The 142,064-nt window shown below is 39.7% G+C and overlaps 2 protein-coding genes across 6 annotated transcripts; both read right to left on the bottom strand.

The window, feature by feature from the left end:
- Positions 1-19,652: 19,652 nt before the first annotated feature.
- On the bottom strand, positions 19,653-42,717 carry LOC139766252 (uncharacterized). Of its 2 annotated transcripts, none has more exons than XM_071694774.1 (6): positions 42,599-42,717; positions 35,813-35,936; positions 35,283-35,511; positions 34,414-34,496; positions 27,581-27,751; positions 19,653-22,182 (listed from the first exon to the last, which is right to left on the bottom strand). In XM_071694774.1, the coding sequence occupies exons 2-6, from the start codon at positions 35,900-35,902 to the stop codon at positions 21,778-21,780; spliced, it is 978 nt and encodes a 325-aa protein (XP_071550875.1). In that variant the 5' UTR covers positions 35,903-35,936; positions 42,599-42,717; the 3' UTR covers positions 19,653-21,777. The 2 variants fall into 2 exon arrangements, with proteins under 2 accessions (XP_071550875.1, XP_071550787.1); XM_071694686.1 differs by lacking the exon at positions 42,599-42,717 and adding an exon at positions 42,105-42,260.
- Positions 42,718-48,714: 5,997 nt separating this feature from the next.
- Positions 48,715-135,225, bottom strand: LOC139766093 (uncharacterized). 4 transcript variants are annotated; one of them, XM_071694382.1, is made up of 17 exons: positions 135,112-135,225; positions 128,576-128,875; positions 127,631-127,751; positions 123,915-124,106; positions 121,982-122,148; positions 118,370-118,579; positions 114,557-114,897; positions 109,754-109,877; positions 101,903-102,311; positions 98,762-98,889; positions 93,523-93,629; positions 91,824-92,011; positions 83,548-83,732; positions 83,155-83,380; positions 73,147-73,750; positions 71,112-71,230; positions 48,715-51,744 (listed from the first exon to the last, which is right to left on the bottom strand). In XM_071694382.1, the coding sequence occupies exons 2-17, from the start codon at positions 128,840-128,842 to the stop codon at positions 51,608-51,610; spliced, it is 3,525 nt and encodes a 1,174-aa protein (XP_071550483.1). In that variant the 5' UTR covers positions 128,843-128,875; positions 135,112-135,225; the 3' UTR covers positions 48,715-51,607. The 4 variants fall into 4 exon arrangements, with proteins under 4 accessions (XP_071550483.1, XP_071550393.1, XP_071550557.1 ...); XM_071694292.1 differs by lacking the exon at positions 135,112-135,225 and adding an exon at positions 134,728-134,903; XM_071694456.1 differs by lacking the exon at positions 135,112-135,225 and adding an exon at positions 134,195-134,648.
- Positions 135,226-142,064: the final 6,839 nt, after the last annotated feature.

Here is a 142,064-nt window from a genome sequence, read left to right as displayed (position 1 = left end):
GTAGGAGTACAGTACATGTGACAGCTAGAAAATGGTTGTGAACAAATGACCTTTTTTTTTTGTCTGTTAATGGCGATACCTTGCTAACACAGTTAACAGGGAACATGAATGAAAGAAAAAAAAAATATTCCCTTGTTCCGTTACACACACACACACACACACACACACACACAAGGCTAAAACTAGCTTATGCACCACAAGGTTGTTCGCCGTACCTATAGATGCACAAAGAAATAATAGGGGTGTAGAGGAGGGTAACAAAGTATACTAGAATTAACAGTTAAGCTACAGGGAAAGGTTAAAGGCTCCATATCTAACCACCTTGGAAGAGAAAAGTGTGGAATGTTGGGTAGAGGAACCAGGGGATATAACTTTAAGTAAGAAACTTGTTAAGAAGGATGTAAAGAACTATCTTCACTGTATAAGAGTGTACGATGAATGGAACAGAATAACTAAGGACACAGTTAATGCATATGTTGATTGAAGTTGTACGATGGTAGAAAATTTCATGAGATGAAGCCCCATAAGTGTAGAACTTCCTCCCCCTAATTACATGTACTGTCAGCCAGTCCAACTCTAGTATCATCCACTGTCACAGATTCTCAGGAAAAAGTGCCAGTTTTCAAGAGATTCCTCACATAAATACAGGTGCAGATTCAAATCATAGACTGAAGGTTGTAGATCATCATTTTCCACCTCAACCCCACAATGTCAGCTGTATTCATGGAAATAAACTTAGACTGAAATCCCAAGAGAATTGGTTCAGTGACTTTCCATTGCTGCGTTTTGATTAGAACCTTAGAGGGGTACTTTGCCTCAAACGTATTGATTATTCTCAATATGAAGACGACATTCAGAAATCATGAACTATCTACTGCTTACAAGCCTGCCTCTGAAATCACAAGTTATACTGCAACCCAACCTGAAGTCAATCAGCAGGTAAATCCAAGAATAAAAACATTCCACATGATTAGCAGCTTTATTAAATTCAGTCAGTGAAATATTTGCGACAGTCAAGGACTTGCAATTATAGTAAAATGGTACCTTTAAAGTTCTGCTACGTAACTAACCAATCAACAACACAATCACCCCTTTCTTAACAAATTCAACTTCAATACCATCCACCCCAGCCGCCTTGCCACATTTCATCTTACGTAAGGCTTTTACCACCTCTTCTTTCTTCATCAAACCACTCTTCTTGACCCTTTCACTTCGTATATCACCCCTACCGAAACAGGATACAGCTGTCACCTTATCATCAAACACATTCAACAGTCCTTCAAAAACTCACTCCATCTCCTCACTTCATCACTACCAGTAAACACTTTCCGATTAGCTCCCTTCATTTGTTCTCTTGTTTTTCAGACACTATTCAAACCTTCCAAAACATCTCATTCTTCTTGAAGTTACCGATATGCTCTCACCCCAGCTCTCATTTGCTCTTTTTTTTAACCTATGCACCTTCCTCTTTACGTCATGCTCCTTTCTCTTAAACGTCTCCGGATCCTTTGCACTCCTTCCGTGTAAGAATCGGTCATATGCCCTTCTTCTATCTTTCATTTGCTACTTTACTTCTTCCTCCCCCACCCTGCGCATGCCACAAGCATCTCTTGCACATGCTAGCAATGATACCCTAAATACCTCCAATTTCTAAACCACTCTCTAGCTTCGTTTACTCTAACTTTTTTGCTATTATGAACTCAATCTCCCCTGACTTTTTCACGTAATCTCTTTTTCAAGCTCAATTACTCCTACAACTCTCTTCTCGCCCATTATGTTTCCTCTTTCCCAAAAGCCTTTAAAAATCTTTTCCCTAGCCTCTACAAGATAATGATCAGACATTCCACAAGCTGTCCCTACCAGCACATTCACATCCAAAAGTCTCTCTTTTGTACGCTTATCAATTAGCAAGCACTTCAATAATGCTCGCTGAACATCTTTTCTATTCAATACGTGTATACGTGTGTACGTCCCTCTTTTTAAACCAGGTATCCCCGTCACCACTCCTTTTTTCTGCACATAACTCCGCAAGCTGCATATCCATTTGTAATACTGAACATCTCATGTTCCCGCTATACCCTCAACTGGCACATTATTCACCACATTCAAATCAAGCGTCACTAATACCCGGCCTCTTGAATCAAAACTGCTGACCCACTCACTCAACTGTTGCTCCCAAAACACATGCATCTCAGGTTTTTCTTCTACAGCCAGGTGTATAAGCACTAATAATCACCCATCTCTTGCAATCCCCTTTCATTTCTACCCATACCAATGCTCTATATACGTCAGGGTTACGACCCCGAAAACCCGACTTAAAGCGAAGCAACGCATAATATGGCAGTTTTCCCCGTGAAGAATTTGCAATGAGCTTCAGATACCTTGTTGAAACATATACAGCTCCACCTGGTCTTCCGGATCGTCCACAGTGATCATGTACTGAAATACCTGGTGGAAACTACCAATATATCGATAGTTAAGACAAAGTATAAGATGTATGTATATACGAAACACACACACACACACACACACACACACACACACAAATACTTCTGGCTTCCCTCACTTTGCTCCCTCATATCTCGTTTCCTATCTGACTGATCTATCTCTGTGGTTTTTGATGAATCAGGCTTTCCCCTTATTTCCAGGAACAGCAATGTCCCCCAATGTTCTGTACTGTCTTTCATACCTGTTCTCATTTCTATCAACGATTTACTTTCTTCTAGAAAAAAAAATGCTCTCATATGGCGATGATTCAACACGGCATTAGTTTACATCCTTCAAATCTACTCCCTCCTTTCACTCGATCTGCATCTCGTCTCGCCATAACTTCGTCATTAATCCCAGACTTGGGCAAGATATATCAGTGGAGTAGAAGAAATTTGGTTAAGTTTAATGCCTCTAAGACCCAGTTTCTACCCATCTCTCTATTGAAAATTCCTCACAACTTTCTCCTCTCATTTGACAGATCTGCAATTCTACCTCGATTCAGTGAACATGCTTAGCATTACTGTAACATCCACTCTATTCTGGACACCCCACATCATGGAAATGGCTAAGTCTGCTTCTAAGAAACTGAGAGTCCTGTTTAGATGTCGAAATTTCTTTTCTTCCGAACAATTACTTTGTTTATAGAGGACTGATCCGTCCTTGTATGGAGTACTATTCTCACATTTGGGTTAGTTCTAGCTCTGCATTCTTGATAAGTCGGTCCGACTTAACAACTAACCCAGGCTAACTTCAGAAAAGAGAGAAAAAAAGGTGACATCCACCTTATGATTAAATCCAATAGCTGTGTTTTATCAACCTATGTCCATGTGTGTGTTTAGTTACCCAAGGGTATAGAACAAAGAGGGAGTTCTGCACCCGAACTTACTCAAATGTCATACAGCTTTTCAAATTTTTGTATGTTGTCTGCATACATGATTTCATCATGAAACATTCTATTTGTCAATTATTCTGATACTAGTAAAGTACTTCTTTACAACTTTTCTGCCAGGTTTCTTGCTTTTCTTTTTATGACTTCTCGGTTCTGTCTGCAGATCGTGAATAACTGTTCACTGTCGACATTGTCAAACTGGTTCAGAAGCTTGGAGGTAATGTTCAAGACCCAATGTTCTCTTATCCTGAGGACATATGCATGGTCTCTGTCTTACCTCTCCTTCTAGCAGCTCTTAAACCAAGCCCCTGTTTTGTTGCCCTACCCCGGACCTTCTCTGCTCACTAAATTTGAAAAAGCACGGTCAACTTTGGATCTAATATTCGTTGCCAATAAACTGTTGAACACCTTATGAACGTATATAAATGCAACTCGACTATTGGTCAACACAGTTTGTTTCCTTAAAAAAATTCTTTGGTGATGATCCGACGGCAGTTTGTGCATAAATTCATTCCAAGCTCGTTTTCTATAAGGTTATACTCATACTAAGTCCTTATTTCACTGGGACCTGTTCTCATTACATCTAATCTACTCGGGCTGAACTAAAGGCGTCAACAAAAATCCATTTGTGTCGATGAATATTTCTTATTCTTTTTCTTTTATCATGACCTTCGCCTCATCCTAAGCCATATTCTTGCAAGTCATTGACACATTAGAAACATCGGCGGTCCCCAACACAGGGTCCTACGGCACGCCACTGCTGACTCCAACCCATTTCGTGAAGGCTTCTCTGACATGCGTCCTTAATCACCCTCCTGTGTGATACTGACACAAAAACTCTTTGACAATCTAGACTTAAACAATCCAACCACTCATCTCTAGTATGAAACGGAGCTGAGTCGCTCATGGAAGCCTAAGTTATGCTACACAAGAGCTCCTTGACACTCGTTCAGTGCAATTTTCCGATATCTTTTCTAACGAGTGGAACGACATCTGCGTCTCTCATGTACTCACCTGACACTAATACCCTCTTCCAGAGATCTTGTAAACAATATTTCATGCAGTCTGCCAAGCGCCTCTGCACTCTGGCTTCATCACAATCATGCGCCTCTATCTCTTAAAAGTCTCCTACTGTCACTTCCATCAATACTGTTTCTAAGTCATCTTCATCCCATCTCGTCTGTGTTGGCAGTATAGTGCAGGCTGTATCACTGGGATTACTGTTTTATAAAAATTTCACACTTTTGAAAACATCAGCTTCTGGATATCGTCTACTTTCCCTTCAGTCTTCTACAGACACTCTACACAACCTTTGTATCTCTCACTCAAGCATATACACAAGAGGAGGTGGTCGTCGCCATTTCTGTTGTACCTGACTCTGTTTTCTGTACTTTGATAGTTTTCACACGATGATTAATCGTTAATATTCTGAGAGTATCATTTCCACTCTTCATTATTTGGCACATAACGCAAAACAAATTTTATGCCTCAGTTTGCGGCATGTGTAATGTCATGTATCAAATGATATGTCAATAAGTGCTTATTATAGTGTGACGTGTCATGCCATGTATTCCAGGTGTTATTCCGTACTGTGAGCAGTATTTTGTATCGTTTCATGTTATGGCTTAAGTTTTACTTATTTGGTCTGAAAATTGTGTTGAGCTAGTTAAATGACAGCCTTAAGTTACATTGTCAACAGGCTGTTAACAATACCCGTCCAAGTATCCATGGTCTACTGCTGCTTATTCAGACAAGGTAATATGAAGCCTGGTACAAAGTTTTCCCATGAGAACTCAGTGCTATACCCTGGTAGACATGGTTACTACTTATTTAGTTAATCATACAGGTTATTTGTGATGAAAGAAATTCAATTATAAATACAAAACAAAGGTTAAATAACAACCAGGTACCAGGTCATGCGAAACAAATTACTTTTTTATAATAACTTTTATTAAAACTTCATTAATAATTGTTTAAAATACTTATACAATGCAAATAATTTAACATTCAAAATGGTATCAAGGTCAGTGAATACTCCTGTAGTCACTGAAGAGTGAACCAAGGTAGTTGGGATCATGGGAATACTGGAAAGATAAGGATGGACAGTGCCCGTCAGATAACGTCAACCTACAGTCTACAGGTAGAATATATAATTTTTTGGCAGGCATATGGATCAGTGACAAGTAGGCCAAGCAGCAGAGGACTTTACAGCTGTAAAAAGGATGAGTGAATCTTAGATGATGTGATGTGTCTTACCTACATCAGAAATAAACTAAATACATGATATACTGCTGTCTTGTCACCCTCTGATTACAAAACAACACCTGTACAAGAGTAATGTCCACTGCTACGTGCCGTTACATAAATGCATACCAAATCCACTTAAGAGGAAACTCTCTCGGGAATTGCACCTCAGTAACTTGCTTTTGGCTCTACCTAGTAGAAAACATTCTTAAGACTGAAAAGTTATGCTTTCAAGAAGGTTGGAAAAAGTGTTATATAAAGAAGGATTGAAGTTGTACCAACATCTTTAGTAAATCTAAGAGCAGAATGAGCATGGCTTGCACAAAGGAGTTCTTTTCTGTATAGATTATGAAACCCCAGTTTATGTGGGTCAGAGTAGATCACGAACAAGAAAAGCAGGGATGCACAACTTCTTGTGTAACATTGATGTATTTAGGATAAAATGGAGACATGAAAAGGTTATTTAGCAGGAAGAAATCATTAGAAAGGTGCTTGACTGGAAGACTTGTAGAATATGAACATGCAGTACTTACTGCAGATGATAGATTGGTTAAGATATACCACAATACAAGGACAACAGACTGTGGAGGAGATAGGCAGATGTAGTGGAAAACTGATTAGGACTAAGGATGTTTCAAAAAAAGATGTTAAGAGGAAAGGTTAAAGATCAGAGACAATTGCACAATTTTTGTAGGGAAGTGGTATGAATGATAACAGTCTTAAATGAGAATGAATTTTAGTACGTAGAGTGAAAAATGAGATGTACTTTTATAAGTGTGAATGTCCATGCTCCTCTCTAACAATACTGGACACTGGTTGAGGATGTATGATTGATGTTGCAGAGGTTGTATCTGATCCTACCCATTTAATTAGGGACAGAATTAATAATAACTGTTAGAGAGTGGGGTGGCGATGGGAATGGCTGGATGTGTACATGTGTATATACGTATATGTCTACATTGTAATGTATATGTATGTATATGTGCGTGTGTGGGCGTTTATGTATATACATCATGGTTGGATTGGGCTATCCCTCGTGTTTCCTTGCGCTACCTCGCTAATGTGGGAGATGGTGGTTAAGTATAATAGATAATATATATATATATATATATATATATATATATATATATATATATATATATATATATATTTTAAAAGTATATGGTGTGGGAGTTAAGTTGCTAGCAGTGAAAAGCTTTTACCAAGAGTGTATGGCAGGTGTATGAGTAGGAAGAGAGGAAAGTGATTGGTTCCCAGTAAATATCAGTTTGCTGCAGAGGTGCATGATGTCTCCATGGTTGTTTAATTTGTTTGTGGATGGGATTGTTAGGGAGGTGAATGCAAGAGTTTTGGAGAGAGGGGCAAGTATGCAGTCTTTTGTGGATGAGAGGGCTTGGGAAGTAAGTCACTTGTTGTTCATTGATGATACAACGCTAGTGGTTGATTTGGGTGAGAAACTGCTGAAGTTGGGGACCGAGTTTGGTAAAGTGTGTGAAAGAAGAAAGCTGAGTAAATGAGAATAAGAGCAAGGTTATAAGGTTCAGTAGGGTGGAGGGACAAGTTAATTGGGAGGTAAGTTCGAATGGAGAAAAACTGGAGGAAGTGAAGTGTTTTAGATATCTGGAAGTGGACTTAGTAGAGGATGGAACCATGGAAGCAGAAGTGAGTCACAGGGTGTTGGAGGGGGCAAAGGTTCTGGGAGCATTGAAAAATGTGTGGAAGGCAAGAACGTTATCTTGGAGAATGGGTATGTCTGAAGGAATAGTGGTTCCAACAATGTTATATGGTTGTGAGGCATGGGCTATAGATAGGGTTGTGTGGAGGAGGGTGGTTGTGTTAGAAATGAAATGTCTTAGGACAATATGTGATGTGTGGTAGTTTGATTGAGTAAGTAATGAAAGGGTAAGAGAGATGTGTGGTAATAAAAAGAGTGGTTGAGAGAGCAAAAGTGGGTGTGTTGAGATGGTTTGGTCACATGGAGAGAATGAGTGAGGAAAAATTGACAAAGAGGGTATATGAGTCAGAGGTGAAGGGAACAAGAGAAGCAGGAGACCAAATTGGAGGTGGAAGGATGGAGTGAAAAAGATTTGGAGCTGTTGGGACCTGAACATACAGTAGGGTGAAAGGAGTGCAAGGAATAGAGTGAATAGGAACGATGTGGTATACCAGCATCAACATGCTGTCATTGGATTGAACCAGGGAATGTGAAGTGTCTGGGGCAAACCATGGAAAGGTCTGTGGAACCTGGATGTTGAAAGGGAGCTGTGGTTTCAGTGCATTACACATGACAGCTATTGACTGGGCATGAATGAATGTGGCCTCTTTTTTTTTTTTCTTTGTCTTTTCCGGGTGCTACCTTGCTGGAGAGGGGGATGCTATTTCATGTGGCAGGGTGGCAACAGAATGGATGAAGGCAGCAAGTATGAATATGTACATGTGTATATATGTATATGTCTGTGTATGTATATGTGTGTATACAATGAAATGTATAGGCATGTATATGTGTGTGTGTATGGGCGTTTAAGTATATACATGTGTATGTGAGTGGGTTGGGCCATACCTCGTCTGTTTCCTTGCACTACCTCTGACGCAGGAGACGGAGACTAAGTATAATAATGATAATATATATATCTATCTATCTATCTATATATATATATATATATATATATATATATATATATATATATATATATATATATATATTCCCTGGGGATAGGGGAGAAAGAATACTTCCCACGTATTCCCTGCGTGTCGTAGAAGGCGACTAAAAGGGAAGGGAGCGGGGGGCTGGAAATCCTCCCCTCTCGTTTTTTTTTTTTTTTTCCAAAAGAAGGAACAGAGACGAGGGCCAGGTGAGGATATTCCCTCAAAGGCCCAGTCCTCTGTTCTTAACACTACCTCGCTATCACGGGAAATGGCAAATAGTATGAAAAAAAAAAAAATATATATATATATATATATATATATATATATATATATATATATATATATATATATATATATATTTTTGCTTTGTCGCTGTCTCCCGCGTTTGCGAGGTAGCGCAAGGAAACAGACGAAAGAAATGGCCCAACCCACCCCCATACACATGTATATACATAGGTCCACACATGCAAATATACATACCTACACAGCTCTCCATGGTTTACCCCAGATGCTTCACATGCCCTGATTCAATCCACTGACAGCACGTCAACCCCAGTATACCACATCGATCCAATTCACTCTGTTCCTTGCCCTCCTTTCACCCTCCTGCATGTTCAGGCCCCGATCACACAAAATCTTTTTCACTCCATCTTTCCACCTCCATTTTGGTCTCCCACTTCTCCTCGTTCCCTCCACCTCCGACACATATATCCTCTTGGTCAATCTTTCCTCACTCATTCTCTCCATGTGCCCAAACCATTTCAAAACACCCTCTTCTGCTCTCTCAACCACGCTCTTTTTATTTCCACACGTCTCTCTTACCCTTACGTTACTTACTCAATCAAACCACCTCACACCACACATTGTCCTCAAACATCTCATTTCCAGCACATCCATCCTCCTGCACACAACTCTATCCATAGCCCATGCCTCGCAACCATACAAAATTGTTGGAACCACTATTCCTTCAAACATACCCATTTTTGCTTTCCGAGATAATGTTCTCGACTTCCACACATTCTTCAAGGCTCCCAGAATTTTCGCCCCCTCCCTCACCCTATGATCCACTTCCGCTTCCATGGTTCCATCCGCTGCCAGATCCACTCCCAGATATCTAAAACACTTTACTTCCTCCAGTTTTTCTCCATTCAAACTTACCTCCCAATTGACTTGACCCTCAACCCTACTGTACCTAATAACCTTGCTCTTATTCACATTTACTCTTAACTTTCTTCTTTCACACACTTTACCAAACTCAGTCACCAGCTTCTGCAGTTTCTCACATGAATCAGCCACCAGCGCTGTGTCATCAGCGAACAACAACTGACTCACTTCCCAAGCTCTCTCATCCCCAACAGACTTCATACTTGCCCCTCTTTCCAAAACTCTTGCATTCACCTCCCTAACAACCCCATCCATAAACAAATTAAACAACCATGGAGACATCACACACCCCTGCCGCAAACCTACATTCACTGAGAACCAATCACTTTCCTCTCTTCCTACACGTACACATGCCTTACATCCTCGATAAAAACTTTTCACTGCTTCTAACAACTTGCCTCCCACACCATAATTCTTAATACCTTCCACAGAGCATCTCTATCAACTCTATCATATGCCTTCTCCAGATTCATAAATGCTACATACAAATCCATTTGCTTTTCTAAGTATTTCTCACATACATTCTTCAAAGCAAACACCTGATCCACACATCCTCTACCACTTCTGAAACCACACTGCTCTTCCCCAATCTGATGCTCTGTACATGCCTTCACCCTCTCAATCAATACCCTCCCATATAATTTACCAGGAATACTCAACAAAGAGAGTAAAGTGATTGGTTCCCAGTGAATGTAGGTTTGCGGCAGGGGTGTGTGATGTCTCCATGGTTGTTTAATTTGTTTATGGATGGGGTTGTTAGGGAGGTAAATGCAAGAGTTTTGGAAAGAGGGGCAGGTATGAAGTCTGTTGGGGATGAGAGAGCTTGGGAAGTGAGTCAGTTGTTGTTCGCTGATGACACAGCGCTGGTGGCTGATTCATGTGAGAAACTGCAGAAGCTGGTGACTGAGTTTGGTAAAGTGTGTGGAAGAAGAGAGTTAAGAGTAAATGTGAATAAGAGCAAGGTTGTTAGGTACAGTAGGGGTGAGGGTCAAGTCAATTGGGAGGTGAGTTTGAATGGAGAAAAACTGGAGGAAGTAAAGTGTTTTAGATATCTGGGAGTGGATCTGGCAGCGGATGGAACCATGGAAGCGGAAGTGGATCATAGGGTGGGGGAGGGGGCGAAAATTTTGGGAGCCTTGAAAAACGTGTGGAAGTCGAGAACATTATCTCGGAAAGCAAAAATGGGTATGTTTGAAGGAATAGTGGTTCCAACAATGTTGTATGGTTGCGAGGCGTGGGCTATGGATAGAGATGTGCGCAGGAGGATGGATGTGCTGGAAATGAGATGTTTGAGGACAATGTGTGGTGTGAGGTGGTTTGATCGAGTAAGTAACGTAAGGGTAAGAGAGATGTGTGGAAATAAAAAGAGCGTGGTTGAGAGAGCAGAAGAGGGTGTTTTGAAATGGTTTGGGCACATGGAGAGAATGAGTGAGGAAAGATTGACCAAGAGGATATATGTGTCGGAGGTGGAGGGAACGAGGAGAAGTGGGAGACCAAATTGGAGGTGGAAAGATGGAGTGAAAAAGATTTTGTGTGATCGGGGCCTGAACATGCAGGAGGGTGAAAGGAGGGCAAGGAATAGAGTGAATTGGAGCCGTGTGGTATACAGGGGTTGACGTGCTGTCAGTGGATTGAATCAGGGCATGTGAAGCGTCTGGGGTAAACCATGGAAAGCTGTGTAGGTATGTATATTTGCGTGTGTGGACGGGTGTATGTACGTGTGTATGGGGGGGGGGGTTGGGCCATTTCTTTCGTCTGTTTCCTTGCGCTACCTCGCAAACGCGGGAGACAGCGACAAAGTATAAAAAAAAAAAAAAAAAAAAAAAAATATATATATATATATAGATAATAGATAGATAGATAGAGATATAGATATATTAGAGAAGTTATATCTGATCCTCCATATCAACTTACAAAGTAATTATAACAAAGATAAATAGATAGGCAGATAGATAAATTGACAGATATATACTGTTCTCATCTGTGAAGTTAGTAGCAATAACTCGCCTGAGACTTCACAAAATCAAGTATCTTCAAACACACATCCATGAGTGAGAGGGATGATAGGGAAGGAATTGAACATATGACTCAGGGAAACTTGTAAATATTGAGATGACTCACATGTGAACATCTTTAAGAAAGTTCTGCCAATCATCCCTGCTTCATCTAGTCCAGCTCTGAATATCATACGAAAAATATAAGTAAGAAGTGCCATCTTTTCAAGCAGTGTATTGAAATGGAGGTTCTAGGCTGAGGATGTAATATTCCTTCATAAAAGATCTATGGGCCATTATGTGTTGGGAGCGGCTAGTGGGATCAGAAAGTAATTGCCGAGTAATTGCAAATAGCTATTGTTTGCAGAATAGGTGGAATAAGGTGGCAGGAAGGATCTTTTACTCGTCAATGTAAATTAGATAATAATGTGAATAAAATGTAGTGTATATACAAGTGTATCATCATGGTTTACTTTTACATCCTCTATGAAAATGTCAGCAACATCAACAAGTATATCTGGTATAAATTCAAAAGTTGTTCACATTCTTTATAAAGGTTTTGCAGGAATCATTGGGAACTAACTATATGACCTCTTTTAAGTTTATCTGGGCCAAAAATGCCTTACCATACATATTGCACTCATATATAATGATAAAACATACATAATACAAGTCTAATGTCTAAAGAGCTATTACCACATAAAAAGCAGTGTAACATTGCAATTACTGTGATAATGTCATCACAGCAAATGCGAGTCAACAAGAGATACCTCTCATTACTCTGCATCTGTCAGTCAAGGCCTTTGCTGTGCAGCCCACTCACAGGATTGCTCTGCCTCTCAATCAAGGTTTACAGAATTGTGCAGTACAATATATAAGTTCATAATTTCAACCAGAGAGAAATACTGTGCCATAATTTTGTACATCTCTAAATATATTTCATACTGTAATAGTGCAGCAATAAATTGTATCATAATTCCATATCTCAAAAAGGAGAGGAATGGAGGATAACAGGAAAAGCAAATTTACTCTTGCTTCTCTCATTTTATTCTCCTCTTCCAATCCTGAAATATGTGGCCTATGGGCAAAAGCCTTTTCTTACAATTTCTATGCATGAATTTTAACCTCATTGACAGTTCACATTATTATAATTTGTCCTAAGTGTTACCCTGCAGGAACATTGATTCAACCATGTTTTTTTCATACTTGATCACTGTTTCCTACAAGGTAGCACCAGGAACAGATGGTGAATGGCTGCATTCATTCAAACCAATTCTCTATCTGTCATGTGTAATACATCAAAACCACATCTCCCTATCCACAACCAAGTCCCACAGACCTTTCCATGGTTTACCCTGGTTGCTTCACATATCCAGTGATAGCACACTGACCTCTGTATACTACATCATTGTAATTCACTCTGTCCCAAGGACACCTTTCATCTTCCTGCGCATTCTAATTAACTCTATCCTATGGGCACCTTTCACCATCCTACATGTTCAACCCTGATAATTCAAAATCTTTTTCACTCCATCCTTCCATCTCCAACTAGTTTTCCCCTTCTTATTCCTTCCACTGCTGACGCATATATCCTTTCTGTTAAACTCTCAACTCATTCTCTCCATTGTCCATACTATTTCAGCACACATTTGACACTGTATCTCATGGGAGGCTGATTAAGAAGCTGGATCGTTACAAAGGAATATGGGGTAAATTCCTACAATGTATAGAAGAGTATTTCTGTGGGAAGGGACAAAGCATAAATGTTGGTGGAGCCTTTTCCAAATGGGTTGAGGTGAACAGTGGAGTGTCATATGGTTTGGGTCTGGGTCCAAAGCTGTTTTTTTATCTGTAGCAATGACTTACCTAAATGTAAGGAATCCTACCTGAATGTGTTTGTAGATGATGCAAAGCATCATGAGAGAAGTGAAAAGAGAGAATGATTGCATCAGCTTACAATTGGACGTAAAAAGACTACAAATCCGCTCTAAAATGTGGTTGATGAAATTCAACTGAGCATATGTAAACTAATAAGGACGGGACAAAGCAAAATATGGCCTCAATATGATTATTACCTATCAGGAAATAAGCTTAAGGATTCTATGTGTAAGAAGGGCTTGGGAATCAACCTCATCACTAACCTGTTGCCATGGACCCATATACGGAGAATAGTTAAGGGGACGAACTGTCTTCTGGCAAATATCAGAATAACTTTCTAGTATATGAACAAGGAAATATTTCGCAAGCTATTCATATCCTACATAAAGCCAAAACCAAATACTTATCAGGTTTGGTCATAACACCTAAAGAAGCATGAGGACCTCATAAACATGGTCCAGAGGAAGGCAACAAAGCTGGTAGTAGAATGATGAGATCTAAGTTACAGGGAAAGACTGGATGCTTTAAATTCACCCAGTTTGGAAGACAGAGGACTGAGGGGTAACTTGATCACAACATTTGTGATTTTAAAAGAAACTAACAATGTGGACAGTGGAGAGTTGATTGAGAGTTGTAGGGCCAGAGCAATCAGAGTACATAACATGAAATTAAATAAGAAACTTGTAAACAAGGATGTGTAAATATACTTTAATGGTATGAGAGAGGTGGAACAGATTGATTAAGGCCATGGTTAATAGTGGCAGCATACATAAATTTAAGAGGCTTTATGACAGTAAAAAATATTCAAGAGATAGGACCCCACGAGTGTAAAACTCCATCCCTGTACAGTACAAATAGATAACTAAAAATGACTGAAATGACCCAACAAGCACTAAACAACCACCCTCCCAACTCAGTCTTAACTCCTTAAAGCTGAACCTAAGTTTATCTTTTCAACCCACGAAATTCACATTTTGTAGGCAGTATAAAGACATGTTCAACCTAGCAATTTCAAAGATATTGATTTTTTTCACATGTTCACTATTTCCTGCATTAGCAAGGTAACACCAGGAACAGACAAAGAAATGATCTCACTAGCCTACATCCACAAGGTATTCATATAATAATGATGAAAATCACTTCAGAAGTACAGTTTGTCCACTACTTTCACTCGAAAAATGTGTTGAGTTTTGTAGATATTTCAGTACAATTCACAATATACTAAAAAGTTTGGAAGTAAGGCCTGAGTGTTAAGTGAGTTGCCACTGCACATATTTATTTCACCTATAAAAAATAATCACCGATTCCTATTGTTTATCAGTATTTTGTGCAAGAAATCTTTTCTTATAAATCAATGTTTCACTGATAACTTATTCATAACAGCAAAACGATAAAAGCTTGTAAATATACTTGCCACATCAGTCAGATGCAGTGCTATAAAGTCAGGTGAGTACTCGCAACAGAGCCTCTTCTGCTAGAAAACTTCAACTGTCTCACCTTGGTCAAACTGCAATACTGAATTAGTGTCTCCATAAGACCACTCTTCACATGATAAAAAAACATATCAAATAATTTAGGAATATCTACTCAGTCCTCTAAAGTTAGGTAAAGGCTGCTCAATTTTCTTCCTAAAAATTTCAAGTAAATAAGTTTTCATAGGCATTACTGTAGGATGACTGACTGTAGGGAGAAATTATGAGCAGCCTTGAAACAGAGGTGCACTCAGCTCGTGTAGATACCCGTCTCATCTAGATGCAAGGGGTTAGACACCACCCTCCCTCTTACCCAATCATTTCACTCTCCATTAACACTCCTCACACCACATAATGACCTGAAACATCTTATTTCCAGCATATCCATCCTGTTCCTTATTTTTTTTTTCTTGGGGCCCTATTTCACATCGATACAACACCATAAGGATCATTATACCATCAAATATATCTATCCTTGCCCTAACTATCAGTGACCTCTCTTTCCACACACATTCCTCAGTGCCCCCCAGATATACCCTAGGCCCACTTCAGCTTCCATGGTTCCATTTGTTAGGCATGTCCACTCCATGGTATCTAAAACAGTCGTCTTCCTGTAAGTTCTCTTCACTCAAACTTACACTCCGACTAACTTGTCTCTCTCTCCATTGTGAAACCTTATAACCTTGCTTTTATTCAAATTTACTCTTAAACTTTCTCCTTTCACATGTCCTCCCAAACTCAAAATCCAGCTTCTGTAGTTTCTCAGTCAAATCCTTCACCATTGCCATGTCAACAGCAAATGAAAAACTAAACCTGCCCTCCCCTCCAAAACACTTGTCATGGTGACATCACACACACCACTGCCACAGACCCAATTTCACCTAAACCACTCACCTTCCTCTCTTCCAACTTGCATGTGCCTTTCTTTATAAAAACTCCTCAGTTTTTAGTAACTTTCCCCCCACAATATATATTTGTAGCACCTTCTACAAAGCACATCTCACCCTTATTGTACACTTTCTCCAGATCATTATATCCCACATACAAAATCCTCCTGTTTCTCCGGGTATTTCTCACATAGATTCTTCAAAGCAAGTGCCTAATTCATACATTATTTACCAATCCTAAATCCAAGTTGTTCCTACCCAGTCTGATACTCTATGCATGCCACTACCCTCTCAATCATCACTCTTCCATACACCTTACCAAATATACTGAACACACTTATACCTCAACAATTCAGTAATGTGAATATTAACATTTGTCCCTCTTGCCTTTTCACAATGGCACTATACAGGCATTCCACCAATCCCCAGGCACTTCAACTTGAGCCTACTTAATATCTTTTACCACCAAGCTACACAACAAAATTCCACACCTGCAATCTGTCAACATCATACCCAACCTAACAACTTCCATAAACCCCCAGCTCCTACTGCCCCATATCATCATTATTCACATTTCTCTAAAAACTTCAGTCCAAAAACTCTTGGCCCCCATATATTTTCAAACACAATACATGGATAAAGTTTATTGTTGGTACTAGCATTTGATGCTCTTAGGGTAAAATCATTGTACACTTGGTTTCTGAGACTAGTGTTTCTAATGATGTCAGCACCAGCAACTTGCCTCACTGTGCCTTAGGCTATCCTGAGGGAAGGATGTTCTTTCTTTACTCTTCCTGGCTGCCACTTCATTTTGGAAACCTTGATTCTTGGCACTGCATTTCTTCTACCTATGCTTCAAGATGGTTGGCTTTTACCTTTCCATGAAGGAGAAAGCCTGAATTCTTGTCTTGAGGCAAGAAAATATGGGTACATGTTAGATTTCCAGGCACAATGGGCACTCAGAATGAAAGATCAGATGGCTGCTTTTGGCAGCATCTCATCAATATCTCAACTCATTCATAACAAAATCATCCAAAACATCCCATTCTCAATCGCTCAGCATGGGTTCAGACAAAAGCACTCACTATCATGCTATGTAAGGGCCTCACGAAAAACATTCCAGATTGCTTTATCCCCCTAGCCTCCACCACCAAGCACAGTATTAGTAGCAACAAATCATCCCCAAAGCATTCAACATTCCCTGACATATCCTTGCACAAAGATACTCAGCACCACCCTGTATAAAAATGAAAATAATGGTTAACCAACTTTAGCTAACCAAGCCAGAGTTATCTGCTCTTAAACCATAGCCCCCATCTCCATCCAGGCCCCACACACCTTTCCACAGTTTCCCGCTTCCAGCTTTATATGATGGAACATCATCCTGTAAACTACATCTCCCCAATTCACTCTAACCTGTGCACACCTTTCACAATCCCGTATGTTAGGTCTTGATCACTCAAAACCTTTGTTACTCCATCCATCCAACTCCAATTTGGTTTCATCTTTCTCCTTGACACCCCCCCCCCCCCACCATTTCTGCAACATACATCCTCTTTGTGAATCTCTCCATACTCAATTCTCTCCATATGTCCAAACCATTTAACCACACCCTCTTCAGCTCTCTTAACCATACTCCTCTTTTTAAGACATCTCTCTCTCACCAAAATATTACTTACTCCATTAACCATCTTCCTTACTCCACATATTGTCTTCCATATCATCTTTAACATATCCACCCTTTTCCATAAATTCTCATTTATAGACCATGCCTCACATCCATACAAAAATCATTGGGACTTTCTTTACCTTCAAACATAATCAGAGACCTCTCTTTCCACAAATTCCTCAAAGCTCCCAGAACTTTCACCTCCCCACCATCCCCATGCCTCACCACCTCTTCCATATTCCATTCACTGCCATGTCCATCCCCAGGTAGCTAAAACACTTAACTTCCTCCAATTTTCCTCCATTCAAACTCATATCTCAACTAAACTCTCTCTTTGCATATACTCTCAACTTTCTCCTTTCATACATTCTCCCAAACACAAAAACCAATTTTAGCAGTTTCTCATTCATATCTACTGTTAGTGCTGTGTCAGCCAATCAACAACTGACTCACATTCCTGGCCTTACCCACTACACCCTTGCATTTACTTCCCTCACCACCCCATCAATAAACAAATTAAACAGCCATGGTGGCATCATACAACTCTGCCACAACCCCACTATCACCTGCAACCTCTCACCCTCCTTTCTATCTGCTCTCGATGATGCTTTACTTCCTTGTTAGAAACCCTCACTACTTCCAGTAACTTGCCTCCCACACCATACTCATAACACCATTTCCAAAGAACTGTTATCAAACTTTTCATACGCTTTCTCCAGATCTTTAAAAACTACATAAAAATCCTTCTATTCTCTAAGTATTTCTCGCACATCCTCTACCACTTCTGAAATCAAACCGTTCCTCCCCAGTCTGATGTTCTATGCATGCCGGCACCATCTCAACTGCCATTCTTCCCTGTAATTTTCTAAGTAAGCTCAATAGAATTACACCTCTTTATAAAATGACACTATACATGCCTCCCATCAAATTTCAGGCACCTTACCATGATTCATACAAATACTGGTAATCCTAAATAACCAGTGTACAACAGTTACCCTCTTTCTTTAGAAATTCAACTGTAATACCATCCACTCTAGTATTCTATCTTCTACAAGGCTTTCACCACCTGTCCTCTCTACACCAAAATACATGTCATGACTTTCTCACTAATATCTCCCAAACCCAAACATCCTACATCAGCCACCCTACCATTCAACAATTGTTCAAAGTAATCATTGTATTCTCATTTTCCCTAAAGTCTGCTAATACCCACTCATTCCAAGTCTCATTTGCCTTCCTCTTGACCTCCTGCTGTTTCTCTTGTAAATTTCTCACACTCCTTCCCTGAAAGTACCAATTGTTCACTTCCCTTCTCTCTTTCACAAGCAACTTTACTTTGTCATCCCACCAATCATTACCTACTGTCACCTACCCATCTCCCACCTTTTGCATTCCACACACTTCAGTTATACATACAAGCACTGTTTCCCTTCCTCACCCATTCCCTTGGTTTTGTTTACTCTAATCTTTTGCCATTTCACACTCAATCTCTCCTGGTACTTCTTCACAAGTCTCACTTACTTTCATCACCCTCCTCTCACCACTATCATTTCCTCTTTTCCAAAAACTTCTACAAATTTTCATCCTCACTTCCACCAGGCAATGATCTGCAGGAGCTCCTGAAGAAGGGGTCCTGAGGTTATGATAATAATATGTTCACATGTACAGTATCCATATAAAGACATGTACAAGTGAAAATACATGTACATACGAGCTGATATTCTTGGAGTGTGCATGAACAAAGAAAATACTCATTCTGATACACAACTTTGTACCATATTCATGGATTTTGTTAAAGGCATAGAACAATTCATATTAACACACTATATGTGCACATGAGCCATAACATAAATATGATTTATGTTTCCTGTATTGACCAAGTGCTATCTTAAAACAAATATTAGATGTATAAAAGGAATTATCTTTGGAACCAGCCACCTCCAATATATAATCAAGACTTAATTTGTTCAGTACTGCCTAGGCTGAAAAATTCTATTTGAATAATGCATGTGTTAAAGTTTATGTATATGTGTAGTAAACAAGAAAAAGTGTGTGTAAGGGTATTAATGGTGGGGCATAGTGCATATTAGATGGCCACAGTACAAAAAGATGTCCTACTTTTTCAGCATTTTATCCACTTTAACATTATTATTCTATTGTATTATACTTATTTGTGACTTTTTCCATAAATAATTCATCTGTGGATGAAAATAGCCAAGTGTACTTTTTTGTCTGATGCATACAACTAATTTTTTCCCATTTAATATTGAATAACCTGACTTGCTCTTTCCTTGATCATGTGAGGTGATAAAATGCATATTTGTGATTGAGCAGTGCTAATCTTTATTCCTAAACTTATGTTGTTAAGCATTCCAAAGCTTTGGGAGAAAGACATGTTCAGGGATACATTTAGAAAAGGTTTTTAAAGCTAAGAAGCTTTCCTGCTATAATCTTAATAAAATACATCATATGCTACAGATATACAGCTATGTCTGCTGTTTACTGAGGATTCATTCATTTCCTTACATCTAGGAAACACTGTAAAGTTATTAACCATTTTTGTGTGGGACAAAGCTTTCATGGGTTTACCTGTTAAATGTGGGACACAACTTTTATCATCTTAAATCTGGCAATCTTAACAGCATCTGTGGTATGGTAACAGTAAGTTGCCATGGGCCATGATACACTTACCCTGGTGAACAAAAACAACCTATAGTAATCTGATAGTCAACACTGATATATTTACCAACACAAACAAAAACAACCTGTAGTAATTTGACACTCAACACTGATACATTTACCTCGATAAACAAAAACAACCTGTAGTAATTTGCCAGTCAACATGAAAATATTTCATGGTTGGTTGCTTACATTTATAGATTTATGACTATCTATCTAACTATCTATATCTCTAATGCCCATTCCATTATGGAACTCCCTCAAGCAGGTGGCCATGGCAAGATTCTCCATAACTGGTGAACTCTAATGTCGCTTCTTACCCTTTAGTGCCTCACCCTTAACAGGCCATTGGCAGAGGGTAAATAGCGCAATGTTTTTGGAGGCTCATAATTAATGTTACTACCAACTACTTCTACTTGAAATGTCTACCTAATGTTCCAACCTACTGCTTCTACCTACTGCTCATGTCTAATGTTCCTACCTAATACGTCTATCTACTGCTCATACTATTTTGCCAAAAGGCACGGCAAGTGCATAACGCTCGCCACAGGAAAATCTAGAGTAATGAAGAATGAGCTGTGTGAGATGAGTGTTGTCAAGTGTTGTGGATGACATGGAGAGACTGTATGTTTGTGGACAGAATGCCAGCAGCCCACGTGTGTGTGAAGCTGAAAGAATACACAGTCCCCTGGGTCAGACGAGTGCAATTTCATAATCAATGAAGTGCTGGCTCACTACACACCCATCATTAACCCTTCCGATACCCAGGCAGGTAGTACCAGTAATGTAACTTCCTGGTTGGTGGCTGCCAACCAACTACTAATTATGACTCAAGACGTCATAACTGTATTAGACCTGTAACAGATGAAAAGGTTGAATATAAATGTTGAAATAGTAACATAACCTAGCTGAGAACACAAAATTGTGATAGCAACCTTGAAACAGTGTGTAGGATACCTCGAGATTTACAGCATAGGCTTCTTCACCAGTCCCATTCACCACCATCTGGGACCAGCCACATGTTGATTTTCATTTGCTTTAGCATTGGTTTGTAGCTGTTTAAGTATACTGTACACATTCGTTTAATCCTGGTTTGTGCACATGTAAAACAGGTCAACATGGACCTTAGACTTTGATAAGGTTTGTTGATCAGTGTGTGGAATGTAAACAACTGTGCAACAATGCCACTACCCCATTGTCACTTGGTCTGGTTTTGTGACTATTCATATAACAAGCAAGTGGCACTATATTTTGTTTTAGTTTGATTATTCTTAATTCTAAGGATGCCAAGGTGCATTTTATGTTCTTGAGAGGTTTTCCTGTCAAAATCTGGATTTTCATTCCTATTTCCTCCAGCTGCACTGGGGAAGGTAGTCGAGATGCTAGATGCCACATGGAATGGGTTAAAAAACAAAAGCTTATATTTTTTGCCATCTATCTAAGGCTTAAGATTAATTTTCTTCAATAAAACATCTGTGAAAAGTTTACAGTACTCTTAATCATGTCCCAGTACTGTGTAAGATCTATGTCACTAGCTTGCTAAGACAAGAAATGCAATTAGTTATTTGAAAAATATGTATAGGAATAAGGACAATGGATTCGTACTCTGGAATTGCCTTCGACCCAAAATATGTATATTCAAAACAGGTAACTGCATTACCATATCTTCAAGGTGGCTCATATCTTCTTGTCAGATGGCATCTAATTCCCTACCAAATAGTGCCATGAGACTTTCAAGATACTAAACTAAACTCTGAACAAGTGTTTACATCTGGTTTGGTTTAGTTCCATGGCAATGAGAATTTTCTACAAGTGGAGTGACTTCTCCACTAGCAACAGAAGGGCCATTTGACGCATTGCCACTCGAATATAGTTCTTGGTTCACTGGCATGGTCTGGGTGACCTGTGAAGACTGATATGGAAAGCTGGCTGCGTAAGGAGGAGGGGAATCTGGGTAATTTTGCCTGGATGTGTACGGTGGAGCAGGAGCATATGGAAAACCTGTAGAATCAGAGGGATTGTATGCTGAATTATAGCCTGAAGTAAAACTTGGATAAGGAGGTGGTGGATCATCTTTTCTTGGTGAAGGGATTGTTACTGTCATTTCTTCACGAGGACGGGTCACTGCAACCACTGTCATCCCAGATGCACAAGCAGCTTCCTCCCGTAGCTAAAAACAAAATCAATTATAAACAACTCCACAAATAAAAAAGTATATGTGAAAACAAATCTGCCAAACTTTAACAGGCTTACAGGAAATTATTTCATCAGTTGCTAATTCCACTGATACTATGAGGAAAAAAGTTTAACATTTAGAAATGCCTATACATAAGGCTTCCCCATCACTTCACATGTTCCCTCTTATTTCTACAATCACCCTCAATCTGCTCCTATCAATATCCACCCTTCTTTGGACAGAAGCATACTAACTTTGTCGGGTGATTTGTTAAAATGTCCCTAAGGAGCTCCAGACTCTCATTGGCTTTCCATAGCTAACCATGAAAAGTTCAAAGCACAGGGTGAGTGGTAAAACAGATGAATATGTTCTTGCCTGGCCATCTTTAATCAGGGCACGTTCTGGCCCATTGTTCTCCACACCAAGCAGAGGCAAATGATATGATAAATAAACAAAAGCACATATACATGAATGCATGTATGTACATTCAAGCACATGCATGTAAATTCTGGAGAGAGAGAGAGAGAGAGAGAGAGAGAGAGAGAGAGAGAGAGAGAGAGAGAGAGAGAGAGAGAGAGAGAGAGAGAGAATAATATGTGGTGAGAAATGATATCACAGTCAACATTGAAAATTCTAAATGACAAAAGTGTAAACAAAAAAAGGGGATGGAGATGAACACACTCTACTAAAAAATATCAATAACATCTTCATTATACCAAAGTTCACCTATGCCTCGCCAGTATGGTCTCATTCAATAACAGCTACAAAAAGAGACCAGATGGAAAGAGAGCAGTAAAGGACATGCAGAATCATTGTGGGCCCATCTTAAACAGCTACCAAGAGACCCTTGTATCGATAAACCTGTTCACCCCCTCCATCCAACACCAGATGCTCACATGACAGTTTGGTAGTAAACTGCTAACACACATCCATTACAGAGACCTTTTCCCCAATGACCCTCCACCAAGGTAAGCCATTTGTCACCAAAATCAACTTGTACCAATCAGAGCTCATACAGACAGAGATAAGAACAGTCCTATACCTACCATTGTGGATGTCATGTGTAATTTATGAACAAGTGCATTGCTAGGCAAGTGAACAGCTCAGTTTTCTGTCAGTTAGGCTCTGTGGTATGTCAAGTACAGTATTACTGTAAGCATTCATCAGTGTTCAAAAGAGTATAATGTATAAACCATGCCTCAACTAAAGGTATATCCCATCCCATACCCTTGGAGCAATTCATTAGGCAGCAAGCTGCTGACAGCAGCTGCCAAGGGTTATATTACCATCCTGACTGGGATGTGTTAAGTGGTGCCCAAAACCATCTTACACTCTTCATGTTAAGACTGCTTGTCTTATTTTCTCTCATCAAAAAACAGGACTACCAGACTAGTCCTGCCATCTTCTTAAAAGCACCATACACCATCTTAAACTTCACTTAATTTTCTTCATGTAAGTTCTCCTGCCATCTCCTGTCAGCACATTCATTTTCAAATATAATCATGATAGAGTCCACAAAACCTATGGCCCCTAGTCCCTTGCATCATGAGGTGCTAAGAATCTCTGGGTTTCTACCTGAATCAACAGCCAATGAGAGGGAAGGCTCAGGCAGTACTATTACCAGCCCCCTCCCACAACCTTACATTCTATCTCTCTTCACTATACCATCATTCATGGTCTCTCTAGCAGCCTCTCTTCCACTGAATACCAAATGTCTAATACCTCTCCTAATATCTTACCTCCTCTCTGAGACCCAATTGTCAATGTTTACATACCTCTCCTAATATCTTGCCTCCTCTCAGAGACCCACTTCTCTAACAATGTTCTCAACTGCCCTTTATTCAAATCCAACTATAATCTCTACTCACATTTCCCACTCAAAGGTGGTGTCTGTGCTTATCCTAACAACAACACACCAGCTGCATGTCTCGAGGACCATGAGTCCCCAAACTTTGATGTCATATGACTCAAGGTCCATCTCCAAATCTGTCTTCCAACTATAACACTTTTCCTGTTTTTTCTATTGCTCTCCTAATTCTACAAATTTTGCAAGTCAAGATTCTCTACTTAAGGGATTTCAATGTTCACCTCAGGGAAAGGTTGAATTCCTTCAATATAGATGAAGGAATTGAAGCCCTCTTGTTCTCCATTCACAAAAATCTAGTGATTTTCTCCTACCCTCCCATATTCCTGACTGTTATGACCATTCTCCTAATATTTTGTATATGTTTTTCACCTCTAATCCATCCTGCTGAAACTAAACAATCTTGCCCCAAATTTATTCAAATGAAGACACTCTCATAAATGTATCTATTTCAATAGCAACTCCCCCTCCAGTAGCCCATTCTAAGCATAAATATTGGCACCTCAACTAAGCTGACTGGAGTAACATGAAAATTCTTTTCCAACTTTCCTTGGGTAAATTACTCTCTTCAGTGGTGATGCTTATGTCTCTGCCAAATACATATTAAGAGGTTATTGTTGCAAGAATAGGAGCAACCTCTTCTGCTGATCCATGTTTCAACCTTATCTAATCTGAGGCCATTCAGGAGGGATTAGGCTTATCAGGATTGAAAAATCTGTCAGTCAGTCAAATGCATAACAGAGGTTACTGTAGTGGCAATGGCAGCATTTACCCCTCTTCTTTAGACAACCTCTTCTGCTAATCCATGTTACAACCATTCCTGTTCTGAGGGATCATGCTTATCAGTTTTGGATAAACTCTCCTTCCTCTGATTACTCTTCAGCATTTATCACTACCTGTAACCATTGCAAGTAAGTTATCAGAGAGGCAAAGGTTCCTCTATACAAAAAAAGTGCAATAACCTTTTGTCATCAACTGATAGGTTTTTCTGGCCTCTGGCTAAGGGCATCACTAACAACCGTTGTTCTAACTTTCCTTCACTTTTTCATCATAATGGCACTACAGGTGTTTCTCCTATTGACAAAGCAATTCTCTTTGGTTTCCATTTCTCCTCTACCTCCATCTTGGATGACGCTAACATTCCTTTACCCCTAATGCTCCTTTCACTAATCCTAAGCACCTCCCTTAATCTCTTCAAACTATCATAAAAGCACCCTTCCTTAATCTCTTCAAACAATCATAAAAGCACTTCTCTATTTGGACATAGCCAAGGCTTATGGTCCTGATGGCATACATCCCTGTGTACTGAAAGAGTATGCCCCTGAGCATGTACCTGTGCTTACTTGTCTGTTCTGTTTCTGCTCAAAAACCAGACCTTTTCCTTCTTCTTTGAAGCATGCATTGGTAAATCTCATCCCTAAGAAAGATGACCTGCTTTGACATCTACCATAATCTTTGAATCCCTCCTCAACTCTCATTCCCCTGGACAACTTGAATCTCAGTCTTCTCTCTGATCAACAGTATGGTTTCCGTAGGCAAGATCCACTGGTGATATTTTTTCCTATCTTACTAATGACTGGTCATCCACCTTAAAAGAGTTTGGTGAATCCTATGTAGTTGCCCTTGACATATATAAAGCTTTAGAAAGGGGTGGCATTGGAGTCTCATCTCTATGCTCCCCTCTCTTGGCTTCCCTCCCTCACTTTGCTACCTTATATGTAACTTTCTCTCAGGCCAGTCTATCTCCGTGGTTGTTGATGGATCGGCCTCCCCCTTTTTCTCCATCAATAGAGGTGTCCCTCAAGGTTCAGTCCTGTTCCCTACATTCTTTTTCCTTTTTTATCAACAACTTCCTCTCTCCCACAAATACCCAAATGCACTTATACACTGACATCTCATCACTGCATTCATCCTTATCCTTCAATTTTCCTCCTCCTTCTTTCTGGATCTCGCCTTGACACAGCTTACTCAATAAACTCCAACTTGGACAGGATATCTCAGTTATGTGTAATGCATCAAAACCACAGCTCCCCATCCACAACCAAGTCTCACAGACATTTTCCATGATTTACCCCAGACACTTTGCATACCCTGGTTCAGTCCACTGGCAGCACATCAACCCTAGTATACCATACTGTTCCAATTCATTCTACTCCATTCCTTTCAACCTCCTGCATGTTCAGGCTGTGATTGCTCAGAAGCTTTTCATTACATCTTTCCATCTCCAGTTCACTGATATACAGGCATTTTGCCATTCCTCAGGCACTTCACCATAATCCATACATACAATGAAAATCCTAACTTATCAGTCAACAAAAGTCACCTCCTTTCTTAAGAAATCTAACTACAATACCACCAACCCCAGTCACCTTGCTACATTGCATCTTACACGAGGCATTCATCACCACCCTCCACCACTCTCACTTCACATTCCATCCCCAGCCAAACAACCTACATCTGCCACTCTATTATTAACCACATTCACTGGCCTTCAGATACTCACTCCATCGCTACCTATTACCATTAACCTCCTTTGCCCCCTTCACTGGTACTCTCATTTGTTCTCTTGTTTTTTGCACATTATTAATCTCTTTCCAAAACATCTTATCCTTCCTAAAGTTTACTAATACTCACTAATCCCAACTCTCATTTTCCACCATTTTCAACCCCTAAACCTTCCTCATCAAGGACCTTGTGCCACTTTCTCTTATACATTTCCAGATCATTTGCAGGCCTTTCTGTAAGTACCTCCTAAAAGCCTCCCTTTTCTCTTTCACTAGCAACTTTACTTCATCATCCCCCTGCTTAATACCCTTTCTAATGTGCTCACCTCCCATGTTTCACATGCCACATGCATCTCTCGCACATAAAAGCAATGCTTCCCTATATAGCTCCCATTCCTCACCCATTCCCCTAGCTTCCTTTACTCTCTCCTTTTCCCACTCTACACCAGATCTCTCATGATATTTCTTCCAAAAGTCTCTTTCCCATGCTCACTAATTCTCATCACTTTCTTCTCACTGATAATGTTTCCTCTTTTCTGAAAACCTATACAAATCTTACATCCTTACCTCCACAATGTAGTCATCAGACATCACATCAGTTGCCCCTCTCAACATATTCACATCTGAAAGTCTCTCTTTTACATGCCTATTAATTAATATGCAATCCAATAATGCCCACTGACCATCTTTCCTGCCCACATATAAATATGCATACAAGGAAATATCTTTCCTACTCCACATCTATTCATGCATGTCCGTTTAATATACCAGGTATTCTCAAATATCCAAAACACGTACATCCATGCAGTTATATAATGGTATCAATTTTTGCCAAATCCATTAAAACCCTTTTAAACCTATGGCAATGTAATGGTGCAACAGAGTAACAGCATGTCACAAAAGGGAACCATGTCTACACTGCTTCTATTCAACTTTAAGACGATGAGATAAATTCATTAGTTTCACTACAATAATAATAATACCAAATGTTCCTTTTAACACTTAACAAGTTATTGCAACTTACCTGTTGGTAATATGAGTTCACAACAAGAAAGAAGTACATGGTCATGATGATGATGAAGATATTGGTGAAAAAATCATCATAACCTCTCCCCAGACCAAACAGTCCTAAGACGGCAAGTGCAATCTCTGCTAACTGCCACCACAGCCAAGGAACCATTAAATTGGGTTTTCCCTGTAAAATAAAATATTCTGTGAAGAAAATTAAACTTCAGGCCTTAACATGACATATCCATCCATGAGATTCTCATTTTCCAAGTACACATATACATTCCCTATTAATGTTAATTTTTTGAAAAGAAAATTCCTTAGGTTAATCAATTACATTTGTCCTTTGACTAAACCTTAAAAAACAAATTTCAAACTACTGAAGAACTATTCTTCCTCCAGGGAAGTCCAGTGAGCAAGGTAAATGAAAGAGAGCACCCTACACCCTTTGGGATAATAATCCACCAAAATCCTAGTAATACCCTAAAGTGTAGCATTATATGACCCTAAAGGCATGATCAACATGATTAGCATTGTTTTCCCTGCTTATGAACTCCTACATTATGCATCAGAATCAAAATGCTCCCTACAAATGTCTAAAGCTCACTCTCATGAAAACCTTATCTACATATACTGCATGAGGAAAAGAGAGTGAAAAATACAAAATCATTAAAAGCCTGTCTGTAAGAATCTCCAAAGCCCAGTGATGGAAATAGGATTAAAATCAAAAGAACTCCTTTGAAATTAGAATTATGTAAAGCATGGAACTCTGTCAAACTACAGCCCCAACTTTTGCTTAAATGACTTTCTAAAAAGCTTTGTCAAAATATCTGAAAATCACCTTACTTCATCCAAAACTTCACCAAAAATGAAAACTAAAAGCTTCAAAAGGAATGGAGGACGATGGTGCAGGAGATGTAAGTGAGCGTCTTGGATTTTTCTTCTTTTCTTATTTTTTTCCTTTTTTTTTAGGGGGGGGGGGGGATGCAGGCTACTGATTTTGGGAGAGTGAGATATGGAAGAAAGTTTTAACAGTAAATGTGAATAAATGCAATATCTTTTTCTTTTTCTTTCATACTATTTGCCATTTCCCGCATAAGCGAGGTAGCGTTAACAACAGAGGACTGGGCCTTTGAGGGAATATCCAATCCTGGCCCCTTTCTCTGTTCCTTCTTTTGGAAAATTAAAAAAAAATGAGGGGAGGATTTCCAGCCACTCCCCCCCCCCCCCCCAGTCGCCTTCCACGACACGCAGGGAATGCGTGGGAAGTATTCTTTCTCCCCTATCCCAGGAATATGCAATATGCACATCCTCCCCTCTTGTTTTTTTTTAATTTTCCAAAAGAAGGAACAGAGAAGGGGGCCAGTTGAGGATATTCCCTCAGAGGCCCAGTCCTCTGTTCTTAACGCTACCTTGCTAACGCGGGAAATGGCGAACAGTTTGGAAAAAAAAAATATATATATATTTGCGGTTTGCGGCAGGGGTGTGTGATGTCTCCATGGTTGTTTAATTTGTTTATGGATGGGGTTGTTAGGGAGGTAAATGCAAGAGTTTTGGAAAGAGGGGCAAGTATGAAGTCTGTTGGGGATGAGAGGGCTTGGGAAGTGAGTCAGTTGTTGTTCGCTGATGATACAGCGCTGGTGGCTGATTCATGTGAGAAACTGCAGAAGCTGGTGACTGAGTTTGGTAAGGTGTGTGGAAGAAGAAAGTCAAGAGTAAATGTGAATAAGAGCAAGGTTATTAGGTACAGTAGGGTTGAGGGTCAAGTCAATTGGGAGGTGAGTTTGAATGGAGAAAAACTGGAGGAAGTGAAGTGTTTTAGATATCTGGGAGTGGATCTGGCAGCGGATGGAACCATGGAAGCGGAAGTGGATCATAGGGTGGGGGAGGGGGCGAAAATTCTGGGGGCCTTGAAGAATGTGTGGAAGTCGAGAACATTATCTCGGAAAGCAAAAATGGGTATGTTTGAAGGAATAGTGGTTCCAACAATGTTGTATGGTTGTGAGGCGTGGGCTATGGATAGAGTTGTGCGCAGGAGGATGGATGTGCCGGAAATGAGATGTTTGAGGACAATGTGTGGTGTGAGGTGGTTTGATCGAGTGAGTAACGTAAGGGTAAGAGAGATGTGAGGAAATAAAAAGAGCGTGGTTGAGAGAGCAGAAGAGGGTGTTTTGAAGTGGTTTGGGCACATGGAGAGAATGAGTGAGGAAAGATTGACCAAGAGGATATATGTGTCGGAGGTGGAGGGAACGAGGAGAAGAGGGAGACCAAATTGGAGGTGGAAAGATGGAGTGAAAAAGATTTTGTGTGATCGGGGCCTGAACATGCAGGAGGGTGAAAGGAGGGCAAGGAATAGAGTGAATTGGAGCGATGTGGTATACCGGGGTTGACGTGCTGTCAGTGGATTGAATCAAGGCATGTGAAGCGTCTGGGGTAAACCATGGAAAGCTGTGGAGGTATGTATATTTGCGTGTGTGGACGTATGTATATACATGTGTATGGGGGTGGGTTGGGCCATTTCTTTCGTCTGTTTCCTTGCGCTACCTCGCAAACTCGGGAGACAGCGAAAAAAAAAAAATATATATATATATATATATATATATATATATATATATATATATATATATATATATATATATATATATATATTTTTTTTTTTTTTTTTTATACTTTGTCGCTGTCTATATATATATATATATATCCTCTTTGTGTAACCTCTAGCAGGCAGAATCTGGTGACATTTGCAGTGGGCAAATTGTCACAGATACACCTATTTCTGGTGGTGACAATGATGTTTTAAACCTTATCAAGTAAATGTCCCTAAATCCTCATAGGTTCTATCAGTAGGTAAGAAAAAATATCCAGTGTTGGGAGAGTGGTTATGATGTTCAGGAACACAAGTAGGGTGGCAGATAATATCTGTTCCAGATTATTAAGAACTGAACATATTGCTCGCTCCAACTCCTCCCTACCATAATGTGTGGGAAAGAATTTCAACCACTCTTTGAGCAAAGGCTCACATAATTGGTCTTTTGATGTTTGAAGATGTTTATATGATAAAGATGTTAATATGATAAAGAAAAAAACAGCAGTACAGAATTCTTGTTATCTAGTGGTTCAGTATATGGTATTTTCCTTACATAATGTCTATAAAAGTTACAATTAATGATGCTGACACTGAAAATAACACTTCAAAAACTCCATGCAACTCTGGGGAGTAGACACTGTGGAAACAAGGCAGGAAATCTGACTAAGAGACTTTGGTGGCGATCAATTCTGAATTCGTATCATAAAATACTGTGTTTATCAAAATATTGTACAAATTAATATCTTACCATAGTGCAAATACATTATGAAAAAAAATAAGACACCTAAGCAATTCTATCTAGAAACATCTATACTGCATTGTGAATTATGTAAAGTTACTTTCTCTCTGATATGGAATAACAAAAATATGGATAACAAAAATAATCTAGTCAACAAAATGTAAACAGGCAATCCCAAAAACGAAGTTGGTAGGTTAGGTTGAGGGGGTAGTGGCAGGGTATGGGAGATGGGCTTAAGCTTAAGGCCCACTATGAACCCTCACAGATGGAGTCTTTGATGGTTTTTGCTATATAAATCTGCTCCCTTCTTTACTTCCACATTCAGTATCTGCACCATACATTCAGTATTATTATGGATCACTAACAACATAATGGAATAGATATTAGTAAGGGATATGGAAGGATCACCAAAAGAAAAGCTACAACTACATTTAACTTATTACTGTTAAAGGAGTACAAAACTCACAAAAGATAGCAGATCTAAAGGCCACTTCAACAAAATTTTGGGCTGAACTCAAAGAATTCAAATGAGTTCTAAGACTATAACAAACATTACCCTCTTCACACTTCAACTTAAACTTTACCATCCTTCTCCACCATATACAACTGTGCCAACATGTCTGCTTCTACTGGTGAATTCTCATTAGGTTCTACACTGTTTTTATACACTGCATTTACATATCACACATTTATCACTATTTGGCATAATCAATCAGTTGCATTGTGTATAGTGTGCTTCTGATAAAAATAAGTCTGGGGTTGGGTGGGCCAAGATTTAGTAATGTATCTCTATGTCTTGCATGCTACAAAGCATGATGACCTATATCCTATACTTAAATATAACTGTTCTGTATTTCATGTTTTGTTACAATACTTGGATTAATAATTAAATGTTCCTGAACTGAACTGCTTAAGTTGACATTTTTACATGTTTTTGAGAGAAAATTTGATTGAGAAATCTTCCACAGGATTGTAACCCCTTTTATCTCACTGGATCCTTTGGTAAAATAGTTCCACTACATGGTGATTCTGCTATTTTGTGTTTTCCAGCAACATACCTTCAATATAAAGCAGTGATTAGGTGTAGATGAGAAAAATCTTGAGGGAGGATGGCATCAAAATTTGGATATTCAAGGTCCAGGAAGCCTGCAATTGGTGTGTTAATGTTGTGGAAATATGAAAAGAAGTGAAAGTATTAGATATATGTGAGACAATATCAAACATATCCTGTTTTACCTCACTTATCATATCAAAGTACGAAATTTGATTAAAGTATCGCAAAATGGAGGAGTGTTACAAACTGTGGACTCGGGTTTTGGAGAAACATAAGACATCCTTCAACTTCAGGGCATTCTAACTGCAGAAGAGAGATGATGGAGCAGAGGGGGTTTGGCTAGTACAGGGTAGTAGTCCTTGTGTAGCTTAAGGGGAAGTCAGCTGATGTTGCAGAGTGCTTTAACTTGTGGCTGTATGAATTCAAATTCTTGCACTATGTCTACACATGAAGGGAGATAAAAAAAAAAAAATACTTTACTAACTACCAAGATGTAGTGACAGATATAATGCAGAATGGCTTGGTTCTTGTAGTTTCTAGTCTGACTAATCCCACTGCTTTTTCAATATGGGAATATCTGTGAACTAGTTTCAGCCAGGAGGAAAAGTACCAAAATATCACACAGCAAAACAACTGAATGTACTATAGTCCCCAAATCATTCCATTATGACTACCTGCTGGCAATTCTTCAACAATAGGTCCAAACCTTTTGCCTTCTCTCCCTTACGCCTAATTGTGGACTTTTCCACCTCTGACATGAATGCAATAGCATCAGTAACCAGAAGGATTAGAGGCTGGCACCATGATGTTAACATATGGGTGTTTGCAGTGGAGGCAAGAGGGGATCACCACATGTAGATTACCAGCATCACACAGTTACTGTCTTTATTATTCATTCAGGATGTGAATAAATTTAAAATTCTTGAAATCAATTCATAGTGTATATCAAATTTAGTATTCGTAACAAATATGGGTCACTAAATGTGTTACCGAGCTATATTTAAAATTTCTGATTTAGGCTTTGTATCCCACTGGAAAAATTATTGCTACGGCCCATGTGCTAGCAGGGGAAAAACAAAAAAGGGAAAATGCCCTATATGACCCTTTAGCCCTAAATTATAACTTAAGTCCACAACTGTCAAAAGAAATTTTGTACAACCCATGCAATTCACTAAGTCCCTCCTTAACAATGAATGACACCAGGGTCCCATAAGGTGCTGGAAGGTGGTTGACTTAAATCTCCAATACAAACAAGAATTCTGTCAGCTGACCACCATCACCCATGTAGTGTTTCCTCATTTCTCTTTCATCTTTATAATTTGTTTTAATCATCATTTCAGTGCCTTACGGATGTCATAACACTAAGAAGAGCTGCGTGTATGTCATGATTTATAACAATGATGATATACAGTGTTTGTGATAAGTGTTTATGAGCTAGTAATGCATAACTGTTTACCATCCCTTTAAATCCTGTCCTATTTTTTTTTTTCACTTGAAGTTTATGCCATCCTACATACCTCAGACTATACATACTCTATTTTCATTCTTCTTCATTTTCATCCCCGTTTATCATATTGTTTTAAAGATATGTTAATGTTAGATAAGCAAACTATCAGATTTTGCTTTGACAAAAAAAAAGGACCCATCTTTATATTCTACAAGAGAATTCACACTCCGGGAATTCAGCTGGAAATTTATTCCATTTCCATAGGGTTAAGAATTACATCTGTAAAGGAAGAAGTCAGAAAATGAAGATGAGGTGCTGAAGTTGCATATGTAGTTGGAGGGTGTCACATTCTTAGCTTGGCTTTAGTCTGCTGTCAGAAAAATCATCTGTAATACTGAGGAATCAAAATATTCTTAAAATATAATCTAGCTTGTGTTGTTTTACTTTTGATAGTAAAATGAAATTCAGATATCATTTATAAAAGATATAATGTGTGAAATATACAGTACTGCAACGTGACAACTAAGTGTGCATGGGAAAAGATGTAAAGCGTGGAAGGGTGGAGGCAGGCAATTAGATCTGACATGTGAATATGAGAGTTAGGTTGGAGACACAACCATGAGAATCAGCATGGAGACAACTATGACAACAGGAGAGAGAGTATGAATTATAGCCTTAGGGATATTTATCCTACTGTGTACGAATGTTGTAAAGACTGTGAATATTGGAATTTATCAATATGTATGATGCATCTGTAAAGAATGGCTATAACAGAGTCTCTTATCAAAATGAGGAACACTGTTATTAGCAAAAACTATTGGTGATGAGAACAAACACAAATGGAGCTAAAAAGTGGAGGAACAATTCAAGTACAGTATCTGTGCAAAATGGCAGAGGTAATATAATATAACATACTGTACATGGAGACTGAGCCAGCCTGTGTGTGATGTGCATTGCAGTGAAAAGTACCAAATACTGACACAAGTAGAGTCCAGGAATAATGAAGCATATAGCTGTCTTACCATTTTGGCTCCATGGATCATCAAAGCAGTTACAATAATGTTGATGAAGAATACACCTGCGGTCAGGATCATAACAAATCGTACTGAAAGCAAAAGAAAAAAATTATATGTATATATTATATTATATATTACACTTTGTCGCTGTCTCCCGCATTAGCGAGGTAGCGCAAGAAAACAGACGAAAGAATGGCCCAACTCACCCACATAAACATGTATATACATACACATCCACACATGCACATATACATACCTATACATCTCAACGTATACATATATATACACACACAGACATATACATATATACACATGTACATAATTCATAGTTTGCCCTTATTCATTCCCGTTGCCACCCCGCCACACATGAAATAACAACCCCCTCCCCCTGCATGTGCGCGAGGTAGCGCTAGGAAAAGACAACAAAGGCCACATTCGTTCACACTCAGTCTCTAACTCTCATGTATAATGCACCGAAACCACAGCTCCCTTTCCACATCCAGGCCCCACAGAACTTTCTACGGTTTACCCCAGATGCTTCACATGCCCTGGTTCAATTCATTGACAGCACGTCGACCCCGGTATACCACATGGTTCCAATTCACTCTGTTTCTTGCATGCCTTTCAACCTCCTGCATGTTCAGGCTCCAATCACTGACACAACCATAAAGTTCTAGCAATCTCCTATAATTCTGTCTTCATTGCTAATTTGTTGGTGAATATCTCAATTAGATTATGACAAATTACAACTTAATGTTTCTGCATAATCAAACAAAATGTCAATTTTGCCTGAGTTTATCTATTCTTGCAATACCCTAAACCTTTAGAAAAAGCAAAATGTGACACACTCAAAACAATCATAACATAATACTAACCAGCAAGAGCCACATTCCCTCGAGGGCATTTTCTAGAACTAAGAAGGCCCTCCTCTTCATCATCATCACCTTCATCATCATCATAAAACACTGTTTGATTTTGCAGAGAGACATCAACATCAACTATGGTGGACCGGGAAATTACTTTGCCTTCTTGACACCGCCTGAGAAACTGCTCGAAGTCCACCAGCACAAAAATCCATCTAAATAATTCTATCAGGGAACAAAACTGTTGGAAAAAGAAATAATTCTCTTATGAATATAAAATAGTAATGCAGATGCATACAAATCCTTTAATTTCATCTCAAACTAAAACTGCCACTTTAACTTCATCAAACTAACTCTATTTCAGATGAGTCCTTCTAAATCATTTATACTGAAAAAGAAACTGAGAGACATAATATCCTAAAAAGTATCCTTCACCATATCTGAGACAAAATTATTTCTAATGATTCTACTAATGCATATATGGTCTTTCAAACATAAAGTATGCCATAACTGCGATACATCATCTAATCTAATACACATACCAAACCTAGAAATCCCAAGATGATGGTACCCCTTTGCAGAGGAATGCAGCCCATACATGACTGGACTCGCACAGTAGTTGGTAATGCCATTCTGGCACTTCCTTGATCCACTACCACAGTATCTCTGTAAGGAACAAATTATGTATAGTTGAAATATGAAGAATAGGAAAATCAAACGCTAACTCACTAAACAACACAGAAGTACAATGGGTATTAACAAAAAGGATAACCTTAGTTTATTTAAACATAACTTGTTTCATTTGAACAATCTGGACAAAGAAAAAAGGAAATATTTTTTTGACAATATACCATTTCCCTACTACTGGAAGTCCTATGACCAAGTACGTAAGCACTTCACAGGGGGGGGTTTAACCCATTGACTGCACTTTTCTTCTCAAGATCAGATCCCTAAATATTTCATATGGTCTTAAAAAAATGAATGTATTAAAATTTTAAAACACTTTTTTCTCTTTAACACTTTGTCTGTAGTTAGAAACACTGGTGTTGTTAATATTTATCATTTTGCTTTGTCACTGTCTCCCGTGTATGTGAGGTAGTATGCTCAATCATTCCAGGCCCATCCTCAGCTAATCAATGATCCCCAAAGAGATATCAACCCACTGCCTCTTGGCCACAGAAAACTCTTTTTCTAAAGTTCTGGGCATCAAACAAAAAGTGGTCACAGTTGTTTATCACATAAGAGAGGAAATGTGCTTCAAATTTCAAAACCTACATTTCTCTCCTCTGTGGTTTGTCCTATGAACATGAAAGCATTCCCACTTGATGGAGGATGGTTTTAAGAAAAACTTTAGGTATGAGGAATGAACACGAATTAAATATGTATCCTTAGAGGTGAATCAAAAGCCCAACTGTGTAGACCCATTATGGATAAGATATGAAAGTTTCTGATGAAGATGGTAAATAAGTACCAAAAAATTTTTTTGGGAGGAGGGGTTTATCATGAAAGCCAAAGAAAAAGACAGTTACCTCGTATCAAGTAGTATAGTGCAGAGTGCAAGAGAGCCAATAAAAGAAGCTTTTAACCCTCCAGGATGTAGTGGTTAGCGTTCCTGACTGTGATGCATACATGGGTCACCCAAAATCAAACACACAGGTCTGAATCCTGGTTTTGGCTGTTAGCCCACAGACAACCCAGCTGTTCACCCACCCCCTGGGGTTGGTTGATAAAATCGGTACACAGGGAGCTGTGGTTTCTGTGCATTACATATGACATCTCATGTACGGATGTGAGCAGGTATGGCCTTTCTTTATGTTTCCTGGCACTAACTTGCTGATGCAAGGGATGGTGATTTTGTTTTCCAGTGGGGTGGGGTGGGACCAGGAATGTATGAAAGTGAGCAAGTGTGAATATGTACATGTGTATATATATATATATATATATATATATATATATATATATATATATATATATATATATATATATATATATATATACGTAAGTGTGTGCATGTATAAGTATACATATGTGTTATGTCTTTCTCCATATGTTTCCTGGTGCTACCGTGCTAATGCAAGAAATGGTGATCGAGTATAACATCAAATAAATAAGTATGAATATGTGCATGTGTACATATGTATATGTCTGTGTATGTACATGTATGTATATGTGTATATGTTGATATGTATATGTACATGTATGGGCATTTTTTTTTTTTTTATTATTTTGCTTTGTCACTGTCTCCTGCGTTTGCGAGGTAGCGCAAGGAAACAGACGAAAGAAATGGTCCAACCCACACCATACACATGTATATACATACACGTCCACACACACAAATATACATACCTATACATCTCAATGTACACATATATATACACACACAGGCACATACATATATACCCATGCACACAATTCACACTGTCTGCCTTTATTCATTCCCATCGCCACCTCGCCACACATGGAATACCATCCCCCTCCCCCCTCATGTGTGCGAGGTAGCGCTAGGAAAAGACAACAAAGGCCCCATTCGTTCACACTCAGTCTCTAGCTGTCATGCAATAATGCCCGAAACCACAGCTCCCTTTCCACATTCAGGCCCCACACAACTTTCCATGGTTTACCCCAGACGCTTTACATGCCCTGATTCAATCCACTGACAGCACGTTAACCCCGGTATACCACATCGATCCAATTCACTCGATTCCTTGCCCACCTTTCACCCTCCTGCATGTTCAGGCCCCGATCACTCAAAATCTTTTTCACTCCATCTTTCCACCTCCAATTTGGTCTCCCACTTCTCCTCGTTCCCTCCACCTCCGACACATATATCCTCTTGGTCAATCTTTCCTCACTCATTCTCTCCATGTGCCCAAACCATTTCAAAACACCCTCTTCTGCTCTCTGAACCACGCTCTTTTTATTTCCACACATCTCTCTTACCCTTACATTACTTACTCGATCAAACCACACATTGTCCTCAAACATCTCATTTCCAGCACATCCACCCTCCTGCACACAACTCTATCCATAGCCCACACCTCGCAACCATACAACATTGTTGGAACACATGGGCATTTATGTCATGTATATATATGAGTATATGAGGGAATGGGTAGTTCCTCATCTGTTTCCTGGCACTACTTCGCTGATTGTGGGAAATGGCAATTAAGTATAATATAATAAAATATAAATAAATAAATACATATATCTATTTCATATTTATTATACTTAGTCGATGTCTCACTCGTTTGTGAACTAGCACAAGGAAACACACGAAAGAATGGCCCAACCCACCCACATACACACGTATATGCGTATATGTGGCCTTTGTTGTCTTTTCCTAGTGCTACCTTGCGCGCATGCGGGGGGGGGGGGGGGTCATTTCATGTGTGGCAGGGTGGCGACGAGAATGAATAAAGGCAGCAAGTATGAATTATGTACATGTGTATATATGTATATGTCTGTGTATGTATATATATATACATATATATATATATATATATATATATATATATATATATATATATATATATATATATATATGTTGAAATGTATAGGTACGTATATATGTGTGAGTGGATGTGTCTGTATGTACATGTGTATGTGGGTAGGTTGGGCCATTCTTTCATCTGTTTCCTTGCGCTACCTCACTAACACAGGAGACAGCAACAAAATATAATGAATAAAAATATAAATATAAATAATAATAATTTGTTTATGGATGGGGTGGTTAGGGAATGAATGCAAGAGTTTTGGAGAGGGGACAAGTATACAGTCTGTTGTGGATGAGAAGGCTTGGGAAGTGAATCAGTTGTTGTTCGCTGATGATATAGCACTGGTGGCTGATTCGGTTGGGAAACTGCAGAGGTAGGTGACACTTTGGTAGTGTGTGAAAGGAGAAAGTTAAGAGTAAATGTGAATAAGAGCAAGGTTATTAGGTACAGTACGATTGAGGGGCAAGTTAACTGGGGGGTAAGTTTGAATAGAGAAAAACTGGAGGAAGTGAAGTGTTTTAAATATCTGGGAGTGGACTTTGCAGCGGATGGAGCCATGGAAGCAGAAGTGAGTCAGAGGGTGGGGAGGGGGCAGAGGTTCTGGGAGCGATGAAGAATAAGTGGAAGGCGAGAACATTATCTTAGAGCAAAAATAGGTACGTTTAAAAGAATAGTGGCTCCAACAATGTTATATGGTTGCGAGGCATGGGATATAGATAGGGATGTGCGGAGGAGGGTGGATGTGTTGGAAATGAGATGTTTGAGGACAATATGTGCTGTGAGGTGGTCTGATCAAGTAAGTAATGAAAGGGTAAGAGGGATGTGTGGCAATAAAAAGAGTGTGGTTGAGAGAGCAGAAGAGGGTGTTTTGAAATGGTTTGGTCACATGGAAAGAATGTGTGAGGAAAGATTGAAAAAGAGGATATATGTATCAGAGGTTGAGGGAACAAGGAGAAGTGAAAGACCAAACTGGAGGTGGAGGAATGGAGTGAAAAAGATTTTGAGCAATTGGGGCCTGAACATACAGGAGGGTGAAAGGAGTGCAAGGAACAGAGTGAATTGGAACCATGTGGCATACCAGGGTCGACGTGCTGTCAATGGATTGAACCAGGGCATGTGAAGCATCTGGGGTAAATCATGGAAAGTTCTGTGGGGCCTGAATGTGGAAAGGGAGCTGTGGTTTCGGTGCATTATACATGACAGCTAGAGAATGAGTGTGAACGAATGTGGCCTTTGTTGTCTTTTCCTAGCGCTACCTCGCGCACATGCGGGGGGAGGGGGTTGTTATTTCATGTGTGGCAGGGTGGCAATGGGAATGAATAAAGGCAGACAGTATGAATTATGTACATGTGTATATATGTATATGTCTGTGTGTGTATATATATATATATGTTGTGATGTATAGGTATGTATATTTGCGTGTGTGGACATGTATGCATAAACATGTGTATGCGGGTGGGTTGGGCCATTCTTTTGTCTGTTTCCTTGCGCTACCTCGCTAACGCGGGAGACAGCGACAAAGTAAAATAAATAAATAGATAATATATATCGTGTTTCATTTTCCCTGTGGACTCATAAGAATATATATATATATATATATATATATATATATATATATATATATATATATATATATATAAAATATATATATGAGATGGCCTCAGGGTTTCAGTTGTCCAAGCCATCCTACCTAACACAAAAAATAAAGTACTGATACTCCTTACCAAGAATATAGGGAAAAATATTTGATTTGACTGACAAATCAGTCCCAGAGCCTATTATGAGCAGTAACCCATTTGATGTAGATACTACTGTAAAGGTGAACCACATGACAGATAAAAGTGTAGAGAATCAGAATGATAGTAATGTGGTGTAGTAAAATTGTTTATCCAACTTGTGTTGTGACCAGGTCAATGTTAAAGAGAGAAGTTGATTATGATTTAGGTGAATCATTTAATGAAGAGTATGTAACTAGAAATAATACAAAAGAAATTAGAAATGACAAGAGCATGGTGAAATTAAAAATTGATGTATTTCCAGATTTTGTTGTGGACAAGGTAGAGCTGACAAAGTCACAGAAGGGTGATGAGAGCTTGAAAGAAGCTGCTAGACATGGGAGTGAGTGATGTCTCAGTTGGATTTTATGTGCAAAATGGTTTGTTAATGAGAAAAATGGAGGCCCGCTCATGTTCCAGCATCTGATCACTGGGAGGTCAAAAAGAAGATTGTTGTTGTTCCAAAGAATTATAGGGTACATGTAATTGCTCTGTCTCATAGTTTGTTTGTCTGGACATTTGGGAGTTAGGAAGACAAATGATAGAATATTATCTAACAGATTTGAATATCTGATTATTAGGTTTGTTAAATGTAAATTTGGCAATATATGTTTTGGACTTGCTTTGAATGGCTACACTAGGTTGGCCTAGTCTAGGATGGATTACAGAAGCTAGTCTGCATTCCCTCTGCTAAGCTACGCCATGTAACCTTGGCTAAATTAGGCTAGGTTATGTTGATTTTATCAATCTATTTGATTACACTTAATCTTAAATTTGCTTTGATTTGTCTCTCTACCCTGTTAGTTTACCAATGTCTTGTTCTTTTTGGTGCAACTGATATCAGACCTCCAACATTTCCCCTTTCAGAGCCCTGCCTAATTTGAGGGTTTATCAAGATAAAGGTGTTCAATAACCTCTCCACAAGACTAACCAAACTATATGCATTGTCTCCAGTCTCCTGTTTACAATTTCATTCACTTTGGATCTGTAATAGCGATGCGGAGCTTATCTTAACAATACACAATAGAATGATAATAAATAATAATAATAATAATAATAATAATAATAATAATGATAATATAATAATGATAATAATGATGTTCATGTGAAAATTATAAATGCTTCATGTCAATTCACATAATCACATTGACCTATCCACTCTCTAAAGGTTATCCGTTCACTCGTTATTGAAGTCAAATGATTTGAAGGAATATTAGGTCAGGTCAGGTTCACTCTACTTGAACGTGTACCATCGCTCACCCCTAAAAAAAAAAGTGTGAAGCGGAAAATAAAATTACCGTTAATTCAGTTAAATGAAATATTACTTCCTTCAGATTAATTTTCTAACTTTACACCAGTGTGACAACATGGATTCTCATTCTTGCAGAATTCCTATAACACAGCCTCTAAACATGAAAACTGGCTATTAAATCCCAAACCGCTTAGTCAAGGAATGCTTGCATAGGCGTCAATAACTTGCGCTGTCGTCCAACAGGGTCACTGCAGTTCTTACACACAAATTGTTGACTAGGTTAATTTAATTCATCCTCAATAAGTAAACATACCTGACAACTTTACTGGAAAATATCGTTTGTGGTGATCCTTAAAAGCAAGCACGAACCTCTTTCTTTTTTTTTTCAAAGTGACACAGGACGAATTGTTAAGTGCTGTTTACATGACGACCACTGGAACACCACTGAGTGTGTGTGTGTGTGTGTGTGCGTGTATGTGTGCACCTCAAAACTCTACGCAACAGTTACATCAGTTATGTGGTTGGGATGTATATCAATATATTATCATATCTACTGTACTGCATAATTCAAAATGAGATATTTTTATATTCCTTTCTCAAATTAGACAGGTTTGGTCACTTATTCTATTGCCACTCAATATCCTAAAAGAGCAGCGAGCATTTTATGTATATATATAAATATATATATATATTTTTTTAAATATTACCGCATCGGCCCACATGAAACTCCTCATTAATAATTTTCGTTTGCCAAAATTATCTCTAAAATGACCTATTTTAGGTTGAGATAAATGTGGGTGAACTTACCATACACTGGAAGAAGGTTCGCGTTCTTCCTGGAAACAAATCCACCTTGCATGACTTCTGGAAGCAACACAGTCCAGCTACTGCGTAGACGCTTGCTTAATTGGACTGTAGACCTATCGACCGCCGGCATACTTATAAGGCAGTCAACGCCAAGTTAAAGTTACGCAAGAGAAAAAAAATCTCCGAAAGTTTAAGATGATTCTAAGACAATGTTCAAATCTCCCGCATGACTGACTTTTAATATGGCGTAGAATGATCCATACTGAATGTTCCAGAGAAGTGTGAGTCATGCCTGGCACGGGATTTTGTCAGCGTCATCACGTTCCCAGGAATTAGGGTATCAGCACGGCACAGGTCGGGTGTAACTATAACTGGCACAGGTCGGATGAGTGGTCCTGGAGAGCCATTATTAGCACAGGTCGAGTACCATTACTAGAACAGGTTGGGTATGTTTTCGAAGTGCAATTACTGAGCCACGGCGGATGTATGTTTTTGCAGTGCTATTATTATGGCACATTGGGTTTATGCTTTATAACCGGTGATTGAGTGCATTAGTTTGTGTGGTCTGCAGTTTTGTTATGTATTTACTCTAGAGAGAGTGTAAGACCAGGCAAGTGAGGCATAAGGTGGATGAATAGTTTGTATGGGATGTTGAGGGATTCTTGTATATCAGCTGATTGTTCTATATCTTCTATCTCATTCTTGTATCTTCCCTGACGATGTGATCATTATACGAAAGTGCACTTGGAAACTTACGTGTTTCATTTTCCTGGGAAACTTAACGTGTTTCATTTTCCTGCAAGTGTCAGATTACACGCACCACTGTGACCTCTTGCTATATATATATATATATATATATATATATATATATATATATATATATATATATATATATATATATTGCCAGACGAAGCAGACTGTGGTTGGTCCGTACTGATTGGTGCTGGACGGCGAGACTCAAGTGAGATGTTGGGATCTAAATAACTTTAAGTACCGGCATCTGATGAGGTGGATTGTCTCCAAGGAACATGTGCCACGTGTACAGAAAAAATTTAAATAGAATTGTATGAAGTACTGAAGTGCGATTTCACCATATCTCATCGATGTATATTTACTGACTTATATTTCTCTCTTGTTCTCCCCCGATGATGTGATTATTACACGAAAGTGCACTTGGGAACTTATCGTGTTTCATTTTCCCCATGGACTCATAGGAATCTATCTATCTATCTATCTATCTATCTATCTATCTATCTATCTATCTATATATATATATATATATATATATATATATATATATATATATATATATATATATATCGACTTTGGGAAATATATATCTCATGATGTCAAGTGTTAGGAAGAGTAGCATATGCAGTGACTCTACTGCCAGTGAGAGGGAGGGACCAGGTGGCACTGTATTGGCCCCTCCCAAATACCCCACCTTAACTCAAGGAATATCCCGTCCCCTGCCCTTGGAGTAGTCCATTAGGTATTAGGCTATTGACAGCAACCCCCTAGGGTAGTACTACCTTCCTGACAGAAGCGTTAGAGTGATGGCTGGAACCATCATACATTCTCCAGGCTAACAATGCTGGTCTTTCTATCCATCAAAAGAGGACTACCGGGCTAGTCTTGCCATCATCGAACAAGCACCGCATACCCACCTCACTTAGTTTTTTTTACATAACGTTCTCTTGCCTTTCCTTGACAGCGTTTTTAATCATAATCCTGACAGAATTCATCAAACCTATGCTCTCTAATCGCCAGCATCATGACGTGCTATGAATCTCCGGGTTCCCGCCTGACAACTGCCAGTGAGAGGGAGGGCTCAGACAGTAATAGTCCCGGTCCCTCCAACGACCTTTCCCTCTCTGATAGACATGCCTCTTTCTAATCATTACACCAACATTCATGGTCTCTCTGGTAACCTCACTCTGTTGAAAACAATCCATTTATTACCTCTCCTAATGTCTTACTTTTCTCTAAGTCCCAATTCTTTGATAATGTTTTCACTGGCCCCTTTTTCGTATACAGTCATAATTTCCAGTCACGATTCCAGTTCAGAGGTGATGTCTATGCTTCTTCCAACATCATAGCATCTGTTGCAAATCTCGAAGACCTTGAGTTCCTAATCTTTGATGCTGTCTGGCTCAAGATCTGTCTCCCAAATACCACACTTTTCCTTTGTTTCGCCTACTGCTTTCCTAATTTCATCTTTCTTTAACTATCTAAACTCCTGCCATGGGTCTGTGGCAACCTTTCTTCCGCAAGCAGAAATCTGCCTAAGAGATTTCAACGTTCACTTAATTTCACCACTTTGCTCTTACTCATATCGTTTACTGTTTTCTGGAACCCTCAACATAACCTTCGCTTCCACCACGTAATGATCAGGCATCCCGCCTACGGCCCCTCTCAACATAATTCACGTCTAAGTCTGTTTTGCACGTTTATCAATTAGATGCAATTTCCCTACACCTGGAAATAGCGTATCCTTGGGCTTTAGGAGTCTTTGGAAAGAGGTCCTAACACCAGGCCTCTTAATTGGAGGACCTAGGTAATTGGAGTTACATATATGGATCAATAATCGTCTGCATGAGGCTACAGCGTGAATGGAGAATCACCTCAGGCCAGGGAGATGAAAAAATCAGAAAAATAACTAACCAAATATAATAAGAAGAAAGATGAACAGATTATACAGATTATTATTATTTTTTTGCCGTCTTTCTTGTCACTTTCTTTCGCGGCCCTGAGAACGTTTCTCGTACTGGCTACTCGTACGGGAGTTTCTACAGCAATATGTCCGGGATGCAGACCACAATCCACAGGCTATAGCTGACGAACCGTCCCCACTATACAACCAGTTTTATAGGACGACACTGAGGCCATACACGACCGTCTTATGAGATTTACTTAATCTCATTACGTTCACAAGCGGTGTTGCTAGTGTAGCGACCCAGTGGTGCTGCTCTACACTGTAGCCTTGCTGATGGCGTCTCGCTTTGGTGGCAGGTCACGGCGTGTGACCTCACCTGACCTACTAATTCCCAAAGAAACGAGCTTGGTGGCCCAATCTTCAGCTGCACCTGCAGTATCACTACACAACACCCGTAATCAATGTTTGGCGGTGGCAGATCAAAAACTGCCGCTGTAATTATCTTATTGAATTGATGACCTGACCCTTTCCATAACAGCCGCCCTTATGGAACTAACCTCGTTCCAATAGCATGGAGAGAAGTCAGAGTTTGCGACATTTGGCTTCTGCCAGACAGCCTTCGTGGCCTGACCTTCCCGCCTCTTATATACCAGAGGCAACACCACAGGAAAGGGAGTCAGGCAGCTGGTTCACTTTATACAAGTGTACCACTCCGGTGCCCAAGGTCTTGGTCGTGTGATTCCAGCCTCAAGCCTTCTTACGGGCGCATCTTCCAGTAGAAGTCCCAAGCGTGACTCCTGACGTTTCATTTTCCTGGCAGGGTTCATTGTAATTCCTCATCTCCGACGTCCTCGTTCGACAGGATTGGCATGGGACATCGCCTCCGCCCGTCACGAGAAGTAGCTGTGACAACACTAGACCTAAGGACACGCCTGCGGCAATCCTGTAACCCAAGCTCAAACCGGCAGCCGCCACTCACTCCAAGCACCGCGATACGCGCCACACCAACCTCCTTCAGGAGGTCCACATATATTTGGCGGCCATGTTATCTCTCCCATGTGCTGTTGCTTCATCTCATGTATCTTCAACAGTATTGAGGGATTCCTGCCAAGATTTTCTCCAGTCCTGCACCTCCTTTGGCCCATTGTTCCTGGGCTATCTCACCTTATGTACCTTAGTCAGTAAAGCACTGTTGTCATTAGCAATCGAGTTTTTGTGTCCTCCTCAGTTACACCAATTTAACAACAAGTACACCTGCTGAACTGTGTTCCCTGAAGTTGACAGAGAGAGACTTTCGCACACACGTGTTTACGGTGCTAATGTTCTACTTTCCTTGACGCCTGCTGTCATAATACTTATCCCACCACCCGCCCCTTGTCAACACCTGTCCATCTTCTCATTTTCTTTGTCAGGTCCAGCTTATCCCTACAGTAACCCCCAGATGATTCTACGTCTGTCTTAGTGATCATCTGACCTTACCCCTAGGCAATAAAGTACTATTGTTGCTGTTAAACGTGTTTGTGTGTTCCTCTGTTACACCATTCCAGCAACCATTACGTAAACATGCTAAGCCAGGTTAACCTTTCAATATTTACGATACTTTGACCAGAGAGATTTACAGACACCAATTGAAACTAACTTCAGTAATTGCCACCCAAACCCCAGAACAGTGGAGACAGTTTAAGCAGCGAGTCAAAGCAATTGAACGCTGTCCAAAGAGAGGTATTTTTGCAGTTTACGCCCTACGGAAGTTATGAAATATATGCAATTGATAGATTTTTCTGTGGACAATTTTCTTTTTTACATTAGAGGCTTCAGTCAAGGACAAAAGTCCACGTCCGGGCCGGACCTTAATTGAAATACAAAGAAGTTAATGAAAGAAAAAAAAGATAAGGTAAAATATTTACGAATTCTGGAGGAAACGAAACACTTGTCCTTTAAAAGTTATCAAGTCAGTTACTGGGAAAGACATGAGATGGGAGAGAGCTCCAAAGCTTCGTGGTGTAGGGAAAGAAAGTTATCAAAACGGCCCACCCTGAGTTGCTAACAGCCTCACAGTAATCATGTGATGCAGCAGCTTGCCAAGTACTGCATGGTCTAGCTAGAGGTAGGGATCAGATTGGATTAGAGAATTTAGGCTTATAATCCAAGCACTGGAGCATCTAAGGATATTCAACGCTCTGCTAGAGGTATGGGCATACAAGCAGCTAGCTTTTGAGAGCAAAAACCAAATCAATACTGATAGAACTGAATGGGAAAAGTGAACCAGCATTGAGCCATAGGGCAAGCAGGTAAAATTTTGAAGTTAGCCTGGGAAAGTTTATGTGTTGGACTGCTTTTGACTCAACTGTGTTAAGTACAAATGCAGAGCTAAAACAGCCCTATATGTGGCAGCAGTGCTCCATACAAGTACTTGGTCAATTCTTTGAATAAATAGAGCAACTGTTCTAAAGAGAGGGATTTTCGACATTTACCCAGGATATCCAATTTCTTAGGGGCAGACAGCTTTTTCTGTAATGTGGGGTTCCCAAGACAGAGTAGATGTTAAAGGAATACCAAGTATGTTCATTGAACCGTTGAAGGAGAGAGGTAAAATGTGGGGAATTTTCGATTGAGAGATGGGTAAAAAGTGGGTCTAGGAGGCATTAAACTTAACCAGATTTTATCTACCCTGCTGAGATATTCTGTCCAAGTATAAGTCTTGAGAAAGTTGTGTTGAGAAGAGATGCAGGTTGAGTGAGAGAAGAAAGAAAATAATTGAAGAATGTGGAGGAATGCATTGTTGAGTCGTCAGCATAAGAGTGTATTTGGTTATTTGTGGAAGATAGGATATCATTGATTATGAAGGGAAAAAGTGTATGAGACAGGACAGAACCTTGAAGAACACCCATGGATGATATTGGCAGGAGGAAATGAGGATGATTAAGATCTGTGTTATGCTTTCCTTCTACAGTTATGAAATCTTAATACTTTCCTTCAATTCTTTCAAAACATCCAGAGCATGGTCATGGCATCATCATGTCCAGTTCCCTCTTATATAATATTCTTTATGCTCATCACTTAATTCATTAACTTTATAGACACTTTCATGACAATGTTATCTTCACTTTCATCTTCTCTTGGCATTAATCCTACATTCTATCTTCAGTTTATATTAACAGATGTGTATCCATGAAAGTAGTTGTTCTGTATATGTTTTTATCTAACCGTCACTGTTACTAAAACTTTACATAATATAACTAATGACATTTAAGGTGTAGAAGCCTAAGTTATGATTCATATTTGGTCTTTTTCATAATTGCTATTTCTAGTATGGATGTAGGACGTCCTATTGATTTTGAAATATGGGTGAATTTTCAGCTCTCTTTAAATCAACTTACAAATTTTTGTTACAAACTAAAATGTTATACAATAGTTATAGAAAATACCATAAAACATAACTGGAGAAAAAATAAAATGCTCACATTAATACATGTTTATTATTATTGTTGTTTATTTTTCTACAAACTTTTTATGTCTTGAGGTATCTTTATCAAACTAGAATAAAGGAGTAATTCAAAACATATCTTACAGACTTATAGAAAAATAAAATCATCTTCATTAGGGAATACTGTATTACATAAAGGAGAAAGTGAGGTCACAAACTGTGGGAGCTAGGCTTATCCACAATGTTACACATATGATATGCTGGCCGAATCTATTTTCTTCAATCATAACACCTTCTTTTCTATATCTAATACCTGTGCCTCATTTACAGTTCTGGTTTATCAAAATATTTAAGAATTGTATTTTCATTTCCTTCAGCATTCATATGGCATTTACCCTGTGTCCACTGATGCATTCACAATAACCAGTTCCTAGACATGACATCATAAAGTTCAACTCCCTCCTAAAACACTGTTTTTATAACTATTACTTGTTTATTGCCTTTGGAATCACTTATTAGACCTGTCAGTGAGAACTGCAAAATCATCTTCACTCTTATCTACTTTTCTTAGCATTAATACTATATTCTATCTTCTGTTGACATTATCAGATATGAATTCATGGTGTCACTCATTCTGTACTATTTTTCTTAACTTTACTATCACTGTTTCTATCACTTACATTGTACATAAAGGTGTACAAGCCTAAGCACTAACTTTTATTTTCTTTTACATCAGTAGAGCTCTCACTGTAGATGTATTAAGTCCTAATCTTTCAAAACATGGCTACATCAATTTAATACTTCCATTTCTACATCTATAGTAAATGATTTATGACTTTTGTGTGCTACTGTGTCCAGTCCATTTACAATAACCAGGGCTCAATCATGAAATCAGTCCAATATTCTATACCATAACTTTTTGATACTTATAACATGATTATGACCTTAGGAATCAAGTTTGTGACTATGTCAGTGACAACTGCACCTATAATCACATGCTATATTCTACCTTCTGCTTGCAAAACAATGTTGTCTCATCTATGACTGCATTTCTGCATATGAGTGCATTCAAACCAAATAGAAAAACTTTTGGGTAGAAACAGGTTAGCTGCCTACATAATCACACAAAACGACTTACTTTAATTAAAGGGAGAGAATCATATCATGTTTCACATCAAGCTCCCTGGGTAAGCTCTTCTCTCAGGGATCTATCTACAGGACATGTCTGGTACAAGATTATGGGACCCGAGCTGGGAAAAACAAGGTAACACTATCATAAACCTCCTCCTTTGCTACCCTACCATAGCATATCATCAGTATGCTTGTTTGGACATGGTACTGTGGGAACATTAGTTTATCACCATAACCCCCAATGATGACCCAGGCCTGATCTTGTATGATTCTTCTAAGGACATGATTCCATCAAGCAGTACCTTCATCCCCGTGTTGATGGCTACCAACTCACTGGCAATGGGGCAGAATAACAGTGGAGATCCATTTTATCTTGCTGAGATGGTAGTGCCATCACTGTACTGACTGGGGCACAGAGAGATTTGAAAACAAAGATAGCTAATATCTGTCATTCATATTGTTAAGCAGTGACATAAGGAAACAGAGATCTTACTTAACAAGACCCTCACAGTACAACAGGAGTTCTTAAACACAAGCACCATGTGCTACCTGATTAAGAGGTGACTCAAGAATGGAGACAAAACACTTGTACGATTAGATAACTCTTAAGGGGAACAAATGTCAAAAGGTTTAAGCTAGTGATTTTTCAATTAAACTAACTGGGTTTTAAAAACCTTTCAACTTAGTACCTGTCTTGAACTCCCCACAACAGGTCAATGAACAACCCAAAAAGGTACAGAAACAACTACTAATGATGTCTCAAATAAAAAGGAAAGCTCCTTTAAATAAAAATCTTACTTCATATGAACTTTGGTCCTACAAAGGGTTATTAGGTCTGCCTTTTGGGTGGCTCTGGTTGAACTTTCCTTCAAGGCACAACAATGGTCAAGGTAAGGAACTTGCCAGGCATTCTAGCCCTATAAGGAAACAGTTTCCAAGAAGTAGAGAACTCCCTTTCCCATGAGAGATAGTTGTGGGACCCCTTGTCTACCAAAAAATAAACAAGTCAATTGCACAGAACTAAACAGCTTAGAAGCTTAACTGACTGAAATCTGACCCCCATGTGGCACAACCCTGTGATACATAATAGTGTTGTTACTCATAAGCAATACAGTTCTGGTCACTAACTCTCATATTCTCCCTATAGTACTAGAAAGATATACTAAAAGCTCCAAAAGGACTAGAAAAAACCTAAAACCAAGGTGAAACACACATAGAAAGGGTGAAGGGGAGAGCAGGGCAGAAATGTCACCATCCTCCCTGAATATACATAATAAACATAAAAGATTTGTAGAATGTACAATTTGTACATGCAAAATAATTCATTAGTACACTAGTACACCAAACACAAACTATGGCATGAAAATAGATACCCATCCATTGCAGGGATAAGCCAGCAATAACAAGTATAAGACTGAAGTGGACCATATGATCCATCTTGGATACAAGAAAATCATGTAAAGGATAGTCAGTACTAACCCTGGCAGAGAATGGTATGGCGGCATCAAAGCTGAAGTGGGATTATGCTTGGCTGAGGGTGAACTTGGAACCATGACAGCAAGCTGCTACCACTGCAGGATGGTTTAGCAATGTGCTGGATGCAGTTACCACAAGTCAGGTTTTTAGAAGGTCCTAACCTTCAGGGAAGCCAAAGATTATCTCAATTTTGCAGGATTTTCTGAGATTACAATTCAAGACTAATTGCATTGTTAAACATGATTTTATGTTTAGTAACCTCTCAAAACTTTTAAAGCTATCACAATCAGGATGTATGTACCAATAATAGTGATTCTCATCATGGATCAAAATAAATATCTTTTTTCAAAAGAGGAGTGTTTTTCTTGGTGCCTGTAACAGGTACTGCAGCAACAGAAGGTCCCAACTTGTATGAACCAGTCACACCAGCCTTGTCAATGTTTGGCCGTTGCACAGCTGGAAAAGAAGAGTGGCATTCCATTATGCACATAAATACTCTCATATGAAGCCATCATATGTTAAAATATAATCTAAAGAAATGGTAACCAAAGAATTCACAGCATGTTCTGAAATCATATAAAAAAAGCACCATCACAAATATTCCCTGAAACTTCTAGCAGTTTATTAACTTAAATTCATCAGCAAATGTCACAGGAGATGCGTTTAAAAGAACAGAGTGAAGAAAAAATTATCTAACGATTCAAATGGCACCTCTTGTAGATAGTAGCTGGTATTTCATATTTACACATAAATGTGTGTGCATGTAACCAAGGTGAGAAGAAAGGAGAACCAGGTAGTGTGTTTCAGAAAAGAAACCTGAATGTTCTGGCTCTGAGTGAAATAAATTTGAAGGATAAAGGGGTAGAATGATTAAAAAAAAAAAAAAAGTTCTAGGATTAAAGTCAGGAGTTGATGAGTGGGAAAGAGCTAAGGAAAGGGTAGCACTACGGCTGAAACAGGAGTTGCGGCAGTGTGTGAAAGAGAGTAAGGAAGTGACCTGTAGACTGAATGCATGAAAATGAAGGACTGTGAAATATGGGTGATTATTAGTGTTTATGCTCCTGGCTATGAGAAGAAAGAACATGAGACGCAAGTGTTTTGGGAGCAGCTGAGTGAATGTGTCAACAGTCTTGATGCAAGAAACCGGGTATTAGTGATGGGTGCTTTAAAAGCGAAAGTGAGTAATATAGCAGCTGAGGGCATTACTGGGGAGCTTCAGGTATTCAGCAGTGTGAATGGAAACTATGAACAGCTTGTGGAGTTGGGTGCTGAAAAAGCCCTGGTGATTGAGAATATGAGAATATCTGATTTAAACAGAGTGACATACAAAAGCTATATGTAGTGAGTAGCAGAGGAGGAAGGAAAATATAAGATGTGTGTGCAAAATGTTAAGAGGCTGATATAAGAAAGCAAAGAAAGAATATATGAAGATTTTGGAAGAAAGTTGACTCAAAAGGTTTAGAAAACTAAGATATTGTATTGGAAAGAGGTGAAATAGGAAGGAGGTGGATGTAAAAGTGGAAATGATAGGTGAAAAGTATGGATGGGGAGTTGCTTTTTCATCCATCCTCCATATCCATGCAAGGATATGGAGGATGGATGAAAAAGGACACAAGTGCAAGCATCTATAGCAAGGAGGGATGTAAATTTGGGTGATAATGAGGATGATGGTGCACCTGTAGTGGATGGGATTACAGCTGAAATGTTGAGGAGAAACTATGATAGAATGGATATATTTGATATACACTTTAGCATAGAAACAGAATGTTGTGCCTATGGGTGAAAGCCATTGTTGTTTCTTTATTCAAAGGAAAAGGTACTAAAGATGTATGTAGCAATTATAAAGGGATAGGTCTGTTAAATATACCAGGAAAAGAGTACGCAAGTGTGTTGATTGATAGAGTGATGGAAGTGACTGAATTCGGAATAAGTGAAGAGCAAGGGGGTTTTAGGAAGGGTAGGGGATATGTGAATTAGATTTTTGTGTGAGTTTCAATATACATGTGAATATGAGGCAGGACTGTGTGATGTTACCTTGGCTTTTTAACATATAAATATATATCCCTGGGGATAGGGGAGAAAGAGTACTTCCCATGTATTTCCTGCATGTTGTAGAAGGCGACTAAAAGGGAGGGAGCAGGGGGCTGGAAATCCTCCCCTCTCGTTTTTTTTTTTCTTTTAATTTTCCAAAAGAAGGAACAGAGAAGAGGGCCAGATGAGGATATTCCCTCAAAGGCCCAGTCCTCTGTTCTTAACGCTACCTCGCTAAAGCGGGAAATGGCGAATAGTATGAAAAAGAAAGAAAAAAAAAAAAATAGAGCAAAAAATATATATATATATATATATATATATATATATATATATATATATATATATATATATATATATATTTTTTTTTTGCTTTGTCGCTGTCTCCCGCGTTTGCGAGGTAGTGCAAGGAAACAGACGAAAGAAATGGCCCAACCCACTCCCATACACATGTATATACATACGTCCACACACGCAAACATACATACCTACACAGCTTTCCATGGTTTACCCCAGACGCTTCACATGCCCTGATTCAATCCACTGACAGCACGTCAACCCTGGTATACCACATCGATCCAATTCACTCTATTCCTTGCCCTCCTTTCACCCTCCTCCATGTTCAGGCCCCGATCACACAAAATCTTTTTCACTCCATCTTTCCACCTCCAATTTGGTCTCCCACTTCTCCTTGTTCCCTCCACCTCCAACACATATCCTCTTGGTCAATCTTTCCTCACTCATTCTCTCCATGTGCCCAAACCATTTCAAAACACCCTCTTCTGCTCTCTCAACCATGCTCTTTTTATTTCCACACATCTCTCTTACCCTTACGTTACTTACATATATATATAGGGAGGTGAATGCAAGAGTTTTGGAAAGAGGGGCAAGTATGAAGTCTGTTGGGGATGAGAGAGCTTGGGAAGTGAGTCAGTTGTTGTTCGCTGATGATACAGCGCTGGTGGCTGATTCATGTGAGAAACTGCAGAAGCTGGTGACTGAGTTTGGTAAAGTGTGTGAAAGAAGAAAGTTAAGAGTAAATGTGAATAAGAGCAAGGTTATTAGGTACAGTAGGGTTGAGGGTCAATTCAATTGGGAGGTGAGTTTGAATGGAGAAAAACTGGAGGAAGTGAAGTGTTTTAGATATCTGGGAGTGGATCTGGCAGCGGATGGAACCATGGAAGCGGAAGTGGACCATAGGGTGGGGGAGGGGGCGAAAATTCTGGGAGCCTTGAAGAATGTGTGGAAGTCGAGAACATTATCTCGGAAAGCAAAAATGGGTATGTTTGAAGGAATAGTGGTTCCAACAATGTTGTATGGTTGCGAGGGGTGGACTATGGATAGAGTGGTGTGCAGGAGGATGGATGTGCTGGAAATGAGATGTTTGAGGACAATGTGTGGTGTGAGGTGGTTTGATCGAGTAAGTAACGTAAGGGTAAGAGAGATGTGTGGAAATAAAAAGAGCGTGGTTGAGAGAGCAGAAGAGGGTGTTTTGAAATGGTTTGGTCACATGGAGAGAATGAGTGAGGAAAGATTGACCAAGAGGATATATGTGTCGGAGGTGGAGGGAACGAGGAGAAGAGGGAGACCAAATTGGAGGTGGAAAGATGGAGTGAAAAAGATTTTGTGTGATCGGGGCCTGAACATGCAGGAGGGTGAAAGGAGGGCAAAGAATAGAGTGAATTGGAGCGATGTGGTATACCGGGGTTGACGTGCTGTCAGTGGATTGAATCAAGGCATGTGTATGGGGGTGGGTTGGGCCATTTCTTTCGTCTGTTTCCTTGCGCTACCTCGCAAACGCGGGAGACAGCAACAAAGCAAATGGATTTGTATGTAGCATTTATGGATCTGGAGAAGGCATATGATAGAGTTGATAGAGATGCTCTGTGGAAGGTATTAAGAATATATGGTGTGGGAGGAAAGTTGTTAGAAGCAGTGAAAAGTTTTTATCGAGGATGTAAGGCATGTGTACGTGTAGGAAGAGAGGAAAGTGATTGGTTCTCAGTGAATGTAGGTTTGCGGCAGGGGTGTGTGATGTCTCCATGGTTGTTTAATTTGTTTATGGATGGGGTTGTTAGGGAGGTAAATGCAAGAGTTTTGGAAAGAGGGGCAACTATGAAGTCTGTTGGGGATGAGAGAGCTTGGGAAGTGAGTCAGTTGTTGTTCGCTGATGATACAGCGCTGGTGGCTGATTCATGTGAGAAACTGCAGAAGCTGGTGACTGAGTTTGGAAAATATATATATATATATATATATATATATATATATATATATATATATATATATATATATATATATATATATATATATTTTTTTTTTTTTTTTTATACCTCGTCGCTGTCTCCCGCGGTTGCGAGGTAGCGCAAGGAAACAGACGAAAGAAATGGCCCAACCCCCCCCATACACATGTACATACACACGTCCACACACGCAAATATACATACCTACACAGCTTTCCATGCCTTCTCCAGATCCATAAATGCTACATACAAATCCATTTGCTTTTCTAAGTATTTCTCACATACATTCTTCAAAGCAAACACCTGATCCACACATCCTCTACCACTTCTGAAACCACACTGCTCTTCCCCAATCTGATGCTCTGTACATGCCTTCACCCTCTCAATCAATACCCTCCCATATAATTTACCAGGAATACTCAACAAACTTATACCTCTGTAATTTGAGCACTCACTCTTATCCCCTTTGCCTTTGTACAATGGCACTATGCACGCATTCCGCCAGTCCTCAGGCACCTCACCATGAGTCATACATACATTAAATAACCTTACCAACCAGTCAACAATACAGTCACCCCCTTTTTTAATAAATTCCACTGCAATACCATCCAAACCTGCTGCCTTGCCGGCTTTCATCTTCCGCAAAGCTTTTACTACCTCTTCTCTGTTTACCAAATCATTTTCCCTAACCCTCTCACTTTGCACACCACCTCGACCCAAACACCCTATATCTGCCACTTTTTTATCTTTTATCTTTTTTATATATTTTATTTATTTATTTATTATACTTTGTCGCTGTCTCCCGCGTTTGCGAGGTAGCGCAAGGAAACAGACGAAAGAAATGGCCCAACCCCCCCCCCATACACATGTATATACATACGTCCACACACGCAAATATACATACCTACACAGCTTTCCATGGTTTACCCCAAACGCTTCACATGCCCTGCTTCAATCCACTGACAGCATGTCAACCCCGGTATACCACATCGCTCCAATTCACTCTATTCCTTGCCCTCCTTTCACCCTCCTGCATGTTCATTCCCCGATCATACAAAATCTTTTTCACTCCATATATATATATATATATATATATATATATATATATATATATATATATATATATATATATATATATATATCTTTTTCACTCCATATATATATATATATATATATATATATATATATATATATATATATATATATATATATATATATATATATATATATATCTTTTTCACTCCATATATATATATATATATATATATATATATATATATATATATATATATATATATATATATTTATTAAAATTTATTAAAAAAGGGGGTGACTGTATTGTTGACTGGTTGGTAAGGTTATTTAATGTATGTATGACTCATGGTGAGGTGCCTGAGGATTGGCGGAATGCGTGCATAGTGCCATTGTACAAAGGCAAAGGGGATAAGAGTGAGTGCTCAAATTACAGAGGTATAAGTTTGTTGAGTATTCCTGGTAAATTATATGGGAGGGTATTGATCGAGAGGGTGAAGGCATGTACAGAGCATCAGATTGGGGAAGAGCAGTGCGGTTTCAGAAGTGGTAGAGGATGTGTGGATCAGGTGTTTGCTTTGAAGAATGTATGTGAGAAATACTTAGAAAAGCAAATGGATTTGTATGGAGCATTTATGGATCTGGAGAAGGCATATGATAGAGTTGATAGAGATGCTCTGTGGAAGGTATTAAGAATATATGGTGTGGGAGGCAAGTTGTTAGAAGCAGTGAAAAGTTTTTATCGAGGATGTAAGGCATGTGTACGTGTAGGAAGAGAGGAAAGTGATTGGTTCTCAGTGAATGTAGGTTTGCGGCAGGGGTGTGTGATGTCTCCATGGTTGTTTAATTTGTTTATGGATGGGGTTGTAAGGGAGGTAAATGCAAGAGTCCTGGAAAGAGGGGCAAGTATGAAGTCTGTTGGGGATGAGAGAGCTTGGGAAGTGAGTCAGTTGTTGTTCGCTGATGATACAGCGCTGGTGGCTGATTCATGTGAGAAACTGCAGAAGCTGGTGACTGAGTTTGGTAAAGTGTGTGGAAGAAGAAAGTTGAGAGTAAATGTGAATAAGAGCAAGGTTATTAGGTACAGTAGGGGTGAGGGTCAAGTCAATTGGGAGGTGAGTTTGAATGGAGAAAAACTGGAGGAAGTGAAGTGTTTTAGATATCTGGGAGTGGATCTGTCAGCGGATGGAACCATGGAAGCGGAAGTGGATCATAGGGTGGGGGAGGGGGCGAAAATTTTGGGAGCCTTGAAAAATGTGTGGAAGTCGAGAACATTATCTCGGAAAGCGAAAATGGGTATGTTTGAGGGAATAGTGGTTCCAACAATGTTGTATGGTTGCGAGGCGTGGGCTATGGATAGAGATGTGCGCAGGAGGATGGATGTGCTGGAAATGAGATGTTTGAGGACAATGTGTGGTGTGAGGTGGTTTGATCGAGTAAGTAACGTAAGGGTAAGAGAGATGTGTGGAAATAAAAAGAGCGTGGTTGAGAGAGCAGAAGAGGGTGTTTTGAAATGGTTTGGGCACATGGAGAGAATGAGTGAGGAGAGATTGACCAAGAGGATATATGTGTCGGAGGTGGAGGGAACGAGGAGAAGAGGGAGACCAAATTGGAGGTGGAAAGATGGAGTGAAAAAGATTTTGTGTGATCGGGGCCTGAACATGCAGGAGGGTGAAAGGAGGGCAAGGAATAGAGTGAATTGGAGTCATGTGGTATACAGGGGTTGACGTGCTGTCAGTGGATTGAATCAAGGCATGTGAAGCGTCTGGGGTAAACCATGGAAAGCTGTGTAGGTATGTATATTTGCGTGTGTGGACGTGTGTATGTACATGTGTATGGGGGGGGGGGTTGGGCCATTTCTTTCGTCTGTTTCCTTGCGCTACCTCGCAAACGCGGGAGACAGCGACAAAGTATAAAAAAAAAAAAAAAAAAAAAAAAAATATATATATATATATATATATATATAAAATATATATATATAATTATATTATTATTTTATTATACTTTGTCGCTGTCTCCCGCATTTGCGAGGTAGCGCAAGGAAACAGACGAAAGAAATGGCCCAACCCCCCCCCCATACACATGTATATACATACGTCCACACACGCAAATATACATACCTACACAGCTTTCCATGGTTTACCCCAGACGCTTCACATGCCTTGCTTCAATCCACTGACAGCACGTCAACCCTGGTATACCACATCGCTCCAATTCACTCTATTCCTTGCCCTCCTTTCACCCTCCTGCATGTTCAGGCCCCGATCACACAAAATCTTTTTCACTCCATCTTTCCACCTCCATTTTGGTCTCCCTCTTCTCCTTGTTCCCTCCACCTCCAACACATATATCCTCTTGGTCAATCTTTCCTCACTCATCCTCTCCATGTGCCCAAACCACTTCAAAACACCCTCTTCTGCTCTCTCAACCACGCTCTTTTTATTTCCACACATCTCTCTTACCCTTACGTTACTCACTCGATCAAACCACCTCACACCACACATTGTCCTCAAACATCTCATTTCCAGCACATCCATCCTCCTGCGTACAACTCTATCCATAGCCCACGCCTCGCAACCATACAACATTGTTGGAACCACTATTCCTTCAAACATACCCATTTTTGCTTTCCGAGATAATATTCTCGACTTCCACACATTCTTCAAGGCTCCCAGAATTTTCGCCCCCTCCCCCACCCTATGATCCACTTCCGCTTCCATGGTTCCATCCGCTGCCAGATCCACTCCCAGATATCTAAAACACTTCACTTCCTCCAGTTTTTCTCCATTCAAACTCACCTCCCAATTGACTTGACCCTCAACCCTACTGTACCTAATAACCTTGCTCTTATTCACATTTACTCTTAACTTTCTTCTTCCACACACTTTACCAAACTCAGTCACCAGCTTCTGCAGTTTCTCACATGAATCAGCCACCAGCGCTGTATCATCAGCGAACAACAACTGACTCACATCCCAAGCTCTCTCATCCCCAACAGACTTCATACTTGCCCCTCTTTCCAAGACTCTTGCATTTACCTCCCTAACAACCCCATCCATAAACAAATTAAACAACCATGGAGACATCACACACCCCTGCCGCAAACCTACATTCACTGAGAACCAATCACTTTCCTCTCTTCTTACACGTACACATGCCTTACATCCTCGATAAAAACTTTTCACTGCTTCTAACAACTTTCCTCCCACACCATATATTCTTAATACCTTCCACAGAGCATCTCTATCAACTCTATCATATTTCTCGCTCTGGCTCTTCACAAAGCACTCACTGTGATGTAGTATGCTTACACATACAATGCAGTGTACTAGCATATTGGTATATTTTCTTAAACTGGAACCATGATTCTGAACTGTTTACGGTGTGCCTTGTGTATCACTTGTACATCATTACTGAGCATCTACTCTTCATGAATGTGATTCTTATAACTTTAGTCGTCAGACTTAAGGTCATATTAGATTATGTGAAAGCTGCACATTTGGTTCTTCGTCTGTGATTATATCTGATTATCTGTTTTTATTTATTTACTCTAATTTAATACCTTCCCATAGCTCTAATGTGAGTGTTTAATAATCCTATCTAGTTTGCAGTTTTTTCAGTTATATATATATATATATATATATATATATATATATATATATATATATATATATATATATATTTTTTTTTTTTTTTTTTATACTTTGTCGCTGTCTCCCGCGTTTGCGAGGTAGCGCAAGGAAACAGACGAAAGAAATGGCCCAACCCCCCCCCCATACACATGTACATACACACGTCCACACACGCAAATATACATACCTACACAGCTTTCCATGGTTTACCCCAGACGCTTCACATGCCTTGATTCAATCCACTGACAGCACGTCAACCCCTGTATACCACATCGTTCCAATTCACTCTATTCCTTGCCCTCCTTTCACCCTCCTGCATGTTCAGGCCCCGATCACACAAAATCTTTTTCACTCCATCTTTCCACCTCCAATTTGGTCTCCCTCTTCTCCTCGTTCCCTCCACCTCCGACACATATATCCTCTTGGTCAATCTTTCCTCACTCATTCTCTCCATGTGCCTAAACCATTTCAAAACACCCTCTTCTGCTCTCTCAACCACGCTCTTTTTATTTCCACACATCTCTCTTACCCTTACGTTACTTACTCGATCAAACCACCTCACACCACACATTTTCCTCAAACATCTCATTTCCAACACATCCATCCTCCTGCGCACATCTCTATCCATAGCCCACGCCTCGCAACCATACAACATTGTTGGAACCACTATTCCTTCAAACATACCCATTTTTGCTTTCCGAGATAATGTTCTCGACTTCCACACATTTTTCAAGGCTCCCAAAATTTTCGCCCCCTCCCCCACCCTATGATCCACTTCCGCTTCCATGGTTCCATCCGCTGACAGATCCACTCCCAGATATCTAAAACACTTCACTTCCTCCAGTTTTTCTCCATTCAAACTCACCTCCCAATTGACTTGACCCTCACCCCTACTGTACCTAATAACCTTGCTCTTATTCACATTTACTCTTAACTTTCTTCTTCCACACACTTTACCAAACTCAGTCACCAGCTTCTGCAGTTTCTCACATGAATCAGCCACCAGCGCTGTATCATCAGCGAACAACAACTGACTCACTTCCCAAGGTGATAACAAGTAGCGGTGATGTGAGAAGGAGATGGAATGAGTATTTTGAAGGTTTGTTGAATGTGTCTGATGACAGAGTGGCAGATATAGGGTGTTTTGGTCGAGGTGGTGTGCAAAGTGAGAGGGTTAGGGAAAATGATTTGGTAAACAGAGAAGAGGTAGTAAAAGCTTTGCGGAAGATGAAAGCCGGCAAGGCAGCAGGTTTGGATGGTATTGCAGTGGAATTTATTAAAAAAGGGGGTGACTGTATTGTTGACTGGTTGGTAAGGTTATTTAATGTATGTATGACTCATGGTGAGGTGCCTGAGGATTGGCGGAATGCGTGCATAGTGCCATTGTACAAAGGTAAAGGGGATAAGAGTGAGTGCTCAAATTACAGAGGTATAAGTTTGTTGAGTATTCCTGGTAAATATATATATATATATATATATCTTTTCTTTCTTTTCTTTCAAACTATTCGCCATTTCCCGCATTAGCGAGGTAGCGTTAAGAACAGAGGACTGGGCCTTTGAGGGAATACCCTCACCTGGCCCAATTCTCTGTTCCTTCTTTTGGAAAATTAAAAAAAAAACGAGAGGGGAGGATTTCCAGCCCCCCGCTCCCTCCCCTTTTAGTCGCCTTCTACGACACGCAGGGAACACGTGGGAAGCATTCTTTCTCCCCTATCCCCAGGGATAATATATATATATATATATATATATATGGATGGATGGAGTGATAATAGAGATGAAAGTAAAACTAAGGAAAAGGGATTTAGAGATGGAGAGGTATGGTGGCTACAGAAAAGCCTGTCTGCAGATGATCCCATGTTATTTGCTAAGAGTAAAGACGAGTTGCAAAAGGTTGGAAGTGTGCTCTATGATGTGTTTAAGTAGTTGACTGAAGGCAAATGTGAGCTAAAGTACAGTAATGGTGTTTGAAAGAAAACAGAGTGAAAGTACAGATTTTGCAAAGCCCTAGAGTGAAAGAAGTAAGTGTACTAAACTGAAAGAGGTGACAGAATTTAAGTATTTGGGAGCTATCTTGAGTAAGTTTGTGATCTGGAAGGCAAGATAAGAGAGAAAGCAGTACAAAGTAGAAGAGTTATGGAGTTCTTTAAGAGAATAATGAAGGGTAGAGGTGTAAGTATGGAAGTGAACAAAGGATTAAGAGACAGCATTTTCCTCCTCACCCTGACCTATGTAGCCAACAAATGGATATGGGATGAGTCACAAAGGTCAAGAATCTAGGCAGTGGAAATGCCTTACGTGAAAGGACAATGTGGTATGACTAGATGGTATGAAGAAAGAAATGAAGGAGTGAATGAGAAATCTGGTACAGCAGGGAAAACAAAGGGAATGAATTGTGGAGTGGTAGAGTGGGTGAAATATATTACTTTGAGGTGATCTGGGCATGTGAAAAGTATGCCAGATGGAGGAGTTTACAAGGAGAGTATATGGTAGTATGATTAAAAGGGTTGGTGTGAGAGGAGAACTTCCTGTGACATGGGAAAATAGAGTGGAAGAATACTCCAGGGACAGAAATGGTGGAAGAATGCATGGAATGCTGTAAGTGAGGGTGACAGGTAAGGACAGGGATAAGTGAAGGCTTTTGCTGTGGCCACTCCCTTAATGAGAGTTCAGCAATATAGACAGAAAGATATCTACTTCACTTTCCTGCTCCAGGAGTCCCATCTAACCATATGATACTCCTACAGCACTCAGGAAGCTGGCCATGTCCACCAGTTGGAACCAAACATCATAAAGCATTGTGATTTGTGTTTGCATGTAAGTTCCGAACATTCAGGCCAATTGAGTAGTAGATGCTCAGTGTCTTCATTTTTGGTAGTTGCATCATAGGCATGAAGGGTCCTTGAATATGTTGAAATTGTGTTGCAGTGATGGGTAATGTTCAGAACATAAGTGGGAGAGTGTGACTTGTGTTTGTCTGGGGAGTGTGGTTTCTGATGGGTGTATGTCTGAAGCGTTGGACTTTAAGAGTGAGTTGGGAGGTTGGTTGTTTATTGTTTGCCGGGTTGTTTCTGGGCGTATGTGTTTTTGTTCTATCTGTGTTCTATTTGATGGGGATTGGAGGGTCTGTGAGTAGAGGTTATTGAAGTGTGAGGCAGGGTAAGCTCTTTATTTCTACCAGGGGGATAGTGGTTAGTTATAAAATGGTTAGAGTGGGAGGGATCTAGTGCTGTTCCTGAGAAATAAGTGATGACCATGTAGAGATGGAACTGAATTGGAAGGATTATTGTTTTTCTATGAAGGTGTTGTGCGTTTGTAGTTGCTAGGCAGCCAGAAATTGTTCTGAGTGTACAATTTTGTATGTTTTACAACTTCAATATGTTTGCTTTTGAGAGGGTAGAAGACCAGGCAGGTGATGCATAGTTTAAAGTGAAGAGGATGATTTTTCTTTTATAGTATTTTGAGGGATTTTTTTTTCCAAATCTGGAGACAATTACTGTTCTGAGAACATTTAGTTCATGTGGTGCTTATGAGTTAATGTTATTGGTGTGGTGTGCGTGTGTGTGTGTGTGTGTGTGTGTGTGTGTGTGTGTGTGTGTGTGTGTGTGTGTGTGTGTGGGGGGGGGGGGGGGAGAAATTGTCATCTATGTGTCATACTTATTGCCTAAAATGGTTGTATTGTTCAGAAGTGACTGTTCATTCAAGATGACTTGAGGGTGTTTGCTGGATTCATGTCTATCTGGAGTTAAGAGTGACTGAAGATTTTTGTGGAGTTGGTGACATTCTGTTCTGGGTGAGCCATTTGCCCAATTGTGTAATGTAATGGTGCATGACTGTTGTTGCTACTGTGGTATCAGGGTCTTCAGGACAGTGTCAAATGCTTTGTTGATGTCTAATGCCACTAGCAGTGTATGGAAGGGGGTTGTAGTTAGCTGAATCTATCTAGGATGTGTTATGTAGGCACAAAGTTTATTATGGTGACAGAGTGTTTTGGTCTGAAGCCATGCTGAGTGGGTATGAGTGGGATATTTTGTTTCATTCTGTTATGGATAATTTTTCACACAACTTGGATGCTGAGGGTAGAAGTGATATAAAGGGGTTGGAGGAGGGGGAGTTGAGTGGTTTTGAGCATTGTAGAACAGGTACTATGTTGGCAAGTTTCCAGATGTATGGGATTCGGTTGCGAAGCCAGGAGTAGGTGAAGATATTTGCAAGTGCTTGAACTGAAATGGGCCATATTGTTTTATGTGAGAGTTTGATGTAATATCAGGGCCTGTAGCAGGGGAGTTCTTTGAGGTTTTAATTGCACTGATTGTCTCAGTGGGAGTGAAGGGTGGGTGGGCCGTTCTCTCTGGATGGATCTTGTTGAGGTTTTTCATCACTTTTCTGTTTTGGGGTATGGTTAGTATGTAGCTGATTTTTGAGTAGTGTCTCATGAGTAGATAATGTGTCCTTTGGGAGAGGATATTTCAAGAGAATAGGAGAGGAGTGCTTCATGAGCTGGGGCTGGACTGATGCAATAAGAATGGATTTTCTTCAATGTGCACCAGAGTTGGTTGCTGAGAGTTTTGTGATTCACTGTGTTCAGGAAGGAGTGCCAGTATTGATTCCTCAGAGTGTAAATTTGTTTTCTGATTTCTACTGATGGCAAGTGATTGTGTCTCAGTTGGTTTCTTTCCTTTATGAAGTGTGCATCTTATAAGGAAGAATTCGGGTTGTGCTTCTTTCTATACCCTTGTGGTACGTTCTTTTGGCTCGCTTATTTGAAGATGTTGATGAAGTGTAAAAATATATGATCTAGGGATGAGGAATCATGTATACTGAAGCTTTGGAGCTTTATTTCTATGTACAGTATGAAGGCTGGTAAGTCTGCTTTGCTGCAGTTTGTGTAATAATTTTCTCTTTTGGTAGCTGTGTTGATTGGGTGGGCTAGATGGAGTGTTATCTGGATGGGCAAATGATTAGAAGACAGCTCTACAGCATTTTCCAACTGATCCAAGCATGTAGTGCCAATGAACAGAATGTGATGTCTTGCAAATACAGAAAGACTTAGAAAAGCTCCATATTGGTCTAATCCTTAGCTGAAGAAGCTCTTAGTGACTACGTGCAAAATACTAAAGATGGAAAACACAGAAAGGCCTAGATGTAATTAATACCATGGAGCACAGAGGCAGAGTCAGGCTTTTAAAAATGATACACTTGAGACTGGTCAAACTTATCAACAAAAACAACTGTTTGGTTCAATATATGTTATACACGACAACTATCAATGAAATTCAACCAATTAAACTACTAGCACCCTATCAAAACTAGCACTGCTAACAGGTTCCCTATCACTGCCACTCCATAAAAACCAGTACTGCTAACAGGTTCCCTATCAACAGCACTCCCTTCCTTAAAAACAAAAATGGCAGCTTCCCTGCCACAATGTTCTTCACTTAAACTAGCATCATATCTCAACATGAAACTAAGCACGTCTACAAGAACATGCTCATATCTCCGAGAGTTACAGCTGCTAGGAAATTTCCCTCATCATATGCTGTTTCTAACAATGAAATACTTTATGTACAGACTTTACCTCAGTCAGTTAAAGTCTGCCATTCCATACTACCCAAGACTGAGGAGAGATGTGAAAATAAAACACAGGGAAGCAAGCACTCTATGTTAGCAAACCCTTGCATTTACAGTTTGTAGTAATGCTGATTGATCAGGTATGAATTATCATACCCAGACCCATAAACTATTGTTTCCTTCTAAAAGATCAGCAGTAGTAGGTGTCACCTACTACTGTTAATCTGTAGTAGTAGTAGTAGTAATAAGTGTCAGGCAACCACTGACCAGGGAGGTACTACAGCCTGGATTTTGTGAGGGAAAGTGGCAGCAGTGCACTGTGGTGTTTGTTATGCATCCACTTTCAGGCCCCAGATTGCTCTCTTTTCTCTCTTGCCTCAACCAAATGTGATTTGATGGTATTCAACTCCACTCTCACATCCTCTTTTTCTCATACACAACACTTAACAACACATAACTCACACATATATCTATTTCTTTTCATATATTTTTGTTACTTTCAGTACTTCATAGCTATGGCAGAACAAACGTCATATAATTCTACAACCAATTTGGAATGGTGCCACCAGCTGATATGGTCGAGCAGATTCCAGAGCTTGCTTGACTGCTATCATGTGACTGTGATCTGAGACCAGGCTCTTTTTCTGTCAATTTCTGCAACATTTGCAATCTTACCTCTCACATTCCCTCAACTGAACACCTGTTTACCTCCTCCTCTTATCTTTTTCCTCACTCTGAAATCCAGCTGTCCAATCGCACTATTAGATCTCCAACTATACTCTATTTCATCATTTCTGCTCCAAGGGCAGGGTTTTTGCTTATTGTACGACAAAAATACCTATTGCTCGCCTTGTGGACCCAGAGTATCCTTGCCTTGACATCTGGCTTAAAATCTCTCCACCCTCTGTTACCTTGCTTCTGTGTTTTGCTTACTTTCCCCCATTTGTTAACTATGTACAACTCTTTGACTTTCTGATTTTTTGCCATAAATCTCTGCTCTGTTAACATCCATATGTTGAGATCCTCTGGGCAGGGGATTTCAATGTACACTATGAGGATCCGTTAGGCCCCAACTGGGATGATCCCAGTGGACCTAAGGCTTTTCCTTTTTCTCTTTTAATGATCAGGATCAATTAATTAAACACCCTACATGATTTTCCAACCACTGTGACATCTTTTCCACCTCTTTACCCTCCTACTATTCATACACCAATTTAACACCTTAGGGTCCTCTGACCATAATCATTTCTCTGATAACTGTTGCATTAGGGATGGTGAACACTGGACTATGAAACTCTTCCCCTCCCTGAAACCTACTTCACTTTCATTTCTGGATGGAATCATAGCAAAGAAGTTTTTTGGAGAGCCAAAGGCACTTTCATAAAAAGAGTGAGCTACCTTGGCTTCTACTGACAAAGTTTCATCCTTAACTAAACCTCATTAGCTTCTGTAATTCAACCTTTCCTCATCTTTTCAGATCTGATCAATATATTCATAACTCTCTAAATGATAAAGCCACTCTTTATTGTACCTTCTTTTCCTCTAACTCAACCCTGGAAGATTCAACTTCTAATCCTCTGCTTCCACCTCCTCTACTGAACCTACCTCCCACTGTACCTATGCCACCTCCTATATTCTCCTTGCACAACCTACCACTATACCTATGCCATCTCTTATATTCTCCTCGCCCATGGTCTGCATGGTACTCTCCCAGCTCAAAGTAGGCAAGGTAATTAGCTCAGATGGCATACCTCCTTGGGTTCTATGGGAGTGCACCTTTGAGCTAGCACCAATCCTTGCTCACCTATTTTGCCTCTGGCTAAAAACCCAGACTTTTCCTTCCAACTGGAAGCACATCTTGGTGCAGCCCAGCTATTCCAAAGGAGACAACTTTGACCCCTCCAACTACTGCCCTATTGCTCTTACTTCTACTGTCTCCAAAGTCTTTGAAACTCCAAACCTCTCCCTTTCTCAACTCGGATCTGCAGAGCATTTTGAAGTAGGGTAGCAGTAACCTTGTACAATTTAAAAGTACTAAAATCCGACATCAACCAACATCTCTTTCTAAGAATCACTCACTTTCCACCAATCAATTTTGAAATACCACAATTCAACCCTTTAAAAACATTAATATGCTGGACATAACCATGTCCTCCACACTGTCATGGAAACCCCACATGATAAACATTACAAAATATGTTTCCCAAAAGGTGGATTGTTTACAAGCCATGATTATATTTGATGTGACCAGCAATTTCATATCTTCAAGGATTTTATCTGACCAAGTATGGAATACTGCTCACACATCTATGGTGGCTCATCCTTTACATTTCTACTGCTTAGAATGGAATCAAAAGCCTTCCTTCTCATTAATTCTCATGGCATCACCTGTCTTCAACCTTTTTCCATATGGAGTGATGTTCCTCTCTCTCTCTCTCTCTCTCTCTCTCTCTCTCTCTCTCTCTATTCTATAGGTATTTTTTGGCAACTGTCCTTGTCAGTTGTCTGCATGTGTCTCCACCACCAAGGACCCATGGTACATGTTTGACTGCTGTTTCCCACAGTTTCTGTGTGGAAACTGGCTACTCAAGGATTTGCTGTTATGATACCTTCTTCAAATGAACAGCTAAGCTATGAAATTCTGTTCCTTCTTTTGTCTTTCCCTCTTCATGAAACCTTTCTGCCTTTAACAGTCAGGTATAAAAACACCTTTAATCAATTTCTACTTTTGTTTCTTTTACTTTCCTCTTTCACCCATGATGGTCTTGATTGGGGCATGTTCTGCTGTGCTAAGTCACTCACTTAAAGAGAAAAACTGAGCATAATGTGAATGGGACTGGAAAAATTTGGAAGAAAATGCCTTCGTAAACATTCATTTCCCATGGAGAGGACACTGCACCATGATTCAAAGCTGCCAAGGACTACCTCAGGCTGATTGTGTGTGTGTGTGTGTGTGTGTGTGTGTGTGTGTGTGTGTGTGTGTGTGTGTGTGTGTGTGTGTGTGGGGAGGGGGGGGTGACACAAAAGGTGATTGCAAGATTAAATCATTAATGGTCTACCATTCAGAAAATCCTAGGCTCTTATGCAATTCTAATCCGAAGGGGTGAATAACTGGCAAAGTTTTCTGTAATTATTTTGCTGCAAGGCTACATGTTGAGCTGAAGGAGTACTGTGCAAAGGAGAATATAAGTTTCAAGATTCTTCATCTTATAGATAACATCCCTGACCATTCATCCTCAATAAGGGCCCTTAATTAGAACATTAAAGAAGTCTTTCTTCTGTCAGACCATATGGTGATATCTGCTATCTACTTTCAAGGCCTACTATTTATGGAGAACATTTATAAAGCTTGTGAAGGCTACACAGAATGACCAGATGACTGTGAAAGAATTCTGGAAGTCCTTCAACATTAGGGATGGCATCATGATCAATGGTGAGGTCTGGAATGAAAACACCATTATTTGTATGAACAGAGTATGGCGAAAACTTTGCCCTCAGTTTGTTGATGTATTTTGGGGTTTTGATGCTGACACCAAAATATCAAGAACAGTGCAAACATTGTGGAAAAAGCAATAAAAAATTTTCTTTGATGAGGTTGAAGAGGGTGATGTAGAAAAGCTGCTAAAATCACAAAAGGTAAGAGCTCCTCAATGAGGATCTTCAGATAGAGAAGGAATGCCAGGAGGAAGTGGCAGCTGTAGAGGGGGAGATCAAACAAGTTTGTTCTCTCAAAAGCAAGAGGTTAGCTGAAACATTTCACCATACTTACCCTGCTCTCACTATATTTGATGATGATGAACCAAACACAGAGCGGAGTTTAAAAGTGGCCTAAAATGTTCTAGATGATGTCAGGTGCTATAAAGAAATCCTCCATGAGAAGACGATGAAGACTAAACAGATAACACTGGATTTCTTTTTGGAGAAAAAGGACACTCATAAGAAGGATGACTATCAACATCTAGTGACATAATAGTTCAATGCACTCAACCATGACCATCACTTTTGTCAACTGCATCATCTGACTCAGAGGAACCCCTACCCCAGTACTCCACCCTCTCCATTAGAACAAGCAAGCACTTCAGGAACAGTAGTAAATATAAAGGTTGGAATCAAGTTTGATATTTTCTGTATTTATCTATGGAAATCACTGTACTGTATGCGTATTAAAATATTCTATATTTCCTGGTATGCGTAAACTGTTGTTTTTCACTGGTATAATATTTGGTGCTGTCTTATTAATAATGAAACTCCCAATATCTATTATTCACATTATTTCATTTACATATGTTTGATTCACACAACCATTTCTAAAAACATTATGGTATAAACCAAGAGGTGCTTGTATCCAGCATGTAGACAGAACACCATATTAGGAGAAATTTCTCAGGAGTAAACTATCAAGGTGTTGATATCAAAATTACCCTCAAACACATGGATAAGAATAATGATAATTCAAATCTGGCCCAATTCAAAGTGTGCATCACCAACTTGACCACTCCAGATGAAACCTACAGATCTATGACAAAAGATTCATGAGAAGGCAACAACAACTGTAGCTCACATGAGGGAGATGCCTTACAAGAAGAGGGACAAGGCAAGAGATCTGCTCACGTCAAATGAGACATGATAAATGATGTTATGATTACAGCCTTTATGATTCTAAAGGAAGGGGAGTCACAAGGCTGGGCTTCAGTTAGATTGCTGATACAAATAAATCGCTAATCAGGGAAAAGAAAATGTGTTGAGAAACAATTCCTTTCTAAAAATCCTTTATCATTTCACCTACAGTAGTATCTTGAGGTTGTGATATCATTCATGTTATAATATGAGGCAGAGTTATAATCAGACAGGGTGACCAATCATCCAACAACCCAATGTTGAGATTGAAGTTCCAAAATGTCTGCCACATGTTTCTCTATTGACAAGATGGATTTTCATCCTTACCCATTGATAAATATTCATTCCCATACCTACTAACTGGTTACAAAACTGTGTGGTCGGCATTTTGGGTGGTCTGTTGATTCATTACTCTAGCTCTGAACCTCATATGAAGTAATCACATTCTTTCCTCAAAGGTGAAAACTTCCTATTCAATTTGTAAATGAGTACATAAAAAACAAAGTTTTAGGGTTATGAAGTCTTGTGATTTCCCAAAAGATGGCTAAATTGAAATGACATAATATTAATGAATTAAAAAATATAGTAAGAGGTTATCTGATTGGCTCTCCAGAAATGTCATTGGTCAAAAGTGATAATGAATATATTTGTGTGTGCACAGAGAAATGAATAATATACAATAAAATTCCTCCATCAATATACTTACTTTGTAAAGTCAATGATGCAAGCTTATTATTCCATCTTTCTTCTGCAAGCTTTCTTGTTTCAGCTGTCATCGTGGTTTTGTCACTTTGTCTCACTGCCATGTATTTCTGACTCACATATCTGCAACACAGAAGAATACTGCGAGGCATGGGCTATAGATAGGGTTGTATGGAGGAGGGTGGATGTGTTGGAAATGAAATGTTTGAGGACAATATGAGGTGTAAGGTGGTTTGATCAAGTAAGTAATGAAAGGGTAAGAGAGATAAGTGGAAATAAAAAGAAAGTGGTTGAGAGAGCAGAAGACAGTGTGTAGAAATGGTCTGAACATATGGAGAGAATGACTGAGGAAGATTGACAAAGAGGACACATGTATCAGAGGTAGAGGGAACAAGGAGAAGTGGGAGACCAAATTGGAGGTGGAAGGATGGAATGAAAAAGATTTTGAACAAACGGGGCCTGAAAATACAAGAGGGTGAGAGGTGTGCAAGGAATAGAGTGAATTGGAAAGATATGGTATACTAGGGTCAACGTGCTGTCAGTGGACTAAACTAGGGCATGTGAAATGTCTAAGGTAAATCATGGAAAGGTCAGTGGGGCCTGGATGTGGATAGGGAGCTGTGGTTTTGGTGGATTTCACATGACAGCTAAAGAATGAGTGTGAGCAAATGTGGCCCTTTTTGTCTGTTTTCCTGGTGCTACTACACTGAAGCAGGGGGTAACAATGCTGTTTCCTTAGGGGCTGGGTGGTGCCAGGAGTGGATGAAGGCAAGCAAGTATGAATATGTACATGTGTATATATGTATATGTCTGTGTATGTGTATGTATATGTATATATTGTTATGCATATGTATGTATATATGCATGTGTGGGCATTCATGTATATATATATGTGTATAAGAGTAGATGAGCCATTCTTTGTCTGCTTCCTGGTCCTACTTTGCAGATGCGGGAAACAGTTAATAAGTATAAAAATAACAATAATAATAATAAAAAAAGTGATTGAAATTTTACACATAGAAATTTACAGTAACTACAAAACCATCATACCGTCAATGTATCCAAAACATTCTTAATGTATTAATCTTTCAATTATGTGGACATCATAGGATTTTGATAAAGGATTCTGAACCCAGCAAAGGCCTTCAGTACTGATGTTCCATGAATTACTATTTAGGTCTACTATCATATTACATACAACTCCAGGATCTCCTTTTACGGGACTCCTGCAGCTTTAGGGCTGCACTACAATCAGAAGCAGGGAGTTGATGGTCCCTTGATAAGACTGAACTCCCTTCATTTACTTATGATGACACAGTCTTGCCCAAGGTGACTTTTTCACTCACAGTGTTACAGTGTTACCACACACAGATTGAGTCCAGTAACACTTATTAAGGTCTATAAACACTCAAACAATACATTACCATTAACACTGTTTCAGATTCAATGGTGTTGATTAGATAGTGCAACCTTTCAACTTACTCACTCCCATCCATAACAAGTATCCAGTGTTTTAAAGTGAAACACATACTTCTATGATTTTTACATTTTCATTTGGCATGAATAATCACATCAAAATCACACAAAATCTATCTGTTGCATCTGACACCAAATAAAACAGGTAATAAATACAAGGTACCAAGGACTGTAGATCTGAAAAAATACAATCCTTAGGATCAAGTAATTTTCAGATTTTGGCATCTTAAGGTTTTTAGAAACATGGACCCACAGATTGTGGTCTGAATACATTTTGAACTCAAGAAAGTTTTGTATGCCTAGTGCCGGTCTAAAATTATCTGTTTGTGTGTCATATATGATACCTAGTACAATGGAGTGGAAGTGGTTGAATATTCAGGGTTATTGGAGGGTGAAGGTTGTTTCATGTCTATCTGGGTTTAAAAAGGTTATATTGGACATCTTTGGGGATGCACAAATATATAAACATACACACTAGCACATTTACACACACAAAGGGAAGAGAAACCTAAGAAGATGATAAATCATGTAAGTAATGTAAAAATAACCTGCATTATACTTACAGTTTGCCTGCAGTTCTGAGGGATTTGTCCGATTTTTCCTGATGCACCCGCCTTCTCTCTAGCATGTTAGGTTCGAGGTACTTTTCTCTATTGACATTATGTAAATAACTTAATGGAACTGCTGGATAGTCTTTAAAATCCTCACTGTCTTTTGCAGTGTCATGCTTTTTCTCAGATTTCACACTTGAGGCTGCATAAGATTTTTCCTTGCAGTTTCTGTTTGGTAAATATGCGTTCCCTTTTCCTGATTCATTTGATTCACATGCATCTGTTACTACATCCTTGCATTCCTCTGCAGTATTTTTAATTTCATTTTTCTGAAACTGAACTTGTCCTACCTGATTCTGAACATCATACTCAGTTCTCTGACACTCAGTAGATTTTCTATTCTGACTCTTATTACCCTCTTCAGGAGTTTTTCGTTTACTCAAATGGTCATTATCTGTAACACACATATCTTGTTGAGATATGCTTATACCGGCAGTAACTACAATGCTGGCAACATTACCCGAATATTGTAAAGCTTGAGCCAGTGCCAATGATGAGTCCTGAACAGCATGAGTCAATGGAGTATAGTGGTACTCTGTGTCTGAACCTTCACCATCTGTTGAGAAAGTAATTATTAGCCAACAATACTGCCCTTCACTATGATGGTGTGATAAGTACACTTTAATTCATTAGAAAATTCTTTCTGAAGACAAAGTAAATGAATTATAGTTCATTCAACATGCCATTTCTCACATTTACCATAAAAAGGCTGAAGAATATTTTGCAAATATTGGTGTTACTGCACATCACAACAACTTCATCTAGGACAGCACCTTTCATAAACACTTAATACATTTCAGTATTGGTCTCTCCTTACACTTGTTTCTACTCATCCCACTCAAAGAAATATCTAGGTATACTGAAACTTGGTATGATTCATCCCGCTACATATAAAGATGGCTGAAAGGCAAACAACGAACAAGCACTCCTTCTTTAACACAATTCTTTTATCTATTTTCGATGCCATCAGAGGATAGTTTATCGTGCATCCAACATTCATCTTGTGAGTGGTACTGCAAAAGGATTACAAAGGTCACAAAAGGTCATTACCAGACTCTAGGTGGTATATAATTATGAAATAAACTGTCAAAAAATTGGTTAATTACACAGGCTTACAGTCTTTGATAAAGTAAATTTGTCTACATGATGCAAAATGTGGATATCAGAATTTTGGGTACCACATTATTACCATAAAGGTGTTGTGCCATATCTTGCAAGTTTGTGTAGATATATCCCTAAAGGGTTCTATTATATCACATTCTACAACATGATCAAGTAAAGCGTCCATGAAAAAGATAGTCTGCTCCCATATATTTTCAGAGTTGATATAAATATAGGTTTATGGTGGGTATAAACATATGGTGCTCTCAGGGTGAAATCAATGTACATACATCTGAGGATATCAATATATGTATGGTTCATGGTGAAGTGCCTGAGGATTGGTGGAGTGCATGTATAGTGCCATTGTACAAAGGCAAAGGGGATAAAGGTGAGTGTTCAAATTACAGAGGTATAAGTTTGTTGAGTATTCCTGGGAAATTATATGGGAGGGTATTGATTGAGAGGGTCAAGGAATGTACAGAGCATTAGACTGGGGAGGAGCAGTGTGGTTTCAGAAGTGGTAGAGGATGTGTGGATCAGGTGTTTGCTTTGAAGAATTATGTGAGAAATACTTAGAAAAGCAGACGGATTTGTATGTAGCACTTATGGATCTGGAGAAGGCATATGAGAGAGTTAATAGAGATGTCCTGTGGAAGGTATTAAGGGTATATGGTGTGGGAGGGAATTTGCTAGAAGCAGTGAATAGCTTTTATCGAGGATGTAAGGCATGTGTACGAGTAGGAAGAGAGTAAAGTGATTGGTTCCCAGTGAATGTCGGTTTGCAGCAGGGGTGTGTGATGTCTCCATGGTTGTTTAATTTGTTTAAGGATGGGGTTGTTAGGGAGGTGAATGCAAGAGTTTTGGAGAGAGGGGGACGTATGCAGTCTGTTGGGGATGAGAGGGCTTGGAAAGTGAGTCAGTTGTTGTTCGCTGACGACACAGAGCTGGTGGCTGATTTGGATGAGGAACTTCAGAAGCTAGTGACTGAGTTTGGTAAAGTGTGTGAAAGAAGAAAGCTGAGAGTAAGGACAAGTCAATTAGGAGGTAAGTCTGAATGGAGAAAAACTGGAGGAAGTGAAGTGTTCTAGATATCTGGGAGTGGATTTGGCAGCAGATGGAACCATGGAAGCGGAAGTGAGTCACAGGGTGGGGGAGGGGGCGAAGGTTATGGGAGCGTTGAAGAATGTGTGGAAGGCGAGAACGTTATCTCGGAAAGCAAAAATGGGTATGTTTGAAGGAATAGTGGTTCCAACAATGTTATATGGTTGTGAATGGGTATGTTTGAAGGAATATTGGTTCAACAATGTTATATGGTTGTGAAGCATGGGCGATAGAGAGGGTTGTGTGGAGGAGGGTGGATGTGTTGGAAACGAGATGTTTGAGGACAATATGTGGTGTGAGGTGGTTTGATCAAGTCAGTAATGGAAGGGTAAGAGAGATGTGTGGTAATAAAAAGAGTGTGGTTGAGGGAGCAGAAGAGGGTGTATTGAAATGGTTTGGTCACATGGAAAGAATGAGTGAGGAAAGATTGACAAAGAGGATATATGCGTCAGAGGTGGAGGAACGAGGAGAAGTGGGAGACCAAACTGGAGGTGGAAGGATGAAGTGAAAAAGATTTTGAGCTATCGGGGCCTGAACATACAGGAGGGTTGAAGGTATGCAAGGAATACAGTGAATTGGAACGATGTGGTATACCTGGGTCGACGTGCTGTCAATGGATTGAACCAGGACATGTGAAGCATCTTGGGTAAACCATGGAGAGTTTTGTGGGGCCTGGATGTGGAAAGGAAGCCATGGTTTCGGTGCATTACAAATGACAGTTAGAGTCTGAGTGTGGATGAATGTGGCCTTTGTTGTCCTTTCCTAGTGCCACCCTGCATGCACACGGGGGGAGGAGAGTGTTATTTCATGTGTGGCAAAGTAGCGGCAGGAATGGATGAAGGCAGCATGTATGAATATGTGCATGTGTACATATGTATATGTCTGTGTATATATATGTATGTATACATTGAAATGTATAGGTATGTATATGTGCGTGTGTGGGCGTTTATGCATATACATGTGTATGTGGGTGGGTTTGGCCATTATTTTGTCTGTTTCCTTGCGCTACCTCGCTAACGTGGGAGACAGCGACAAAGTATAACAAATGTCTTTCCTTGCGCTACCTCGCACACATGAGGGGGAAGGGGGTTGTTATTTCATGTGTGGCGAGGTGGCGATGGGAACAAATAAAGGAAGACAGTATGAATTATGTACGTGTGTATATATGTATATGTCTGTGTGTGTATATATATGTGTACATTGACACTGAGATGTATAGGTATGTATATTTGCATGTGTGGACGTGTATGTACATACATGTGTATGTGGGCGGGTTGGGCCATTCTTTCGTCTGTTTCGTTGCGCTACCTCGCTAACGCGGGAGACAGCGACAAAGCAAAATAAATAATAAATGAATAAATACATCGGATAGCTTAGACAAGCGTTTCTAATGGTGTGATCACCAGTAACCCGCCTCAGTGTGTCTCAAGCAATCTTGATGGAAAGTTGTCCTCTCTTTACTCTTCCTGGTTGCAGCTTCATTTTGGGAATTTCACTTCTGGGCAATGTATTTCCTTTACCTGAGCTTTAAGATGGTTGGCTCAAGCCTTTGTAAGGAAGAGAAAGCCTAGATTCTCACATGAAAGCAAGAAAATATGGGCACACATGAGATTTCTAGGCTCACTGGGTGCTCAGAATGCATGATCAAGCAGCTGCTTCCTGCGACATCCTATCAGTGCCTCATCTGATTCAGGAGACCAAAACCCTATGGACCCAAAACACATATTCAGGAACCTTGCCAGTTCCAAAACCTAGACATCTACAGATGGTAATGAAGGCCAAAGAAAGATAACAAAGTACTAAATTGTAGGTGTGGCATTGCCCTTGAAAATGAATGGAGAGTTCTTTGTGAACACTACATTCTTTAGCCAAAAACATCTTTACAGTTTACACTAATACCATATCCAGACCAACCAAAATGCCAATAATGCCGACAGCCATCTTGTAGTGACATCTTGTAGTCTCCTGATCTTGCTGTTTCTCTATACATATGTTTTACTTGACACATTTCAGCATGATGGAAAGCAGACCAATTAGTGCCTCCTTGCACTTATTAGTTCTTTCGTAATAATGAACTTCAAATACAACAGCACCCAACTCTGGTAAACAATTAAATAAATTCCCACAACCCATACCATCACAGCCCTAACACATGAAGCACTTCTAACTCAAATCAACATCACTTCTCCAAAAGAACATATTAACATACTAAACATGTGTAAAACGAAAACAAATGGGGACATCGGTGAAGGCAGCAAGGAGGGATGTGATAACAGGTAGTGATAAAATGAGGAGATGGAGTGAGTATTTTGAAGGTTTGTTGAATGTGTTTGATGATAGAGTGGCAGATGTAGGGCATTTTGGTCAGGGTGGTATGTGGTGTGAGAGAGTCAGGGGGAATGGTTTGCTAAATAAAGAAGAGGTGGTAAAAGCTTTGCAGAAGATGGAATCTGGCAAGGTGGCAGGTTTGGATGGTACTGCAGTTGATTTTATTAAGAAAGGAGGTGACTGTGTTGTTGACTGGTTGGTAAGAATATTCAATGTACGTATGGATCATGGTGAGGTGCCTGAGGATTGGTGGAATGCATGTATAGTGCCATTGTACAGAGGCAAAGGGGATAAAGGTGAGTGTTCAAACTACAGAGGAATAAGCCAGTGGAGAATTCATGGGATATTGTATATTGATTGAGAGGGTGAAGGCATGTACAGAGCATCAGACTGGGGAGGGGCAGTGTCGTTTTAAAAGTGGTAGAGGATGAGTGGATCAGGTGTTTGCTTTGAAGAATGTGTGTAAGAAATACATAGAAAAACAGATGGATTTGGATCTGGAAAAGGCATATGATAAGGTTGATAGAAATGCTTTGTGGAAGGTCTTAAGGGTATATGGCATGGGGGGTAAGCTGCTAAAAGTGGTGGAAAGTTTTATCAAGGAGTAAGGCATGTGTACAAGTAGGAAGAGAGGAGATTGACTGGTTCCCAGCGAAGGTCAGTCCATGGCAGGGGTGTGTGATGTCCCCTTGGTTGTTTAATTTGTTTATGGGTTGGTTGGTTAGGGAGGAAAATGCAAGAGTTTTGGAGAGAGGGGCAAGTATGCAGTCTATTGGAGACAAGAGGATCTGGGAAGTGTCAGTTGCTGTTTGCCGAGGATAGAGCACTGGAGGCAGATTCAAGCGAGAAACTGCAGAAGTTGGTGACTGAGTTTGGAAAAGTGTGTGAAAGGAGAATGTTGAAAGTAAATGTGAATAAGAGCAAGGTTATTAGGTTCAGTAGGGCTGAGGGACAAGTAAATTGGGATGTAAGTTTGAATGGAGAAAAATTGGAGGAAATGAAGTGTTTTAGACACCTGGGAGTGGATTTAGCAGCGAGTGGAACCATGGAAATGGAAGTGAGTCATAGAGTGGGGAGGCATTGAAGATTTTGGGAGTGATGAACGTGGAGAGAAGAGAACGTTATCTCAGAGAGCAAGAATGGGTATGTTTGAATGAATAGTAATCCCAACAGTATTATATGGTTGTGAGGCATGGGCTACAGATAGGATTGTATGGAGAGGTGGACGTGTTGGAAATGAAATGTTTGAGAACAAAATGTGGTGTGAGGTAGTTTGATTGAGTAACTAGTGAAAGGGTAAGAGATATGTGTGGAAACAAAAAGAGTGTAGTTGTGAGAGCAAAAGAGGGTGTGTTGAAATGGTTTGGACATATGGAGAGAATGAGTGAAGAAAGATTGACAAAGAGGGTATATGTGTCAGAGGTGGAGAGAACAAGGAGAAGCAGGAGACCGAATAGGAGGTGGAAGGATGGAGTGAAAAGGATTTTCAGAGATTGGGGCCTGAACATAAAGGAGGGTGACGGGTGCAAGGAATAGAGTGAACTGGGTCGATGTGCTGTCAATGGACTTAACCAAGGTATGTGAAACGTCTAGGGTAAGCCATGGAAAGGTCTGTGGGGCCTGGATGTGGATAGGGAGCTGTGGTTTTGGGGCATTACACATGACAGCTAGAGACTGAGTATGAATGACTGTGGCCCTTTTTTGTCTGTTATCCTGGCACTACCTCGCTGAAGCAAGGGGTAGTGATGCTGTTTCCTATGGGGCCACTCTCTCCAAAACTCTTGCATTTACCTCCCTTAACCACCTCATCCATAAACAAATTAAACAACCATGGAGGAATCACATGCCCCTGCTGCAGACCGACCTTCACTGGGAACCAATCACTCTCCTCTCTTCCTATTTGTACACATGCCTTACATCCTTGATAAAAACTTTTCACTGCTTCTAGCAGCTTACCTCCCACACATGTACTCTTAAGACCTTCCACAAAGCATCTCTATCAACCCTGTCATACGCCTTCTCCAGATCCATAATTGCCACATACAAATCCATCTGTTTTTCTAAATATTTCTCACACGTTCTTCAAAGCAAACACCTGATCCACACATCTTCTACCACGTCTGAAACCAAACTGCTCCTCCCCAGTCTGATGCTCTATACATGCCTTCACCCTCTCAATCAATACCCTCCCATACATCATTCCAGAAGAGGTAGTAAAAGCTTTGCGGAAGATGAAAGCCGGCAAGGCAGCAGGTTTGGATGGTATTGCAGTGGAATTTATTAAAAAAGGGGGTGACTGTATTGTTGACTGGTTGGTAAGGTTATTTAATGTATGTATGACTCATGGTGAGGTGCCTGAGGATTGGCGGAATGCGTGCATAGTGCCATTGTACAAAGGCAAAGGGGATAAGAGTGAGTGCTCAAATTACAGGGGTATAAGTTTGTTGAGTATTCCTGGTAAATTATATGGGAGGGTATTGATTGAGAGGGTGAAGGCATGTACAGAGCATCAGATTGGGGAAGAGCAGTGTGGTTTCAGAAGTGGTAGAGGATGTGTGGATCAGGTGTTTGCTTTGAAGAATGTATGTGAGAAATACTTAGAAAAGCAAATGGATTTGTATGTAGCATTTATGGATCTGGAGAAGGCATATGATAGAGTTGATAGAGATGCTCTGTGGAAGGTATTAAGAATATATGGTGTGGGAGGCAAGTTGTTAGAAGCAGTGAAAAGTTTTTATCGAGGATGTAAGGCATGTGTACGTGTAGGAAGAGAGGAAAGTGATTGGTTCTCAGTGAATGTAGGTTTGCGGCAGGGGTGTGTGATGTCTCCATGGTTGTTTAATTTGTTTATGGATGGGGTTGTTAGGGAGGTAAATGCAAGAGTCTTGGAAAGAGGGGCAAGTATGAAGTCTGTTGGGGATGAGAGAGCTTGGGAAGTGAGTCAGTTGTTGTTCGCTGATGATACAGCGCTGGTGGCGGATTCATGTGAGAAACTGCAGAAGCTGGTGATGGAGTTTGGTAAAGTGTGTGGAAGAAGAAAGTTAAGAGTAAATGTGAATAAGAGCAAGGTTATTAGGTACAGTAGGGCTGAGGGTCAAGTCAATTGGGAGGTGAGTTTGAATGGTGAAAAACTGGAGGAAGTGAAGTGTTTTAGATATCTGGGAGTGGATCTGTCAGCAGATGGAACCATGGAAGCGGAAGTGGATCATAGGGTGGGGGAGGGGGCGAAAATTTTGGGAGCCTTGAAAAATGTGTGGAAGTCGAGAACATTATCCCGGAAAGCAAAAATGGGTATGTTTGAAGGAATAGTAGTTCCAACAATGTTGTATGGTTGCGAGGCGTGGGCTATGGATAGAGTTGTGCGCAGGAGGATGGATGTGCTGGAAATGAGATGTTTGAGGACAATGTGTGGTGTGAGGTGGTTTGATCGAGTAAGTAACGTAAGGGTAAGAGAGATGTGTGGAAATAAAAAGAGCGTGGTTGAGAGAGCAGAAGAGAGTGTTTTAAAATGGTTTGGGCACATGGAGAGAATGAGTGAGGAAAGATTGACCAAGAGGATATATGTGTCGGAGGTGGAGGGAACGAGGAGAAGAGGGAGACCAAATTGGAGGTGGAAAGATGGAGTGAAAAAGATTTTGTGTGATCGGGGCCTGAACATGCAGGAGGGTGAAAGGAGGGCAAGGAATAGAGTGAATTGGAGCGATGTGGTATACAGGGGTTGACGTGCTGTCAGTGGATTGAATCAAGGCATGTGAAGCGTCCGGGGTAAACCATGGAAAGCTGTGTAGGTATGTATATTTGTGTGTGTGGACGTGTGTATGTACATGTGTATGGGGGGGGTTGGGCCATTTCTTTCGTCTGTTTCCTTGCGCTACCTCGCAATACGCGGGAGACAGCGACAAAGTATAAAAAAAAAAAAAAAAAAAAAAAAAAAAAAATCATTCCAGGAATACTCAACAAACTTATGCCTCTGTAGTTTGTACACTCACCTTTATTCCCTTTGCCTCTGTACAATGGCATTATACATGCATTCTGGCAATCCCCAGGTACTTCACCATGATCCATACATACATTGAATACCCTTACCAGCCAATCAAGAACACAATCACCCTCTTTCTAATAAATTCAACTGCAACACCATCCAAACCTGCTCCCTTGCCAGATTTCATCTTCCGCAAGGATTTCACCACCTCTTCTCTCTTAACCTGACTTTAACCCTGACGCTCTCACTTCAAACACCACCCCAACCAAAACACCCTACATCTGCCACTCTATCATCAAACACATTCAACAAACCTTCAAAATACTCACTCCATCTCCTTCTCACTTCATCATTACCTCTTATCACTTATTATACTTGATTGCCCTAACAGAAGGGCATCAATGACTCCTGCCCCATCCAATAAATCATCAAAACATACATAAATACAACCTATTCTGGAGTATTGCTGCCCACTGTTTTGTGCTGGGCTCTCTGTTCACCAGTCTCAGTCAATCAGGACAGTCCAAAGAGAGCTATGAAGATCTGACGTGGGTATGAAAAAAGTCCTCCTTACAGACATTGTCACAAAGAAGGGTGGAGCTGACCCTAAAGTTCACAAAGGTACTACTCAATGAAGATAAGCACAGAGACCTCCCACCTCCTTGACACAGTGAGGTGAGCACAAGAACAACACACTGCAATGACTGACTCCAACCGTACAGATGTGGAGCAAATCTAAAAAGGTCGTGAATCTCATGTGGCAGGACTCATTAACTCTAGTGGTTTGTGACATTGTGACAACAAAAAAACTGTTGGACATATAGTGTAAATCATACTGATTTTTCCTTGTTTATCACCAACCATCTTATTCTTTGCTACAGCAAATGACTCCTTAATTTTCTACTGTGTCCTATGGACCTTGCATCCTCAACCATGTAATTTTATTGAAATAAACCAATTTGTCTGTTTCTGTTTATTGCTACCTAAACAGCAGATGGGTACAGAGGGTCTCCATCAAAAGGGCCGCTTCTCTCAATGGGAACTGTACAGTTAAAAGACAAATTAGGGCTGAAGACCTTGTTGTCACTAGTACATGAACAAAAGAGGATGCACAGATCTGCTGCCATGAAAGCATTATGGGTCCTTGCTTGTCAATGAAGCCTAAAAAGCAAATACATCCAAGGTCTCCCTTGGAGAAGGGCATCAAGGACTCTGCTTGTCACCCATGCCTGTAGGTTTACCTACATATCCATTCATGAAGAGGTAAAGGCAGTGAATTTCAAAGCCCTTTCATCAGCATGAAGTATAGTAATATGTAAAGGTTAATGTGAGTTTCACATCGTGTAAGAGGCCAGTAACTGGTCTGTAGTTTGAATCAAGCCAAGGGAAGGAAAAGCGAGAAATAACATTCCCTACGAAAAAGCTTCCATTGGCAACTGTATCCATACCTTCTGACATTTCTTCAGCCTTCATCTGGCTTATCCCTAATTCACCAAGTCCTGGCAGTTCTAAATTACGTAAGGTCTTCCTGCGAGCACCCCTCTTGATATGACTTGCTAAAGCTTTTGAACGCCGCTGGCCAGAAATGGAGTTGTAAAGATTGCACTCACACAATGTACCTTGTACTTGATGAGGTACAGGTGAACACACCTTTGAGTCAGACCCTAACAATATCTGTTAAGGACATTTACATAAGCATAAAGCATATAGTTTAAAATGTACATAATGAGTGTATAACAAACTAATGATACAAATCTCATCAAACATACAGATGTCAACACACAATATGGGCATTTGAAAACACAAGGCAAAATGGAAACATTCAATACTGTCAGAAATACCTCTTTATCTAGCTTTCTGCATACATCCTTAATGGTACTGTTTTTGACACTAGATTCACAGACATAATTGTGACCAATACCCTCAGCAGCTATTGACTGTGGTGACGAAATCTGTTGTCTCATGTCTTTACAGAAGGAATGAAAAAAACTTGCAGTCCTGCAGGCTTCATCAGGGTTATCAATGCCTAAAAGTGAAAATCAGTGAAATTAACATGATTACTGTGATATCAGTCAATCTAATAGGTGCACATTGCTTCCTGCACTAAATCTAACTGCATCCAATATAATCCCTCATAAACATTGTAGATGTCCTCACCTTTTGCTAACATGACATTACAAAAAAGTATGTGTCAAAAGAATTAGGACTACTTTAGTATACACATAGAAAACAAAAATAGGGAGGTGAGAAAAGACAGAAAACAAAAGGGAAGCAACTAAAAACAAAGAAAAGTGGAAAGGAATCAACTGAAAACAGAGAAGTGAAAAACAGTAGAAGGGAAGCAACTAAAAGCAGAGATGTGAAAAACAAAAATCTCAGGCCAGTAGGGAACTATGATTGTATAGAAGCCCACCCTTGTGTGAAGGAGTTAAAGTAATCATAAGTGGAAATATTTCCATTAATCAATCATGATATACTTAAATTCCATCCAGTTCTTTTCTGTCCATTTGTAGATTGTACATATCTAACTCTTGTATCTAACTCTTTTCATCATTCTTTGATGGTAGCATCTTGCTCATTCAAGTGTCATCAATGAAGCACATGATCCAACTTACTTTTACTTGTCTGTCAATGTCTGATATCATTGTCATGGAGAGAACTGAGGCTAATACCATTCCCTGTGACACTTTCAATAGAGAATGTTTAACATACATGGTTCTGTTTGCTCCTACTCTCTGTCAGTCAGAAACTATTAAATCAATATTCCAATTTTGTTTAAAAATTTTTTCCCCAATTTTCCTTAGTACAATTCTGTGGTTTACTTTATCAAATGATTTACCAAAATCAATACAAATGGTATCTTCTCTTTTCCCTTGTATTAAAGTCTAACAGATGCTACTGTAGTAAGAGAATAATTAAGTTTGCCTACTTTTCTCTGGTACAAATCAATGTTGTCCTTCATCTACATAATTGCTCTTATTCAGATGTTCCAGTAACTTTAATTACATATATGAAGGTACACCACTGATTTTATGGCACTCTTGGTTCCAAAGCCTTGTCGGATTAACCATTTTGCCGGACTAACCTGTGGTCACGTAATATTAATTCATCAACACACGTCTAACCCACTAATCATACATCTCCCATTTGTCTAAAGTATACCATGGACTACCAAAAATTTAAATCAAACAAATATGAAATTTTTGAGCACCCTAAGATGGGAAGTCTGTCCTTAGATTGTTTGAATCAAGTGGCATTTCTAGGGTATGGCAGGTAGGGCAGGTGCCCTGGGCACCAATTAAAGGGGGGCACCAGCGGCGTAATGGCATCCTGAATCCAGACAACGATTTGGATCTTAAAGATTTAGATTTCTTGACTATGAAAACATATCTGGCATCACAATGATATTATTAGTTCAATAGTTATTCACAAAAATTGATATTTCCGTAATGGCGTCCTGGATCCAGACAATGATTCAGATCACTCCCAAAATCTAATCAATTGGTACTTGTGTCATTTCTGACTTTCACTGAAAATTTCATCAAAAATTTGTTCATAACTTTTGTTGAAAGTTGCTCACAGACAAACAAACAAACGCCAGTAAAAACATAATCTCCTTGGCGGAGATAATGAAAACAAAAAATGGTGTTGTTATATGTTTGGACGGGCGCAATTTCAGTGCTTGTCATAGGTGCTATTTCCCCTAGATACGCCCCTGTTTGAATCCTGTGGGGTCTTCTTCGTCTTCTGTTGTTAGTGTTTTCCTGGGTGTGCATTGCCAGAATAATGCAGTTTCATGTGCATTACACACCTGCTCAGGACTGAGGTGCTCATCAGCTATGAGTTTTGCAATTCGTCCACATACTCAGCAGCTCCTTCGTGGTTTGTAGACCGCTTTTCTCTGCACTTTATTCATGGAAATTCCATAATGCTTCTTGAATCTTTGGATCCATCCTTCACTATAATCATGCTCATGTTGTAATTCAACTTAGCCTGGTCCATTATCATGCTACCTGACAAGTCCACTCCATCACTCCAACACTTTCAAAACCATTCCATCATCACTCGATTGTGCTCAGTACTCTTACCATCTTTCATAGTTTTTATAATTGTCATTTGCTTCTTGGAATCGCTGTCTGCATAGAATTTCAATATTTTCTCCCATTGCTTCTTTATATCATAAACAGTTGACGAACCAATACTGTAGATGTCACACAGCTTACGCACCGAAACACCACGGTCCATTTTCTCAACAGTTCTACTTTATCTTGCATTGATATGGACTGATATTTATGTTTGACACCATGACTGACACTCATATGTCTTAGAAGCCATAGCTAGGGTTGAATTTAAGCAAAATAAGCTAAGAATCTCACAGAATTGTGGTATCACCACTAACGAGTGCAGTCTAAGGAATGTAAATAAGCATGCCCTGCACACAACGCCATCTGTGGCCACCCAGTAAACTAGTCTGGTGGCTGTGGTAATTTCAGGTTCCTTCAAGGAATTATGTCAGACCAAAGGAGGTGCCGAACCATCAGTTGCTGGAAATTCGGTGGTATACCTGTATATATATATTCATTTATTTATTTATTTTGCTTTGTCGCTGTCTCCCGCATTTGCGAGGTAGCGCAAGGAAACAGACAAAAGAAATGGCCCAACCCACCCCCTACACATGTATATACATACACGTCCACACACGCAAATATACATACCCATACATCTCAATGTACACATATATATACACACACAGACACATACATATATACCCATGCACACAATTCACACTGTCTGCCTTTATTCATTCCCATCGCCACCTCGCCACACATGGAATAACATCCCCCTCCCCCTTCATGTGTGCAAGGTAGTGCTAGGAAAAGACAACAAAGGCCCCATTCGTTCATACTCAGTCTCTAGCTGTCATGCAATAATGCCCGAAACCACAGCTCCCTTTCCACATCCACGCCCCACAGAACTTTCCATGGTTTACCCCAGACGCTTCACATGCCCTGATTCAATCCATTGACAGCACGTCAACCCCGGTATACCACATTGATCCAATTCACTCTATTCCTTGCCCGCCTTTCATCCTCCTGCATGTTCAGGCCCCGATCACTCAAAATCTTTTTCACTCCATCTTTCCACCTCCAATTTGGTCTCCCACTTCTCCTTGTTCCCTCCACCTCCGACACATATATCCTCTTGGTCAATCTTTCCTCACTCATTCTCTCCATGTGCTCAAACCATTTCAAAACACCCTCTTCTGCTCTCTCAACCACGCTCTTTTTATTTCCACACATCTCTCTTACCCTTACATTACTTACTCGATCAAACCACCTCACACCACATATTGTCCTCAAACATCTCATTTCCAGCACATCCACCCTCCTGCGCACAACTCTATCCATAGCCCATGCCTCGCAACCATACAACATTGTTGGAACCACTATTCCTTCAAACATACCCATTTTTGCTTTCCGAGATAATGTTCTCGACTTCCACACATTCTTCAAGGCTCCCAGGATTTTTGCCCCCTCCCCCACCCTATGATTCACTTCCGCTTTCATGGTTCCATCCGCTACCAGATCCACTCCCAGATATCTAAAACACTTTACTTCCTCCAGTTTTTCTCCATTCAAACTTACCTCCCAATCCACTTGACTCTCAACCCTGCCGAACCTAATAAACGTGCTGTTATTCACATTTACTCTCAGCTTTCTTCTTTCACACACTTTACCAAAATCAGATTAGCAGACACAGGGTGGGGGAGGGGGTGAAGGTTCTGGGAGCATTGAAGAATGTGTGGAAGGCGAGAACGTTATCTTGGAGAGCAAAAATGGGTATGTTTGAAGGAATAGTGGTTCCAACAATGTTATATGGTTGCGAGGCATGGGCTATAGATAGGGTTGTGTGGAGTAGGGTGGATGTGTTGGAAATCAGATGTTTGAGGACAATATGTGGTGTGAGGTGGTTTGATTGAGTAAGTAATGAAAGGGAAAGAGAGATGTGTGGTAATTAAAAGAATGTGGTTGAGATAGCAGAAGAGGGTGTATTGAAATGGTTTGGTCACATGGAGAGAATGAGTAAGGAAAGATTGACAAAGAGGATATGTGTCATAGGTGGAGGGAACGAGAAGTGGGAAACCAAATTGGAGGTGGAAGGATGAAGTGAAAAAATTTTGAGTGATCAGGGCCTGAACATGCAGGAGGGTGAAAGGAGTGCAAGGAATAGAGTGAATTGGAATGATGTGGTATACCAGGGTCGACGTGCTGCCAATGGATTGAACCAGGGCATGTGAAGCGTCTGGGATAAACCATGGAAAGTTTTGTGGGGTCTAGATGTGGAAAGGGATCTGTGATTTCAATGCATCACACTAAACAGCTAGAGACTGAGTGTGAACAAATGTGGCCTTTGTTGTCTTTTCCTAGTGCTACCTCGCATGCGCACGGGGGAGGGGATGCCATTTCATGTGTGGCAGGGTGGCGATGGAAATGGATGAAGGCAGCAAGCATGAATATTTACATGTGTATACATGTATATGTCTGTGTATGTATATGTTGTAATGTATAGGTATGTATATGTGGGTGTGTGGGCGTTTATGTATATGAATGTGTATGTGGGAGGGTTGGGCCATTCTTTCGTCTGTTTCTTTGCGCTACCTTGTTAACGTGGGAGACAGCGACAAAGTATACTAAATAAATAAATAAATTAATATATATCAATGCATCAAGACCAATTTCTATGAAAGAGTCCTAGCATTACCCAAGACATTGCTATGGACTTTTGCTGCCCAAGTATGTAGTATTTCCAGTGGCAGGAAAATGGAGATTCCTTTGCATTGAGAAGTTCTTGGTGTGACTGTACTCCCAATGATATAGCCTTACCAAAGGTGACTCTTCACTTGTGGTGTAACCTCTAGCAAGCTGAGTTGGTAAAGCCAGTATACTTTTATCATGTGTGTTCTTAAGCTAATCTGACTGAACTAATTTTGTATTAGTTTACATCCTACTTTGTGTACTGATGTTATGTACGCCTCTCTGGGAATGTCTGCTAATCTGATATTGCCCAGGCAAATCCTAGATGAAATCAAAGTAGCAGACATTCCCAAAATGTGATTCATAACATCAATACACAAAGTAGGATGTAAACTAATACCAATGTAGTGCAGTCAAATTAGCTTATAATCACACACAATAAAAGTGGACTGGGTGGACTGTCTGTATCTTGACTGCCTGATGGCAACTGACACCGTACTACACAGGAGGCTAATTGAAAAGTTGAATCTCAAAGCAGGAATAATAAGGAAATTCCTACAATGGATAAAAGATCATCTCATTGGGAGGGAACAAAGGATACACACCAGAAATAGTTAGCAAGCTACTCGTATCCTATATAAGGCCATAACTAGAGTAAGCTTCTCAGGTTTGGTTCCCACACCAAAAGAAGTACAAAGAGGTCATAGAGAAAGGCCAGAGGAGGGCAATGAAGATACTACCAGACTGAAGTGAGCTACACTACTGGTAAGCTCGAGACTTTAAATTTACCCATTTTGCAAAAAAGAAGACTAAAGGGTGGCCTTATCACAAGCTTTAAGTTTTTAAAAGAGATAACAAAGAGAGCAGTGGACTGTTCTTTGAGAGATGTAGGGACTGAGCAACCAGAGGACATACCATGAAATTACGTAAAAACTTGTAAATAAGGATGCAAAGAAATACTTTTACATTATAGCAGTGATGGATGAATGGAACATATAAAGTGTAGACATGGGTAATGCAGACATTATTCATAAAATCAAGAGATGGGTCCCCATGAATGTAAAACTCCTTTCCCATACAGTACAATTAGGTGATTATAGGCAATTACACTTGCTGTCTGTGGAGTCATGCATGTCACATCTGATATTTGCCAAGAGTGTGGTCTCTCCTAAAGGAACACTGGATCCTCACTGGCTACAGATTTGTTGCTTTCTTGAAGTACATTTCTCCATTAAAAACCCAAGTAAGCAATGTCTATTCCAATTACATTACAGAAAAATTATCAGTAAGCTTTGGAAGATAAACATAGGCTATAATTTGTCAACAATATCAAAGCCATTTGACTCACCAAATTACTCATACATTACAGTAAATATTAACTCATGCATCAATCATCACAAACACTCTTTCTCTGTAGAGCAGTGTGTCACCTATACTACCCTTCATACAACACCACTTCGTCCCCAGATATGAACCTGTTGTTTTCCTAAAGTTCAATTTTCTGTTAAAAACCTAAATAAGCATGTTTTAATAACATTATAGTAAAATTATTGGTAAGCTTCTGAAGACATATGTAGGGCCATGTCTTTTGAACAATACTGTGAACACTTTCCTCTTCACATTACTCATTAACTCGCACATCAGTCATCACTCACTCTTTGCAGAACAGTGCAAGCCACTTTCGCTACCTGCCAAGGAACACTGCTTCCCCCTTAAAGACTGGCTATGGGCCTGGTGTTTTTATGAAGTACACCTATACGTCAGGAGCCCAAATAAGCAAAAAAAATAGGAAAAACTACAACCATCTTACACACAACTCAGCAATGTCTCTAGTGAGTAAAACTTGCATATTTTTGCTTACCTACAATTTTAGTGGAGAGTAAACTTATAAAACTATCTCGACTATATTCAAAATGTGTTGGAAAATGTTTACGTCTATTCTTAAGCGTACCTTCATTACTTCTGTTGGCCAAAATTTTTTTCCGAAGAATGCAACTTCGCTTATAATATAAGAGTATATGGAAAATGGTTTGCATTTCAGAAATTTGCAATATGTCTATTCTTTTTATCCCTGGGGTTAGGGGAGAAAGAATACTCCCCACGTATTCCCTGCGTGTCGTAGAAGGTGACTAAAAGGGGAGGGAGCGGGTGGCTGGAAATCCTCCCCTCTCTTTTTTTTTTTTCCAAAAGAAGGAACAGAGAAGGGGGCCAGGTTAGGATGTTCCCTCAAAGGCCCAGTCCTCTGTTCTTAACGCTACCTCGCTAACGCGGGAAATGGCGAATAGTTTAAAAAAAAAAAAAAAAAAAGTCTATTCTTTTATTGTATATATATGGGTGGCAAGCCAAGCTGTTTCAGAAAGAGTATAATCTATCCATATGGGTCAAACTGGGAAAATATTTGGTCAGGAATATTACATCCTTATAACAAGGATTCCATGTGTGGCAAGGTGGCGATGGGAATGAATAAAGGCAGACAGTGTGAATTGTGTGCATGGGTATATATGTATGTGTCTGTGTGTGTATATATATGTGTACATTGAGATGTATAGGTATGTATATTTGCGTGTGTGGACGTGTATGTATATACATGTGTATGGGGGTGGGTTGGGCCATTTCTTTCGTCTGTTTCCTTGTGCTACCTCGCAAACGCGGGAGACAGCGACAAAGCAAAATAAAAATAAATAAATAACAAGGATTTCAATGTTTTGATTTACTTTGAATTTCACTTATGACAGGTGTCCTTGGTGTACAGTAGCCAACAGTTTGGAGAAAGTGATGTTTGACTGTGAACATCACAAACTGAATACATCTACACACACTTCACCAGAGTTACTACAAAGCAAGGTCTTAAGAATCAAATTTCACTCATTCATATCAATTCTGTGTTTCATTGAAATACTTCTTATATTAAATTCCAAAATCATTATCTCATCAAATAATGAGATGAAATAATATGATTTTTTTTCAAGATACAATATGAACCAGATAACTTACCTTTGAACTATGTAGATATCTTTCACCATTTCATTAAAGTATTGCACTCCACTGCAACTCCTAGGTGGCCTTATGTTTCTCACTAGTGCATGATTACTTTGAAATACTTTTACCAGATCATTCATGAAGCACACTTCTCATCTGACAATATATTCCATGTAAAGACTTTTTCTTCCCATACTTTATCATGTTATGAACATAATAATATCTTCAAAACCAATAAAGTAGTTTACCAGAAGTCCTTGCTTTTACAGGAATTAGTGTAAAAAACAGTGTAATCTTCTCACTAATACAGTAGTTTACCAAAAATCCTTGCCTTTACAGGAATCAGTGTAAAAAAACAGTACAATCTCCTTAATCTCCTTTACCTCTCTGATTGTTCCATGATTTCTTCAACGCTGTGAAATGCTTGCGAGCTAAAAAACCACGCACTACAGCCTGAAGTCTTGTAGCTGCAACATTCATAATCCTTGTGACTGATAAGCCTCCAGCTTCCATTAAGACCTGAGCTACCTCAAACTGTTCAGCAACATCTGCACAATCCAAGGGAGTGTATCTAAAATTAAAATAAAACACAGTTCAGTATGTCATATGAAGAGAGAAAAAAAAGCAACATAGTACTTCTACTAGAAGCTGCTAATGTACTTCATGTATGAAAAATGCAAAGAAAAAAAAAATTATAGGAATACTATGAAAAACTATAACGTAAGAGATGATGACTTGAAAGTCTTAAAAAGTGTAAGTTTTGAAGTATGAAGTAGGACATCTCAAATCTTTGGGGTTTAGAAAACTTTAAACTACTTTTCTGATGATATAAATGCCTCTCTCACCCTGCATTACACATCTTTTGGGTGATAATGGTCTCAGCTTGGCCTGGGCTACTCTCCAACCAATCAATAAATTTCTTTTGGTGAGAATATCATTGTTCCCTGGCCTTTGATATTGTATTTCCATATAATCCATGGAAAACAAATGACAACCCAATGGTGGTCACCGTCAGTTTAAAGAATGAGTTTCTGAAAGATAGAGGGGGGGAAGGGTGGAAAAAAACACACAGGGAAAAATGCTTGCAGGACACTGTCCTAGAGAGAAAGAATTTCCTATATTTCAGAACTTAGATTTTTCAACCAGGTTGGTTTCTCCAGCAAGCCATAAAAGTTGGCTTAAAAGGAGTTGAGTTTTAAAGATGAGCTTCTCGTTATGAGGATAGTAAAGCAAAGACAGAAATTAACCTTCTGGCTACGAATTGTAACTAAAATTGTAATATACAACATTCCTTCTCACTGCATAATCAACTTGTCCCTCAACTCTACTGAACCTAATACCTTGCTCTTATTCACATTTACTATCAACTTTCTCCTTTCACACACTTTACAAAATTCAGAAAACTGAACTGGGAAAATATATGTGTTAGCATCAATAGCACATATTTCAAACACCTAAATTTGCCACCTAATACTGATCTCACTAAATCTTCACTCAGCATTGATGAAACCTGAGCAAGAGCAGGAGGAGCGCTGCCCTCCCTTGATAAGGTGGGGCACAGCACTCTAGCACTTCACTGGTCCTGCCACTGGTGACTGTACATACTACTACACCTCTTTCAGACATAGTTATTGCTTACATGATCAATCCGCCACACATTATGTATCGCCCTTAAGTATTTCATTTTCATCGCATCAACCCTCTTCCTTAATCTTGCATTCAACGCCCAACATTTAATCCATATAACACTGTCTGGACCATCTATGTCTTCCAACATACCCATCTTTGCTCTTGCTGAAAATGAACTTTCCTTCAACATACTCATTAATGTGAAAAAGAAGGGAATTTCTCACTTTGTTACCAAGACAGATTTACCACAACTGCAGTAGTAAAATATTTCTTTACCCCTCTAATACTTCTGCTGCCATAAGCCAGACACAAGTCTCATGACATACCATTAAAATCAATATGATCTTATAGAAAGGTACAACAAACTGAACCTAGGTTTCACCTCCACAAAAGGATGAAATAATACATTCTGCACTATATAGAATCTAAAAATTTTCAAAGCTACTGTTTTACCTGTCAACTGTTGTTTGAGTGTAGTTAGGGTAAGCATGAAAGTCAAGTAATGTGTTAACAGCTCCCAGATGGCCCTGTTGTGCAGCCCAGTGAAGAGGACTCTGTCCCTGCAATATCATATTCCTTAATTATGTAACTATTCAAAAAATAACCAGAGCTCTCTAACACTAAATCAAACTTCCTTAAATTGAAAATGAATATCACATACATGAGCATGCTTCTGTCAATTCACCCTGAGTTTCAACATATTGTCTAAAAGTAATCAGTATGTGCACTGGAGTACCTTACAATTAATAAAATGGCTTAGAATAATCTTTGGACAGGATGGTGCAGAAGACATGGCTGATATTTATGAAGAGTCAATTGTGACATTACTCATGGCAGCATGTTTGTGAGCTATGACCCTCATTGGTCCCCAAATCCATTTAGTTTTATAATACACTGAAGCAGCATAACTGACATTAAAAAAAGTTACAGTTATACTTACCATATGCAAGAAATAGATAGATAATGTGTTTAGAAGGGTAATATGACAAGGTTACTCAGAAGAAACTACTGTAATCACCTTATAAAGCTGTACCATTTGCTCTATCCATGATGGTATATTTCCATGTTCTTCCATTCACCTGATTACACCTATGGTCTTGAACCCCTAGAGGTCATTGTAAGGTTAGTCAAGCACCTCAGGGAAAGATGGGCTGGACATGTGAGGGGTGGAGAGAAAGAAAGGATTCTAGCTTAAAATCATGTTTTGCAAAAACTAAGAGCAGATAAGCAATTCCTCAACTGCTCTTGACTTACATAGTTGTTACACAGCAGACTGAGCTCCATTTAGTAGGAAAGACTGTACTGTTACCAGTAGCAAAATGAACACCTCCAGTAACTCATCTCCAAAAGATAACCAACTATCAGAGTTGTCTTTACAAGGTATTCAGTTGCACAGCACAAGCTTTTCAAAAACAATACCATTTCTCAGAGGTAAGGTGTTGGATGGCTCTGCTAGGTATACTAATGAGGAATGATTTAAACCTTTTTCATGGAGTTTCCCTAATCTGACAGCCTACAGTAAATCACTGGTAGGTTGATCATAAAAAAATTTTGAACTTGTGGTAAAACTTTGCCTAAAACTGTTTCATACAAAATGTAACATCTTAATAATTGGCCAAAATAATGAGTTGGGAAAAAATTTTTACAGGTCATACAGACAGACTTCACCTTCAGTATGGGAGCCGGTCTTATCCAAACAGCACTTGAAAACATTACATAATGCAGAGACAGGTAAGAGAAACCTCATATAAGAGGTGATAAACATCCTATCTGTCTATCTACCTATCTATATCTCTGATGCCCATTCCCTCCGGGAACTCACATCAAGGGGTGGCCACAGCAAAACAATCTCCACTTATCCCTGTCCTTAAATGCCTCCCTCGCATACACTATTCCATGGATTCTTCCTCTGTTTCTCTCCTTCCAGTATTCCTCCGCCCTGTTTACCCAAGTCACATGTGGACTTCCACTCACATCAACCCCTTTAATTGTACTATCATACACTCTCCTTGTAAACTCCCAGTCTTGCATTCTTTCCACATGCCCAAACCACCTCAAAGTATTACATTTCACTCATTCTACTACTCCACAATTCATTCCCTTTGCATTCCTTGCCATTCCACATATCTCATACACCCTTTCATTTCTTTCTCCTTTCCATCTAGTCATGCCACATGCTCTTCTCAAATAGCTCATTTCCACAGCCTGGATTCCTGACCTTTGTGCCTCATTCGACGTCCATGTTTCGGCTGCATAGGCCAGGTTGGGAGGATGATGCTGTTCCTTAATCCTCTCTTCACTTTCATACACATCAACCCTTCATCATTTTATTAAGGGACCCAATGACTCTACTGCCTTGTTCTGCTCTCTCCCTTATCTCTTCTTTTATATCACCATACTTACCCAAGACAGCTCCCACATACTTAAACTCACTCACTTCCAGTCTTTTCCCCCCTATATCCAGTGCACAATTTAGTACACTTTCTAGTTTCCCTATATAAGGAGTTATATAGTGAGGGGCGAGCAAGGAATAGAGTGAATTGGAACGATGTGGTATACCAGAGTCGATGTGCTGTCAATGGATTGAAACAGGGCATGTGAAGCGTCTGGGGTAAATCATGGAAAGTTTAGTGGAGCCTGGATGTGGAGAGGGAGCTGTGGTTTCGGTGCATTATACATGACAGCTAGAGACCAAGTGTGAATGAATGTGGGCTTTGTTGTCTTTTCCTAGCGCTACCTCGTGTGCATGCGGGGGAGAGGGTTGTCATTTCATGTGTGGCAGGCTGGCGACTGGAATGCATAAAGGCAGCAAGTATGAATTATGTGCATGAGTATATATGTATATGTCTGTGTATGTATATATATGTATATGTTGAAATGTATAGGTATGCATATGTGTGTGTGTGGACATGTATGTATATAAATGTGTATGTGGGTGGGCTGGGTCATTTCTTTTGTCTGTTTCCTTGTGCTACCTCATTAACATGGGAGACAGCAACAAAGTATAATAATATAAACAAATACAAATTTTCAAACACCATTACTTTACTTTCAATTGTATCTACCTTCAATTTCCTTCACTTACACACATCATAAAAAATACTTACCACCTTAAGCAACTCCTCTTCACTTTTCGCAAACAGGCTTGCCGTTAGCCACCATATCTCACCGCCACACTCCATCTCTGCACCCCATTTCCCTAGTTTTGCTTTTGCCTCTCTTATTACTCCATCCATATACATATTAAAAAGCCATGGTGACATCACACAGCCCTGCCTCACACCTTCATGTACCCCAAAACTTTTGCTAAGCTCTCCACCCTCTCTTGCACATGCATATGATTCAATATAGAAGGCTTTTACACCATCCAACAGTTTTCCCCCTATAAGATATATACAGGCACCCCCAATGGTAAAACTGTTTAGGTTAATTTACATGATACATCAACAGTGGTGTCCCTCAAGGTTCTGTCCAGTCTCCTACACTTTTTCCTTTGTATCAACAATTTTCTTTCTTCCACAAATAATGAAAAGCACTTATCACTGATGATTCAACACTGCATTCCTTCACATCCTTCAATTCTGTTCCTTCTCTCACTTAATCTACATCTCACTTCAACACAACTTCTCCAATAAACCTAGACTCAGACAGGTTTGTCAACGGGGTAGACAAAACCTAGTTAGGTTTAATGGCTCACATGCCCAGTTTCTGCCCACCTAAATTGAAAATTCCTCTAAAAATTTCCTCTCTCCTCTGATGGTTTTGTAATTCCAGCTCTTGACTCAATGAACATACTTGGTATCACTGTTACATCCACACTTTCTTGGAAACCCCACATTATAGAGGTCTGCCTCTAAGAAACTGGGAGTCCTGTTTAAATGTAGAAATTTGTTTTCTCCTGAACAGTTGCTCTGTTTATACAAAGGACTGATCCATCCTTGTATGACGTACTGCTCTATCACATCTGGGGTGGTTCTGGCTCTGCTTCCTCACTTGACAGTCGAGTCAAAAGTGGTCCACTTTATAAATTTCACCACGCTAACTTCAAAATTTGACCTGCTTGCCCAACACAGTGATGTTAGTTCATTTTCCCTCTTCTATCAGTACTACCTTGTTTACTGCTCCAAAGAGCTTGCTGCTGCATGCTCCTACCAATAGCTAGACCACTCATTACACAGCAAGCTGCTGTGTCACATGATTACTGTGGCTGTTGGCAACTCAGGGGAAGGCCATTTTTGCAAGTTTCTTTCCCTATGCCTCAAAGATTCAAAACTCTCTAACCTCTCATGTTTTTCCTGATAACAATGATCTGTCACATTTTAAAAGACAGGTCTTTTTTCACTTCCACTAAAATTTGCAAATACTTTCCCTTATCTCTTCTTTCTTCCTTTCAATAACCCTCTCTATATATCAATTAAGGCCTGGCCTTGATGTGGACTTTCATATGTGACCAGGGTCTCCAGAGTGAAGAAAAAACAAATTCATGCACCCAAAATTTCTATTCACATCTTTATATGTGTCGAAGGTGGAGGGAACAAGGAGAAGAGGGAGACCAAATTGGAGGTGGAAAGATGGAGTGAAAAAGATTTTGTGTGATCGGGGCCTGAACATGCAGGAGGGTGAAAGGAGGGCAAGGAATAGAGTGAATTGGAGCGATGTGGTATACCGGGGTTGACGTGCTGTCAGTGGATTGAATCAAGGCATGTGAAGCGTCTGGGGTAAACCATGGAAAGCTGTGTAGGTATGTATATTTGCGTGTGTGGACGTATGTATATACATGTGTATGGGGGGGGGTTGGGCCATTTCTTTCGTCTGTTTCCTTGCGCTACCTCGCAAACGCGGGAGACAGCGACAAAGTATAAAAAAAAAAGAAAAAAAAAAAAAATCTTTACACCACATAACTTCACATTTTCATTCTTCATTCTACCTCTTCTACTAACTCTAACTACACTATATATGTTATCCATCTCTACTGTTCATATTTTGTAAGTACACTAATCTATATACACTTAGGTTTCACATCCATACATCAGCACTACAAAAAATTACCCTCCATAAAAGCTTCTTATACATTTTATGTCTAAATATTTCCATTCACCAGAGCTTTCAGTGCATCCATAAATTTTCTTCCATGCATATCTCTAACTTCAATCTCAATTTTCCCATTAACATCCTTTATTTTCAAATACTCAAACTCACCCATAAGTTTCAGTTCCTCACCAAGCAAACTAACCTTATACCTTTCAAAAACAGCATTTCTTATTCATCCACTTTCACTTTTTTTTAGGAATACTTATGATGATTACAATTTAGGAGTCAACTGGTGCATGCATGTGTGTGTGTGAAGCCTAGCATAATCCATTCTATTTAAGAGGACACTAAAGAAGAACAGTAGTGAAAGAGACAGTGCACAAGATGCACAAGAGATTGACACAAAGAAATAATGTTAGTTGTATCAATAATGAAGTTCTGTATTAGGTAATTTGGTGACTTTAAAATATGTACACAGAAACACAGACACATATGCAGCATATAGCACAGTAGCACAGAGAGAGAGTAAAGACAAGTCTAAAGGCCTAGTAATCAAAAGATAAGTATAAAACAGAAAATCTAAAAAATTTACTGCACAAAGTGTCAAACAGAATATTGTTACTGTAATTATCAACAAAAGATGAGAAACAATCACTCATACCTGGTGGTCCCTCGCATTTACATCACCACGATTTTCCAAAAGAAGAAACATGATATCACTCAACCCTCTGTATGCAGCCATATGAAGTGGGGTGCGGCCTGAGTAGTCCTGAACATTTACTGATGTACCTAAAAGACATTACATCATCACAGACAACATCATCACTGACAATCTCGTTAAAATTTGAAGAAAAAAAAGTCCAGATGCTGTCAAACGTCACAGATTGAAAGAGTAGATGGACATAATTAATGTATGCAAATGGAGATTGCTGCAATGAGGTTAACATTTTCTTTTCATAATTGACTGTCGTTTCCCGAGTTAGTGAAGTAGTGCCATGAACAAACAAAGTAAGGCTGCATCCTCTCACAAACATTCTCTAGCTGTCATGTGTAATGCATCAAAACCACAGCTCCCTATCCACCACCAGGCCTTACAGATCTTTCCATGGTTTATCCCAGACACTTCACATCCTAGTTCAGTCCATTGACAGCACTTCTTTAAACCCTAAAATGGAGGATTATCTACTTAATCAATTGAGAAGCTTTTATGAGCAAACATTTATACAAGGAAGCTCTACTATCATAAACAATTCACATATTCATCAAAGAACAAAATGTAAAAATTTATGATTAGTGCAGATGAGGCTATTTTTCAATTGTAATTGATCCTACCTTGCTAAGGTGAGAAAGGCAATTACTCGTAAGATGAAATATGGCATGGCAGCTAGGGTGGATGGTACTGCAGTTGAATTTATTAAGAAAGGGGGTGACTGTATTGCTGACTGTTTAATTAGGATTTTCAATGTATGTATGGATCATGGTGCAGTGCCTGTACATTGGCAGAATGCATGTATAGTACCAATGTATAAGGGCAAAGGGGATAAATGTGAGTGCTTGAACTATAGAGGTATAAATGTGTTGACTATACCTGGTAAGTTGTATGGGAGAAAAGCAATTAAAAAGGTGAAAGCATGGACATAGCATCACACTGGAGAGGAACATTGTGGTTTCAGTAGTGGTAGAGTATGCATACACCAGGTGTCTGCCTTATCAAAGAATGTGTGTGAGATATACTTTGGGAAACAGATGGATCTGTACGTGGCATTTACAGATCAGTAGAATGCATGTGATTGGGCTGATAGACATACCTTGGGAAGGTCTTAAGAATATCTAGTGCAGTGGTGTGGAAGGAAAGCTGCTGGAAACAATGAAGTTTATATCAAGGGTGTATGGCATATGCATAAGTGCAGACAGAAGAGAGTGAGCAGTTCTCTGTGGCATGGATGTGTGATGTCACCATGGCTGCTTAATCTTTTAATGGATTGGGTTAGGGAGGTAAATGCAAGAGTCTTGGAGAGGGGGGTGAGAATGCAGTCTGTTGGGGATGAGAGGGCCTGGGAAGTGAGTCAGTTGTTGTCTGCTGATGAGACATGACTAGTGGCAGGTCTGAATGACAAACTGCAGAAGTTGGTGACTGAGTTTGGTAGAGAGTGTAAAAGAAGGAAGTTGAGAGTAAATGTGAGTAAAAGTATGAAAGAAGGAAGTTGAGAATAAACGTGAGTAAAAGTAATCATTATCAGATTTAGCAGGGCTAAGGGGCAAGTTAGTTGGGGTGTGAGTTTGAATGAAGAGAAATTGGAAGAAGTGAAGTGTTTCAGATACCCAGTTGATATGGTAGTGAATGGAAACATGGAGGCAAAAGTGAGTCATAGGGCAGGTAAGGGGGGTAAGGCTCTGGGAGTGCTGATGAATGTGTGGAAAGAGTAAACATTACCTGGGAGGGCAAAATTGGGTTTGTTTGAAGTTCTTGGTAGTCCCAACAATGTTATATAGATGTGAGGCATGGGCTGTTGATGAGGATGAGCAGAGGTGGGTGGATGTATTGAAAATGAAATGTTTGAGGACAATATGTGATGCGAAGTGGTTTGATCAAGTAAATGATAAAAGGGTAAAAGAAAGGTGTTGTAATAAACAGAGAATGGTTAAGAGCTGAAGAGGATGTGATGAAATGGTTTGAACATATGGAGAGAATGAGTGAGGAAAGGTTGACATAGAGGACATATATGTCTAGAGTGGGGGGAACAAGGATAAGAGGGAGACCAAATGGAGATGGAAGGGTACAGTGAAAAAGATTTTGATTGTCTGGAGCCTGAACATGCAGAAGGGTGAAATAAGTGCACGGGATAGAGTGAATTGGAATGATCTAGTATAAAGAAGTTCATATGCAGTCAATGATCCTCCATTCAGGGCTTATGGAAGTGTCAATGGACTGAAACAGGGCATCTGAAGCAGCTGGGGTAAACTATGGAAAGACCTGAGGGGCTTGGTTGTGGATACAGAGCTGTGGTTTATGTGCATTATATATGAAAGTTAAAGAATGGATGTGAACAAATATGGCCTTTCTTTGTCTGTTCCTGGTGTCACTTCACTAATGTGGGAAATGGAGATCAAGTATAAAAGAAAACAAAATTTTAAAGTACACAGCATTCTTCTTTTTATATTGGCAAAGTTAATCTATGAAAATATATATCTATTCTAATTCTTACATTTGCAAGGTGATATCCCTGGGGATAGAGGAGAAAGAATACTTCTCATGTATTCCCTTCATGTCGCAGAAGGCAACTAAAAGGAGAGGGAGTGGGGGGCTGGAAATCCTCCCCTCCCATTTCTTTACTTAAAAAAAGAAAAAAGGAACAGAGATGGGGAGCCAGTGAGGATATTCCCTCTAAGGCTCAATACTCTGTTCTTGATGCTACCTGACTAACATGGGAAATGGTGAATATGTATGAAAAAAAATTGCAAGCTGAATCTATGAAAAAATATATCAAGTTTTTGTCATTCATAATTCAATGAAATAGCTTTACACTTTTTTTATATCTGTGCAATAGATCTAAGAAAAAATATATGTTTTTTGCTATTCACAATAAATGTGAGAGACATCTGACCTACAAAATATAGCTTACCTCTGAAATTTTCCAGTGACGTGCCATTGGAAATTAGGGCATGAAAAATATGAATATATGAGAAATATATGAACAGAAAAAGGCTAAAGTTAACATTCATTACAAAAGTTATAAAAGTACACACAAAATTTTCAAATACAACACTCAAGATTGTTAACCTAACATCACTGATGAGTTACCTGCTCTGATGAGTATTTGTGCCAGGTAAAGGTGACCACCTAACACAGCATGGTGGAGTGCACACTGCCCTTCATTATCTCGGTGATCAAGTGATGCTCCTGCTTTAGCTAAAATTTTCACAATTTGGGCATGTCCAGCCTGTGCTGCATGTAGTAAAGGAGTACGTCCATCATTGGCACAAACATCAGGTGGTGCACGAAGTCGTAGAAGTACCCCAACAGTGGACACATGCCCAGCTCCAGCAGCAATGTGTAGTGCTGTGCATCCTCTGGGATCAGCCTCAGTGAGGGAGGCCCCATGTCTCACCATTACTGTTATGGCAGAATCTGCACCCTGTGCTGCAGCCCATAACAATGCTGTATAACCCTCCTTTGATGGATCATCACGTACACAGGGACGCCTCACCAACTGAAATATTTCAGTAAAGAATTTGTAGAGACTTTTCACTGTTAGAGAGAGTATTAATAAATAACTGATAATCTCTGTGAAAAGGGCAATTAAGTGTCCATGTAAATGGAATGTATGTCTTGAAAGTTGGAAAAACTTTTTTTCTCCCTGAGCTAGTTCACTGTGAGCATGAGAGATTCTCCAAAATCAGCTCCTGGAAAACCAGGATCAGGATCTTCCAGCCCTTGGTATTTTGAGAAAGGAAGCACTGGCCTTCCTCACCCTTCTCTAATCATTCTTCAGTGATCAAATTGGCTTGTTTGCTTCTCAAGCCCCTGCCAATTATCAACTTCCACAGAAATTATGCACATGACCCATGCAATACCAACTGCTAGCAGTTCATAATTGACTGACTGCAGCCACTAGTCCAATGGCTGTCATACAGTTGAAGGCAAGGCAGGCAAATGAATTGTGGTAAAATGCTTTTTGGACACCATCTTGGACAGCAAATTTTTTCAGTTTTCAAAAATTACATATGCTTCCTCTGTGTGTGTCCTGTGAGCATGTAGAAGAAGGATTAGAGAAAAGCTTTCATATATAAAGACAGTACCAGAGCTAAAATTAATACTTATAATTCAAAACCAAAAAGGAACATGTCTCTCTTGAAGGAGGAATCCCCCTTCTGATCAAATCTAAAATATCTAAACAAAGGTACCATCTGGGGAAGGTGGAAGATGAGTGCAAAAGACCCCTTTCTTGATTCCCTCCAATGAAAGATTCCTGAGGTAAGCAAAGAAAGAGGTCATCTTTTTCTCATAATGTACTCCAGGTAATGGTTAGGTTGAGCCTGTAAAATGAGTTTCTTACACCATGTGGAGATATTTCTTGCAATAAATAATTTCTTCAACCATGTGGAGATATTCCTTGCTATAAGTAATTTTTTCAACCATGTGGAGATATTCCTAGCTATAAGTAATTCTAAAGTTCTAGGGTGTACAAACAAATAATCCCCTCAATTGTCTCTGATGAAGTCCAAACTGTGTCTAAGAGATATGACTGGGCATAAGGCATGATGCTCTATTCATGATGTTTTCAATAGTGGATGACTTTGGAGCTACTTGTAAATTTCAAAGTCACATCATTAAGCAACAACTAGGGTTTACCTTAGGACATAAGAGGTTGTCTGTATGTACTGTATAATTCACTAGTTTTCTTCCCAAAGCCTTATGCTGTAAATGGAAAAGTTTTCTTAATATTCTGAGAAGCTACACTGCCAGCAAAACTATGGGACTTTATATGGTCTAAGACTTCTGAAAGCTTCCACCTTAGCTTAGGTGGAGGAGACATTTAGAGATGATAACAAACAAGGCCCTGATTCAATTATTTGACAGCAGGTCGACCCCAGCATACCACATCTTTCCAATTCAATCTATTCCTTGCATGCCTTTCACCCTCCTGTATGTTCAGGCCCTGATCAATCAAAATCTTTTTTCACTCCATCCTTTCATCTCCAATTTGGTCTCCCACTTCTCCTTGTTCCCTCCGCCTTTGACACGTATGTCCTCTTTGTAAATCTTTCCTCACTCATTCTCTCCATGTGACCAAACGATTTCAATACACCCTCTTCTGCTCTCTCAACCAAGTTCTTTTTATTACCACACATCTCTCTTACCCTTTCATTACTTAATCAAATCACCTCACACCACATGTCCTCAAACATCTCATTTCCAACACATCCACCCTCCTTCGCACAACCCTATCTATCACCCATGCCTCGTAACCATATAACATTGTTAGAACCGCTATTCCTCCAAACATACCCACTTTTGCTCTCCTTGATAACATTCTCAACTTCCACACATTCTTCAATGCTTCCAGAACCTTTGTCCCCTCCCCCACCCTGTGACTCACTTACACCTCTATGGTTCCTTCCGCTACTAAATCCACTCCCAGACATCTAGAACACTTCAATTCCTCCAGTTTTTCTCCATTCAAACTTAACTCCCAATTGACTTGTCCCTCAACCCTACTGAACCTAATAATCTTGCTCTTATTCACATTTACTCTCAGCTTTCTTCTCTCACATACTTTACCAAAATAAGTCACCAGCTTCTTAAGTTTCTCACCCGAATCAGCCACCAGCGCTGCATCATCACCTCCTTTTCTTAATAAATTCCACTGCAATACCATTCAAACCCGCCGCCTTGCTGGTTTTCATCTTCCGCAAAGCTTTCACTACCTCTTCTCTGTTTACCAAACCATTCTCCCTGACCCTCTCACTTTGCACATCACCTCAACTAAAACATCTTTATATCTGCCACTCCATCATCCAACACATCAGCGAGGTAGCGCAAAGAAACAGACGAGGAATGGCCCAACACACCCACATAACATTTTTTTTTTTTTTTTTTTTTTTTTTTTATACTTTGTCGCTGTCTCCCGCGTTTGCGAGGTAGCGCAAGGAAACAGACGAAAGAAATGGCCCAACCCCCCCCCCCCCATACACATGTACATACACACATCCACACACGCAAATATACATACCTACACAGCTTTCCATGGTTTACCCCAGACGCTTCACATGCCTTGATTCAATCCACTGACAGCACGTCAACCCCTGTATACCACATCGCTCCAATTCACTCTATTCCTTGCCCTCCTTTCACCCTCCTGCATGTTCAGGCCCCGATCACACAAAATCTTTTTCACTCCATCTTTCCACCTCCAATTTGGTCTCCCTCTTCTCCTCGTTCCCTCCACCTCCGACACATATATCCTCTTGGTCAATCTTTCCTCACTCATTCTCTCCATGTGCCCAAACCATTTCAAAACACCCTCTTCTGCTCTCTCAACCACGCTCTTTTTATTTCCACACATCTCTCTTACCCTTACGTTACTTACTCGATCAAACCACCTCACACCACACATTGTCCTCAAACATCTCATTTCCAGCACATCCATCCTCCTGCGCACAACTCTATCCATAGCCCACGCCTCGCAACCATACAGCATTGTTGGAACCACTATTCCTTCAAACATACCCATTTTTGCTTTCCGAGATAATGTTCTCGACTTCCACACATTTTTCAAGGCTCCCAAAATTTTCGCCCCCTCCCCCACCCTATGATCCACTTCCGCTTCCATGGTTCCATCCGCTGACAGATCCACTCCCAGATATCTAAAACACTTCACTTCCTCCAGTTTTTCTCCATTCAAACTCACCTCCCAATTGACTTGACCCTCAACCCTACTGTACCTAATAACCTTGCTCTTATTCACATTTACTCTTAACTTTCTTCTTCCACACACTTTACCAAACTCAGTCACCAGCTTCTGCAGTTTCTCACATGAATCAGCCACCAGCGCTGTATCATCAGCGAACAACAACTGACTCACTTCCCAAGCTCTCTCATCCCCAACAGACTTCATACTTGCCCCTCTTTCCAGGACTCTTGCATTTACCTCCCTAACAACCCCATCCATAAACATGTATATACATGTATATACATAACATGTATATACAAAAATACCCATACACACACATATACATATATACAGACATATTCATACACAGACATATACATATATACACATGTACATACTCAAACTTGCTGCCTTCATCCAGTCCCGTCGCCACACCACCACACATGAAACACCATCCCGCCCCAAGCAAGGTAGCGCCAAGAAAAGACAAAAATGCCACATCTGTTCACACTCAGTCTCTAGCTGTCATGTGTAATGCACTGAAACCCTTTCCACATCCAGGCCCAACAGACCTTTTCATGGTTTACCCCAGACGCTTCACGTGCCCTGGTTCAATCCACTGACACATCGACCCTAGTATACCACATTGTTCCAATTCACTCTATTCCTTGCACTCCTTTCACCCTCCTGTATGTTCAGACCCTGATCACTCAAAATCTTTTTCACTCCATCCTTCCACCTCCAATTTGGTCTCCCATTTCTCCTTGTTCCCTCCACCTCTGACACATATTTCCTCTTTGTCAATCTTCCCTCAATTAATTCTCTTCATGTGTTCAAACCATTTCAACTCCCCCTCTTCTGCTCTCTCAACCACACTCTTTTTATTACCACACATCCCTCTTACCATTTCATTACTTACTCGATCAAACCACCTCACATCACATATTGTCTTTAAATATTTCATTTCCAACACATCCATCCTCCTCTGCACAACCCTAATTCATAGCCCATGCCTCGCAACCATATAACATTGTTGGGACCTCTATTCCTTCAAACATACCCATATTTGCTCTCTGAGATAACATTCTTGCCTTCCACACATTTTTCAATGCTTCCAAAACCTTTGCCCCCTCCCCTAACCGATGACTCACTTCTGCTTCTATGGTTCCATCCGCTGCTATGTCTACTCCCAGATATCTAAAACACTTCACTTCCTCCAGTTTTTCTCCATTCAAACTTACCTCCCAATTAACTTGCCCCTCAACCCTACTGAACCTAATAACCTTGCTCTTATTCACATTCACTCTTAACTTTCTCCTTTCACACACTTTACCAAACTCAGTCACCAACCTCTGCAGTTTCTAACCTGAATCAGCCACCAGCACTGTATCATCAGTGAACAACAAATGACTCACTTACCAAGCCCTCTCATCCACAACAGACTGCATACTTGCCCCTCTCTTCAAAACTCTTGCATTCACTTCCCTAACCACCACATCCATAAAAAATTAAACAACCATGGAGACATCATGCACCCGTGCAGCAAAATGACAATCACTGAGAACCAATCACTTTCCTCCCTTCCTACTCGTACACATGCCTTACATCCTTGGTAAAAACTTTTCACTGCTTCTAGCAACTTACCTCCCATACCATATACTCTTAAAACCTTTCATGTGTTTACATATGTTTATGTCTGTATATGTATATATACATATACGTATGTGTATGTAAACGTGTGTGAAAGGAAAAAGTTGGGAGTAAATGTGAATAAGAGCAAGGTTATTAGGTTCAGCAGGGTTGGGGGACAAGGTGACTGGGATGTAAGTTTGAATGGAGAAAGGTTGGAGGAAGTGAAGTGTTTTGTATATGACAAGGAGGGCTGGGAACAGGTGTTAAACTACAGATGGGTGTCATTAAAGGGTGTGGTGTGTAAGGTCCTAGAAAAGATTATTAGACTGCAAGTGGATGACTGGGAAGAAAATTTTTCAAAGTGAGAGAAAGAATGGTCTTAGGGAGAGCAGTTCACGTGTAACTAACCTCTTAGAGTTTTACCAGGGAGTGACATGAGTCTTGGACAAAAGGGAAAGCTGGGCAGTAAGTCTGCATTTAGACTATCAAAAGGCATTTGACACTGTACCACTCAGGAAGCAGCTTATGAAATCAGATCATCAAGTAGGAATAAGGTGGAAATTACTTCACTGGAAAGAAATTATCAAAGTTGGGGGAACAAAGAATTCATGTCAGAGGAGTCTTTTCCAAATGGGTTGAGGTGATCAGTGGAGTGCCACTGGGTCTGGCTCTGGGACTACTATTCTCCTTGATCTATATTAATGACTCGCCTGAAGGTACAGTATCCTACCTGAATATGTTTGCAAATGTTGCAAAGGTCATGAGGAAATTGAAAAACAAGGAAGAGTACATCACATTTTACAGACCTAAACAAACTCCAAAGTTGGTCTGAAATGTGGATGATGAAAATCAAGCCTAACATGCGTAATGAGGATGGGACAAAGCAAAAGTTTAACTTCAATATGATTATTACCTAATAGCACTATTCATATCCTATATAAGCCTAAACCAGAATATGCTCCTCAGGTTTGGCTATCATCCCCAAATAAGCACAAAAAACTCATAAGGTTCTGAGAATGACAACAAAGGTGGTACCAGACTTAAGAGAGCCAATCTACAAGGAAAGGCTGGAGGCTTTAAGTTTACCCAGTTCAAAAGAAAAAATACTGGGGATGACTTGATAACAACCAGTAAGTTTTTAAAATAGATCAACTAAGTGGTCAGAAGACAGTACTTTGAGAGATACAGGGATTGAGGAACCCGAGAACATAACAAGAAATAATGTTAGGAACTTACAAATAAGGATGTAATGACACACTTTTATAATAAAAGAGTGGTGGATGAATGGAGCAGACTGACTGAGGGCATGAATAATGCAAAAAGCATACGTATATTCAAGGGTTGTATGGTAGTAAACAGCATTCAAAAGATGAGGCCCCACAAGTGTAAAACTCTCTCTCTGCACAATACAAACAGGTAATTACTGTCCACAAAATTGCATTCTCTCCTTGTCACAAACAACACTTGACAACGCCTAACACGCAACTCTTTCCTTGCAACACTGTATTGTCCTGTGATGAAAGCTTTACATTAGTCTTGCATTTTGGCAAAATGGTAGGAACAAAAGGTAGAAGTAGTAAGCTGGAATGTTACACTGCAGCTTTGGGTAGAAACATTAGGTAGTAGCAAATAGGAGCATGAGCAGGAAGCATAAGGTAGCAGTACAAGGATGTAACATTAGGCAGGAATAATAGGTGGATACATTGGGTAGGAGCAGTTGGTATGAAAATTTCATAAGAGCCTCTGAAAACACTGCACTAGAGTTAACCTTTGCCAGTGGCCTGTTAAGGGTGTGGTACTTAATACTAAGAAACGGCACTAATGTTCAACAGCTATGAAGACACTTTTGCCATGGCCTACCCCTTGAAGGAGTTCCCAAAGGGAATGGGTATCAGAGATATAAATGGATAGATAAATAGATAGAATTACTATATTTTTTCCAGTGATTAACAAGGCATAGGAAGAAGATACGATAAAAGCCAATCTACAAGTCCTTACGTTTCTTATTTTCTCATGCTATCAGATGTTACTTTTGGGAAACATTAATACCAGACATGTAAACATTACGGTTTTCCCTAAGCATAAAAGCAGTGAAATGAATTAATTACCATTTCCAAATTTTACTGAAGAATGCACACTCTTCATGAATGTAACTTAAAATAATTCTGCAACCATAACATTAAGGACTATCTACAGATTGTAAGTGAAAAGTTTTGGTTTAAATGACCCAGTGGTTTCTACTGAGAAGACTGAAGTGTGAAAAGTATACAGACAGATGACAGACAGGAGTGACAGTTAACAAAAAATGACACCATATGACAAAAACAGAGAAAAGGTGGTTGTATGAAAGGAAATTAAGAGATGAAGACTTGTGAGTGCAAAAGCTCCCTCCTAAAAGAACTTAAGTAGGTAATCGTATACTAAATACACAAGCAACCATCTCATCTAATCTGTGAATAATGATTCAATTCATGAACTACAACAGGCCAAGTATATGCAGTAGGGAATGCTTGGCCTTCCCTTCCTCCCACTGCAACTGTGCTCAAAATGTTGAACATCAATTCACCATATAATCTTTATGAAATGAGACTATATAACTTCAATAGAAAAATAAAAAAAAATCTTACCAGCTCTACAGTATCATCATGATTTAGCTGAGCAGCATAATGGAGTGGTGTGGCACCATATACATCCACAGCACCTAGATGTGCCCCTCGTTCCAAGAGACAACCAACTATTGCTGTCAGTCCTCTGTGTAACCAGTAAAATAATTCAGCAATATGAAAATAAACTAATCTGCTAAAATATTTTCTTCATGAAAAAGGTGAAAGCATCTCATATCTATCAACAAAATAAAAACATCTTTTGGCAAAAGTTGTCAAGTTCTAAGAGTGCCTTTACGATTTTCAAGAGAAATAATTTTTCCTAAAACTATCTTTGAAATCAACATATATTTTGCAATCTATCTTGACTTGTAGTGATCTACTTCATCCAAAATCAAATGTCTACTAAAACAATTGGTATTTAATAAGTTAGGGCAAAACCATCATTACCAAGAAAAATAAAGTATTAGTAGGTTACGTTAGGTTAGGTTAGGTTAAGAGAGAAGAGGTGGAATTACAGACCCATCAAAGGAGGGAGGAAAGTTTTGAGGAGCTTTCAATACAGAGATGGGTAGAAACTGGGTCTTGGAGGCATTAAACTTAACAAGATTTTGTCTACCCCTCTGAGATATCCTGTCCAAGTCTGAGTTTATTGAGGACATTGTGCTGAGATGAGATGTAGATTGAATGAGAGAAGGAGCAGCGTTAAAGGATGTGGAGGAAATCAGTGTTGAGTCATTAGCATATGAGTGCAATTGGTTATCATTCATGGCAGATAGGAAATCGATGATAAAAAGAAGAAAATGTGTAGGGGACAGGACAGAACCACCAGGGACACAGTGTTGATGGAGAAAGAGGTGGCAGGCTGATCCATCAGCAACCACAGAGATAGATTGGCCAGAGAGGAAGCTAGATATGAATGAGCAAAATGGGGGTGGAAAACCAACAGAGGGGTCTTATAGATGAGACTCCAATGCCACACCCTGTCAAAAGCTCTGGATATCTCAAGGGCAACTACATAATATTCCCCATTATCTTTTAGGGATGATGAACAGACACTAGTAAGATTGGATGGAATGTCACCAGTAGATCTTGCCTTTGGAAAGCCAAACTAGTGATCAGAGGGAAGACTGTGAGATTCATGATGCTTAAGGATACTGGAGTTGAGGAAGAATTAGAAGACTTTGAAAATGGTAGATGTCAAAGCAACAAGATGACAGTTTGAGGGATAGAACAGGGATGGATGCTAACAGGACAATATGCCTTGCCTGTGTCCAAAGAGAGAAGTGCTTTTCTTAGAGTCCAAAAAGAGACTGCGGGGAGGGGCATAGGATTACTAAGGGGAGCATCAAGGGGTGAAGGAATGTTAAGAGTTGTCCAAGGAGGAGTTAGAGGAGAAACAAGAACCAAAGAGAGTTGCTTAGTCTATGGGAAAGACAGTTATAGCACCATCAACATGGAAAAGTGAAGGAATGATAGAGCTACAAAAGCTGTTAGCAGTGCCTTTAGCGAAAGATTAGAGACACCTATCAGTGGATGATGAGAAATTGTCATACCTCCTTTGTACACAGAAATGATTTGCCTCACAGATATAATTGCAGTGATTACAAGCAATGATAAATGCTGAAAGGGAGTTGGAGGAAGGAAAGTTTTCCCAAGCCCAATGAGTATGATCCCTTGCCTGAATGGCCTCAGAACAGGAATGCTTGAATCATGGATTGGCAGAAGTCATCTTGGAAGAAGGAGGGACAAATGCTTCCATTCCTGAAACAGGAACTTCTGCTATGTGTTTGGCAGGGACAGAAGGATCACTACATATGAGACAGTCATGTATCTAAGGAAAATTAGAAAATAATTTTCACAAGTTATTCCAGTCAGCTTAGCTGTGGTGCCAATATCTATGCTTAAAAGGGGCTGCTAAACAGATACACTATGAGAGTGTGATCAAATGAACCCATTGGGGTGAAACTGTGTAGTTACAGCAGGGTGGATTAGAGGTGAAAAACAGATGCAAAATACTAAAGGAGTAGTCACAATGTGAGGCATGGGCTATAGATAGGGGTTGTACAGAGGAGGATGGAAGTGTTGGAAGTGAAATGTTTGAGGACAATATGGGGTTTGAGGTGGTTTGATCAAGTAAGTAATGAAAGGGTAAGAGAGATGTGAGGAAATAAAAAGAGTGTGGTTGAGAGAGCAGAAGAGGGTGTGCTGAAATGGTTTGGACATATGGAGAGAATGAGAGAGGAAAGACTGACTAAAAGGGTATATTGTCTGAGGTGGAGGGAACAAGAAGCAGGAGATCAAATTGGAGGTGGAAGGATGGAGTGAAAAAGATTTTGAGCAATCAGGGCCCGAACATACAAAGGGGTGAGAGGCATTCAAGAAATAGAGTGAATTTGAACAATGTGGTATACTGGGGTCGATGTGTTATCAATGGACTGAATCAGGGCATGTGAAGCGTCTGGGGAAAACCCTGGAAAGGTCTGTGGTTTTGGTGCTTTACACAGGATAGCTAGAGACTGAGTGTGAACAAAGGTGGCTTTTTCGTCTGCTTTCCTGGTGCTACCTCGCTGAAGCAGGGATAACAATGCTGCTTCCTGTGGGGTGGAGTAGCAACAGGAATGGATGAAGGCAAAGCAAGTATGAATATGTACATGTGTATATATGTATATGTATGTGTATGCATCTGTATATGTATGTATATGTGCGTGTATGGGCGTTTATGTATATATATGTGCGTATATGAATGGATGGGCCATTCTTGGTCTGTTTCCTGGTGCTACCTTGCTGATGCAGGAAACGGTGATAAAGTATAATAAATAACAAATAAATAGAATGATCAGGAATATGGGTGGAGAGGAAGATAATTTGCTCTAAATCACTGGAAATTCATGAATGTGAGGGCTTCAATCCCCCACTATCCCTATGGGAGGAACTCACCCATTCCCTATAATAAATGTCGATATCCCCTTTGTAGAGGATCTTGCCTTAAGAGTGAGAGGATGCCACTGTCTCATGGTAGAAGTTTAGATAACCGAAGAAATATCTAAAAATTTTTGGGTTAGGAGAGCAATACACAAAACAGAGGAAAAGTGTGGTAGTTGGGAGATAGACCTTGAGCCAAATAATACCAACATTTGGGGACTCAAGGTCCTCAAGGCATGCAAAAGGTGTGATGATGTTGGAATAATCATGACACCACCTTTGATCTGGAAACATGTGTGGAGATTATAGTTGGATATGAAAAAGGGGCAAGTGAGACCATCATTAGATCAATTGGACTTAGGGAGAAGTAAGGTATTAGGAAAAGAGAGATGGTGTTCAAAAGAAGAGAGGTTACTAGAGAGACCACTAATGTTGGTAAAGTGAAGAGAAGAAGAGGAGAAAGTCTATCAGAGATGGAAATATTGTGGAAGGGGCTGGAATATATATGAACAGTTTAAGAACAACTTAGCATGCTCTCTAATCATTCAAGTTTGATGATATCAAATGAAAAATTATTGGAAAATGGAATGATGTGGGCCTGAGGTAGTAATTGAGTGGGATAGGTTGGAGTGAGAGTTACGGGGAAAAAGGGAGGGAGCTAGCATTCTCAATATCACACCTTGAATAATCTGATTCAACAACTGTTTCAGTTGAAGGAGGAGGAGGTTTTCCAAGACCTTTTGAAAAAGCTATCCAAAATTAGCTGTGTGGCATGCCTATACCTCTTCATTTATATCTCTCTGCAGCCATTTGAAATATCAGTAAGCCCTCTGAAGATCACCAGGGAATGTTCATGGTTGTGATACACCACATTCTTGCCTAAGCATTCGAATGCTCCTGCTAACCTCTTGGTTGTAAAGTGGCATATGTTAGGTGATGTTTCTGCCCTTTCCTCTCTAGGTTTTACATCCTCCAGATGCCAAGGTCCTTACTGGTCAGATTCTCATTGTGACTCCAGCAACTACACTAAACTGGACTTTGTCATCTCAAGTTTGTTTCACTGTGCATGCATAAGTTCTTTGCTTAGCAGCCATTGGTAACGTAAATTTCTGTGTTAATACCAGTAAGTTATAGTAATAATACAAAGGTGCTGACCCAAGAAACATTTAGCATCAAACATATCTTTCTGTTTTGGTGATCACTGTTTTATCTACAGCTGTACAAATGGTGCATCTTTACTCTAATGTCTTGTGCCGGTATTCTCAAAGGCAGGGAATGGTACAGAATTCTCTAACTTTTCCTTAATACTTTCAGATGTATTTCTAATCTAGTTAGTAGAGAAAAATTCTGGGGCAACTATTCATGCTAATATATATGAAGGCAATAAAGCATCATATGTTCAGTTAGGGATAGGGGATGAAGAATACTTCCCACGTATTCCCTGCGTGTCGTAGAAGGCGACTAAAAGGGGAGGGAGCGGGGGGGCTGGAAATCCTCCCCTCGTTTTTTTTTTTTTAATTTTCAAAAGAAGGAACAGAGAATTGGGCCAGGTGAGGGTATTCCCTCAAAGGCCCAGTCCTCTGTTCTTAACGCTACCTCGCTAATGCGGGAAATGGCGAATAGTTTGAAAGAAAGAAAAAGATGTTCAGTTATCAATGCCTGGACGTAACAGGTCTCATATATCAACATAAGTGACCTAGCTTCTTGCATACTGCTTAATGTTACACTTCTACCTACAGTTAAAGTCAAAAGTTCCTTCTACTTCTTCTATCAATACATTAATCATACAATGATATCAAACACCCTTATTTAACTCAGAATTTTCAGAAAACCATCTAACCAATCTAATGTTATTTAGAGTAATTAATAATTGAATAAATGTACTATGGATGAGATTCAAACCTGTTGCAAGCCCAGTGAAGAGCTGTTCGAAACTGGTTATCAGTTAAGTCTACGTTGCACTTTTGAACAGATAAAATCACATCAACTGTATCTTTTCTTGCTTCAGCAACAGCTAAATGTAATGCTGTTATTCCATCAAAATCTTGCCAATTAACACTGGAGGGTGCAGCACAAATCAGCGTTCTAACACAGTCTTTGGCACCTTCGGCCTTGCTCATTGCTGCCCAATGTAGTGGTGTTTTACCCTCTTGATCTGGCATAAGGTTGTTTGCACCATGCTTTATCAAAAGACGTACATTCTCCTCAGACCCATATGCTGCTGCCCAATGGAGAGGTGTCCTCTGAAAGATCGATAAAAGCTAAGTTGAACACAGTCATCAAAAACTGTAGTTTCACAGAATTTTACAGTCACAGAATGAAGTGGATAAGCTGTGGCTCATATGCCTGAGGAGATACAACCACAGAAAAGGAGTAGAGAATACATCAAAGAAGAATTTCTATCTCATACCATCTCTTTGGCAATGATGTTCAATTTTTTAATCATAATAGTACTGCATATATGATCAAACAAGCTAACCTCATTCTCATTTGCCATCTTTCAATATTTACATATTTCTACACTCCTTAAGCCCACTCTTTTCTTTACAAAAGCTATTACAGATGTTGAGGATCCTAACCTATTCATATCAAAATGACTTTAATACCTGCAGCGTACTAAGAATACAACTGCTTCATGCCTGAGTCAGAAAATGCAAACAGTAAAACATCCAGACCCTTGAAGACAATATGTGGTGAATAGGAAGTTCATCAAATAAGATATGAAAAGGTAAAAGAGAGGAGCGGTAATAAGAAAAGTATGGTTTAAAAAGTTGATGAGGATGCATTGAGATGGTCCAGACGTTCAGAGAGGATGACAAAGAAGGTATATGTGTCAGAAATGGAGATGGAAGGACAAGTGAAAAAGATACATGTGTCAGAAATGGAGATGGAAGGACAAAGTGAAAAAGATCTAGTGTTCACAGCCTGAACATGCAAAAGAGTCTAAGGTATGCACAAGGTTGAGTGGAAATGGAGTGATGTGGCATACAGGAGATGAAGTGCTGTCAATGGACTGAACCAGGGCTCACAAGGCATTCAGTGAAAACCACGGTTGCATTATACATGACAGTCTGAGGGTGGATGTTAATGAATGAGGTTATTTCTTTGTTCCTGGCACTACCTCACTAACATGGGAAGCAAAGAACAAGAATGAAAGAAAAGCTTTTGAAATACTATGCAATACAATTAAAAGAACAGTTGGAATGAAACTTACAACTAAAAGCTGCAATATTAAGATTAATAGGGGAGAAAGAATACTTCCCATGTATTCCCTGCGTGTCGTAGAAGGCGACTAAAAGGGGAGGGAGCGGGGGGCTGGAAATCCTCCCCTCTCGTTTTTTTTTAATTTTCCAAAAGAAGGAACAGAGAACGAGGCCAGGTGAGGATATTCCCTCGGGGGCCCGGTCCTCTGTTCTTAGCGCTACCTTGCTAAAGCGGGAAATGGCGAATAGTATGAAAGAAAGGAATATTAAGATTAAATCTATTTCTTTGCAAATAGGAAATGAAGTGTTTTAGATATTGTTATTTTTTTTTTTTTTTTTTTGCCGCTGTCTCCCGCGTTTGCAAGGTAGCGCAAGGAAACAGACGAAAGAAATGGCCCAACCCACCCCCATACACAATGTATATACATAAACGTCCACACACGCAAATATCTTCTTGCATACTATTTGCCATTAACCGCGTCAGCGAGGTAGCGTTAAGAACAGAGGACTGGGCCTCTGAGGAAACATCCTCATCCAGCCCCCTTCTCTGTTCCTTCCTTTGGAAAAAAAAAAAAAAAAAAGAGAGGGGAGGATTTCCAGCCTCCCGCTCCCTTCCCTTTAAGTCGCCTTCTACGACACGCAGGGAATACATGGGATGTATTCTTTCTCCCCTATCCCCAGGGATAACACACAAATATACATACCTATACATCTCAACGTACACATACATATACACACACAGACACATACATATATACCCATGCACACAATTCACACTGTCTGCCTTTGTTCATTCCCACCGCCACCTCGCCACACATGGAATACCATCCCCCTCCCCCCTCATGTGTGCGAGGTAGCACTAGGAAAGGACAACAAAGGCCCCATTCATTCACACTCAGTCTCTAGCTGTCATGCTATAATGCCCGAAACCACAGCTCCCTTTCCACATCCAGGCCCCACACAACTTTCCATGGTTTACCCGATGTCCATGTATAAGTATGTATATGCTGATATGTATATGTATGTATATATTGATATGTATAAGTATGTATAGGTGCCTGTATGGGTGTTTATGTATAATTATGTGTATATGAGTGGATGGGCCATTCTTCATCTATTTTCTGGCGCTACCTGGCTGACACGGAAAACAGCGATTAAGTATAATAATAATAATAATGAAATAATAGAACCATTCAACAATGGACCACATTACCATCAGATGTTAATGCAAAGCCTATGAAAACCTTGAAAAATTGATTAAACAAATATTTCAACAATGCAGTTAATTACATCATTAAAGAAAGGAAGAGTATTTACAGATTTTTTTTCATACATATTCGCCAATGCCCATATTAGAGAGGTAGCGTTAAGAAAAGAGGACTGAGCCTTAGAAAGAAAATCCTCAATTGGCCCCCCTTCTCTGTTCCTTCTTCTGGAAAAGTAAAAACTGGAGGGGAGGATTTCCAGTCCCCGCTCCTTCCCCTTTTAGTCGCCTTCTACGACACTCAGGGAATATGTGGGAAGTATTCTATATCCCCTATCCCCAGATATATACTATATATACTATAATATTCTCATTAATATTCTCATTCATTCCAAGCTCAAAGAAGGGTACTCACAACCTAAACCACTGTCAGAGTGTAGTGCAATTCACTTGTAGCACAGGATAGTAAGATGGTACAGATTAGTATTCTAATTCACTTTTTTTCTGTAAAAGTCAATGCTTGCTTTGCTTCTGCAATGCATGGTTTTTCTCCCATTCATTATAATTCTGATTGTTGCTGCCAGAGGGAGTGGAGGGTAGGAGAAAGCCTTCTTACTGTTTTACTGCAACTTCACATATCTCAGTGTAGAAACTTGCAATTACCTTCGTCATAGGTCAAAGCCTTCTGTTATCTTTATTTCCGAAGTACTCGTATCCAATATCTTCTGATCTCCTCCAGAAGCCTTACATTTTCAATGCCTATACACTCTCTCCTACATTTATGCACACAGTCTACCTTACTTCCATCCTTTTCACCACCTTATATCTTTGTCTCATCTCTATCCATACCATTAATTAATCTCTAAGGAATTTCTAGGTTTGGATAACACTTTCCTACTTAGATACTTTTAAGACAGTCTCCAAAGCACTCTTCTACTTTAACTTTAATTTTATGAAAAGGTTTCAATGCCACTTTCCTACCTAATTACTTCTAAGATGGTCTTTATAGCACTCTTCTCCTTGAACTTTTTTCATGAGGTCTTTCCTTTCTTATATTTCATGTTTTCTTTCAAAAAATCATCTGCATCTGATATACACTAAAACTTTTCCTTTTAAAAACTGGCAAGAGTTACTCAAGTCAAAACTATACCAAAAGGTTAATTTTCATTTACAATTTTGCGCTGCAACTTTAATGTCCCTTTCTTCCCATCAAAATCATATCATCTATCTCAAAACTGTAACTGCACACCAAGCAATATGTAAAAGCAGATGAAACATACATCCTATATCTCATTTGAAAATATATACCTTTTTATGATCTTCTGTGTCCAATGTTCCAGGAGCTGCATACTTGAGAAGGGCTTGAAGACACTTATGATTACTATGGATAGCTGCATGATGGAGGGGAGTCACACCCCCCACATCTTGAGCCAGCCACACACCACCTTGACTTTCCAAATGTGATATGCCCTTGCTCTCCACTGCATGGAGGATGGCTTTGATGCATCCAAGATGACCCTGTGAAATCATAAAACCATTAGACAGTATGGCATTTTAGAATGAGCTTATGATTATACTGCTTTTGCTGTAAATGGACGAAATCTGTATGCTTTAATCATCTTCATACTCATACTTCAATAATCAATATCTGTAGCTCGAGAACCAATACCTTGACAAAATTTAAGTGTGCACACCTTACTTGAACAAGCATAAAAGCATTACCCACTATTCCACTCTCTGACAATCTTCACTTTCATACTTCTCATCAATAGAACAAGCTTAAAAGCACTGCCCACTATTCCCCTCTCAGTGACCATCTTTTTCATTCTCATACTTCTCATTAATAAAACATGCACAGCAGCACTGCCCACTAATCCGCTTTCTGTGGTCATCTTTTTCATTCTAATACTTATCATTTATAGCACATGCATACATGTACCATCCCCTAATCAGTCTCTGTGACCATCTTCTTCATTCGCATATCTCTCATTAACAGAACAAGCATAAATGCACCATCCACAAATCCACTCTCTGTGACCATCTTTTTCACTCTCACATTTCCCATCAAAAGCATTCCCTCTCTGGACAATTTTTTTCCATTATCTGCAACCTTCAGTTTCAAATTTTGAGCTGAGAAACGTCTTCAGTCTTTCAGTTTTGGAACTCCTCCATACAACATGGTCTGCTTGTGAATGGAGTACAAGTTGTACCTCTCTAATCCGGCGATCTTTGGTCTGGCAACTCCCATGGTCTGGCACAATTTGAATCTGCCGCCATTGGTTTGTGGACCTTTCCCTAGGGCGGCGCTGTTAGCAACGCTAAGGCACCAAAATCTGTTTACAATGCAGCCAAGCTAATTAGCAGTTGAGTTAATTTCTTATATTTAGTTTTTTGCTGAAAATGAAAGCCAGAAAAGTTTAAAATTTCAGAAAACTTTGAAAGGTGCCAAGAGTACAGAATCATATGGTGCACTTATAAAATGGTTTAAGCTAACTCATAATGAGGGTGTAAGCCTTTCTAGGTAGATGCTTACCGAGCAGGCCAAAGTTTTTCATATGGCATTTTCTTCGGTCCAGTAATGGGCAGGTCCCAATGTTACCTGGATTAAAGAGGTTCTACCTGTACAGTGCTGGTTACATCATCATACGTGTCATGATTGTTATTTCTCTTTGCACATCACCATGATTGAAAAAAATTCAGAATTCCTTGCTGTTGTTGACCAAATAAAAATGAAGCAGTGTGTTACACAGTATCAAACAACTTTTCATTTCTAATAGTTGACAATAACATGTAAATGCAAAATATTGCTAATGTATTTCAATGAAAATCTGTTTCATAGGTACTAAGTAAACCTGTAAGGAGGAAACTATGAAGAATAAAAGAAAAGAGAAGCAAAAAAAGAAAATATAAGAAATAAAAGAAATATACATGAAGAAAAATTCTTAAATATGGAGTGCTGAGTGTCAGGGTAAAGCAAGTAGGCTACAAATACATGAGATTAAATAAATCTATAGACTCACTATCAAGACTTAAAACCATAATCAAATTTCCTAGAGCTCAACTTTCTAAGATATTCAAGAACTGAATATAATGTGTTCAAACAGTGTCTAGGTAACAGCAAACACTCTATTTGTCTTTCTGCTATACGTCCTCATGCCATATAAACAGCATGCTAGTCCATAGGCCTGGATAGATGGTCAGTACCCTCAGATGGAAGAATGCTAATGGTGATTTTTGGCAAGGTCTACACTCCAAACGATGTAATGCAAGTGACAACAATGCAGCATTCACCGCTCCCTGTGAGTAATTACCCTCTCTGTTAACCCTACTCCCATATCTATTACAGCTATATTTCTCTGGCATAACAGAACTGATTAGCACATTGAATACATCATAAAATTCACATTGAATACATCATAAAATTTTCATTAAGATTGTCTGGAGGATAAAGATTGGAGGTAAGGTGGTTGAAAGGTTACCCTTAACTGAAATATTAACATTATTTCGATCTTTTTGCCTTTCAGGACTTAAAATAATTTTATTCTACCATGCTACAAAATTTCATTCATACATTTTCAATTTTCAGTAGATATTTAACTCAGCATTTCTAATCTCTCCCATCCGCAATGCATTTCCCTATTCACTCTTATATTTCACATACTTGTATCCAATTACTAATTCTACATCCTTTAACAAGGCATCAAATCATTCCCCATGACTCTCTCACTTAACATACCAACCCAACCCAAAACCCTACATCTGCCACCCTGTCATCAAACATTCAACAGTCCTTCAAAATACTCACTCAGTCTCCTCCTCACTTCATCACTACCTGTTATCACTTCCCTTTTTACCCCCTTCATCAATGTTCCCGTTTGTTTTTTGTCTTTTGTATGTTATCTACCTCCTTCCAAAAACATCTTATTCTCCCTAAAGTCTACTGATACTCACTAACCTCGACTCTCATTTGCCCCCTTTTTCAATCCTTCCTCTGGACCTCTTCCTGCTTTCTCTTATACACCCCCAAATCATTTGTCTTCCTTCCCAATAATTACTGCCCAAATGCCTCTCTTTACTCTTTCAATAGCAATTTTACTTCATCCCACCACTCACTACCCTTTCTAATCTGCCCACCTCCCACATGCCACATGCATCTCCTGCATATGCTAGCAATGTTTCCCTAAATACCTCCCATTCCTCACCTTGGTTCATTTACCCCTCAACTACTGTCATACATATGTGCTATCCATGGACTGAACTAGGCAAGTGAAATGTTTTAGATATCTGGGAGTGGGCTCAGCAGCGAATGGAACCATGGAAGTGGAAGTGAGTCACAGGGTGGGGGAAAGGACGGAGGTTCTGGGAGCGATGAAGAATGTGTGGAAAAAGAGTGTTTTCTCGGAGAGCAAAAATTGGAATGTTTGAAGGAATAGTAGCTCCAACAATATCATACAGTTGTGAGGCATGGGCTATAGATAAGATTGTATGGAGGAGGTTGGATGTGCTGGAAATGAAATGTCTGAGGACAATATGTGGTGTGAGGTGGTCTGATTGAGTAATGAAAAGGTAAGGGAGATGTGTGGTAATAAAAAGTGGTTGAGAGAGCAGAAGAGGGCATGTTGAAATGGTCCGGACATTTGGAGAGAATGAGTGAGGAAAGGTTTACAAAGAGGATATATGTGTCAGATGTTCAGGGAACAAGGAGAAGCGGGAGACCAAATTGGAGGTGGAAGGATGGAGTGAAAAAGATTTTGAGCAATCGGAGACTGAACATACAGGAGGGTGAGGGGCGTGCAAGGAATAGGGTGAACTGGAACGATGTGGTATACCAGGGTTGCACTACTGGAACATCTGTGAAGACTGAAATCTTACACAATGAATATGTAAATAGCAAAAATAAAGTAATAAGACTGTCCTTACTTTATATGCAGCAAAATGTAGTGCAGTGCGACAGTAAGAATCAGTAGCATCTGGTCTAGCTCCAGACCGCAGCAATGTTTCTACAGCTTCTTGGTGGTTACCTAAAACTGCATATATAAGAGCAACACGTCCCCAACGGTCCCGTGCTTCGAGGTTTGTGCTTTTATCTGGAATTTAACCATGCATTTGCCTGACATGAAATTTTATATTGAAGTAATGCATGTCAAAGAGTGACTGGTGGTATGAGAGAGTGGTTTAAAATACAAAAGGGAGTGTATCAAGATTGTGTTATGTCACTATGGTTAATCAATGCTTTTATGAATGGGAATTTGTGTGAGATGGGGTGACTGGGTGAGATACTTAACCTCAGAGAAATGAAAAGTAGATGATGCTGTGTTGCTGACTATCAGAAGAGGTTGAACAGAATGTGAGTGAAATATATATAAAAATAAGATCCTGATGTCTGAAATAAATGGAAGGTTATAATGTAAAATCAGTTTGTATGGAGAAGAAAAGGTGATAATGGGAAAGCTGGAGTTGAAAACAGAGATGTAAGAGAGAAAAAAAAACTAAGTGTACATTGAAAGCACTAATGAATGGGAAATATTTCACTAAAGGGTGTGGAAGAAGTCTGCATGAAGGATTACTTGTCCCACAACTGAGGCATTACCATAAAACGTAAGTAAATATAAAAATGATTGGAGATCAAATGGAATCATTTTGTGTATGCTGTTGATATAAGTAAAGATACTGGTCTCATATGATGAATGAAAAGATAAAAAGTATGATGCGTGGGTTAAGGAATTATACAATTGATGTAGTAAAGCTTGTGTGTATTACATGATCCATCCACTAAGTCTGGGAATGTAACAATAAGAACATACAGTAAAAAAAAATTGCCTGATTTGTATTTGTAACTTAAAAAGTATTAAGTGAGTATTAAGTATTAACTGGGACTTACTCCATATACTTTTCAGGCATATACTTTTCAGACGTGTATGTATGTATATACATGTGTATGTGGGTGGGTTGGGCCATTCTTTTGTCTGTTTCCTTGCGCTACCTCGCTAATGCGGGAGACAGTGACAAAGTATAATAAATGAATAAATAACAAATGGTTGAAGGTATCTGTAAGTACTTGGATTGCAAACTAGCAAAAGTGTTTTATGTAAAAGTTTGATATGCTGTCAGGTTCTATTACAGGAGAGCGACTGGACTCCATCTGAAAGTGGTGACAATAAAAGTAAGAAGTCATATATGATAAGGCTGTATGTCATCTCCATCAATCAATGAAAAAGTAAAGTATAGTCTCATTGAGGAACTTCTGGCTCCAAGGGAGTCCAACACTTCTCTGCTCAAGCTTGAAGTAGCAGAAGCTACATAAGGGTGGTCCTGGGGTTGTGCAATAAACAATGATAACTTATAACTACACATAGTGGTATTATTGAACTCCAACTGTATATGGTTACACTGAAAGTGAAAAGTCACCCACAGCATGCCAATATCAACAATGACTGAAATGGTTTACAGTCTTATTGAAGACCTTCTTACTCTAAGAGAGTCCATAATTTCCCTGCTCCTGATAGGACCACAGCCTCAGTTTTAGGAGCCCCACAAAAGGGAGCCTGAGGTGGTATGTAACAGTACATGTAGGTGTTCACAGGCTCTGCCAGTAATTGGTTATACGATCAGCAAGATCTCACTTTCAACAAGGTTGTATCACTGTCATCAGAAGAAAAGGAGAACAGTCATATCAAGAACCTTTGCACTCCAAAGAAGGCCACTATGTTTACTTTCATATGAAGAGCAGCAGTCTATGTACCATGTCATTTCATGTTCTAAAACTTTCCAAATTTTGTGTAATGCCAGGACTTCCTTTATCCAACAGAAAAATTTTGATATTCAAATAAACAGAAAATAATCAAATACCAACCTTGAAGAATATCTGTAAGTTTTAGCTTATCTCCAACAACTGCCGCTGCATGAAGAGATGTTCCAGCCTGACATGGAGGTAGGAGTGGGGAGCCAGGAACACGTAATCCTCCCAAAACAGGAGAACCTGTGAAGCTGAAATGATAGCCAGCTCCGGTGAGGAATCCTGGCACTGATGGCAATTGTGGAAAGCCTGTAAAACAAGCAATACATTATCATATGGGTAAAACTGAAAGTGGATAGAGAGAGATGGGTGATTATTGGTGCCTATGCACCTGGTCATGAGAAGAAAGATCATGAGAGGCAAGTGTTTTGGGAGCAGCTGAGTGAGCGTGTTAGCAGCTTTGATGCACGAGACCAGGTTATAGTGATGGGTGATTTGAATGCAAAAGAGAGAAATGTGGCAATTGAGGGTACAACTGGTGTATATAGGGTGTTCAGTGTTGTAAATGGAAATGGTGAAGAGCTTACAGATTTGTGTTCTGAAAAAGGACTGGTGATTGGGAATACCTGGTTTAAAAAGAGAGATATATATAAGTATGGAAGTGGGAGATATGGCCAGAGAGTGTTACTGGGTTATGTGTTAATTGATAAGCACATGAAAGAGAGACTTTTGGATGTTAATGTGCTGAGAGGGGCAACTGGAGGGATGTCTGATCATTATCTTGTGGAGGCAAAGTTTTTGGGAGGGTACTGAGTGAGAGGGTGAAAGTATGTACAGAACATCAGATTAAGGAGGAGCAATGTGGTCTCAGAAGTAGTAGGGGAAGTGTGGATCATGTGTTTGCTTTAAAAGATCTCCAAGAAATACTAAGAAAAACAGATGGATTTGCATGGGGTACGTATGAATCTGGAGAAAGCATATGATAGGGTTGATAGAGATATACTTTATGGAAGGTCTTAAGAATATATGGTGAGGTAAGAAAGCTGCTAGAAGCAGTGGGTTTTTATCATGGGTGTAATGCATGTGTATAAATAGGAAGAAAGGAGGGTGAAAGGTTTCAAGTGAAGGTTGGTCTATGGCAGGGGTGTGTGATGTCACCGTGGTTGTTCAATTTGTTTATGGATGGGGTGGTGAGGGAGGTAAATGCAAGTCTGTGAGAGATGAGAGGACCTGGGAAGTGAGTCAGTTTTTGTCTGCTGATGATACAGCACTGATGGTGGATGCAAGTGACTGTGTTTGGACAAGTGTACGAAAGAAGCAAGTTGAGAGTAATAATGATTAAAAGCAAGATATTAGGTTTAGCAGGGTTGAGGGACTCGTTAATTGGGGTGTGAGTTTAAATAGAGAAAAATTGGAGGAAGTGAAGTGTGTCAGATACCTGGGAGTGGAAAGGGCAGTGAATGGAACCACAGAAGTGGAAGTTAGTAATAGGGTGGGGGAGGAGGTGAAAGGTTCAGGTAGCGCTGAAGAATGTGTGAAAAGAGAGAATTTTATCTGGCAGGACAAAAATGTGTATGTCTGAAGGTATAGTAGTCCCAACCAAATTATACTGATGCGAGGCATGAGCTATAAATAAAGCTGTACAGAAGACGGCAGATGAGTTGGAAATGAAACGTTTGAGGACAATATGTGATGTTAGGTGGTTTGATCGAGTAAGTGTGGTAATAAAAAGTGGAGAAAGCTGAAGAGGGTGTGCTGAATTGGTTTGGACATATGGAGAGAATGAGTGAGAAAAGGTTGATAAAGAGGATATACATGTCAGAGGTGGAAGGAACAAAAAGAATGGGGAGACCACATTAGGGATAAAAAGATGGAGTGAAAAAGAGGGATAGAGTGGCTTGGAACCATGTGGTATACTGGGATCGACATGCTGTCAGTGGATTAGTGGACTGAACCAGGGTATGTGAAGCATCTGAGGTTAACCATGGAAAGTTCTGTGGGGCTTGGTTGTGGATGAGGAACTGTGGTTTCTGTGCATTACACATGACAGCTAGTGAATGGATGTGAGCGGATGTGGCCTTTCATCATCTGTTATTGGTACTACCTCATTACTGTGGGGGAAATGGCGATGAAATATGAAACAAAAATTTATATATACTTTATACTTGACTGCCGTTTCTGGTCTCCCTCTAGCCAATTCACACATCCAAGCTCAGTCCATTGATAACATGTCATCCCTGTACACCACATCATTCCAGTTTATTACCCTGTGCAAGTTTTTTACCCTCTTGCATGTTCAAGCCCCTTCTCCTTGTCCTCTCCACTTCTGACACATATATCATCTTCGCCAATCTCTCATCACAGACCTTTCCATTGTTACTCCGACCACTTCAAATGTCCTGGCTCAGTCCATCGAAAGCATGTGGACCTCACTATACCACAGTGTTCCAATGCACTCTATCCCGTGTATGCTTCTCACCCTCCAGCATGTTCAGGCCCTGATCACTCAAAATCTTCTTCATTCCATCTCCAATTTGGTCTCCCTGTTCTTCTTGTTCTCTCCACTTTTGATATACATATCCTCTTGTCAACTGTTTCTCACTCATTCTCTTCATATGTGCAAACAATTTCAGCACAACCTCTTCTGCTCTCTCAACCATACTATTTTTACTACTACACATCTCTCTTACTTTTTATTACTTACTTGATCAAACAACTTCACACAACATGCTGTTCTTAAACACCTCATAGTTATGTTTTCTATTCACATTATCATAATTCTTTACATGAGAACATTAAAACCTGTCATCTATTTTTTCAAAATCATTTCCTAAAGATATGTCTATCTTTCAAATATGTTTATTCAAGAAATTCTAAATTAACATCTTGGGGTCATTTTAATGAAAAAAAAAAAGTGTTTTATTGAAAAATAAGTAAACCTGTTTGGGACCATCATGAGTACATCAAGACTGCTAGGCCCATGGTTGGTGGGAATGTCATCCAGTCTGAGACCTGAGAAGGTTGAATATCTTTTGCAGGGTATTACTGATGATAGATAATATAAGAACATTTGTTTAATGATCCTTCATATTCATGGCAAGAAGTCTAAGTTTACAAAAGAACATTATGAAATATTTCACAATGCAAGAATTACAAACAGAGTGGGTTTTGAGACAGCAAAAAAAAGTTAAAAGAAACACTCATGTTGTTCATGAGGTAAAATCTAGACATCAAGGTTCCCACTAGGATTAAACTAAATGTATTTCATGTACATGATAATGTGCAAGTCATCAGCCAGGGATTCCTTTCAAATATGTCTCTTCTCAATTCAACATTATTATGGAAATACCTGGAAAATCCAGACCTTACATTACCATGAACAGAACCAATTCTTTTAAACTCATTTAGTATCTTGCTAATTGCTTTTTCTGTAGGTCCAGGTTAATGAATTCTTTCAAACTGGCCCTAATCACTTTGCTTTTCTTGCCTTGTATCCATAAATATCCATCATCATGACCTGTAAAAAATATCTAAAACTATTATTGTTTTCAGCAAAACAGATAGGAATTTTTTGAGGTGCTGTAGTGTGTATTACCTAGCTTCAAAAACAGAAAACAGCCTCTTGAATACTATCATACATAGAATGGAAAACTGTTTAAGTGATGTAACAGAATTCTAACATTTTCAATCATGGAACATCAATTCTTGAGAATACTTCTTACGAGAGCTTTAACTGTGGCATAAGGAACATGTGGCTAAATTTCAAAACTCTCATTCAAATAAAGTGCCTTATTTTTATACATATTGAATAAACAACTCCAGCATTAACAAACCTGGAGGTTGTAAAAAGCCAGGGGTTAAGTGGTTATTACTGGAACATCCAGAATTATTTCCTGATGCACTAGCGTGGCTGCCATAGTAGTAATTTAAGAAGGTTGGAGTAAGCTTGAAAACCTTAAAAAGAAAAATATATACATATATGTTAAAATGCAAATCTATCTGCAAGTAACTGATTTTTATATACTTTTCTTCTCTATCATATACAGCAAAGCTTTTCTTGTACTTACAGCATAGTGGCTTAGGTATAATCTTTGAGAGTTTTAGATTCTGCTAATATACACATCTTATATGATCTAGAGTTGCATGAGCTACATGGTGATGAGCATTAAGTGTAAACTGGAGACTGTGTTTTTGTACTGAATGCTTGCAACCCATGTGAGTGTGAGGCATAAAAGAAAGAGAGCAACCTGGACCAAGAAAGGAACTTGACAGACACAGAAGTGCTGGCTCCCTGTGAGACGATCACTAACACTACTAGTACCTAGGTAGTAGATCAGGGAGGTACCAGTGATGGTAGCACAGACAGCTGGCACTACATTGTCAGTAAAGTATCCCAACCAAGCCCAGGTTGCTGTCTTTCCTTTCTGCTTCATATACACTTGGAATACTGCCTACAAACACACATGCTCCTTCTCACACATAACATCCCTACTTAACTCAAGTAACTCCATTCTTAAGTCTAAATTTTCCTATGCACCAGCCTTGCACTTCAGCAAATTCCCATCTTATGAGCTCAAGGGTACAAAAGCATTCTCTTTTTCTCTCTGAGAGAAAGAGCAAGACAGACAGACAGATCCAGTTTCTCTACGAAAGAATGTGAAGAGAAATGTACACATCAAATGACATACTGGTGTTTCATGGAAATGTAAGTGCTCATAAGTTAGAGGAAAGTATATAGGACACAGACAGTCACAAAATTAATATAGTAAGATATCTACCTGCTGGAATGGTGCATAGCTGTTATAATGAGATGGAGTAGATAATAAAGAAACATTCTGAGGTGTATCAGAATATGTCTGTTCTTTTGAGTTAATAGGTACACATTGGAAGCATTCCTCTGTATCCTCATTTTCTATTCTAAGTTCTTTTTTATCTGCTCTTATACTGATAGCTTCTGTGTACTCTCCAGTCTGAGAATCCATGAAGGGATAGTGATGAAAGTCATCGATGGTTTTACAGGTCACATGCTGGTTCTCCAGTGCCATGATAATTCAGACAAAGTCATTTTTTAACATCAACTGTAAAACAGAAAGATCAATGACAGTATCTATACACAACTGACACCTAAATATGGTAGAGGACTTTACTAACTAGGAAAATTATATGTGAAACACAATCTGTAAAAGACCTGCTGCATGTAATTATAATATTTCTATCAAAATCAATATAACAAAACTTACACCTCAATTTTTGACCAGCCAAAAAGGAGAGTGTTGATGACTGGTTAATTCTAAGTGGTGAGGTCCCTGACAAATGGCTGAATACCTGTATAGTGCCAATGTATAAAAAAAAAAATTGGGACAAAGTGAATGTTGGAGTTACAGAGATATAACTTTGATGAATATACCCATCTCTCACCATTCATTCTCAGTTTTACCCACATCAATCAAGAATTCACTTCCTTACACTCTATCACACACTCCCACAACTGCTTCAGGAGTAGTGCTACTCCTTCCTTAGTTCTTGTCCTCTCAACAACCTGACTTTACTCCCAAGACATTTCCAAACCATTCTTCCCCTTTACCCTTGAGTTGTATTTCACTCAGAGTGAGAACATTCAGGTTTCTTTTCTCAAACATACTACCTATCTCTCCTTTCTTCTCATTTTGGTTACATCGACACACATTTAGACACCCTAATCTGAGCCTTTGAGGAGGAGGAGCACTCCCCACCAGTCCTTCTTGTTTTCTCTTTTCAAAATTGAAATACAAGAAGGGGATGGTTTTTCCCCAATAAATTGTACCCGCCCACATCCATGTATGAGCTGTCATGTGTGATGTACTAAAACCACAGTTCCCTATCCACATCCATGTCCCACAGATTTTTCCATGGTTTACCCAAGATGTTTCACATGCCCTGGTTCAGTCCAATGATAGCACAATGACCCTAGTAACACCTTCACTCTGATTCAATCTATTCCATGCACACCTTTCATATTCCTGCATGTTTAGGCCCTGATTGCTCAGAATCCTTTTCATTCCATCCTCCATCCTTTGGTCTCCCCATTCTCCTTGTTCCCTCCACTTCTGATACATAAATCCTCTTTGTCAACCTTTTCTCTCTCTTTCTTTCCAAACATCCAAGCCATTTCAACACACCCAACCCCTTCTTGTATTTGTATTTCTAAAAGATGGAATGGAAGAAGCCAAATAAAGAGACTTTGTCCTCCTCAAAGTCTCAGGCTGGGGTGTCTAAAAGTATTTGGATGTTACCAAGATAAGAAAGAAGAGATAGGTAATATGTTTGAGGAAGAAACCTGGGTGTTCTGGCTCTGAGTGAAACAAAGCTGACTGGTAATGGGGAAGAACGGTTTGGAAATGTTTTAGGAGTAAAGGTGGGAGTTGGTGAGAGGATAAGAGCTAAGGAATGGGTAGCAATACTGCTGAAGTAGGAAAAGTGAGAGTGTGTGACTTCATGTGAGGAAGTAAGTTCTAGACTGATGTGGGTAAAAATGAAAATGGATTGCAGGAGATGGGTGATTATTAGTGCTTAGCACCTGGCTATGAGATGAAAAATCAAGAGAGGAAAGCATTTTGGAAGCAGATGAGTGAGTGTGTCAGCAGTTTTCATGCAAGAGACTGGGTATCAGTGATAGGTGGCTTATATGCAAGTGACTAATGTGGCAGTTGAGGGTATAAATAGGGGGCATGAAGTATTCAGTATTAGGAATGGAAATGGTGAAAAGCTTGTGAAGTTGTGTGTGGTTAAAGGACTGGTGATTGGAAACATCTGGTTTAAAAAGAGGAACATACACAAGGCTATATAAGTGAGTTGGAAAGACTGTCAGTAGGCATTACTGAATTACATACTAATTGATAAGCTTGTAAAAGCAAGACTTTTGGATGTGAATATACTGATAGGGACAGCTGGTGGCTGATCATTACCTTGTGGAGGCTAGGGTGGAGATTTGTAGAGGTTTTTGGGAAAGAGGAAACATTATTGGTGAGAAAAGAGTGGTGACAATAAATGAGCCTGAAAAAGAGACTGTAAAATGGCAAAAGGTGAGAGTAAATGCAGGAAGGGGAGTGGGTGACAAACAGGAGGCATTTAGAAAAGCAGTGATGGCCTGTGCAAGAGATGCATGTAACATACGCAAAGTGGGTGGTGGGCAGATTTGAAAAGGTATGAGGTAAAGCTGCTAGTGAAAAAGAAAAGAGAGGTATAAGGGCATTACTTCCATGGATGGAGTGTAAATGATTGTGAGATATATAAAAGAATGTGGCAGGAGGTCAAGAGGAAGGTGTGGGGGTTGAAAAAGAGGGCAAATAAGAGTGAGTCAGAGAGTGTCAGTAAAGTTTTGGGAAAAATAGATGTTTTGAAAGGAGGTTAATAGTGTGCTAAAAACAAAAGAACAAATGGAAATATTGTGGAAAGGGGCACATGAGAAAATGTTTGATGAATGAGTGGCAGATGTGAGGTGTTTGGACTGGGGTAGAGTACAAAGTGAGAGAGTCAAGGAGAATGGTTTGATAAGGAAATAACATGTGGTGAAAGCCTTATGTAAGATGAGATGTGGTAAAATGACTGGAATAGCCTGTATTGCAGATGAACTTCTTAAGAAAGGGGGTGACTGCATTGCTGACTGGTTAGTTAGTATTTTCAATGCATGTATGGATCATGGTGAGGTGTCTGAGGATCAGAGGAAAGCAAGAGGCGTAAGTATGTTGAGTGCACCTGGTGAGTTGTATGGGAGTGTAGTGACTGAAAGGGTAAAGGTATGGAGAAACCATCAGACTGTGTGGATGTGTGGCTCACGTGTTTGCTTTAAAGAATGTGTGTGAGAAATACTTAAAAAGTCAAAAGGATTTGTATGTGGCATTTATGGATCTGAAGAAAGACTATAACAGGGTTGATAGACCTGCCTTAAAGAAGATTTTAAAATTCATATGGTATGGGAGGAAAGCAGAGAGAAGCTTTTATCAAGAGTGTAAGGCATGTGCATGAGTAGAAAGAGAAGAGAGTGAATGGTTCTAAGTTTAGGTTAACCTGTGGCAGGGGTGTGTGATGTCACTATGGCTGTTTAATTTGTACATGGCTAGAATGATGAAAGAGGTAAATGCAAGAGTCTTGGTTGAGATGGGTGAGTATGCAGTGTGAAGATGAGTGGACCTGGGTGATAATGAAGTACTGATGGCAAATTTCATTGAGAAACTGTGGAAGCTGGTTACTGAGTATGGGAGTGTGTGAAAGGATGAAGTTGAGAGTTAATGTGAATAACAGCACGGTGTTTAGGCTTAGCAAGGTGAGAGACAGGTTAGTGAGTCTGAATGGAGAGAAATTGGAGAAAGAGAAATACATCAAATAATTGGGAGTAGACATGGCGGCAAACGAAACTATTGTGGTAATTATGAAGGGGGGGTAAGGTTCTGAAAGCATAGATTCTGGGAGTACTGGTGATTGCATGGAATGAGATGTTGTTATATGGGAGGCCAGAAATGGGTATGTTTGAAGGTATTGTTATTCAAACAATTCTATATGAATGCGAGGCTTGGGCTATAGATGAGGATAAGCTGAGCTGAGGAAGGTAAATGTACTGGAAAACAAACTCTTGAGGTCTGTGGTTGGAACAGGTAAGTAATAAAAGGCAAGAGAGGAGTGTGGTAATAAAAAGAATGGTTGAGAGAGCTGAAGAGGGTGTGTTGAAATAGTTTGGACATGAGGAGAGATTGACAAAGAGGATATATGTCAGAAGAGGAGGAAATAAGGAGAAGAGGAGATTAAATTGGAGATGGAAGGATGGATTGAAAAAGATTTTGAGTGATCAGGGCCTGAACATAGAGGAGGGTGACAGGTATGCACAAGATTGAGTGAATTAGAACAATCTGGTATACAGGGGTTGATGTACTGTCAACGGACTGAAGCAGGGCATTTGACGCAGTTGGAAGAAGCCATAGAGATGTTTGTGGGGCCTGGTTGTGGATAGGGAGATGTGGTTTCAGCGCACCACATATGACAGCTAGAGAATGGATGTGAGTATATGCGACCTTCCTTCATCTGTTCCTGGCACTACCTAACAAACATGGGAAATGGCAATTAAGTTTAAATATATATATGTAAAGAGATATTACCTACTTCCCACCCTAGCCAGCCACATTCATGGGTAGGACCAATGGTCAATGAATTACAAAGATGTTATGTGTGAGTTTATAAAGGGTGAATGCAGAGCAACTGAGAGTTAAATGTTTGGAGTCTTCATTGTGGTAGTTGCATCAAAGCAATGAAGAATCTCGAGATGAACTGAAGCAGTGTTTGTAGAAGAATATGGTCAGGTGATGTGCAGAATGTAGACAAGAAAGTGTGACTCATGTTTGTCTTGGGAGTGTGGTTTAGATGGGACTATGTCTAGTTTGTATATAACATTAAGTATAAAGGGCAGTTGTTTAGCTATATATTGTATAGTAAAATACTGTATAATACATTCAATGATGTTTTATAAATCTTAACTACTATTATCCTAACATCTTTAGCACCTCAAAATGAAAAATAAATAAATGTATATCTATCTCAACTCTTTCAGTTATTTACTCTCTTGACCATTGAAAAAAATCTTGTTGGTTTCACCATCTTCCTTAAAGAATGGCATGTCTACACTCACAAAAGTTTGTCTGCATGAAGAAGCTTATTAATTCATTTCATCAAACAGAACATCCTTTTTTAATGTTATCAAATATGAAATTTGTTTTCATTGAAATATAGTAACTGGTTTCATAATACTCTCACTTCCCTACAACAGCTGTTATCAGTTTCATGAAAATTTGAATAATATTAATGATCAAGTTCAAAATCTTAATAGCTCAAAAATCCTTAAGTAATCTTAACATATAATGTGTTCTTACACATAACTTGTTTAAAATTTCTTTGCTACCAAGGAGACTTAGTAATTCATCCCTTCCCTTGACTGAATCTTGGAGAAACCCCTGATTAAATGGCATCTATTTTCCACAATAAATCCTATCATTCAATATGACATTCAATTAGATTCCATCGTTAGTAAGGTGGCAGAGCTACATCATCAATCTTACCGGAATTTCTTTCTCCCCTAAAAAAATTTATAATTCTTTTGACATTCTTGACAACTTTTCTTCAAAAAAAGAAAGTCAATAAAATCATATATAAGGTGGCAAAAAATATTCAACAAACGCATAAAGAACTTCCATGAAGTGCATTAAGACACATTTATACACTGAAAGGCATGTGTGTCTGGTCACATACTACCGGGCAACACAAGACCATTATATATATTTTTGAAATGACATCAAAATTATGGTAAATATAGGGTGCTATAAAAATTCAACTGAGATCATATGAGGCTACTAATTTCAACAAGTTCCACTTACTTTTACATTTAACACACGCATTTCTTGGTCTTCATAGCCCTCCCCACTACTTAATTAATTCAGATCTCAGGACAAACAAGTAGCTCAATCAAGTTCTTTCATTTCTTTTCCGAATCTCTATACAGTTTCCTACAATTCAACATTTGAAATGAGTATTTGGACATAATTCATGCACTATCTCATAATATCTGATATTTTTACAGTTTACGCCCACAGAAGTTACAAAATATCTTTATAATTCAATATCTCCTTTGAATTCATTTGTGAACTAAGTGATATACATCAGAGTGCTACTAAAAGATTGATCTATCGATTGCACATACCAGAAACTTCGTAACTTCTGTATGGCTTAAACTGTAGAATTAGCAAACAAATTACATATGTTCAAAGTTTATATATTTTGCCAATGTAAACTCAAGCACCACTTTAAAAAAGATTCCTTATTGCCACGCTACATCCTCTTATCGTATGTTCCTTAAGCGATATGCATGTTAAGCATTTTGACAGATAATAAAATAGGGGTTGAAATCTACCTCGCAACTACATGTTCTGTTAATCTTGTACTGTTAATCTTGTTCTGTTAATCAGTAAGCAACAAATTTTGATTCATTTAACTATCGCTGTTCCTCAGGCGGTTCAGCCCAGGACTTTAAAGTTTGTTTACAAAGTCTCTGAAATCTAGTGTTGCCAACTGAGATAAAAAAAAAAATACCATGGTAGTGCTACAATTAGCAGCAATTTACTAGAATCCGCTAGATTTCCGAAAACATTAATCAGACTACAAATTGTCCGTGATTTTATTGAAAATTAAGCTCAAAAGATAAGACGAATTCCATTTGTAATACAGTTAAATTGTTGACCTTTGACGCGATACAAACAAAAATTAAAGTTCTCCACCTGACTATACATTAACTTACCCGTTGGTTTGTGGAATGTGAGGCCACACTTCAGGTGAATTAGGTCAGTTAAGGCTGCACAGAGCGTGTCTGCAGTCTTAAAGTTCATATATGTCTAACTCCTTTGCAACAGCGTTAAGAACAGAGGACTGGGCCTTTGAGGGAATACCCTCACCTGGCCCAATTCTCTGTTCCTTCTTTTGGAAAATTAAAAAAAAATATATATATATATATATATATATATATATATATATATATATATATATATATATATATATATATATATATATATATATATATATATTCCCTGGGGATAGGGGAGAAAGAATACTTCCCACGTATTCCCTGCGTGTCGTAGAAGGCGACTAAAAGGGAAGGGAGCGGGGGGCTGGAAATCTTCCCCTCTCGTTTTTTTTTTTTTTAATTTTCCAAAAGAAGGAACAGAGAAGAGGTCCAGGTGAGGATATTCCCTCAAAGGCCCAGTCCTCTGTTCTTAACGCTACCTCGCTATCGCGGGAAATAGCGAATAGTATGAAAAAAAAAAAAAAAAAAAATATATATGTATGGTTGCGAGGCGTGGGCTATGGATAGAGATGTGCGCAGGAGGATGGATGTGCTGGAAATGAGATGTTTGAGGACAATGTGTGGTGTGAGGTGGTTTGATCGAGTAAGTAACGTAAGGGTAAGAGAGATGTGTGGAAATAAAAAGAGCGTGGTCGAGAGAGCAGAAGAGGGTGTTTTGAAATGGTTTGGGCACATGGAGAGAATGAGTGAGGAGAGATTGACCAAGAGGATATATGTGTCGGAGGTGGAGGGAACGAGGAGAAGAGGGAGACCAAATTGGAGGTGGAAAGATGGAGTGAAAAAGATTTTGTGTGATCGGGGCCTGAACATGCAGGAGGGTGAACGGAGGGCAAGAAATAGAGTGAATTGGAGTCATGTGGTATACAGGGGTTGACGTGCTGTCAGTGGATTGAAGCAAGGCATGTGAAGCGTCTGGGGTAAACCATGGAAAGCTGTGTAGGTATGTATATTTGCGTGTCTGGACGTGTGTATGTACATGTGTATGGGGGGGGGGGTTGGGCCATTTCTTTCGTCTGTTTCCTTGCGCTACCTCGCAAACGCGGGAGACAGCGACAAAGTATAAAAAAAAAAAAAAAAATATATATATATATATATATATATATATATATATATATATATATATATATATATATATATATTTATTTTGCTTTGTCGCTGTCTCCCGCGTTTGCGAGGTAGCGCAAGGAAACAGACGAAAGAAATGGCCCAACCCACCCCCATACACATGTATATACACACATGTCCACACACGCAAATATACATACCTATACATCTTTTTTTTTTTTTTAATTTTCCAAAAGAAGGAACAGAGAAGAGGTCCAGGTGAGGATATTCCCTCAAAGGCCCAGTCCTCTGTTCTTGACGCTACCTCGCTATCGCGGGAAATAGCGATTAGTATGGAAAAAAAAGAAAAAAAAAAAACACACAGACACATACATATATACCCATGCACACAATTCACACTGTCTGCCTTTATTCATTCCCATAGCCACCTCACCACACATGGAATACCATCCCCCTCCGCCCTCATGTGTGCAAGGTAGCGCTAGGAAAAGACAACAAAGGCCTCATTCGTTCACACTCAGTCTCTAGCTGTCATGCAATAATGCCCGAAACCACAGCTCCCTTTCCACATCCAGGCCCCACACAGCTTTCCATGGTTTACCCCAGACGCTTCACATGCCCTTATTCAATCCACTGACAGCACGTCAACCCCGGTATACCACATCGATCCAATTCACTCTATTCCTTGCCCGCCTTTCACCCTCCTGCATGTTCAGGCCCCGATCACTCAAAATCTTTTTCACTCCATCTTTCCACCTCCAATTTGGTCTCCCACTTCTCCTCGTTCCCTCCACCTCCGACACATATATCCTCTTGGTCAATCTTTCCTCACTCATTTTCTCCATGTGCCCAAACCATTTCAAAACACCCTCTTCTGCTCTCTCAACCATGCTCTTTTTTATTTCCACACATCTCTCTTACCCTTACATTACTTACTCAATCATGGAACCATGGAAGCGGAAGTGAATCATAGGGTGGGGGAGGGGGCGAAAATCCTGGGAGCCTTGAAGAATGTTTGGAAGTCGAGAACATTATCTCGGAAAGCAAAAATGGGTATGCTTGAAGGAATAGTGGTTCCAACAATGTTGTATGGTTGCGAGGCGTGGGCTATGGATAGAGTTGTGCGCAGGAGGGTGGATGTGCTGGAAATGAGATGTTTGAGGACAATGTGTGGTGTGGGGTGGTTTGATTAAGTATATATATATATATATATATATATATATATATATATATATATATATATATATATATATATATATATATATATATTATCCCTGGGGATAGGGGAGAAAGAATACTTCCCACGTATTCCCTGCGTGTCGTAGAAGGCGACTAAAAGGGGAGGGAGCGGGTGGCTGGAAATCCTCCCCTCTCGTCTTTTTTTTTTTTTTTTAATTTTCCAAAAGAAGGAACAGAGAAGGGGCCAGGTGAGGATTTTCCCTCTAAGGCTCAGTCCTCTGTTCTTAACGCTACCTCGCAAACGCGGGAAATGGCGAATAGTATGAAAAAAAAAATATATATATATACACATATGTATGTGGGTGGGTTGGACCATTCTTTTGTCTGTTTCCTTGTGCTACCTTGCAAACGTGGGAGAGTGCCAAAGTATAATAAATAATAATGTATATATATATATGTATACGAGTGGATGGTCCAGGAATTTTCTCCTTTAAGGAGGGGGATGGTACAAACCTGCGTTTATTGTGCCTATGACTAGTTGGGATCACACACCTTAAGCCAGGTGGCCAAATCAGTGGTGCATGTCGTAATCGACTGCTAATTATTCTTCATGTCACACTGTCAAGTGACCTGGGGTCAGCCATGAGGTCATGCCTGGTTAAGGTCTTCCACCCATCCTGGTTGCATCATCAAAGATACAGGGCTGGGCCTTTGGACAGTAAGAGGGCCGGACCTTAGGCCTCAAGCCAATCTCGTTGGGATGAGGGCGTGATAATCAGTCTTTTGACAAATCCAGAGTAATTGTAGTCATTCCTACCTATCATAGCCAAAGGCTGCAGGTCAAGGTGGGGCTGGCAGGCCCTCCAAAAAACAGGCCCTGATGACAGCCTCACCACTGATTCTTTCAGCCTTCACAAGTCCAGCAAGGTAATGTAGGTTTTCCTTGTGTCAACCTTTAGCCACTGTGGCTCACAACTGCCCTAAGTTTTAAGATGTTATACTGTGTCATGTCAGGTCTGAGAAGAACAATGTATTATAAGCTGTCATAGTCAAATTGTCATAAAGGGTAGAGACCTTACCTTGAATGTGGAATGTTAAGTGTTAATGGCAATATTTGTATCCGATTCATGTGCTTTTATTATCTTGTAATCTTAATTTCTTATATGTAAATTTAACCTTGGTGTTTACTTTCATCCCATCGCATTAAGGTAGCGTTATCCAGTGTGTATAACAATTCATTGGTGACCTCACTAGCATCGTCAATAATTGGCGTCCTCGCCAGTTGTTGTAACGATGTGTGTATATGAGTGGATGGGCCATTCATTGTCTGTTTCCTGGTGCTGCCTCGATGATGCGGGAGTGTTTAAGTATATATATATATATATATATATATATATATATATATATTTTGCTTTGTCGCTGTCTCCCGGGTTAGCGAGGTAGCGCAAGGAAACACACACACACACACACACACACACACATATATATATATATATATATATATATATATATATCTAATAACCTTGCTCTTATTCACATTTACTCTCAACTTTCTTCTTCCACACACTTTACCAAACTCAGTCACCAGCTTCTGCAGTTTCTCACATGAATCAGCCACCAGCGCTGTATCATCAGCGAACAACAATTGACTCACTTCCCAAGCTCTCTCATCCCCAACAGACTTCATACTTGCCCCTCTTTCCAGGACTCTTGCATTTACCTCCTTTACAACCCCATCCATAAACAAATTAAACAACCATGGAGACATCACACACCCCTGCCGCAAACCTACATTCACTGAGAACCAATCACTTTCCTCTCTTCCTACACGTACACATGCCTTACATCCTCGATAAAAACTTTTCACTGCTTCTAACAACTTGCCTCCCACACCATATATTCTTAATACCTTCCACAGAGCATCTCTATCAACTCTATCATATGCCTTCTCCAGATCCATAAATGCTACATACAAATCCATTTGCTTTTCTAAGTATTTCTCACATACATTCTTCAAAGCAAACACCTGATCCACACATCCTCTAGGTACAGTAGGGGTGAGGGTCAAGTCAATTGGGAGGTGAGTTTGAATGGAGAAAAACTGGAGGAAGTGAAGTGTTTTAGATATCTGGGAGTGGATCTGTCAGCGGATGGAACCATGGAAGCGGAAGTGGATCATAGGGTGGGGGAGGGGGCGAAAATTTTGGGAGCCTTGAAAAATGTGTGGAAGTCGAGAACATTATCTCGGAAAGCAAAAATGGGTATGTTTGAGGGAATAGTGGTTCCAACAATGCTGTATGGTTGCGAGGCGTGGGCTATGGATAGAGATGTGCGCAGGAGGATGGATGTGCTGGAAATGAGATGTTTGAGGACAATGTGTGGTGTGAGGTGGTTTGATCGAGTAAGTAACGTAAGGGTAAGAGAGATGTGTGGAAATAAAAAGAGCGTGGTCGAGAGAGCAGAAGAGGGTGTTTTGAAATGGTTTGGGCACATGGAGAGAATGAGTGAGGAGAGATTGACCAAGAGGATATATGTGTCGGAGGTGGAGGGAACGAGGAGAAGAGGGAGACCAAATTGGAGGTGGAAAGATGGAGTGAAAAAGATTTTGTGTGATCGGGGCCTGAACATGCAGGAGGGTGAAAGGAGGGCAAGAAATAGAGTGAATTGGAGTCATGTGGTATACAGGGGTTGACGTGCTGTCAGTGGATTGAAGCAAGGCATGTGAAGCGTCTGGGGTAAACCATGGAAAGCTGTGTAGGTATGTATATTTGCGTGTCTGGACGTGTGTATGTACATGTGTATGGGGGGGGGGGGGCCATTTCTTTCGTCTGTTTCCTTGCGCTACCTCGCAAACGCGGGAGACAGCGACAAAGTATAAAAAAAAAAAAAAAAAAAAAAAAAAAAAAAAAAAATATATATATATATATATATATATATATATATAATATATATATATATATATATATATATATATATATATATATATATATATATATATATATACACAGAATGAGTACAGAATGGAAAAAGGTGAGAACAAAGGAGGTAAGGGGAGTGGGGGAGGAATGGGATGTATTTAGGGAAGCAGTGATGGCTTGCGCAAAAGATGCTTGTGGCATGAGAAGCGTGGGAGGTGGGTTGATTAGAAAAGGTAGTGAGTGGTGGGATGAAGAAGTAAGATTATTAGTGAAACAGAAGAGAGAGGCATTTGAACGATTTTTGCAGGGAAGAAATGCAAATGAGTGGGAGAGGTATAAAAGAAAGAGGCAGGAGGTCAAGAGAAAGGTGCAAGAGGTGAAAAAGAGGGCAAATGAGAGTTGGGGTGAGAGAGTATCATTAAATTTCAGGGAGAATAAAAAGATGTTCTGGAAGGAGGTAAATAAAGTGCATAAGACAAGGGAGCAAATGGGAACTTCAATGAAGGGGGCAAATGGGGAGGTGATAACAAGTAGTGGTGATGTGAGGAGATGGAGTGAGTATTTTGAAGGTTTGTTGAATGTGTTTGATGATAGAGTGGCAGATGTGGAGTGTCTTGGTCGAGGTGGTGTGCAAAGTGAGAGGGTTAGGGAAAATGATTTGGTAAATAGAGAAGAGGTAGTAAAAGCTTTACGGAAGATGAAAGCCGGCAAAGCAGCAGGTGTGGATTGTATTGCAGTGGAATTTATTAAAAAAGGTGGTGACTGTGTTGTTGACTGGTTGGTAAGGTTATTTAATGTATGTATGATTCATGGTGAGGTGCCTGAGGATTGGCGGAATGCTTGCATAGTGCCATTGTACAAAGGCAAAGGGAATAAGAGTGAGTGCTCAAATTACAGAGGTATAAGTTTGCTGAGTATTCCTGGCAAATTATATGGGAGGGTATTGATTGAGAGGGTGAAGGCATGTACAGAGCATCAGATTGGGGAAGAGCAGTGTGGTTTCAGAAGTGGTAGAGGATGTGTGGATCAGGTGTTTGCTTTGAAGAATGTATGTGAGAAATACTTAGAAAAGCAAATGGATTTGTATGTAGCATTTATGGATCTGGAGAAGGCATATGATAGAGTTGATAGAGATGCTCTGTGGAAGGTATTAAGAATATATGGTGTGGGAGGCAAGTTGTTAGAAGCAGTGAAAAGTTTTTATCGAGGATGTAAGGCATGTGTACGTGTAGGAAGAGAGGAAAGTGATTGGTTCTCAGTGAATGTAGGTTTGCGGCAGGGGTGTGTGATGTCTCCATGGTTGTTTAATTTGTTTATGGATGGGGTTGTTAGGGAGGTGAATGCAAGAGTTTTGGAAAGAGGGGCAAGTATGAAGTCTGTTGGGGATGAGAGAGCTTGGGAAGTGAGTCAGTTGTTGTTCGCTGATGATACAGCGCTGGTGGCTGATTCATGTGAGAAACTGCAGAAGCTGGTGACTGAGTTTGGTAAAGTGTGTGAAAGAAGAAAGTTAAGAGTAAATGTGAATAAGAGCAAGGTTATTAGGTACAGTAGGGTTGAGGGTCAATTCAATTGGGAGGTGAGTTTGAATGGAGAAAAACTGGAGGAAGTGAAGTGTTTTAGATATCTGGGAGTGGATCTGGCAGCGGATGGAACCATGGAAGCGGAAGTGGATCATAGGGTGGGGGAGGGGGCGAAAATTCTGGGAGCCTTGAAGAATGTGTGGAAGTC

The sequence above is a fragment of the Panulirus ornatus genome, chromosome 1 (assembly GCF_036320965.1).
Source record: "Panulirus ornatus isolate Po-2019 chromosome 1, ASM3632096v1, whole genome shotgun sequence".
In the NCBI taxonomy this organism is placed as follows: domain Eukaryota; kingdom Metazoa; phylum Arthropoda; class Malacostraca; order Decapoda; family Palinuridae; genus Panulirus; species Panulirus ornatus.
Note: the sequence above shows the minus strand (reverse complement) of the source record. Positions and strands in the feature narration are given on the sequence as shown.

Bases quoted from the DNA above. Each gene is read 5' to 3' on its own strand.
- LOC139766252 (XM_071694774.1), bottom strand. From the start codon at position 35,902: ATGGCATTACCAACTACTGTGCGAGTCCAGTCATGTATGGGCTGCATT. The intron at 35,512-35,812 runs GTATGTGTATTA...TTTTTCCAACAG, and splicing joins TCTTGGGATTTCTAGGTTTG to TTTTGTTCCCTGATAGAATT. The intron at 34,497-35,282 runs GTTAGTATTATG...TTTTGCTTTCAG, and splicing joins AGGGAATGTGGCTCTTGCTG to TACGATTTGTTATGATCCTG.
- LOC139766093 (XM_071694382.1), bottom strand. From the start codon at position 128,842: ATGGCACTGGAGAACCAGCATGTGACCTGTAAAACCATCGATGACTTT. The intron at 127,752-128,575 runs GTAGATATCTTA...TTTCTTTTTAAG, and splicing joins GCTATGCACCATTCCAGCAG to GTTTTCAAGCTTACTCCAAC. The intron at 83,733-91,823 runs GTAAAGGAGATT...TTTCACTTTTAG, and splicing joins ATCATGGAACAATCAGAGAG to GCATTGATAACCCTGATGAA.